This window comes from Paralichthys olivaceus, chromosome 12 (assembly GCF_024713975.1).
Source record: "Paralichthys olivaceus isolate ysfri-2021 chromosome 12, ASM2471397v2, whole genome shotgun sequence".
NCBI lineage: Eukaryota > Metazoa > Chordata > Actinopteri > Pleuronectiformes > Paralichthyidae > Paralichthys > Paralichthys olivaceus.
In genome coordinates, this window is record NC_091104.1 from 9664121 (window position 1) to 9802752 (window position 138632).

General features: G+C 41.8%; 8 protein-coding genes and 3 long non-coding RNA genes across 26 annotated transcripts; 7 read left to right on the forward strand and 4 right to left on the reverse strand.

Moving 5' to 3' along the window:
* Window positions 1-1273: 1273 nt before the first annotated feature.
* LOC109636418 (SLIT and NTRK-like protein 3) lies at window positions 1274-23328 on the reverse strand. Of its 3 annotated transcripts, none has more exons than XM_020098107.2 (7): window positions 23212-23328; window positions 12759-13039; window positions 12333-12584; window positions 12092-12207; window positions 10898-11824; window positions 9498-9717; window positions 1274-2548 (listed from the first exon to the last, which is right to left on the reverse strand). In XM_020098107.2, exons 2-7 carry the CDS (start codon window positions 12972-12974, stop codon window positions 1409-1411), a joined length of 2871 nt encoding a protein of 956 aa, XP_019953666.1. In that variant the 5' UTR covers window positions 12975-13039; window positions 23212-23328; the 3' UTR covers window positions 1274-1408. The 3 variants fall into 3 exon arrangements, with proteins under 3 accessions (XP_019953666.1, XP_019953667.1, XP_069391473.1); XM_020098108.2 differs by lacking the exon at window positions 23212-23328 and adding an exon at window positions 16025-16156; XM_069535372.1 differs by lacking the exon at window positions 23212-23328 and adding an exon at window positions 15885-16003.
* A 261-nt stretch (window positions 23329-23589) lies between these two features.
* Window positions 23590-44060, forward strand: nrd1a (nardilysin a (N-arginine dibasic convertase)). Its single transcript, XM_020098106.2, has 32 exons — window positions 23590-23725; window positions 24231-24618; window positions 25659-25902; window positions 26173-26254; window positions 27269-27422; window positions 27875-27948; window positions 28120-28215; window positions 28413-28535; window positions 29688-29745; window positions 30607-30680; window positions 30945-31014; window positions 31784-31861; window positions 33373-33493; window positions 35664-35722; window positions 35854-35908; window positions 35994-36098; window positions 36477-36600; window positions 36849-36935; window positions 37712-37831; window positions 37965-38016; window positions 38352-38502; window positions 38859-38986; window positions 39139-39301; window positions 39451-39482; window positions 39710-39848; window positions 39954-40001; window positions 40092-40144; window positions 40748-40831; window positions 41071-41161; window positions 41399-41515; window positions 42572-42661; window positions 42755-44060. The coding sequence occupies exons 2-32, from the start codon at window positions 24410-24412 to the stop codon at window positions 42968-42970; spliced, it is 3297 nt and encodes a 1098-aa protein (XP_019953665.2). The 5' UTR covers window positions 23590-23725; window positions 24231-24409; the 3' UTR covers window positions 42971-44060.
* A 5344-nt stretch (window positions 44061-49404) lies between these two features.
* LOC138412190 (protein FAM163A-like) lies at window positions 49405-62461 on the forward strand. 2 transcript variants are annotated; one of them, XM_069535385.1, is made up of 5 exons: window positions 49670-50042; window positions 50619-50741; window positions 57206-57306; window positions 59206-59320; window positions 59816-62461. In XM_069535385.1, the coding sequence occupies exons 4-5, from the start codon at window positions 59228-59230 to the stop codon at window positions 60191-60193; spliced, it is 471 nt and encodes a 156-aa protein (XP_069391486.1). In that variant the 5' UTR covers window positions 49670-50042; window positions 50619-50741; window positions 57206-57306; window positions 59206-59227; the 3' UTR covers window positions 60194-62461. The 2 variants fall into 2 exon arrangements, with proteins under 2 accessions (XP_069391485.1, XP_069391486.1); XM_069535384.1 differs by lacking the exon at window positions 50619-50741 and having other exon boundaries at window positions 49405-50042.
* On the reverse strand, window positions 61036-66521 carry LOC138412194 (uncharacterized). The gene is made up of 5 exons (XR_011244677.1): window positions 65515-66521; window positions 64952-65103; window positions 63945-64086; window positions 63709-63855; window positions 61036-61933 (listed from the first exon to the last, which is right to left on the reverse strand). It is a non-coding gene; the product is annotated as an uncharacterized lncRNA (long non-coding RNA).
* LOC109636334 (rab GTPase-activating protein 1-like) lies at window positions 63191-67970 on the forward strand. Of its 3 annotated transcripts, none has more exons than XM_020097974.2 (9): window positions 63191-63467; window positions 63980-64116; window positions 64705-64785; window positions 64975-65085; window positions 65489-65593; window positions 65679-65762; window positions 65883-65954; window positions 66172-66420; window positions 67452-67970. In XM_020097974.2, the coding sequence occupies exons 2-9, from the start codon at window positions 64006-64008 to the stop codon at window positions 67638-67640; spliced, it is 1002 nt and encodes a 333-aa protein (XP_019953533.1). In that variant the 5' UTR covers window positions 63191-63467; window positions 63980-64005; the 3' UTR covers window positions 67641-67970. The 3 variants fall into 3 exon arrangements, with proteins under 3 accessions (XP_019953533.1, XP_019953532.1, XP_069391475.1); XM_020097973.2 differs by having other exon boundaries at window positions 63398-63857; XM_069535374.1 differs by lacking the exon at window positions 63191-63467 and having other exon boundaries at window positions 63787-64116.
* Window positions 67971-67978: 8 nt separating this feature from the next.
* ebi3 (Epstein-Barr virus induced 3) lies at window positions 67979-76139 on the forward strand. Of its 10 annotated transcripts, none has more exons than XM_069535378.1 (7): window positions 68006-68366; window positions 68969-69083; window positions 69197-69281; window positions 69843-69960; window positions 70119-70282; window positions 70944-71066; window positions 75542-76139. In XM_069535378.1, the coding sequence occupies exons 1-7, from the start codon at window positions 68276-68278 to the stop codon at window positions 75590-75592; spliced, it is 747 nt and encodes a 248-aa protein (XP_069391479.1). In that variant the 5' UTR covers window positions 68006-68275; the 3' UTR covers window positions 75593-76139. The 10 variants fall into 10 exon arrangements, with proteins under 10 accessions (XP_019953556.1, XP_069391479.1, XP_069391484.1 ...); XM_069535383.1 differs by having other exon boundaries at window positions 70944-71040; XM_069535375.1 differs by lacking the exon at window positions 75542-76139 and adding an exon at window positions 74599-74801.
* Window positions 70991-73047, reverse strand: odf3l2a (outer dense fiber of sperm tails 3-like 2a). The gene is made up of 5 exons (XM_020097999.2): window positions 72853-73047; window positions 72366-72470; window positions 72132-72254; window positions 71907-72048; window positions 70991-71695 (listed from the first exon to the last, which is right to left on the reverse strand). The coding sequence occupies exons 1-5, from the start codon at window positions 72899-72901 to the stop codon at window positions 71350-71352; spliced, it is 765 nt and encodes a 254-aa protein (XP_019953558.2). The 5' UTR covers window positions 72902-73047; the 3' UTR covers window positions 70991-71349.
* On the reverse strand, window positions 75226-93178 carry crlf1a (cytokine receptor-like factor 1a). 2 transcript variants are annotated; one of them, XM_020097968.2, is made up of 9 exons: window positions 92320-93178; window positions 88240-88518; window positions 86005-86134; window positions 83867-84036; window positions 79191-79348; window positions 77987-78061; window positions 77813-77906; window positions 76212-76396; window positions 75226-76106 (listed from the first exon to the last, which is right to left on the reverse strand). In XM_020097968.2, the coding sequence occupies exons 1-9, from the start codon at window positions 92393-92395 to the stop codon at window positions 76083-76085; spliced, it is 1191 nt and encodes a 396-aa protein (XP_019953527.1). In that variant the 5' UTR covers window positions 92396-93178; the 3' UTR covers window positions 75226-76082. The 2 variants fall into 2 exon arrangements, with proteins under 2 accessions (XP_019953527.1, XP_019953528.1); XM_020097969.2 differs by having other exon boundaries at window positions 76208-76396.
* Window positions 88415-91874, forward strand: LOC138412192 (uncharacterized). Its single transcript, XR_011244675.1, has 2 exons — window positions 88415-88553; window positions 89990-91874. It is a non-coding gene; the product is annotated as an uncharacterized lncRNA (long non-coding RNA).
* A 2958-nt stretch (window positions 93179-96136) lies between the features above and the next one.
* LOC138412193 (uncharacterized) lies at window positions 96137-96477 on the forward strand. The gene is made up of 2 exons (XR_011244676.1): window positions 96137-96277; window positions 96381-96477. It is a non-coding gene; the product is annotated as an uncharacterized lncRNA (long non-coding RNA).
* Window positions 96478-99350: 2873 nt separating this feature from the next.
* On the forward strand, window positions 99351-117187 carry keap1a (kelch-like ECH-associated protein 1a). The gene is made up of 14 exons (XM_069535373.1): window positions 99351-99404; window positions 99670-99742; window positions 101116-101246; window positions 107073-107856; window positions 108813-109012; window positions 109231-109387; window positions 110244-110336; window positions 110575-110721; window positions 111070-111176; window positions 111881-112010; window positions 112252-112448; window positions 114359-114564; window positions 115118-115294; window positions 116422-117187. The coding sequence occupies exons 4-14, from the start codon at window positions 107641-107643 to the stop codon at window positions 116598-116600; spliced, it is 1809 nt and encodes a 602-aa protein (XP_069391474.1). The 5' UTR covers window positions 99351-99404; window positions 99670-99742; window positions 101116-101246; window positions 107073-107640; the 3' UTR covers window positions 116601-117187.
* Window positions 117188-138632: the final 21445 nt, after the last annotated feature.

A 138632-nucleotide genomic window follows, 5' to 3' on the forward strand; every position in this document is an offset into this window, starting at 1 on the left:
AGAATCATCCTATACATTAATATAACATGATCCCTTACAGGAGAGCTTCAACACGCAAAAACTTAGAATAAATATATTCACAACTGCCTCTACTATTGGTAGGAGATGAAAGCATAAAAAGGTACCTCCGTAAAAGATAATCGATAAGTGGATAGAAGTGTCTGTCTTTTTTCTTTTTTTGACAAAAAAAATGCCTTTGTGTCCTGTTTTTTTGTCCTTTTTTTGCCATTCAATTTTCCTCTGAGAAATATTTAAAAATCAATGCAATAACCTCAATGCTTTTCTCCGATGAAAGAAAACATGGTGTAGAGGTCCTCGTGGCCCCATTAAGTCGAGCTGATCAAGAAATCAAAAATGCATCCATCGCCACAGTGTCTTTCTGTGTGACAGCCTTCCTTTGTTTTGTCTTGCATTCAAAAAATAATTATCATTTCTCTATCCTCTCTTCCATAAAACCAGACGCCTCTTTTTTTTTTTCCCCTCGTGATATCGCACAGCAACCAACCGTTCACTGATAAGTCCCTCTGGAATCTAGCTCTGCAGAAATTCAACTGGATAAGCAACTTAAGTTAACTGGATGAGATGAAAATGAACTGCATACAAACAACTCCAATATTGACTGGGTATATTATTATTTTTGGCTCATCCAGGGAATGCAATTATTTTGGCGCCTTTGATCGGTTTTAGTCTCAGTCGTCCATCAGCGTCCCATCCGTTGGTAGTCAAACCTCTTTGTTTAGATAAATAGATCTGTATTCATAGAAAAATAAGCATTGACCACACTGCTGGCTGTTCATTGCTAAGGCACTTGGCTGTTTTCAGTCATTTCTCTCCCTCTCGCTTCGTGTCTCCATCTCAAGTGTCCGCCCGGCTCGCTCCGCACCTTTCCGACTGTCACAGTTTGTGACTCTGTGTTCGATGTTGCACAGACCTGGTGTGTTTTCACCTCCACGCAGGTCTTCTGAAAGTGATAATATGAACATAAACGCCCACCACCGCTGCCACCACTGCGCTGTCTCCTGCTCAGCATGGCACTGAGTGGAAAAACAGCCTCGGTTCTTTGCGATCGTGAGGTGTAATGGAGGAAAAAAAAATACTGTAGTAGCTGCAGCGGAGGTTTTGCCTCCAGGCTGAGATCTGGGATCAGCAAATCCTTGCCAAACCTATATGCAGGTAGTGGGGGGGGGGGGGGGGGGGGAATAGAAAAACTGACCTCAGCTCGTTATCCAGGAATAAACATGGTGTGTAGTGTAGTCCTGCTCCCCCACAGGCTCCTCTCAAAGTCATGCCAGCCTCTGTACAGAAGTCATTGTTACTGGATGATTCATCACCCGAGAGGGGGATGATGAGGAGACGAGAGGAGAGGGGTAGCAAGAAGAGGAGGAGGAGGGGGGAGGGGGGAGGAGTGTTAGAACTGGTACGAGCGGTCCAGCACCTCCATGTAGTCCGGTGTGGTCCTCAGTCTGGCTCTCTGCTCTCCCGCACCCTGCTCGCTCTGGCTGCTGTTACCGCCGCCTGACGTGGAGCTGAGGGTGGTGACTACGAGCATTTGGTCGGGTCTGGTGTCCTGTTTAGAGTCTTGGGGGTGCGGGTAGCGGGGCGGCGGCCTCGCGTACCTATCTGGCAGCTCTCTGAACTCTGGGGTGGGGAGTCTGAAGAGGCAGTCCACCAGTTCGACTTTAGGGGTGGGGCCCTGGCTGTCTATCACCGTGGGGCAGAGGATGCCGTTGCCATGAAGGCCGGCGAGCGGTCCCATCGCTCCAGTAACGGTGTTGATGGGTGATGAGGACACCTCCAGAGTCCAGTTCCTCTCCTTCTCTGCTGCAGAGCAGTATCCTCCCTCGCTCTCTTTGGAGGCTGCAAATGTCTGTTGCTGCCGTGGTCGTTGTTTCACCGCGGCGTCCTGTTCCTCTTTGTAGATGGGGTTGCTACACATGTGCGAAGCTGTGGCGGGGTCGGGACCTTTTGAGGCAGCCTCAGGGGGTGAGATGGTGTCGTAGACGTGATTGTGTTCCGGTGGAGGTAGGGGCGGCGTCTCTGGGAGGCCGTGGTGGTGGTGGTGGTGATGGTGGTGCGTCTGCTCGGTGAAGATGCCACACTCCATCTGGATGCCCGCCAAATCCACCTCTCCCTGGCGACGGAACGGCAGCTTGTCCCTCCTCCTCAGGGCGTAGGCGATTAGTGCCGCTGCCGCAAAGAACGCAGAGACAAACAACACCAGCAGGCTGAGCACCAACACCGACAGAGGGATTGAATCCCTCCCCGGAGGGATCAGGGGCCCCAGCCCTGAACCGGGGTAGCCAACTGATACACCCCTGTCTGCTGCTGTGGAGGTGGCTGTGTGCTCCTCCTGCTCCTGGTCCTCCTGGGGCTGCAGCTCAGGGCAGAGCAGCTCCATGGAGAGGGAGCGCAGGTCTACGCCTTTGGTCTTTTCCGGGGAATGGCAGACCACCTCTCCCACCACCACCACCGCGCTGAGCCCCTCCAGCCACCGCTTCAGCGGAGCTGCCTCACAGTTACACTCCCATGGGTTCTGCTGCAGGTCCACCTGGAGAAATACACAACACCACAGCACATTGTCATCGGGTAATAGAACACTAATTACTGGTCTGCCATGCAATGCAAATCCATGAATCACTTTGTGCTATGTAAACAAAAATAGATAATTTTTCTGAAATGCTTGTGATGTATATAAGTAACTTTAAATGTCTGTAGTGTTGAAGAATAGGCCAGTGCTCGCACTCTAATAAGATGACAACAAGAAAAATGAGCATCCCTCTTCTACCTTTTCTCTCACCAGCAACAATATGTGGAAAATGAGTTTCTCTGCATTAGCATAACAGAGTGCAGCTCTCAACGGTGCCTAGTGTTTTTAAATGATTTCTTTTAAATATGCAAGGGTTGAATAGCACTGATTAATGTAAATAATGTCATTATAGGGTCATCGCCCATCAAAGTGCTAACATTTACTGAATGGTTGCATACAAGCGTGATATATTTTCTATGATATGCAACAATCTGAGCCGTCACCAATTCAACTCATCCCACCCACAAGTGCGCTCTTTAAAAACTGTTCACACACGCACTACAGCAGGTTACAGGATTATTTCAGTTTACAATAAAGACCACTCAGAGTTTACATAAGTGGTTATTCACAAAACTCACCGGCAAGGTTTTGTGTGATGAGCATGTGAGAACATTCTTTGTTTTTAACAATAAACGGGATGTGATGCAACTCTCCCCTGTGCTGTAATCCAATAGGTGTGCACATAAATCCATTTCATTCGCTGCCATATTGATCGCGTGTCCTAAAACAAACTCAAATATTCACTTTGCCGCACTTGAGGGGGGAAAAAAAGGGCTAAAGCAGATTATGCACAAAGGGAATCACTTACATCACGACGTATTGTCTGCAGAACTGATCCATTTCGTATCTTTAGCAATGACACTGGCAACGAAAGCCGATATTCTCTTTGTCACACTTCCAACGAGCCTGCACGAATGCTGTCATGCTAATTTGGTTAGACTGTCTCCCTGGCTTGCAGGAATAGATGGATGCTCTATGAGATGATTCAGCATTGCTGTTGCGGAAGCCATGGTGCGAACACTTCCCCATGCCTCACACTGAACAACAGGATGCTCCTTCACTTTATTGAAGTTGGCCCACAGTGGGTTTTTTTCCGTGTGGCTCCCATAATGAAATAACAGGAGTGGAAACAACAACTCAGCTGCAGTTTTGACTCCATTGTATTAAAGGTCCTCTGAAAAGTGCAGCGTTGCTAGTTTCTGTATTATTGTGACATCTGGGCCATAATGTAGCATGAATGAACATTAATAAACCAGGTGACATTTTAAATAAACACTCCATGACCAAAATGTCAGCTTGTTTTTCACTCTTATAACATAACCACAGTCTTACGTCTGCTTGGAATTCGTGAAGCATTTCGTTCCCATGAATTGTTTTGTTTTCACACAGATCCAGGGGCTTTACCCTCTTCTCTTTTGAAAGCATCTGTCGTACATGTCCAACTCAGTATACAATTTATACGCCTGGTCACCCAGTGTGTGATTTGCTGTCAACTTGTCAATCAGCGCGGCGTTGTGGAGGGAAATTATAGACGCCAGTCCGACAGGTGCTAGTCACAGCAGAAATGCAAGAGCATGACCCCATTATATAGATTTTTATCATGAGGCTTTTAGTAAATTCATTCCACATTCCACCACGATTCAAATGTTACAGATCAGACTTATTTGAAGGAATTCATTCAAAGCACACTTCTGAATTTCCTTCGCCAGAAATTATTTTTAGTCTGACTTTAATACTGGCTTTGGTTTTGATTGGAAACTGCCACACTTACACAAAGAAGAGTTAATTTGCTCTTGTGGGTTTTTATCCTTATGACTAATGATCAAAGATCAAGCAATAATAGTCCAACAGTTACTGGGGAGCCATAAAGAAAATCACATTAAGGGAGAGATTCAGGATGTTCTCCATGAGGCATGTGACTTAAAACTGCTGCCAAAACAGCAACATCCTGTCAGTCATTCCAATTGTTCCAGTTAACTCACAGGAACAGAGTCAATGTAAGCAGGTTTTTTGGAAGTTGTGGCGCAGGGATTCTGCTGTAGCCTCTAGTGACGCGACGCCCCTGAGCATCAGCTTGCCAAGCCTTCCCCATACTGATGCATGCGTTTCATTGTCTTTTGAATAGTACATAGAGCGGAAATGAAAAGAGCGCATTTGAAGAAACATCTGCAGTCAAGCTAAACTGTGTATATATTGGAAAACTGACTTCGTGGCTACAGTAAATGTGTCATCTTATACATACGAGGCCAGAGAGGTGCAACAATGAATATTCATTCATGTACTTCAGTCTGTGGCGTGGAGGGAATTCCGTTTTTTTCTTTTGAAGTGTCATCATTTACTTTCAAAGTGAACTTACCCTCCCTTTGCATGCATCGTCAACTTCTACCTCAGATAGTGATTTATCATATTTCCCAGAGTGACTTCGGCATCCCCTCGAGGAAGGGCATGAACTTGTTCAATCCAGTGGTTTGTGTTTCATGTAGGTGGAGGGAGAGCGGTGGTAATAGCAAAGAGCAGAGAGCGGGAGTTTCTGGTCCAGTGAGGTCATTGTTAGTGGAGTAATTGGCATCTCTGCCTCTGTGTGATCGCTGAACATCAGTGCAACATTACGAGGGTAGAGACAAATCCCTTGATCTTTTATTCTGAAGGGAAAAACAAACATCGACTTTTAATGCTGCTGCATTAGATATATGGATTTTCTGTTTGAAATGTTTGTGGTAAACATGGCATGTGTGCATGTGTAGTATGTAGACATGTATCATCTCACACACTTTACACACACTGGCATTTGAGTTCACACGTGCACCTCCTCCGGAGAAGGTGCGGAGGATCTCTGGAGTTGAAGTGCAGGTCTGACAGCAGCTTATGTCTTTGACAAATGTTGAGATGTTGTGAAAACTGCTTAGTTGTTTATCTCAGGCAAATGTTAGGCTTTTATTTAACATATTTATCATATTTAATGTTTTTACTCAATGTCTGGTTTGATGCTAATTTCTCCCACGGGAAACAATAAAAGAACCTAAATCTTTAAAAAACATTCCCATACCCACATTTTGTGTCTCTCACGTTTCATGTTTGAATAAAAGCTACTAATTAATATTTTTGTAAAATAAAATGTAAAACTGTGCAATAAACTTTTGACCTAGTTGGGTGAAAATGCAATTAACTTTAAACTGTGCGAATAGGAGTACTTAAGTAAACATTAGCATACTGAAATAACACTGCAATAATAAATCTAATACTAATTGTGTCACGCCATATCATCCACCCCAACAGTTAACTGAATGGAAGTGGTTATTAACACACAATTACTCCTCCCTCTCAGTGGTGAGAAAATCCTGCCTTTCTGTTTGCAGGGTAAAAAATAATCTTACTGTTCAGCCAGTTAAAATGGCTTTATTGGCATTTAATGGTGACTCAGAAATAGTGAGATAGACAGTGGATAGCACAAGGGTCTATTTCCTGTCCTAAAAAAGGAAATGTGTGTGTGTCCCAGAGGACGGGCAGAACAGTTAGAAGCTTAGTACTTTTACAGGCTTTTATTGAGATACTATATTTATGTTTAAAACACCTGTGGGGGTCTTGTGTTTGCTGTGCAGTGAAATATCAAGTGAAATATTAGTTTATATTGCAAAAGGATCTCAAGAGTTTCCACTGCATAAACACATCCACTAGTTTATACTGGATTGTGTTAAAAAAACATGTTTTCTATGTAGCTTGTGAAACAGCCAACAGAAAAGAATGGCCTGAGCAAAGTGTTATATTGAATTAGATTAGATCTGGTAAGATGTTAGAGGTTATAATCAAGTCTATTACCCGACTCTCAGCTGAGTTTTCAGACTGAATCAATGTTAATACGATTCACGTGGCCAGTGTTAATGGTCAACGCAATATAATTTGATTGTCCTGGTAACTGGGTAGTCAACCAATCTGCACCTGTACCACAACTCTTGAGAGAAATCTTTAAAATTCAGTTTCATTAGGAAGTAAACAATGACAGAGTTTTGGTCACTGAGTACTTATCTTATAATTATTTTATTATTAAGCTCACTTGGCCCAGCGGGTTTTTTTTTGGATGAATTAGTATTATTACGTTCTTGGATTGAAAAAACACCCAAAACAAGTAAAACATATATTCATTGAAGAGCATTAGAGCTCCCACTAACTTCAAATGAGTGAGATATTAGTTTTCGTATTTGTTGGTGTAGTATGTAGTATTTATCCTAAGCTAACAGACAAAGAAAAATACGAAGACCAATACACTTCTAATATCAGTACACTATACTATAGGACAGTTATATACTATATGAAGTTATATTCTATATGTAGTATTTAGTATGCAGTATTTATTTAGTATTGTATTTGTTGGTCTTGGTGCTTAGTAGTTAATCCCTACATTATTAATGCTAAACTAAGCTATTTACTGCTGATTCTAGCTTACTATATTACAGTGAACAAATATTATTGGTCTTCTTATCTAACTCTCTAACATACTAAATACATATTTTCAAAGATTGCACTGTCCTTATTTGTACACGTAGCCTACTGAAGACCCCGGATATCATTGTCTAAATCAAACTGCAGTGCACACTGGTTAATGTAGTAGTAGAGTCAAGTAAAAACTGCTAATCAATCATAGATATTTGAAATTCAATGTAATGGTTTCTGTCTAACTGACCCTGGTGAAAAATGTATTGTTTCCATATATCTTGACCAAGTGTGCATTGTTTTCTCTCCGACATCCCTCAAGGTGAAATGTTCCTGTGGGCAAATTTATTCACTGCAATAACGAGCGAGTGCTGCCAAACTGTACGTTTTTATTTACCGAGAAAGACATGCATCCCTGCGCTGTACATATCCACTCAGATGCCCATTCACCTTAACTTAATTCTAAAACATATTTCTGATTGTAATTAGGAATTATAGCGAAGCAATTAAATTTTTTTCTTGAATAGTTATTCTTTTTTTTAAATAACAGAGACGTCAAGGAGGGATTTTTCCACAAAAAATCTCCGTGCATGTAAGTGGGTGTAACTGTATAATCCCATCCTTGATTGTGACAGTGACTCTAAGCTATACATGCTGCTGCTTTGTGATTATCAAAATGGACGTTTTTTTACAGCAGCTGCGAGCTTCACCCTGCCTCCATCTGTGTTACCCTTTGATTTCTACTGTGCAAACACTGGCTCCAAAAACATACGCCAGCGCCCAGAAATCCCACTTACCGAGCTTCACACAGGCCAGCAGTAAGTCAACAGGTGATATCAGTGTCACATTATTTTCTGCCGTCCATGGGCAGCGCTAATGTGGCTTTGTCAAGGTACTAACAACCCAGGTAAATGAATGAATTCAATTACTGTGCCACACGACAATGGTGATACTGCTGGGCTTTATGAATATGGCCCACGGTGTTCTTCCATTTGGTGAATGCTTTAATTCTCATAGACATCAGAGGCGTAGAACAGCACAAAACCATTATCCACCTCCACGTGGTTCCTCCAGCCCCATAAACTGCCGCCGTACTTCCCTCGAGCAAATATTTAGAAACCCACACTACCTAGGATCAGGAATTTTTCATGGAGCCAAGTAAAACGGAAATTTACAATGACGTTCCGGCTAATCCACACACCCACCTTTCCTCATTCTGCTCGGGCTGTCTAAGAAAAGCCTGCTACACTAAATGTGCTGAAGTGAGAGGAGGCAGGATGAAAATAAATGTAATATCTCGGGTTCGGGCGTTATCAGTCGCATTGTGTACAGCAACCAGCCTCATAATGCTGCAGTTAAATGTGTGAGGTGAGGCCAAACACAAACAGGGAATTGAATACATACTGTGCAGTCTAAGCATGCTCGGAAAACTTGAGGGGTTCAGCTTTCTCCGCTTTAGCCGGTGATTTATTAAGACCACTTATGCAAATCGAGACAATTGCAATTTTCCAATTAGAATACCTGAGGCACAAGAAGAGTCCCACATGCCACAGAGGAGCTCTCAAAACAACAGACGACGCAGATGATGGAGGAAACTGCAGCTGTGCCAGAGACCAGGAGATCAGGGGCTGCCAGAAGTTTTAAATGCAACTTTGTGTTTTGCCAAGATTTCAGCTCGTTTTGTTTATTTCATCAAGCTGTGATAATATATAGTCTCAGCAATGACAATCGAAATAATTATGTTGTTTTCTATTCATTTAGGAAGTCAATGGGGGTGATCCAATTCAATAACCAAAATTTTTCACTGTGCCATTGTTGCTCAACAAAATGTTATTTGGCCCAAAAAAACCACCTTTTTTGTCTGGGGCCAATTTTCTAGCTACATGCATATTATGTGTGTGTGTGTGTGTGTGTGTGTGTAATTCCATTTGTGCGTGATCAGATTTGTAAATATGTAAAAAAATCTGCAAATGTATTGAGATTTGAGAATGCGTACCGGAAACAGTAAATGTGTATTCAGAATCTCTTTGTGTTATCAGAGTCGTTAACATGTTGAAAATACGGATTACACAGACTGAGATACAGTTAAACAACTCTCCACAGACACACACACAGACGCACACTCACAAACACACACTTTACTGCAATAAACACCTGGCATATGGTGTTCTTTTTATTTACGCCAAATAACTGCATGCAAAGGTTTAAACACACAAGGATTCTGTATATATTCTGAATACTGAATTACTATACACATTTGTAGAATCAGTCTTTTTTACACATTTAGAAATTGGATTACGCAAATGCAGATTGAAATACAGTTACACAACTCTCTCACACACACACACACGCACACACACACACACGCAAATAATATTGCTACACAATTGGTCCCATACAGGTGTTCTCACTCATTTACAACATATACCATACATACGTGTTCTCAGTCATTGAGTAAATACAGTTTTAGGTTTGCACCAACCTGCACCAGTCCGGTGAGGTGCTCCAGCACGCCCTCCATAGGAAGCTGCAGAAGGTGATTGTTTCTCAGATTGAGACGAGCAAGATTAACTCCTGAAAACACGCCGAGAGGGAGGCTCCGCAGCAGGTTGGCATTGAGGAACAACAGCTGGAGGGACGGCATGGAGTCGAATGTCCCGGGAGCTACATCACGGATCTCATTGTACTCAAAATAAAGGTACCTAAAATAAAGGAGAGGACAGTGAAAAGAGGATGAATAACTAATCCACTGCATTAGATCACAACAAGCCAAGACGATCGTCTGTTTGTCTGTCTTTGTCTCAGCTTGGTGCAAAAACATAATTTTTTTGATTAGAGCACAGGTTGAATTCTTTTTGAATCATTTTATTTTGAAATATTATGCAGGTTATTTACCTCTCCTGCACCACAGCATGGTAATTACATCAAGTCATAACAGAGATTTGATTTAATCTGTAACCTTCCCTGTTCACAGCTGATTAGACGATCAGTATCAAATGATATTGTGTAATTTAACACTGATGACTACTTAAACTTGCCTTGACATGCAAGTCCTTTGCATTTTTAAAGTGTTTTTCAATAATAGAAATCCACAGAGGCTCACTTGCCCTAGAGTCACTGACAAAGGCTAACGAGAGGTTAAGAGGAAAACTTTTTGGACGTCCTGAGAGGATTTTTATTATTGATTAAAAGTCAAATTAACAGGGCGCCAAATTTTCTGATCTTTAAATAAAGAGCTGAAAGCTAAAGAGTAAAAGATGTGCCCAAGATGAAGGTATTATGGCCCAAACCTTCTTATTCTATATATAAAAGACATGAAGCATGAAAGTTTACTTTAATTACCAGAATAAATACAATAGCTCGCTGTAGATATTAGATGTGTACATTATTTGCAGAGGAATTATCTTCGGCAGCTTAATCTGACAATGAAACATATGCATCTTCCTTACGTGTTTTTTTTATTTTTATAATAAGCCTTTCTCTAAAATGTTAATTCCTGGCATCACCCAGACGTCTCACTGCCTTATCAACACCTCTGTATGCAAATACAAAAAAACATTAATTTTCACGTTGTCACTCATACCAGGCTCACACTTCACTTCAGCAGAATCAGGTGGTGTGACTAACAAATGACAATCCTGGCAGGGAATGGGCACCTTTCATTTCAATCAAACTCCAGCATAATGGTAATCAAAATGTTCTGCTCTCGCTGTGTCACTAATACTGAGAAATTAATTTCCACATACTTATAAACAAATGTCTAAATACCTTTGCTGACATGTGGTTTCAGTTAATGAATGTGTTTGAAATGCAGCGAAGGCAAAGTGCTTGAAATGCTGTGAATGATCCAAGAGCGGAAAAAAAACAAAAAACAAATCCTACCTAAGATTCTGCAGCCCCAGGAATACGTGCGGGCTGAGCCTCTCCAGGTTGTTGCCATTCAGGTAGAGGCTCCTCAGGGTTGTCAGACTGGAGAAGGCCCCCTCCTGCAGGTAAGAGATGCGGTTGTTCCCCAGGTGAAGCAGGTCGAGACTGGAGAAATTCCAGAAGTCTGTGCGGTAGATCCTCTGAATTAAATTCCCACTCAGATAGAGCTTGCGGCCGTTGAGGGGCCGAGGTGTGAGCTGGGACACGTTGAGGAAGCCGTTCTCCTTGCAGTTGACAGTCAGGCCGAGGTCTGTGATGTGCAGGTTGCAAGTGCAGCCCAGGGGACAGATGATTGGGATGGGGGGTCGTGTTTGGTAGCCGGCGACGGGAGGATTCTGATTGGGCATCAGACTGCGAGGAGTGGGAGACGTCCTAGAGGGTCGAGGCCTTTTCGTCGGCCTCAGGTGCCGCTCTCTGTCTTTACGCTCTGCCGAGGAGGAGGACGAAGATGTGGAGGAGGTGTGAGTGTTTTGGCGGCCATGCACCATAGAGGAGGGTTTAGTGGGCCTGACTCGCCCAGGATGGGCGTTAGGTTTAGAGATAGGGGGCAGATGACGGGGCTGCGACCCTGCCGTGGAAACACCCCCCTCTGATTGAAGCTCTTTGTCCGGCAGGTCGGCACACAGCTCCTTGCGGGGAATTTCCCTCAGGTCTTTACCGTGAAGGTGGAAGGGATACTCGCATGTAACGTCCCCAACAACAGCCGTGTAAGGGATCTGACCCAGCCACTGCTGTAGCTGAACGGCCTCACAGCCACAGTTCCAAGGATTCTCCTCCAGCTGTAGCTCCATCAGGGAACGACCAACGTACTCCAGGGTCCCAGCATATGCCAGGCTCTTCAGACGGTTTCCCCGCAGGTCCAGATGAGTCAGAGACACAGATCTGGTGCAGCAGGAGGGGGATAGTAATGTGGGTTAGATGAAAGCACAATGTGATAGTAAGAGAAAACATTGGCTCACACATTCCTTTGCTGAGAAATCTGCTTATCTGATGATTAATCCATCTTTTGTAATAAGAAATAATAATGTGCAACAGAAACATTAATTCAGCATCAGCACAGACCATCTAATTATATCTGACAATGATATTTTACACAGATCAGTCGCAGAGTAATTCAAAAGCTCTGCAGTAAAATAATCGGGATGTCACCTGAACAGATGAGCAGGCAAGACGGGGATCAGGTTGTCATTGAGGATGAGAACCCGGAGCTTGTAGAGGAACCTCAGAGCGCCGCTGTCGATTCGTTTGATCACGTTGTAGTCGGCCTGGAGGTAGGAAAGACAAAAATGTGAAGTATAAATCCTGCACCTGAAAACCACTGTCTGCTTCTGTCAGAGCCATCTATTATAATCTGGTGCAACGTTTTAAGGGATTATCATCTCAAACCCACCTGGAGGTATTCCAGAGCCTCTAAACCAGCGAAGGTGTCGTTTCTGAAGACCTCCAGCTTGTTCTCATGGAGGTACAGGCGTCTCAGTTTGGCCAGCCCATTGAAAGCTCCCACTCGGATGTCCTGGAGTGCATTGTTGCCAAGGTTTATCGACACTGCGTTGCCAAGGTGCTGAAACCCGTTGCTATAGAGACGCCTCAGAGAGTTCCTCTGGAGGTTGAGTTTGAAAGGGCGGACCCACGACTGTGACACCTGAGTGATTAATTAGGGGTCTGATTAGTTATCTCATTCAGTCAACAGTTAAAAACACCCATAAGCCGCATTAAAGACTGGGTATTAGACTTGGAGAGTATGTTAAGCAGGTAATTGTAATAAAGTGCAGCGCAGTTCCACGTGAGAGTAAAAGGGAAGGAGAGTGATTGATACCTGGGTGACATTAGTGAAGCTCCGCCCATCACAGTGCACGTGCAGCACGCCTTCTTTGACCTCGCACGTGCACGGCTCGAAGCACGGCTCGTCCACTTCCTCCTCGGAGTTGTCCACCAGAGGGGTGTGTGTGGAGGTGGGGGTAGGGGTGGGGGTGTGTGACGCCCAGGACAGACACACACACCCCAGGGCCACTGCCAGAGTGACCCACTGCATCCTCCTGCTTCTCCTTCTCAGCTCAGCAGCCTGGGGCTACAGCCCGACATCGGCCCTTCACCGCACTGCATGGCAAACCCCGTGAGCACGCACACACACACACACACACACGCACAAATGCACACAGATGGTTAAAAGAGGACAAGCAGCCAGGATGGCAACAGCAAAAAGTCAGGTCAGGATGAATCAGATTGATGATACATCACAAGTATACTGAAGCAGTCAGGAAATAAAAGTTAAATCGCACGGACTGGAGTGCCACAGGGAAAGAATTATGTTCCATTGGAATAATGTCTAAGGCCAACTGGAGGCCACTGTATATGCAGCGATATGAGCTGAACCATGGTAAACATACATCACATGTATTTTTAACACAGGAAAACCAGGGTTCTGGTTTAAAGAAATCACAAAAGCAAGAAATGCTGATGCGAAAAACAACAAACGCTCACCCGCTAAAATGTTGCTCTAGAATTAGATATTTAAATACTGACATTGAAAATGCAAAACAAAGGCAAACATGTGGGCTAGTTCACCTGTGAATCACATTTTATCATTTTCAAAGTGGCTTTTTGGACGAGTGGAGGGAGGCGGTGTTGGTAGGGGACGGGGGGGCTCTGATGAATATATTCATCTGTATTCTCAAATGCTCGGCGAAGCTGAAATGTCACGCACGTGTTGTTTTAATGTATGCAATATGAATATGGGTAAATTCAAATCAGATTCATAATGCTCCTGTCTAATGAACTGCTCCATTTAATAAGATGAATGGCAATCAGACAACAGACGAATGAGGCACAAAATAACCCGGTATTAAAAATCAGCAGAATATGTTGGGTTATCAGCAGCCATCGAGTCCTGTCATGATCATTACTGTGATAATGACAGTGGAGTGAAAGCGTCGCTGCAAATCAAAACTCTTCAATGTTTTCAAAAAGGGCTGATGTGAAGGCAGCTCATGATGAGCAGGAGCGAGAACTGACGCTGCTAGTGATGCACGGTGGCTGATGAAGATGATGATGATGTCTGTGAGAGATGTGCAATAATAACAATAATAACAGAACAGGAACAGAGTTGCTGTCGTCCAGGAAACAAAAAAAAAGGAAAAAGGAAAACAGCTTAGATTCTTGATAGAGTCTTGCATGGGGGATATTTCCTCTCAAGTCTTAATGAGATCTAAATTGGATAAAGCATCTCGACCTGCTCATACACTGTTGAACGCTGCCACGCGAAATGCAATAATGATCATGATGGTATGGTAGCTGTAATCATACAGCAATAATCTGGCATCAGCGAGTTAGACAAGGAGGCAGCAGTGAAAACATCACCGCCCGGGAGAGGAAGAGCAATCACAGAGATGATTATGACGGGGAGAGATGAAGGCAGAGGTGGAAACGAGAGGAGGAGGAGGAGGAGGAGGAGGAGAAGTGGGCATGGGGAGCGAAAAAGGAAAGGAGCAAAGGAGAGACAGACAGATAAAGGAAGAGTAATGGGCAGAGAGTATGGTACAAAGGGAGAGGAAACGGGTGAGGTGCGGAGAGAGGAGTGGGATTGCATAAGCATTAAGAAGTCAGTCAGGGCTGCCACTCAGGACGAGAGCTCGCAGTGAAACCGCTGAAATCTGATATCGATTACATCAAAAGCCCTCCTCTCGCCCTGCACACAATGTACGCCTGCCTCACAGAGAAGCAGTGCTGGAGCCAAGTTGCCTGCGAGTGTGTGAGTGTGTGTGAGCAGAAAGGTCAAACCATATCCAAAAAGTATGCTTCATAGCCTGCCAAGTGCAGGAACAGGTAGCTCGACACATGTAGATGAGTGTGATTTCGTAACCATGCCAGCGTAAATGCTGCGATACTTGTTGGACAACCCTGGAAAAGCGTGAGAGGAAGGAGAACATGTTATTTCCACGTATGACGAGGGAAATTCACCCGTTTATCAAAGTGTTTTGCAGCACGTATGCTTCATACAATGCAGGACGATCCAAGCCAACGTGCTCGATGCTGTTTGACTAATTGGAATACAATGTGAAACACAAGCCATTCAGATGTCCCAGTAGATCCTCATTTTCATCCAAGAAATGCATTGTTTATTGTCGGGCCGAACCCTCCACCCCCCCATACACGATGAGATCAATACAGACTCTGGAAAGACCACTGGGATCCCTCCTGTTAGAATCTGCTTTGTAGGTCGGCCATGTCTCCTTAACGAGAAGAAACACAGTCAACAGTCGAGCCTCTTTTTCCAATCAGCCAAGTGGACTAGTCAGCAGTTAGCAAAGCTGTGCATCATTATGTTAACTCCAGTGTTGACTAGTGACAGCACAGCAGAATTCTAATCTATCTATCTATCTATCTGTCTGTCTGTCTGTCTGTCTGTCAATCAATCCATTTATCCGTCTGGCTTCATGTCCATCTGAGAACAGGCCTGACACAGGTGTGGCTTCTCCTCCTCCCTGTCTTTTCTTGACTCTCTCTGACTCTTTTGAGTTTTTCTTCTTCTCTTCTTCCCTCTCTCCTCCAGACCTCCACACACTGACGCAAGCGAGCCACAGATGACGGTCACTGCTTCATTCTTCGCCGTATTATTCATGTCACATAATTCCAGTGTCTACCTCTCTCCGTCCTCTCTCTCTCTCCGTCCGTCCGAACCCACAGTCTCACCAAAGCTTTTACATCATGGGCCCCTGCCTGCTCCCACAGCACAGACCTGCACTCAGGCAACCAGCAGCAGCAGCAGCATCACTGATCAAACGTATTGGGGGGGCTATATCAGCCTGGATAGCCCACAGCCCTCCAAGAAAATCAATTAGCCCCCTCTCCAACATTACAGCAGACAAATTGTGATAGTTAGCAGAATTAAAGCATGACCAATTAGGGTAGTCTAGTCATTAACAGAAGCTATTAAGACATTTACCAGGCTATGTATGAAAATCCTTGGCAGAGTATAACGCAATCCAATTGCATTCCCCATTGTCTGTGTCTCCCCCACCAGCAGCCTCCTTCATCCACACATGCAGCGACGCTCAGCAGAGCAGGGATGCGGGTAATACTCACTCAGTCCGCCGCCAAAGAATTAAGGAACGACCGAGAAAACACTTTAGAGGCTGACTGTCGACATGTCGTTCACATTCAGCCGCACTCCTCTCTCCCTCTCTCTCCTCCTGTAGCGGCTGAGGCGGATGGATGGACGGGGGAGGGAGGGGGGGTGCCAGAGCAGGAGGGGGGACGTGATGAGACTGCAATGAGGTGGAGGATAAAAACCAGAGGAGGGAGAGAGAGAGAGAGAGAGAGAGAGAGAGAGAGGGAGAGAGGGAAGGAGAGAGAGAGGTTGGCTTTAGGATGCAGGTCCGCTTATCCACAGCGCAGCCCGTGGGAGCTGCGGCACCGCGCACACCGCTGGACAGGCGTGCGATGTTGCGCGGAGTTTTCGGCGTGCGTAATGATGGAGAATCCTCTCTTCATCTCCTACACAACCGGCTAATTCATGGAGGGAGAGAGGGACGGAGGGGAGGGAGAGAGAGAGAAAAAAGAGAGAGACGGAGGCGCCGGAATTAATCGCGCAATAAAGACGGCGCGCAACTGCTCCTGGTTTGTGCACATGGGGCGCAAATTACGCGCGCTCGGGATGAATCCTCCTCCTCCTCTCCTCTCGCCAAAAGGAGACAGTTTAAGTTCCTCATCATAAACACAGTGCACAGAAAGACACAGCAAGAGGTGCAGACAATAAACTTTCTCGTCACGTTTCCCGCGTGTGCAGTCTGGTATAAAAAATGCCCCGACTTGTTCAGCTATACCGACAATAATTTATAATCTCATTAGTTTATCCATCTCTCTCCTTATTGCCCTTAAGCGCAGACGGGTTTCGTGAAACCGGTGCGCGTTACCATGGCGACTCGTGCCAGCTGGCTTCGTCGCGCACAATCCCCCCCCCCCCCACACACACACACACACAAACACACACACACACACACACCACCACCAACACCACCACGCACGCGAGCACGCATCAAAACTGTGTTGTTGGGGGGGGGGGGGGCTAGTTTAACTTCCTACACCAGCTAATCACAGCCTGGCTTAATATGGTGTCCAAGAAGTCTCAGACAAGTGCATTAACAGAAAACACAAATGCCAAAGTGGCAACACAACATCAAAAGCCACACAACAGAAACACAACCTCAACAAAAGGGAGCTATGATGGATGTTGACAAACTTTCAGGGTCTGCATCCTCAGGAGGAGGAGGTGGAGGAGGAGGAGGAGGAGGCGGCGGCCTGGCCACCACCCGACCTGCATAGACAGCGAAGGCCGAACTGAGATGAGACGGTCTGGGAGATTTCGGTGATCAGAGCCACCAGTTCTAACCGTATTGCTTTTGCCAAGCAACAAAGCTGAAGTTGGACAGGACGAGAAAGTTTAAATGCCCTTGTTTTTTGTTGTTACCTCAAGCAATGGTGCCATTACCTCTTTGAAAAACTATTTGTCACTGAAGAATGAATGCTGGGATAGGTTGGGCTGAGAAGGATCAACCTGTTGGAGCCTCTGTTTCTCGGGGATGGAAGGACACATTGAGGAAGCTGCTTTTATATTTGAGGTTTTATACTGCAGGTGCTTGGAGCAGTATAAAGTAATAAAAAGCACTTGCACCGTAACATCTATGCATCCCATAAACCATTGCGAAGTATTCCTTTCCAGTGATTTCCAGCACCCTTCTTGAATTTAACCTTGTTGTAGTGATTTTCACCCCCAACGTGATGAAACGCTGAATCATCCAATCGTAGCTGACATGAATTTTGAGATAGATGGTTACAGCGAGCTCCACCAATCAAAGACATTGCTACACCTGATGACTGTTTTTGTTTAAACCCAGTTGATATTGTTCCGACTTGTGGCTTTTACAGGAGCATATAAAATCATTTCACAATCTTGCTTGTGGTAAGTCTACCTTGGATGGTTAAAATGTTATGGCTGATAATCTTTATTCATAAAAGGAATGGGATTTTTTATTCCGGAGCCAAGTTGTTGAGCTCTATCTGCCCCTTGTGAGGTCCGGTTGTCCCCAGTGGACCAATGGCAGGGCCTCCTCCATCAATGACACCATGGTGTTGAAAACAAGCGCACACAGGCGTTCCAAATAACAGTCAACCGGTTTCACGGCTATAGGAAAAGATTTAATAACAACATGTCTTCTGCATTACTGAGCTGAAAGTTCAATTTTCAGTTCAATTTCACATTGATTTCAGCGTGCATTAAGGTGAATCACCTTGAGGAAATGGGAGAGGTGCTTCTCTCCCATGCACACATGCTCTCCTCTTCCTCTCCCCACAGCAGTGAAGGGGAAAGCTCTCCCTGGAGATTCCTATCAGAAACAGTAACAGAGACGGTTCCAGTAATATCAGGAAGATGTAGATGATGGTTATAGATTTCAGGGCTCTCAGGTGCATTAGGCTGTATTACAGCCTCCCCACAAGGCTCCTTAATGCTTGCTTGCAGTGGAAACAGGCCGGCAGATGCAGGGCATGCCTGCACGGTCATATGATTACATGCATTCGCGGAGATTGCTTACAGATGCATCCGCACTTTTAAGTATGCAAGCGAGGCTGCAGCTGACGTATATAAATGAGGTTCAGTGATGCATGGGTTTTGGTGCTGAGGTATCATTTCCAGTTTTGAGATTGGTGATGCCGGATCTAAGGCAAGGGTAATGTGATCCCAGACCTGAGGCCATATCGTCTACCTCAGAGTGCAAGAATGGCCGTGACGGAGAATCTGGGAGAAAAACACCTTCTTTCCTCACTGTGGTGCTGTCATTGAACCGTGGAGGCTCCCTAAATTAAGAAAACAAACGGAGAGGAACTGAGAGAAGATGGTTATCAGGCACCATCAGATACCTGCGTGCCTGTTCTCTAGGGGCAGGAGCCGCTCTGAGCACATAAAGCACTTTTTTGGAGCGTTGACGGGGCCTCTAAAGTAGGGAATCTATTTATACTGGCCTAGTGCTGTCTGTGGAGCTGTCCGGTGCTGAAATGGATGGGGATTCATGCTGTTTCATTTGAGCCACTTCTCCTTTCTTCCTCCTCCGCGTTTCCCTTTCCCAAACCCTTTTCCTTTCTCCCATCTGAATTTCTTCTGTCAGATAATACTTAGATTCCTGCCATTTCGCTCCCCTCTCTTTCTTCCCTTTTTCCCCTCTCACGCTTTCTCCCTTCTTTATTTTCTTTCTTTGATTCTCCTGCGGGCTCTTGTCAATTCAGCCTGGTTTACATGTCATCTTTCCTTGATTCCCTTCGCTTTTGTTTTCCTCTCCTCTCACATAGCAAGAAGTGATCATCCCATTTTTGTGGCTCTCTCCAATTATCCTTTTGTTCGCAAGATATCTACAGGGACTGGCTTGCATGCACGAATGAACACACACTCAAGACTCGAGGACAAGCAGACACATTGACAAGAGTAAGATCCTAGTTTCCTCCCCTCCCTTGCCAATCCACGGGTCAGGAAATCTCCTTAAAGCCAGGCGCTGTTCCCATACTGTTGCTCTCATCCCTTAATTTGTGTTTTGGTTTCTTTGGGGGCCTGCACTGCCCCCAGTGTAGTTACTCAGTGGGATGAGGCAATCAGAGAAGCAGGCAAGGGCACTCTGTGCACTGTGGGAAGGAGGAGGAATAGAGGGAGAGAAGGGAAACACAGGTTGCGGGAGAGAGAGAGTGAGGGAGACAAGAAGCAGTGGGAATTTGGAGGGCTGGCTGATATGTGTGGTGATGGGTAAGAAGCAAACAGATAAAGGGGTTAGATATAGGGAGAGAGTAGGGGGAGGATGGCCGGGAGGGCAGGTAGTTCTGTCATTAACTCCAGATTAAAGCAGAGGGCAACTCCAGACGACTCACCTCTGATTCACACAGTGGTACTGCAGGCAAGGACAAGCCTCCCGGGAGACATGAAACACACACACGCATACATGCTGAAAACACAGTAGTGATTCACACGATTACCCGAAGGCTCATAAACACACACACATATATATAGGCATAAAACACCCCCTCCTCATTTAGCATAACTACACACAAGATACACCGTGACTCACAAGAACATGACTCCCACACACAAGCCACATACAGAGAGCCATGCAACACACACACACACACACACACACACACACACACACACACACACACACACCATTGAACTAATTAATCAAATCTCCTGTTTTAATTAGGATTCAGATCAGTTGCTATGGGAACCTTGCCCCCTTGCACTTTTAAGGTAAAGACTTTCATTGCTGCTGCTGCTGTCTCCAGTGACTCTACAGGAAGCTGACTGAGGAGCACAAATTCACAATACCTACAATGATTCAGCTGGCTGCGCTCTGCATTGTGTTTTCATGCAGACACGTTTCTCTGGAGAGGCCTGAGATGCCTCGATCTGAGCTTCAATTTGGGCTCAGTCATTGAGAGGAAAAGATGGGGAATAATGACGTCTCAAGTTGCTGCTGAACATAATGACACGTCTTGAGAAAGCCACGTGTGTGTGTGTGTGTTGAAGGTTTGCACTAACACAAGGCGGCCAAGTTTCCATGTGGATAATTCCCTGCTTATCATTGCTATTATCACAGCCCAAGCAGTAATTTCACCCAAACAATGTCTCTGTGGTTGCTCTACTGTTCGCCTGGTGCTGGAAGTTTTACTCTCAAAATATCACTCACTGTGTTTTCACAAGGGCTCCATTAGTGATCAATAGTTATGTTTGGGACTACCAGCTCAGTGCTTTCACTCTCTGTCTGACTGCTTTAAAGCAAGTTGGAAAATCAATATGCAAACATTTCTGTTAATTTTAAGCAAGCTGAGGAAATATTTACACACCGACTAATATCTTGGCTCTATTTTAAGCATTGTGGAGGTTTTAATGTTAATACAGTTTCATCTCACGGGCTGATAGACGCGCTTATCTCAAAAGACGAGGATGAAAAGGCTCAAAACGGCGGTGGAGCCACCCCCGCCTCCGTCTTTCCACAGTGTATTAATATCAGCTCAGGTGAAGGCTGGACTTGATGAATTAAAGGAGGAGAGGATGCCAAGTTAAGCCATTAGGATACAGGATCTCGTGAGTGTGTGTGTGTGTGTGTCTGGCTCGCTGGTTGTCATGGTTGCAGTGTTTATCACCTCTTTCTGCCGACAGAAGCCCAGGGGCAAATCAGATTGGCTTCGGACAGAGAGACACATAGAGAGGGAAGAGAGTTGGTGAGTGAGAGGGAGGACATATTGGCACAGCGGCGGGGTGAAATGCCAACACGCTGCAAAGCGGAGGCTGAGGAGGGGCATTAGACAAATGTCAATGTGGCTTATTCATGATAAGATTCTTGTTGTGGACCATTTGACTGTGATCAAAGGTCTGATACAATTGATATCAGTCAGTATAAATCAGTAATTCAAATATTTATGATATAATCGCCTAGAAATGTCTTTATTCATTCATTATTTGTAGTGATTACTCCTGTCTTAAATACTTATACTTACCCTTTAATGCCTTTCTGCCATGTGGACTATTTATATATTTTTAAAATTATTATTATGATATATATATATATTTTTTTTAAAGAAATTGCACAGCTAAATTCAACTAAACAGTTCCTTTAATGTATTACTTTTGTGTGTGAATGTTTGTCAGTGCATGTCTCATGGAGAAAGTACTCAAACATTTTACTTATGTAAAAGTACAAATAAACAGACAAAAATGTGCTTAAGTAAAAGTAAAATTAGCACATTAAATTTTCTGCTTCAGTAATAGTACTTGCTTTGAAATATTTTTTCAAAATAAACTTACTTGCCGAGCGTAGTTCATTGATCCTTTGACGAGCACTTGCCCCGAACCAAATTGCCTTCAAGATGAATTAATTTGTTTTGTGTTGTATTGTCTTAGTTAAATATCACCTACAGAGTTCATTGCTTGAGAAACATTTTTGAAAGCCCTTTAAATTCAATGAATAAACCAATTGGTTGCACTTCATGAGACTGAGAAGCATCTAAATCCTGGACCATCGTCAAAAATCTGGTTTAAATAATTTAACACCATCCCTCGTGAAGTGGGCCTGCCTCCTAGAGGGCCCTAACTCGATCATCCCGGTTTACTGCCATGTGGAAACATGTGGGGGGGTGCAATTTCCACGGGGCCAGGGCAGCTGTCGTGTGGCTCAACTCAAGGCGCTTCACATTCACTTCCAATCTGACAGAGAATTTAAAACCAAAGAACCTGACATTTACCGGCTGTGACAAAGTGGCGTGTTGAACGCTCTCCGGTTAGCAGCCATTATCATACACAACATATCCTCAGTCTGACAAGACTCCACTGTGCAATATTTTCACATGTATCATGTGCAATACTCATTGATCACATTCCATCATGTCACATAAAAACACTGTTCTACAACTATCATAGTAAAATATGAGTGTTAAGATGATATATGATATGCTATAGATATATATTTTTCATGTTATAGTAAGCTCACATGGAAGAAAATGGACAGAGAAGAAGTTTTAGATTTTGGATCACCACTTGCATCCTTTACATCACGTGAGGATGAGAATGTACTGTATGGATTGTCTTAGCTCAATTTATCTGCTAATCTGATACAGCGATCATTGGCCAACATACATCTATGAATATTACCCATTGGTGACGCTTTAAAGGGATAGTTCACCCAAAAATTCAAACCGACTCATTATCTACTCACCACTATGCAGATGGAAGGGTGCGTTGCAACCAAATCCAATCCAATTTAAATAAATGCCATTTACACCATGTTTTTATCCTAAATGTCCAGTGTTGTCCTCCTAGGTACTGCTGCAGTTCTTGCTGATCTTGTCTCGCGATGCTCATGAGGAGCAATAACTAGGAGGACAACAGCGAACATTTGGGCTAACAACATGGTGTACATGACGCCGTTTTAGGTCGAATTTGAATGTCTGGGCTTATGGACACTTGGTTGACACCACAGGAGCAGTATGGAGACATGTCATGGTTTTTTCTATTTGAAGAAGTGGTCTCCGTTTACTTAAGTTGGATTGGATTTGACTGCAACACTGTTTACCCCTGAAACTAAAACACGTCACCCACCCCTCCATCGGTCAAGTGGTAGATAGATAATTAGTGAATTTTCATTTTTTTTGGTGAACTATCCCTTTAATATGAGAAGCAACTAAATCTTGGACCATCGTCAAAAATCAGGTGTAAAAAAAAAAATTGCCCGGCATACCTCGCGGCCTGTGTCTGCCACCTAGCGGGCTCTAACCCATCGTCATCCGGGTTTGTCTTCGTGTACAGGTGCATTGAGACGTGTGGGGGGGGGGTATCCACGGTGGACAAGTGGCTCTCAGCTCACAGGACGCTTCACCTCCACTTCCAGTCTGATGCAGAGTTTAAAACAAGAGAACAACCGCTCCTGACATTTACCGGCGGGTCGAACTCTCTCCGGCCAGCGGCCATTGTCCTGCACAGACGACAGACAGCTGCTGCTCATACAGATGTTTGGACTTGTCCTCTCTCTCTCTCTCTCTCCCTGCAGATGTTCTCTCTCCAGCCCCCCCCCCCCCCCCACCTCCTCTGACTTGCACTGAGCACATGTGCTAGCCAGGGCCGCAAACCCCGCCCCTGCCCTCCCCTGCAGCCAATCAGAGATCTGAATAAGGAAGGCCCGGATCTCCTCTCAGCCAATCGCAGCGCGTGTTGTTGCGGAGTCACTCGCTGAGGCTCCTGTCACCGGGAGGAAGGTTTGTCACCGGCTTCTCCTCAAACTTTCTCCTTTATCTCCTCTTTGACTTTAAATGACTCGCTAGCCGAGGGAGCTAAAGCTAAATTCAAATAATATCGACACATGACTTTTCTGCTACCGGCCCGTGGCAGCCATCTATGTTTACTAAGTGTGTGTGTGTATTTCTTCTGTGGTGTGTGTGTGTGTATTGTTGTTGTGTGTGTTTACTGTGTGTGTGTGGGTACGAGGTATTCAGGGTTTGTGGTTGGGGAGGTCTCGTATTTTAGCTGACATTCAGCTGAATAGGGCGAAACCACCAGACAGCCAGCGTGAATAGCTGTATTGTGTGTGTGTGTGTGTGTGTGTGTGTGTGTGTGTGTGTGTGTGTGTGTGTGTGTGTGTGTGACCTCCAGGCCTCTGCCACACAGACACTCTTGGTTCCTCTGTTTTTTTTATTCTTTGGTCCCACTGGTTTTCAGGGCTTTTCACATTTCCTCCCTCCTCCTGTGTGTGTCTGTCATCAGGGATCAGAGTCTCCATCATAGCTGTACTCAGGCTGACCCGTTGTGCTGTGCCGCTGCTGCTCAGGAGCAAATTACCGGTGATAGAGAGCTGTCCTGTTGTTTACGGTCGCACCTTGCTGTCAGCCCGCAGTGCCACAGACTCGTCATCATCATCATCATCATCATCATTTCTGCTGAGGATGCCGCAGACAAACAAGTCCAGAAAATCCCCGATGCCTGACTCCTCTTCTTCCTCGGGAGTGGTTGGAGAGGATTCGGAGCCAGCGTCCCGGGAGGTGGAGCAGGCTGCTGGGGATGCAGGAGGAGGAGGTGGAGCAGCAGGAGGAGGGGAGGACAATGTTGGAGACAGCGAGATCATCAAGTCCCCCAGTGACCCCAAACAGTACAGGTAAATGAACCTCGTGCCGCACAACTCAACAGAACTCTTCCACAAAGCCGTGGAACAATTAAACAACTTCTCCTCAGTATGACAACACTTCATCCATCATGTCACCTGTAAACACTGCAGCAGTTATGATAGTTATTTCACCACTTCATCAGAGAATTTTGGTGCAAATCCAGAATTTTTTTGTTCCACTTTATCTGATCTTGATGAGGAAAAAGGTGGCATGTTTAGGGGAATGATATTTATGACTCTGTGCAATTTGGTGTAGGTCTGAATTTTTTACTGGAATTTTTACTGGATGAAGTAAATTAAAATGTGGTTTCACAAGGAGACCATTTGGCCTTGTCAGAGGTATGTGCCATTCTGGTTTTAACAGTGATTTTTGTTCCCTGGGTGAAAGTTTTGTTTTTAAACTTTTCTTTATGAGCAGAAAATGACAAACACTTGAAAAACAGCAAAAATATTCATACAAATCTGAGGTAGATCCTCCTCATTGTGCTTCATTGATGTTGTTTTATGGCCCAGCCTATTCCATGCTAGATGCTGCCATTCTTCTGATTATTTAATTCATGCTCTGTACTATATACTTGTAATTGATTGATCTTCTCTATTCAGTTTATTCTCTGTCATTGTTATTAATATCTTTTCATGTGTGATAGAATCCATCAGGGGATTTTTTTTTGGTGTTTGTGAATGTAAAAGTGCTGAGAAAAAATGACCCAGATCCACTAACCCAGATCCAAAAATGATATTGAGCTTCTTTTCCAGCCGAATCTGTACAGCATTATTGAAGTTTGATGGGATGATTTCATGCTATAAGCACACACCAGTGCCTCGGGCCTCCGTGGGGCATACACTGAAAATTTGCTGTGAGAAAACAAAGTGAGGAAGTCTCACAGGGCGTAAGATGCAGGCTTAAAATAAGACATTTTGATTTAACAGCCCGTTGAAAGCAAGAACCATGAAAGCTGTAAAACACGATGGTACAATACTGTTTCTCAAAGCTCCCTGTGCTGTTTCACCTTTGACTTGACTCTATTCAGGTACATTGTGCTGGAGAACGGGCTGCGAGCGCTTCTCATTTCAGACTACAATGGACCACCAATGTCGGACGATGAGGACTCAGATGAAGGTGAAGAAGAAGAAGAAGAAGAGGAGGATGAGGAGGAATCTGGAGATGAAACAGAAGACGAGTCTGAGGAAGATGATGATGTTGACAAGGGCAGTGATGATGATGAAGATGACGACAAGGAGGGGAAGAAGAAGAAAGGAAATGCAGAGAAACAGGTACTAGAGGTTACTGATATGGATTCTTAGGGGATGGTTCTGAAACCAATATTGGGAAATACAATTAATTAAAATTATATTGGTTGATAAACATAAAATAAATCTCTGAGAAGTTTTTATCAAAGTTTTTGATAACAATACCCATCAGGCCACAAATGCAACACATGCAATTAAATCAATCGTTTGTTGGTTTTGGGTTTGTTTCTTAAATGTCTCCAGTCTTAAACTGCATCATTAGATTCAGGCATGACTTGATTTCCTGTGTTTCAGTCTGCAGCAGCTCTGTGTGTCGGAGCGGGCAGCTTCAGTGACCCCAATGACCTCCCTGGCCTCGCCCACTTTCTGGAACACAGTGAGTAATTAACCCGACAGCTTCGGGGTCATTTCTTTGAGATGGTGTTTCTCATCCTTTATTTGGATTCAGTTGTTTATTCATTCTCAGATCCATTCTCTGATATCACTAATCACAAGTTTGATTGCATAGATGATTGTTTTTATTCACTGTGCCCTCTTAGCCTCTGTTCCCAAATTTAACAAGTTAACAATGTCTGACATTTCCCAGCATACCCCTCAACCAGGGCCAGGTCTACCCACCTCACAGGGAAAACATGAGCTTTTAGGCTTCTTGTGACCCACTCTTCCTTTATGTGGATAATCACAAAGTTACTGGAAAATCTGCTTCTAACACATTGATTTTAGTTCCTGGTGCCTCTGTAAGAGATTTAATAATGAATTGACTGCCAACCAAGAGACACAAACTGGGCGTTAGAGCCCCTCAGAGGACCGACTCGTACTGATTGGTAATCCAGCCATGCTCTAACAGAGAGGAGGCAAGAACCTGTTGTATTCAACGTGGGCAAAAAAAGAAGATTTGTACACATCTCTCTGAATTTCATTCCTCGCTATTGATGCTGCTGTCATCTGAGATATTGTTGTAACTGTCTCCTCTGCCGATGTGACTGTTGAACATTGTTCTTAAATGTTCAGTCTGTGAGGAAACCTTTGTTCATTCTCACCTCCTGTCATGAAAACTGTTGTTGAATGTTCACAGTAATTTTTAGAGCAGTGGGTACAGATCCACATAACTGTGTTTGTCTAGCTGCCTGAATCAGAAAATCACAGTTTTAAGGGACGTCACTAAGAAGCTGTGGTGAATTGTTTTTCTTCTCTTCTCTCCATCTACTCTTTCCCCCATCTCTTCCTTTATCTCTCCTCTTCTTTTCTTTTGTTCTGCTATCTCTTCCTCTCAACTATTTGCACCTCCTCTACCTTTCTCCCTGGCGGCCTCTCCCTCTCGAATTCTTTTCCTCCTCTCCTCTCCTCTCCTCTCCTCTCCTCTCCTCTCCTCTTCTCCTCTGTGTCTCAGTGGTGTTCATGGGCAGTGAGAAGTACCCCTCTGAGAACGGCTTTGATGCTTTCCTCAAGAAGCACGGAGGGATTGACAATGCTTCCACTGACTGTGAGAGGACCATCTTCCAGTTTGACGTCCAGAGGAAAAGCTTCAAAGAGGCTCTTGACAGGTGAAGAAGCATCAGAAGCATTCTCTTTTTATCTTTTTGCTCCTAAGAAGTGGACTTCGAGAGAACTATGCAGTGATTTACAGATCAGACACACCTTTCTTTTGTTCCTAAGGACAAAATAAACTGTGTAATGAACATTCAGTTCATTATATTTATCTACCAACCATAGGATCATCTATCTTTCAACACCAGATATTGTTATTATGTGGGTTAAGTTTTTGCCATCAAAATAAAGATGTTGACAGTGGAACAACGGCTGCAGTTCAGTTTTCATGTTCAGGTCACAGAAACCACTGGTTTATGATGTGAACCCAGTGATTGGGACAAACACCACAGGTTCAATCAGTCGTTGTCTGTCTATATCTGATTGGGTCTGTCTGACCTGCATCATGTCCCATCTGACTGCTATGTAGCCCCCTGATTATGACCCTTCTGTCCTGTCACCCTCTCAGGTGGGCTCAGTTCTTCATCTGCCCCCTGATGATCCGGGACGCCATCGACAGGGAGGTGGAGGCCGTCGACAGCGGTGAGTCTCTGTGTCTTTTTTCAGGTTAAAGTTCAGCATTTGTGCTCTGGTGTAACCTTTTCATTATCCGCATTGGTGTGTTCCCCTTACGCAGCTCCTTTGCACGCCATCAGTCACCTTGTTTCTCCGTCGCCTTGAGTTTTTTTTTCCGTCTCTCCTTCTGTCTGTCAGAGTACCAGCTGGCTAAGCCTTCCGACTCCCACAGGAAGGAGATGCTGTTTGGCAGTCTGGCCAAACCTGGACACCCTATGGGCAAGTTCTGCTGGGGTGAGTTGGCAAACACAACCACTGGGACACATAGTACACACGAGGGCCTCCTTGGGGTATGTTCAGCAATAACAAACAGGAGAACCAAGATAGGCGCCAAGTTTCCGGTCTTGCTGACAGCCCTACATTTGTAGACATGTTTCTTCACTGTGTTTTCTCTTTGTTCTGAATTGATTGCTCACTTGTGACAACACTAGGAAATGCCCAGACTCTGAAGCAGGAGCCTAAGAAGAAGAAGATCAATGTCTATAAACGGCTTCGTGCCTTCTGGAAGAAACACTACTCTGCCCACTACATGACTCTTGCTGTGCAGTCAAAAGGTTTGGAAAATCTGCCCCATTCAATATGTATCACAAACTAGTCAATTTGTAGATTGGTAGAAATGTAAATGTTTTTATTCATTTTACACAACAAATGAATGATTAAATGGAAAAAGCAATCTGTAGATAAATCAACAATCAAAACCACCATTAGTCGTAACTTTAATAAGGATTCAGTTCAGCCAACTGTAGATAATCGTTCCCAAATTAACTCAAATTGCTTTATTTCTCAAAACAAATCACACAGTACGAAGTATCTGACACATTTTTTTTCAGGGCTTCACAGAAAATATCACACAGCTAATTAACTACTGCAATCTAGTAAAATGATGTGCTGAGAAAAATCGTCCTCATGAAACAACAGAGAATTTCTGCGAACATCAGATTGTCTCATGTTCTCTAAACCTGTCTCACCTGGCGTCACATTGATCCCTCACTGCTGTAAAACAACAAAAATTGTTGCAAAAGCATTGAAACACAAATAATTAAAAAAACGTGAATGGTAGTCAGTAGAGCACATAATAATCGCCATGACCCAGGAGTCCCTTTATGAAACCACATTTAAATCCAACAGATCCAGATTCAAAATTTCACTGCTGACCGAGTCACTGCTCGGTGTGGTTACAGGTACAGTACACCATGCGGCCAGATGTAAAACAACTCTACCGTTAGAGTATAAGTATGCTTAATTAAGATCATGTAACACGTCCCATGGTTATTGCAAATAATTATAAGTACTATTGGAAATTGAAATCAATGGAACCTCCATTCACTCCTGCATTAAATGCATTTTTTTGTTTTATACACAGGCTAACTGATTTATAGCCTATGTATAAAAAAAACTATAAATGATTCCTAAGATGTCGTTAACTAACCCTTATGTCAAAGATATGTAATTGAGCCTTGATATTTTACTGTTTAACCTTAAAATTGATCTTAAATAACAATAAATACGTCTGTGAGCGGCTCATATTGGTTGATTTTGATCGGCCAACCCATGAATCACTCGGGCTCAACCAGTAAACCAGTGAGGGAAGTAATTGGACCTTTTAAGGGCAAAATGCAGTCAAAGCTTGTTTCAAAACAAACATTCTTAGCCGGAATTATTAAGGCAACTTTAAATCATCCTCCCTCACTTGCTCTCACCTTTAGAGAAGCTGGACACTCTGGAGGAGTGGGTGAGAGAGATCTTCAGCAAGGTGCCTAACAAGTGAGTATTGAAGAAGAGTCTCACTGTCACCGTGATGAGCTGCTGGTGTGATAATAGATTGAGTCTGAATGTCCTTATGAGACTTTGCTCAAATGTAAATGTCAAGCCTCCCTCCGTCTCCTCCTCGGCTCCTTTCTACCTCTCTTCTTCTCAGATGTTGATTTTTTTTTTCAGCAGCGTACACCTTGAAATGATCATTTCTCCATAAAGTTGAGCTGAATTCATGTTTTCTTACAGAGCTCCATTTCTGTTTTCTTTATGAGTCACTGCAGTAGGATTTTTAGAGAATAAACTTGCGTACCACTACTTTCATTTCACTTAAAGGATTACATGCTCCTGTATGGGTTAAATGAATTCTCTCTCATCCATGAGCTTATGAAATCTTCTCAGGCTACTTAAGCTGCTTTTAGATTTAACTAAATTAATTTTCATCAAGCTAAAAACATATGAATAGTTGACATCAGGAAATTTCATCCAGCAGAAACAAGATACTCTTTTTATGATTGATTAATTAATTAATTAATTAATTAGTAATTAAAAACTGTCATCCTTTAACTTACTTGGGAAATGTTTTCAGCGATCTCTAAAAATAACTGTGATTCTTCTTAGCCTGTTTCTTATCCCTCCACCAAGTATCGTGGAAATCCATCATTTGGATTTTTTGTAATCCTGCTGACAAACAATGAAACAAGTGGTCTGGGGTGAAAACCTCCCTGATGGAGGTTATCAGATGTTAAAAAAACATTGTGGTGGTTGTTATACCCTTATGTTGACGTGTGGTGACACACTAACATTGTTTAATCAATATTAGTCGAGTATTTGTCATTGTTTCTCTTTCTAATCCTGGTTTTATGTCTACAGTGGTCTGCCGAAGCCTGATTTCTCTCATTTGCCGGATCCCTTTGAGACACCGGCCTTCAACAAGCTCTACCGAGGTACTGATCCAGCTTGCTGTCTGTTTCTGAACACATCTGCTGTACTCTTGTTCTTAGGAGCATTGGTTCTCAACCTCTAAATAAAAGATACAAGAAAGTAAAGCAGTGTTGTGCTGCACAAAAAAATTATTTTTCTTCTCTTTTCGTTAATTACTAAATGATTTTTGCCTTTTCATTCCTCTAAGAGTTTCATACTATAAACATTTTAGAAGGAAAGTTTGGTTACACTGCCGACAAACCTTCCCTGTGTTTGTGTGTTCACAGTTGTTCCCGTGAGGAAAGTCCATGCTTTGAATATCACCTGGGCTCTTCCTCCTCAGGAAAAACACTACAGGTGAGCTACATACAGCAGATACGATAAAATAATCCAACCTATTGCATCATCGCATGCTGCTAAAACTATAATCCATCTTCTATCTTCCAGACTTAAATTTTATAAAACACCTGTCTCTGCTCTTCCTCACTGTGCTACTAGAGGTCTTGAGCTTTTTCAGAAACCAGCAGCTACAATCGTCTCTCTCTTCACTGGTTACCAGTGCAAACTAGGGCTTCTCTTTATTTAAGACCACCTTATTAATCAGAGCTGATACTAGCACCTACATCTGCACATGCTCCTTCACTCAGCTTCAGCCTTGACCTTTATCTCTCAAATGGCCTTCGATTGCAAGTTAAAGAAACAAGTTGAAATCTTTCAATCAAGAATGAAAATCTTTGATCACAACCTGCTCTGGAACTTAGTCAAGCATCCATTAATATTGTTGTTTTTATTGAAATCTTTAGTATTTATGATTTGTCTCATCATGCTACATCTTAGTTCTGCTCTCTGAATAAAGATGACTGATGTTCGATAGATATACCATACATGGTGCATGAATACAGTCAAATAGTATCAGACCTGCCTGGAGAGACATTGCATCAAATATGTTTTGTCCTTTTTTTTTTTTTTTTCCACGTCCCTGTCTCCTCTCTGGAGAGAAATGGCTTTTCATATCGACATAGAATTACAAGAGGCAACAGACACCAGGCTTTGCCCTGATTGTAGAGGGACTGCATCAAGGTTTTTGTGTGTTTCTCCTTTTCATGCTCTTCCCTCTTCTTTTCAGGGTGAAGCCTCTCCACTACATCTCTTGGCTGATTGGCCATGAGGGCACAGGAAGCATCCTCTCCCTGCTCAGGAGGAAGTGAGTGTTATTGCCTCTGCCTGTCTGTTTGTTTTTGTGTCTGAACTGAGGGCACTCCACAGCCCAGTTAAAAGGTCTTCAATTTGCTCGGCATACATGAGTCTTTTCACCCTCTGAGTGTTTTGAGCCCTATCTTCAAACTATACACTTGGACGGCCCACTCGACAATGAGATTTGTATGTTCTCGTCCCTGGCTGGATGTGGTCGTACAAGAGCGCTTCAGCCTCTTGTCGCTAAGTGGCAAAGTGATTCGCCAAAACTCTTCTGTAGTCCCACAATACAGCGGGCGACCCCATCCAATAGTCCCTTTACCAGCAGCACCACTCGCAGCGCTTGATAGAATAAGCCTATTTACTGCTAGTGCTGTTTTCTATTGTTGATAAGTAACAACAGGGAGATTTGAGTGTGCTCCGTCTCTATTCCCAGTCGGAACAAAGTGCTGAGGCAGTGGAGTAGTTGCTTTTTTGAGTTGAGACAATCACTACATCAAGGGCTGAGAGGCTGGTTTGAAACCAGGCCACTGTTGTGCTCAGTGAAAGGGAGGACTTCTAGGTGCACACGTCATCACACACACACACACACACACACACACACACACTGTTTGAGTTGCTGATGCGCTGCCTTAACCCTCTAAAGAGCCATACTGGTGATTTAATACAGGTTTTAGTGACTGTACTGTACAGCAGATCGATAAAAATGTGTTCTCTACATCACTGCTGGTCTTTTTTTAAAAAGTCCATCATACTTTTTTTCATTTATTTCTCCCACCACTGGTTTGAGTTCATTTCAGTGCATTATGAAAACCTTCAGAGATCTAAAACTTTCTCTGTGTGATCAATCACAGTTAACGTCTTTTCTACTTGTGTGGTAATGCAGTGCAGATATTATTTTTTTTTCAACTAGAAGAGATAAAAGAAGATGTGATGTTCACTTGAAGAATCCTCTAACGCAAAGTCTCAAGTTTCCTTTTAAGTTGTTTTTCATGTTTAAAAGAGTCAAATGCTGCAGACAAATGCAAATAGAATGACACATGAAATTCCTTCATTAGGGGTTATTTATTTTTAAAACATGACCACAAAAGTTCTTTCAACAAACATGAACCGCTGCCACTACAGAGCACTGGCTGCCTGTTTATTAATAGTGAATGTATCGCATGTCTAAATCGCACCAAAATCCACAATCCACTTTCCTGGGTCCTTAACAATACTCATGCTCAATGTGAAGCTGATAAAATAAACGGTCATAGAGTACTTGTATGTGCAGTGCTTTTCCTTCACTTACCATTCATACACTGCTTGCACAGCCGTCAGGGACAAATTGGTGTTCACTATCTTGCCCAGTTCGGAATGAAGACTCGGGGATCGAACCACTGATCTTCTGGTTTGTGGATTAGCTTCTCTACCTCCACCCACTTGCCCTCAATGTGCATTCTCTTTCAAGGTTATGGCAGAGAGTGAATCTTCACCAGCCGTCCTGTTTTTAAAATCTTTGTGCGTGCTGTTTGTGTGCAGGTGCTGGGCCCTGGCTTTATTTGGAGGAAACAGTGAAACCGGCTTCGACCAGAACACCACCTACTCCATCTTCTCCATCTCCATCACCCTCACTGACGAAGGTTTCCGAAACTTCTACCAGGTAATTAAAACCTCTTATATTTGTCTCTTCTTCCTTCTACCTAATTAGTTTTTTTTTCTAATTATTCTGGGTGAATGAAATCAGGGAAAACAAGCAGCGGTTACACACTGATGTCCAGTTCAGGAACATTCATATTGTTTCTTTCCCGTGATACAGAATCACTGTGTTTTTTGCTTCTGTAAATTAGATTTACTATTCATGAGCACAGCCTGCGTATTTGTCTTATTTTCATTGTTACATCAGATCATTTCAGGAAAACAATCTATGTTATCAGTTGCTATGACAACTCTTGTGTTAAGCAGAGAGGCACATGGCGATTATTCAACAGGCCAAGTTTTATCTAATCTTAAGTAGTTAATGGAGAAAATGTTTCAGTCAACAAACTTGCACTGATAACTGCTGTATAAATAATGCGTCGGCCCTGAGGAGGTTGTTTACTGCAATGAAGAACACTCTATCCTCCACTCCTCCATTTAAAGAGAATGAACCTGAAGTCTCTCGGATCAGAGACTGTCAGTGTTTCTGAATCACGGTTCAAATGCAGTCAAGTGTGGCTCTCGAAGTGCGATGAGTAAGTGACGCACTTTGTTATCTGGAGATGTGAGGCACATGTCAGGCTCACGTGGTATCTGTGCTCGAGACTGATCAATATGGATTATGGGGGCCTGACATTGATTTTCGCAATTAAAGAATTTCAGACACCCTGAAATTGCCAGAAATATATACACAAAAAAAAGTGTTATTTAACCCTTATGACAAGGAAATGTGAGGCTATAAAAAAGCCTTATAAATGAAGAAAACACAAATACAACCAAATATATAGAACTTCAATTGAGATATTAAACAATGTTTTTTACGTAAAATGTAAACAGTTGCACACAATTTGTGTGTTATTTATTCTGTAAAATAAATGTTTCAGTATCTGCAAACATACATGAGAGCCTCATATCGGCCATTTTTAATCAACCAACCGATTTATCGCTCCAGCTCTAATCAGTGCACTAATGGTTGTTTTATGACCAATCATCTCATCTTAACTCAGCCAGTGGCCGGAGGCGTTCTGTGGGTCTGACCTTGTTCTTGTGAAAACAATATCTCATGAGGGTTTTGAGAGATTTTCTAAATTTTTTATAAAAAATCTTCACCTGGACTCACAGATGAGCAGATGGTATTTGGTGGTCAAAGGTCACGGAAACCTTATGCTCTTGTGAATGTGATACATCAGGAACATCGGCACAAACATCCACATCATCTGTTTCATCTGTCGCCATAAGCTGTTAGAAGACATGCAGAACATTGGAAGAAACTAATGCAGAGTACGGACAAAAGGCTCCGTCCGTTTCTGTGTACACACATGACTCTGAGCAGAAAGGAGCCTTTATTGTGCAGGAGAGACGGGACAACATCCAACATCATACAGATAAATACTTTATACAAGTAGAACATACGTAAATAATTTATACAATAAATAATAAAATTGAGACCTGGAGGTGGAGGGGAACTTTTTCTTGACCAGACACTATTTGCATGTGGAACAGACTTGGACACATGATGGAGACCACTAACCCTTCTGCACTCTCCTCTGGTTGCTTGGAAACTGCTGATGGCAAAGAAAAAACCTAGTTCTCAGAATGTCAAACTTTTCCTTTGTTAAGTTTCTGCCGTTCAAGAGTCGACCTGAACACGTTAAAATACTCAAAGAAAATCTCGAGCTAAAAACAAAGTGCTGAACTGTTGTTGAATGTTCCTCTTTTAATCTGCTCAGATTTAAAACACAGGTTTGTGTACTGTACAAACAGTTGGGTCAGGACGGAGAAAGATTTTGTTCAGAGCTAATAATTCTAATCTGTTAGGTGGAGATGACATTTTCATTTCCACGTTTGCGACAAATAAATACACGCATTACTTCCTGTTGAGTTTTTAAAGGTCATCACCTTTTTCTAATGACTGTCAGAGCTCGGTCTAATGGTTTTATTATCACCACACTCACCATGATTGGCAGCCGCTGTCTCATCAGTGGGATTTTTATGGTTTTGATTTCTCATAAGCCCAATCGTTAATGCTGACAAAGGGTTGATATTTTAGCAACACATGAGTTAGGGAACTAATTGTTTATCGATTAAAGAAATAATAAATTAAAGTAATGAAATCTTCTCTGTGGTCTTGACAGGTGACTCACCTGGTGTTCCAGTACCTGAAGATGCTGCAGACGCTTGGACCACAGCAAAGGTCCTCACTCTATCACTCCCTCACTCACTCACACACCTATGTCATACTCTCTTTGGCTTTTGGGTTCATTATGTGTATTCTGCATTGAATATAGATGATAATTTTGTGTATTTATCTTTGCGTTCATGCAGAGTATACGAAGAGATCCAGAAGATTGAAACAAATGAGTTTCACTACCAGGAGCAGGTGAGAAACATCCAAACATGCTGCTGTGTTAGATGTAAGTTAATGTTAATGGGACGACCACTGACACTGATTTCTGTTTCGTCAGATTGATCCTATCGAGTATGTTGAGGACATTTGTGAGAACATGCAGCTGTTTCCTAAAGAAGATTTCCTAACTGGAGATCAGCTGATGTTTGAGTACAACCCAGAAGTAAGTACTTCACTGTAGAGCCTGACTGATGTTATCAAACCCTGATGACAAAGAAATGTAGTTGAGGCTTGATATTTTACAGTTTAACCATAAACATCATCATAAATAACTAAAAATAAATGAAAAGAAAACATAAATACAATCAAATATATAGAACTCATGTAAAATGCTTTTTGCATTTTTTTATTCTGTAAAGTAAAATTTTACATATTGGCATAAACATTTTTCGGCTCTTCTACTTCTTATTGTGGTCGACAGCTTGAAATTGTTCTTTAACAAAAATAAAAACAGTGCAGAAGAAAAACAAAATATACTCTCCTCTCTTTGCTGAAAAGTAGTTTTGTTTTTTTTACCCGTGTTGTCTCTTTGTGTTTGTAGGTGATCAGTGCGGCTCTGTCCCTGCTCACCCCTGAGAAAGCCAACCTGATGCTGTTGTCACCAGAACATGAGGGCCAGTGTCCCCTGCGGGAGAAGTGGTTTGGCACACAATACAGCGTGGAGGGTGTGTTTTTGTCTTTCTCTGTGTTCGTTTGCTTGTTTACTGTCAGCTCCTTCCCACAGTGCAGAGCTTCAGTGAATACTCTTTTTTTTCCCCCTTGTGTGATGATATTCAGTCGGTTGTAAGAAGGAAACAAATGCCAGCATTATCTCTGTCTCTTTCATGCCTTATGGTCCCTTAACTTAAAACACAGATCTAAATTCTAAATGCTTTGTGTCACGAGTGCTAACGGACGTTTTATCTTCTCACAGACATCCAGCAGGAGTGGATGGAGCAGTGGATGGGCCACATGGAGCTGAACAGCGACCTCCACCTCCCTAAGGAGAACAAGTTCATCGGTGGGTGAATTTGCATATTGATGCTGCAGGGCAGCCTCAGCTATCCAGTCAGCACATGGTGAAATCCCCCGAGCTAATTAAACCAGTGGCTAATATGCCAAATAGATTGATAAATGTTGTGTTGTCATATTAATCTTGTCTGAATGAGAATTTAGTTGAAGCCAGGATAAAAAAAATTTTTCTTTTCCTTCCTAGTGTTTACAACGTATTGCATAATCCTGTTTTTGTGCGTACAACATTTTGATTTTTAAATTCTTATATTTATGCTTGCACAAAACACACCACAGCAGATTCCTTGTATGTGTAAACCTACTTGGCAATAAACCCTGATTTCTTTTTTATAAAACTTTCTGGCAACACTTGACTAAAGTTTACGATTTTCAACTTTCTTTCACCAACAATCTGACTGATGCATAAAAAGTTATTCAGCTGCAGCTACCTTAACAGACAGCAATGATTTATTTACTGGAGAATATTAAAGTTCAAGATTTTTAATTCTGTCTTGGCAAACAAGCAGCTCTGGTACAACTCTGACCAAACTTTAAGGCATGATATATTTTTCGGTATTTGGTATTCTGACAAAATGTGCGTCTTCAGTGCTCGCCCTAAGGGTTCTTGAATCATTTATTGGGGGGGAGATGACATCTTTCTCTGCATTGAGTTGCTGCATGTTCATCCCCTAACTGGACATATTGAATTGTTGAAACTCACACATTATTTATGAGATTTTACCAGGTGGAATGATGGTGATTTATTGTTGATGTGCATTTGTCCAGCCACTGACTTCACCCTGAAGCCCTCTGACTGCCCAGACACAGAGTTCCCCGTCCGGATAGCCGACAGCGACAGGGGCTGCCTGTGGTACAGGAAGGACAACAAATTCAAAATCCCAAAAGGTGAAATATGTTGGAGTCACCGTGTGTGTATGTGTGTGTGTGCAGGGTGTGTGTGTGTGCATCGTTTAGCATGCAAGATGTTTTCATAAATTAGAGAGGTGTTGATTCTTGTTTGTCCTCTCTCCTGCTGCAGCCTACATCAGATTCCACTTAATCTCTCCTATAATACAGCAATCTGCTAAGAAGTAAGTGAAGGCTCAGATATAATCTTGTGAAAATAATATTTGTTTCTCTTGTGCTGTAACACTCATTAATATCCTCCACCCCTCACTCTTGTTTTAACTGCACCTCCTTGTCTTTTTCATAATTTTTTTGTCTTTCTCTTTCATTTCTTCTACTATTCATTCTCACTCTAATTACTCATTTCCCGTCAATCTCATCTATCTCTCCCCATCATTAATTTCGTCTTCCTTTCTTTTTTTCCTTGTCGCTTTTCTCCCTCCTGCTCCTCTTTTCCTTTCTGACTACCTCCCCGTGTCTTCCCTCTCTCTGTCCTCTCTCCGTTTCCTTCCTCCTTCAGCGTGGTCTTGTTCGACCTGCTGGTCAACATCCTCGGACACAACCTAGCAGAGCCGGCCTACGAGGCTGAAGTGGCTCAGCTGGAGTATAAACTGGTGGCTGGCGAACATGGCCTGGTCATCAAGGTCAAAGGATTCAACCACAAACTGTCTGTGAGTGAATGTATCAGGAATAAATGTAATATTTCAATTGTAAATGATTTTCCCAGTATCACTTATAATAGCTGCTTTTAGACATGCGCTGAACTCTGCACATGGTATTCTCCATATGTGAAAACACAAATGTCTGAGTTAGTCGTTCTAGACATTTTCTGGATCTTTTCCCTCCGGCCCTCAAGTGAAATGTCCAGAAAATGTTAGAGAATAAAGAAGCGAGTTGGCACGTTGATAAGGTTTCTATCACTCAGGAGCCATACACGTAGAAGACACCAACAAATATTTCAGCTTGTGTTGTATGTATTGTTCACATTAATGCATTCTAATGATTGTGTGTCTGGTTTTCTGTGCAGCTGCTGTTCCACCTGATCATCGACCACCTCGCTGATTTCTCCGCCTCTCCTGGCGTCTTCAGCATGTTCTCAGAGCAGCTCAAAAAAACTTACTTCAACATCCTCATCAAACCTGACAAACTTGGCAAGTGAGTAGACTCGTCCTGTGTCTTTGTCTCTGACTCACTTTCTGATTCATCACCAAGTCTACGATGCCTTCTAGTGGTGAAATGTGACAACCTCAAAGAGAACTCCTCTTTTTCCCTCACTCCTCCTCCTCTCCCTCCCTCCTCTGTTTCAGGGACGTACGTTTGTTGGTCTTGGAGCACTCTCGCTGGTCCATGGTGGAGAAGTGCCAGGCTCTGACGGCCGGTCTGACCAGCGACGAGCTGATGGAGTTCAGCCGCAGCTTCAGGACGGAGCTTTACGCTGAGGGACTGGTGCAGGGCAACTTCTGCAGCACTGTAAGTCGACCGCAGCTGGAACCCAGACAAATAGACTGATTTACAATAAAATTGGTACTTTCATTCATTCTGAGTGAACTTGACTTCTATACTCTCATTCTCTATTATCTCTACCTGCTCATTATCATTTAATTGTGTTTCCTCCACAGGAGTCAGCGCAGTTCCTGCAGTATGTCACAGAGTAAGTCAGCTCTTATCCTGAATGCTCTCTAACGAGAACACTAATAATATACAATCACAGATCTGTAATTTGCATTAGCTACAGTTGTTCAATGATCCCCTTTTTCACTTTCTTCACTTCTGCTTTTTTCTCCTTTGTTTCTCCTCCTGCTCCTCGGATCCTTACTGGCTTTATTTCTTCCATCCTCCCTTACTCTCTTTTTCTCCTCCTCTCTCCTCCTCTGACAGGAAGCTGCAGTTCTCAAAGTTGCCAGCAGATGTGCCAGTGATGTTCAGAGTAGTGGAGCTTCCTGTGAAGCACCACATCTGTAAAGTCAAGTCGCTCAATAAGGGAGACGCCAACTCTGAGGTCACAGTTTACTACCAGGTAAACACATCTGCACACATCTGTACGGCGTGCACATTTTAGCATACTCTGTTTTTATGCTCATTATTTATGTCCCATTTTATTTTTATTTTACTTTTTATCTAGTCTGGCCCCAAGGCCTTAAAGGAGCACACACTGATGGAGCTGTTGGTGGTGAGTGCTTCTTTCTCTTTTCTCCAACCATTCCTTCATTCACTCTCAGTCCATCAGGTCATCCCTCCATCTTTCTTGTTTGTTTTTCAGATGCACATGGAGGAACCCTGCTTTGACTTCCTCAGGACCAAAGAGACTCTGGGGTGAGTTTTTTTTTTAACTTTATTTCAAAGCATTTCTGACATAGTGTTTATTTATGTGCACATGTCAACAATTGTAATGTCTCATATGAAGGCATATTTAATATTATTAGTAGTAGTAGTAGTAGTTTTAAGTCATTATCTAATTGAAAATAATTATACTCCAGCTTCCACTTATGAATGACTGACTACAGAAGGAATTGTTGACAAATCTAGTTAACAAGTCTGGTTACAACTGTTTACTTTACTACTTTACTACTGCATCCTCGATGAGAATTTTTACATACATGAATATAGTCTAGTAGTCTAGTCTAGTACCAGTAAGTGTCTCTACATGTTTGTCTTCTTTGTTCATTTTTATTTTATTTTAAAAGAGCAGGAGGATTGTCTTACTCTGTATTTTGTGCAACAAACTGCTCCAGTAACTTTGAAAAAAAGCTTGTCACATTTACCCAGACTTTAGTGTTTACTGTTTAACTCCTATTTAATTAAATCCCAACCCTTGGCCCTCCAGACTGGTTTTATTATATTGTGCAAAGTGGAGAAAGTCAGGACAGGAAATATAATGCACTTTATTTTCATCTTTTTTCATTTCTCCCGCTGCAGGTACCATGTCTACCCAACCTGCAGAAACACCTCGGGTGTACTGGGGTTCTCTGTCACCGTGGAAACACAGGCTACCAAGTTCAAGTAAGTCCAAACACAATCGTAACCTTTTATTTGCCCAAAAGCAAGACACGATTTATCTCAACCGCCTTCCCAAAACCAAGGTGTAATCTGTCTTACTGCTCACCCAAATCCAAGCTGCAATTTATCTGTGTGGCTGTGGAAAGAGGAGAGAGAGGAAGTGATGAATGAATAAAGAATCAAATAAACCCAGAAGCCTATAATATATCTCTTTCCTCTCATGAACTGTTTTTCCCTCTCAGTACCGAGCTGGTGGAGTTAAAGATTGAAGAGTTCCTGGTTTCATTCGGGGACAAGCTAAATGCCCTGACTGAGGAAGCCTTTAATACTCAGGTCTGTGATGTGTGTGTCTGTGTTGTCTGTGTGTGTGTGTGCGCATTATTTTGCAGGTTTGTAATTGTATTCAAAAGGTGAAAATGATACATATGCAAAAAAGTTTTAGAAATGTCCAAGGTTGTTCTTTTCCTTTGTTGGATTAAGAGGACATTTTGTAACGATGAGCGCAAGAGTGACTGCATAAGTTGATGAAGTGTGTAGAATTAAGGATTTGTGTGTGTGTGTTATGTTCAGGTGACTGCTTTAGTGAAACTGAAGGAGTGTGAGGACACACACCTCGGGGAGGAGGTGGACAGGAACTGGGCCGAAGTGGTTACACAGCAGTTTGTGTTTGACAGGCTTAACAGAGAGGTGAGGAATGCATGCACGCATGCACGCACGCACACACACACACACAAACAACTTTAGCCAAGTAGACAAACAAATTCATGCATCCTATTCTCCTCTGCTTACATATATTGATACTTAATCTTTATCAAACTATTATATGGCAGTAAAGTATGTGGGAATATACTATGACTAGTAAATATTACTGCATTCTCTTACTCTAACTTTATCCTCTATTTGTCGACCACATGTGCCTTATTCTTTTCAATGTGACCCAATCCTTGTCATAAATATTCAACGTATTACTCCACCAAGAAGGTTATGTTTTCATCTGCATTTCTTTGTTAACAAGATAACACAAAAGCTACTGGTTGGATTACCATGAAACTAGAAGCGTTGTGGTGCAGATCTGGATCAGGGGGTGGATCTCTTTCTTTTGGGAACTGATATATCCAAATATATGCAATGTGATGCAGCTTGATTGAATGTGAGGGGACTGTTGTATCTCTACTAGGTGCCATTCTACTTTGGATTATGAAACACTCAAAACAGACTGGTTCCAAGTGCCGTTCATTTGTGGACGCCACCTCCTGACGACAGCTGATGCCAAATTTCACACCTAATATTAGACCTCTAAGATCCAGAAGAACATGAAAATAAACCGAGAGACGTGCCGCTCTGACATATCATCTCTTTAATCTGGCAGATGAATAGCAGATTGTTTTGCCCATTGGCATCAAGAATCAGACCACCTGTCCAGTGTAAGTCCAATTTAGCTTTGGCTTGGTCTCCATCAACACCAGAGGGAAATATCTGGCTTCTTATCAGCAGGTTGTGTGCAGTTAGTAAATGAACTGGTGGAATTAAACAAAACTCTAAATGAGCATTAAAAAAAACATGGTGAAGTAACGAAGCTTAAGAGATGGCTGACGATTGTGTGACGACTAAACACCTCTTTCACATATGTCATTCGATTCAGCGTTGATATAAAGATATAAATTAAAGAGGTTTAAACTTCCTTTTAATGTTTTGTGTCCTTCAGCCCAACCAGTCTTCTTACATCAGTGTTTGTGTGTTTAGATCGAGGCTCTGAAGCAGATGAGCAGGACTGAGCTTGTGTCTTGGTTCCAAGAACACCGAGGACAGAACAGCCGCAAACTCAGTGTGCACGTAAGAAATGCCTTTTTTTTTTGGAGAAAAATATATTTTGAATTATTCTTTATGCATGTTGCATCACACTAAATGTATTCCTGTCTCCTTAAGGTGGTGGGATTTGGTGCTGAGGAGAATGATGAGGACGGTAGAGGTAAAAAACAAGAAAGCGAAGACGAGGATTTAATTGGCACTACCTACTGTGAGGTGTCCAAACTCACTTTCCTTCCTGCTTCACCCAAGCTGGCGGGCGCCATTGCCATCATGGATATTCCTGCTTTCACTAAAGACCTGCCCCTCTTCCCCTACCACAAGATACTGGAATGAACTTGTTCTCAGACAGACAGAAGGCTGAGCTCTGAGCCACGTTTGGGGGATGCTGCCTCATTAGAGATGCAGGCACTTAATATGTGGAGGTGAAGGGCGGTTAAAACAGCAGGCTCCTCTCTTGACCTGGATTCTGTCTCTGGGGCCCGGCTGTTGATTTTACTTAACACTGTGTGCACAAGCAAAAAAGCCTGGAAGTGATAATAGACTTTTCTTTTAGCCAAGTGATAATCTATTCTGTTTTCTCACACTCAATTATTTTATATCCTCAGACACTGGGAGTGTGGGAGCACTCTCATTCTCTTCCTCTATTCCACATTCACGAATCAAATCTCATTTATTTAGTTCTCTGAGCTCTGCTGATGAATCGGTCTTTTGACTGCTTGTGTCGCACTGCAGGTTTGCCTTAATACCATTTTTTTTTTAAAAAGAAAAAAGAACTCAAATCAACTGTGAAAAGTGCAGAAACGCTGAGTTTTTTGAATCCCACATCCCCACATGTACGTTGTTTGAGTGATCCTGTGCTGGATTTCATGCTCTGCCGTTCACTACTGTTACAAGCTGACCTGGATCATGTCATGGAATGAAACTGTGCTAAGAAATAAATCAGTGACTGTATGAAGGGAGCCTACAGAAAACATATCTATGGAGTTGCCTTTACAGTAGAAGTAGAAAACAATTGAGACATTAAGACTAAAATTAGTTTTTTGATTTTTGATTTAGTGCATATTTAAACTAAATGATTTTACACTGACACAATATGGTGATATTTTGCTTATTTTTCTTTTCTGCAAAGGCCAATTTAAACTCACGCCTGCTATTTAAATCACCTTTAACCAAACAGATGGTCGAGTGTTTCCAGGACCTGCTGTCTGATAAACGTTGAGGTCTTTTTAAAGTGTGTGCATACTGATGATTGAGTACAGCATCAGCTGTTTAATTCATGCAGCTTTAATGTGTTTTAAATTTGTACAGACTCTCTACCGTCTATCGGAGGAAAAGGTTGTTGCAGGCGATATTGTGTGGGTCTGTGGCTGGTGACATTCTGTACTATTGAATTTAATTAAAAACTAATCCGGAGCTGAGCGGAGCATGTTGACAGAACTGACTAATGTGCCCACAGGAAGGTCTCATACTGTCCTCGCACACTCAACTGTATTGCAATATTATAAAATGGATGGCAACATTAAAAGCACAAGTGATGTGTGTGCTGCAGCTCTACTGTACGTGGTTGTTCAACAAAAGCATGGCAGTGAATGTACTGCTGTAACATCCTCCGTTCAATTAGTAATGCCACCCTCAAGATTTTCGAACCAGGCTGCAGGGATTTGCTTCTATTCAATGATAAGAGCATTAGTGATGTTGGCCTGATGTGTGATAAGGCCTGGCTCGCTGTCAAGATACTGAATAAGGTTGAGTATTTTTGGTTATTTCAGTCAAAAAAAGGCTTTTTAACTGTTGCCACTATTGCATAAAATATAAGAAGCAGCTCTTTATATCACATAATTCTGTGCTAACTAATTTTGGCCACTTGAGGGCAGTAGATACAAATAGCAGGTTAAAAACTGACGATATCATCCATTGTGTAGTTTTTTCTAGTGATTCAGCACAAAGCAAAAACAGTGCTTTGTATTTTATTAGTTTCTTTCAACCTAGTGAACGCAGTTGCAGTACTCACTCTTTTAGTTCTGTTTTGGTCTCCACCAGCTCATGAGATGATAATCTGGCTTCTTAGCTAAACCATACACAATGTTCTGCTGTAGTTTCTAGAGCTCTCACCTACTTGGGGGTGAAGCAACAGGAAAGTAGTAATAAAGGTATGGGTAGGAGCTAAAATATCAGAATAAGTAAATTATGTTTTTTACGTGATGATTCTAGAGTTCCAAGGAATGTCTTTGCTGTGATTTACAAGCAGCTTATGCTACAGACATCAGAGATTACGATATCCTCAGTGTAAGTCAGGAAATAACCTAAACATACTGTATGTTATGTGGGGAGCTGCAGAGTCGGATGATTACTCTATGGGTTAATTGCTACAAGCATTTTTGTGGCCACTTAAATAGATCTTGTTCGCTGCAGATGTTTTGACAAAGCAAGCAGTTAAAGCTCAAGTGTAACTGATGACGTTAAAGCTTTATTCCATTTACATTGGCTCGTCCCAGGGTCCTGATACTGAACATGTGGGTTAACTGGAGAGGCTTCCCGGGACACGTAATTAAACTGTGGCATTGTTTCACCTGCTTGTCCTGCTATAAGTCAAAGTGTCGGCTGTGACTAATGCTTGTTCACAGTAAAGAGCTTTGCCCAAACAGCCCAAAGGCAAAGATTTAGTAATTTAGAGTCGTTGACGTACTTAAAGCCATTGTCACAGCTGTGTCAGTTAGTCTATATCTGACCTCTCCTCTCAAGTAAAGCCACTCTGTCTTAAATGTCCTCCTGGTGGCTGGCTGCAGTCTATGGTCATTAACCCTGCCTCCTTCATGTTAGTGGAAGGGACATGGACCAAAATAAAGTCAAAGAATGAGTCAGGAAAATTAGAGAGGTTTCCTGTCGTACTAGATTGTCCTTGTGACACTGATGCCCGCGATATTCACCTGCAATTTCGTATGTATGACCGTGCTCTTAGACTGATTTTGACCTTGATACCGTGGCCCCGTCCTCTGATTGTTACCTCTCAGAGTCTGGCTCTAATCAACGTAATTTTCACATGAACTTGGAGTTGTCACACTTTTAATCACTTTTAAACAGGTTCACTCGACAGGCTCTGGGTGTATGGTAGCAACATGCAGCCCTGCACAGTCCCGCAGAGCGCTCATTGTGATAAACAGATCTAATTATCTTTCAGTTTATTGTGATCTGAGCTGTCTCCCTGGTTGATCAGCTGCCTTAATCTCTTCCACAGGGAATACAGGATATTAAGCATGGCCCGGTCGTCCTACATTACACCAGATCCGAGATACTGTAGCATTGATAGACAAAAGTGATAATGTGATTATGAACTACGAGCAATGAAGAGAGGCACGTTTTAGCTTCAGAAAATCCTTGGCCCTGCTGGTTCTGCTACCAGACACCACGTGCACTACAATCCACCTTTAAAGAAGAAAAAGCCTTCAGTTCTTTGAAGGCTAAAGAACTTGAAAATCAATTTTCACACTTAAAGCCCCAGGATCTCTCAAAGGTTTAGTGATGTCTTTATGTGCTGAGCTCCGAGGCCGCAGACAGCACTTGACTTTATTTAGGTGTTTATGAAAACACTTCTAAGACTATTTGGCCTCTGGAGGAGCAGTGACAGTTAGGGCTCTTTTAAACCTGGTGCATTACTACATGACACTCACCCAGGCTAATATCACCAGTTCTCCTCAGATTCTTCCATCACTTTATTTCTCCTCGTGTTGAAGCAGGTGCAGTATATAAGGTGTTTTGAGAAATAAATCACTTTTTTACTAGTATAACAAGATTTACTGTAGCTATATGCTCCTTGTCATCATACCTCACTACAGTACAGCCGGCCATTTTCACCTGTCAGTGGCAGTAAAAGATTTTATAGTTCATGTCGAGTTTGCAGTGAAACATTTTGACTTTTATACCTTCTCTCTGCATAAAAGGTCCAATTTCAGATTCCTTGTAAAAAACAATAAAAAGTCTCCTTTAGAGTCATTTGTTGTTATGGGAGACATTTTATTAACCTTCCTGCAGGTCAAGAAAACAGGCCTGGTATTAAAAGTCAATGCTATGACTGCTCCGCGGTGCTATTTTGAGCTAAAAGCTACATATAGCATTCTGACATTCTTAAAGCATAGATTGTAAACAAAGATAGAAGACATGACTGCCCCCAAAAGTGAAGCTTGAGTGTCTAAATCTCCTGCTCCGTGTTAGTGAATGGAAAAATTACTAAGTCCACATCAAATACATTTTCTTAAAAATGGTTTCTGTTATTTAAGGTGGTTCTTGTCACTGTGGTGTCCGTTAAAATGTTCATTATTCTAGTAAGTGTGGTTCTAATTAGATATTGGATGTTATTAAAAACAAGGTGAAATGTCACAACAGCTGAGACGGACTTGTGATTGGTTGAGGACTTGTATCAACAGGCTCAATCCCCCAATGGACACTGTCCAGAGTCTGACTCCAAATGCACAAAATGGCTGCATTTGCATCCCGGATATTTTGGCTTCATTTTTTTTATGAGTTGGAGAAAGTGTTGATGCGTGGTCCGTCTTTATACAGACGCAGTCAGTTCTAAACATGGCATCTTAGCATGCTAACATCTACTAACAAAAGGTTTAGCTGATGGGAATGTTATTAGTTGAGTATTGGGTAATAAACCAAAGTGCTGCACTAGTTATAAATTTGACCTTAAGTTAGTGCTCGAAGGAAAGTCAAGGACAAACCTATCACAAGATTAACTCCACAAACATGATCCTCATGGTGACACTAGAGGAACAAATTCAGAAGGATACATCATCTGGGACCAGATTCCATGGCGGTCCATCCAGCAGTTGCTTTAGATGTAATAGTCTAAGACATTACCACCCACAGAGCCACCCACCCTAGCACTGCTAAAAATAAACCTATCATCTGGTTATCTACAAATGCTACATGAAAAGCAGGAAATCAGTTTAAAAACAAACCATGAAACCTCAGAAAACAATATGCATTTAAAAGAAGGATAAACCTGCTCGTCCCTACGTCATCTGTTATCTGTGCTTTTGAGGAAAATGAGAACCAGCGTCCCCCTGTTGTCTCGGTGTGCAACAGAGAGCAGCGGTGTCTCAGCACATCTTTGGATCAGGAAGTCATAATTCAGCCTTTGGGATGTGTAACTGTGTCACACGTAGTATTGGCAGTAAATGAACTCAGCCTGCGCTGTCAGCAGTAACTGGTGGTCCCGCTAAGAAAGGCTTTGTGACTTAGTCCCGGAGAGTTGTGCTCACGCTGTGTTCAACTGTCAGAAAACATTCTGTCTCACGCTCTCGCTCTCCATCTCGTAGACTGAGCGCTTACACGGAGAGGAAGCGTATCACAAATGCATGCAGACAAGCTTGCCCATGAATCAGAGAAGATTAGATTTGTTCAGTGCACACACACACACACACACACACACACACACACACACACGCATTCGTCTTCACCCTATGAAAACTTTCCACTGCTACACTCTGTGTCATTCCTGTTGTCATTCTAATTTCATCTGAGGATCCCTGCCAAGGCAATAATGACCTGGAGTCATGAGGCAGGGGCCATGCTGGGTGATTGTGGGTCTTCGTGTGTGCACACGTGTCTGTTTGTGAGTCTCTCAGAGAAGGGAGAGGGAAGGTAAATGGAGGAAAAGACTGAAGAAAGAGGCTGGACAGATTTCCACATGTTGTTTGTGTGTGTGTGTGTGTGTGTGTGTGTGTGTGTGTGTGTGTGTCTGTGGGCCGTGTATAACATTGTGCTGGTTTTAAATTAATCAGTGCAATGGGGTGTATCTTCTAAGCCGCTATAATGTGTCGGCTCCTTTATTTGATTCGAGCAGTAATCTTAGAACTCCCCACTGGCCTTCCTTCATCGCCCCGTACTACAAAGCTAACGTTGCCACAGAGACACACAGACAGAAGCAGGGCAGTGCCAAAGAGATGAGCCATTTCTCTGGATTAACATTATTCTTAAACAAGTGAATCCAGCTGGAAATCTCCTCATTATATGAGCATTATGGTCAGGATGGACCTGGCTGGAGCATTAGCTTGAGATGGTTGGCTTCAGCTGCTTTAGGGAATTAGAAAGATGAAGATAGTGTAGAAAATATTTATGAGTAATTATTTAGTTACGGTAAAGCCCTTTGTGGGCATGAACTCTAAATTCTAAGCAGGATTTTCCGGGTCAGACGGATTCACAACCGGAAAATGTCCGGAACATACGGAGCATTCAGTCTGGACAGCAGGTGTCCCCCAAGTCCCCCAATCTTTGAGACTTTAACTGTGCTTGTCCAGTTCGACTGGAGGTTCAACCCCTTTTTTTGTGAGGTCAGACACCCCTATGTTATCTTAAAGGAATAGTTCACCAAAAATGAAAATCAACTTGTTATGCACCACAATGCCGATGGAGGGTGGAGGGTTTGAGTTTAAATTGTCTGTGAACTACCCCTTTAAGCTAAACTTCGGAACTTTTTTTTTATACATGTGCTTGCTGTTTTTACCTGATTATGTTTTTACCATTAGGAAGTTATTTGTCAAATCTTCAAAATGTGTGATTATACAGGCGAAGTTTCACCCTTGAAACTTTTTTCCTTCAACGAGAGTGAACCTCTCCCACAATGTTTCTAATAACAGGGCTGTTTCATCCTGACATATATGTATTATTATTTTATTGTATTGTCCCATGTTAGAAACATCATCATCACACTTGCTTCAGGTGGATCCTGTGGCCAATCTCCTGCAGAGCTCATTCAGACATTCTCAGGAGTTTCAACTAGGAGACCTGAGGAGAAACTCCAGTGAAAGTCCTGAGCCTCTCACTCGGACATTTGCATTCTTACATTCTGCCCCTCCGGAGAATGTCCGGAGTTTACTGCAACAGTGTCGAATATATCAGTTTTACACTTTCATCTCAGCATGGTGACGACCTCCACCACCTCCATCCTGGTGAGGAGACCTCACACCTCCCCTTCCTCCCCTCTCCCCTTGCCACCCCGCCCCACCGGGACCGACGGCAGCTGGTGCCAAACCGCCCCCAGGGAGCCGCCGACGAGGAGGAGAAGGAGGAGGAGGAGGAGGAGGACTCAGCCATGCCGAGCGACGACACTCACCAGCCGGACCGCCGCCGCGTCTCATCCGTCTCCAGCGCCTCACACAGGCGGAAGATGCCGTGAGATCCCCCGCAGGCCCTGGACGGCACCTGGCTTCGAGTGAGGTGGAGGAGCGGCGGACATCAGGACGGCGGAGAATGACGTGATGGTTCCGGTTGTGGAGCGAGCGAACCGCGGCTCCTGGCGCCTTTAATGACCGGAGCTGGAGAGGAGAGCACCGGACTCTAACTGTGTGTGGACCCGCGTGTGGAGGACGACAGAGACGGTCTCCAACAGGTTCCGTGAGAGGTAAGACATCATGGAACGATCCGTGCGCCCCTGGGCGGCTCTGCGCATCAATCTATCCGCTTAATTGGGTAAAAGATGAGGCCAATCAGTGATGAACAGCCGCTAAATTGGCCTCCAGACACCAGTGGAGTTTACCATGCTGTGTTTGTTTCAGGGAAAGTATTAATATACATTGTTATCCCTGAAATATGTAAATACATTGAATATATTGTAGTTTGACATTACTCCAAATGATGAGCATCCTGGTTTAATAACACTCCAGTGGACAGAGGTGAGTGGATCTGATTCTACCTGCTCATAATAATGAAATGCATGTTTTTAATTTAAAAAGAGGAGGAAAATCCCATGCAACATGTAGTTTGTGGGTAAAATCAACATAAATGTGTATTTATTTTGCATGATTGCACATTTTCATTTAGATTTAATGCTTTAAATGTACAAAACTACAATCTACACATTTCTAATGGGCCAATAAGAGTAAATGAATGGAGCTTGTGGATAAACCCAGGAATAATGAATGGTTGGTTTTATGATTTTAATGAAAACTCATGTGTCTGACTGACCCTTGCATACAAGCTCATTTGCCGGAGCTGCAGGGCCGACCACTTCACCTGCTGAGGCCCTGAGGCTTTTTCCCAGGGGGCTTTGCAGCACTGTTTAGGATGCCACACACCCCGGATGCTGACTTCTACAGTTAAGGTGTGTGTTTGAGAATCACAGTTCAAAAGCGAGTAATAATACCTTTTTATGACCTTATTTATTAATATCTTACTTGCACAGAATTGAACCCCTGCTCATTTCATCAATCCAGATCTTACAGTCTATTCCAGTGTAAATGATCAGGGATAATTAACGCTGAGGTGGTCACGACACCTCTTAGCCAATTCAAACACAGAGAGATCATTGTCAGTCATATGGGAAAAAACGGTTGACTGCATACTGTTTAGACTATTTGAAAATGAAATCATCCACTTTTCCCCCTCTTGTATTTTTTTTTTCTGTTCCTTTGCCGCCTTCGAGCCCTGCCGCTCTGACGGTGGCTGGCTCTGTCCTAGATGTGGATGTGTTCCTCTCCTCACACGCTGAGATGAGTGCTTTCAGAGGCGGACGAGGCAGAAAAGTCCCGATTTTTACTACCTGGCTAAATTGCCCCCATGATGGAAAAATATTGTTAAAGGGAATGATACTTGAATAATTGAAGCTCCACGGTTTTAAAATTGCAGGGACTAGCTGTGATTTCCAGCGCAAAGTCGAAGGCCACCGCAACGAAATATTCATATGATTATTTAAGAATGGATACATCGGAGAGCCACTCAGGTGCTGCCACCCTCTCGCTACATCTCCCCCCCCCTCACACTCTGTGTTAGGTTTCTATCTTCTGTTGTAAAATCATCCCTCAGCTTCTCTTAGGTTCGGACGTTCCAACCATTTTATTTTTGTGGACGTTCTCAATTTGGTAAATGATCCACTTTTTGAATCGTACAAATCGCATCAAGTTACAGTAACTTTTTTTACCTTAAAATAGCAGCTTCAAAATTATTTTGATGGTGCACTGACTTGGAATGGGGAGAATGATGTCTCTTTCATTCTTCTTCTTCAGTGAGCAGGTATGATCTGTGAGACGTGCGTAACAGACTGACTATTGTGTTTTAAAAAGCCAGAATCAGGCCCAGCAAGTTCGAGACTAACGTAGAAATGTAGATAAGTTGAATAGATTTAGAAATCATTAAAAACCAGAGTCACATTCCAATATTCAGTGAGGAAATATGACAACGTTTGAACAGAGTTTGGTTTATTTATTACAGTGACAGCTTTTCTGGTTCAGGAAGCAGGAGGACTATGTCAACACATTGATAGACTTTTTTTTTTATGTGAAAATCTTGAACAAGATAATCATCACTTCTGGTTGCAGAGGGCGCTGTTGCTCAGTAAAGGTTACATAGTGCTGCTTTAAGATCCATTTTAAAAGATCCATCCCATCAAAAAAGATTGTGATATGATTTTTTGGACAGATCACCTTCTATCGCTGTCTAATATTTATTCTCTATCTGTCGGTCTTGAAAGGGAGCTTAAACATGTTCCAAACTTTCAGAATGATATTTTAAGCACCAATATCATTCTAACTCTTTCACATAGTTTTATTTATTTATCTGCAACAGATTTCCAGGTCCCTTGTGCACAAGCTTTTAACATTTCCTTCTTTTCTCTGTTTACATCTTTCTAAACAGAAAATCTTTGTGTTTTAGAATGTTGGACTTCATTTTGGGCTCAAAGAACGTGTGTTGGGCTTTTTTAATTATTAGCATATAGTTTGGTTAGCATGTAAATAGGAAAATTAAACATATGCCTGGATCCTCAGCCTGAGTTCCGGCCATATACTTCCACATCTGGGCTGATTCCAGCTGTTGGCTGACAGCAAGATTTTCTGTGTGTGCACCAGAATGGGTCCAGATGTGGAATCTGACAGTCATGCTGTGCGTAGACCGGACCTGGGCCGAGGAACAGGGCAGGTATTGAGCCAGAAGAAAGACAAAAATGTGGCACAAGTATTTGCCAGAATAATATTTTCCATCTGGGAAACAGTGTGAAACAACTAGTTGGCTTGAAGGGAAGAAACTTTCTGGAATCTCCGTCAGGTAACAGAGTCCAGGAATCACTGCTCCTGGTCCAGAAATATTCCGGCACAGAAACCCTGCGACTTTTTGTATGGATTAAGGAAATGAGATGTAAGGTGGTAATTAGTGAGATCTCGAGGTGCTTGAAAGATGATGAATCCTGTTTCACCCTGTTTTCATTCTCAGACTGAAGCTAAGCTAATTGGCTGCTGGCTCCAGCTTGATTTTAAACGGACAGACATGAAAGTGATGTCAGTCGTCTCATCTCCGTATCAGCACGAAAGGAAATGATACATTTCCCCAAAATGTCAAATTATTCTTTTAACTTGTAGATAAATTGGATTTTGTAATTAAACCTCCCTTGAAAATCTTCTCTAATTTTTGTGACTTACTGAGACGTCACATGGGAGAAAGTTTAAAAGCACAAATCATCATCACATCATCCCACCTGAAACTTCTGAGGGAGTTTTTACCTCTCCAAGTTTTTTTTTTTGCGATCAGGGTGTTTAATGTTGTGTGTGCATGTGTGTGTGTGTGTGTGAGAGTGAGCTGGTTGTTATCACCTGTCTCTGTGCGTTTAGCCGACTGCTTGGATCATTTCATTTCCCACAGAGAAAACTAATTAAAATATGACGCCTCTCTGAGCTGGGTCGAGAGACGCCAGAACTAAATATACCTCTGCAAGTGGAGTGTGAAACCTCTCCACCTCTCTCAACATTTCTAACATCATGAAGATCGTTACTGGATGATGCTGTGGTGGTTCAATCATGTGAGCAGTTGTGGTTATTAGAATGTTTCATGTGTTTTAGAGCGAGAGAGCAATAATAAGAAATACTGATGTGTTTCTTTTAGCACAAGGATATGGATATTTTTATCCATTTTTTTGTAAGATTGCCGACAAATATTTAAAAAACTGGCACTCTTATCAGTATTAGCATATTCTTAGTGATTTGTCACTTCAATTGAGAACAAGACAAAGTTGCTGAATTTATCTAATGTTAATTTATAACTTATTATATAGAAATTATTCCAGCTTCTTTAACTAGATGTTTAAAGTTCTGATTTGATATTTGCTAAAGAAATGTTGCATGGAAGTTAAAGTCACAATTTCCCTGTTCTTTGTTGTATTATTTTTGAAGAACCAGATTCAAGTATTTTCTGGTAGAGAGGACATCTTCACACTGACAATTCAAACCTTCACACACACACACACACACACACACACACACACACACACACACACACACACACACACACACACACACAAAGGCTGCCTTCAAAATCCCCTGTAAGTCTCAGGGATGCTCTTCTGCTGCACAGTGAAGAAGTGGAGCCTTTACTTTCTGTCACTGCAGCTCCTCTGACGGATACACACAGTATAACAACTGTAATCTGCCGGTCACCTGGGACTCGTACACTTGATGTCTTCAATGAGGTTTTGTGTAGTGGACATCAGATGCCTGTTGGCTCATCTGAGTCTTCCTCATCCCCCTCTTCATCCCTGTCACTTCTCCATGTCAGCACTTGGGAGGATTTCTGTCAGATCCTCTTGCTCCTTTTGAGCCACAATGAAATCCAAGGATGGTTATGTGTGTGCATCTCCTTGGATTTGTGTTTCCCGGTTCAACCAGACAGCTTTGGACCCTCTGAGAGCCACACATGAGCCGCATCGGTTAAGATGCTCTGACAGCGTTAGACTCGAATCTCCCAACCTCCTTCGCTTGGCGTCTTTGTCTCTCCAGTCTGTTGGAAACTCCCTAATCTGAGACCTTACTCCTGCACTCCCTTTCTAACATAATTTGGTTGCGTGTTTGTCCAAATTACTAGATTCCATTGCTTTGTCTGTTTTGATATACATCAGAGGAGGCCACAGTTTCTGCAGAAACCTGCGACAGCAGCTTCAGCAGAGTTAACGCAGGTCTTAAACTGAAGTGATGCTGCAGACCAGGAGGGGAATGGTGTAACGGTGCGGTGAAAGAGGAGGATGGGGTTGGAGAGTGAATGGGAGATGGAGTGTAGAGACAAGACAAGAAGCATGAGGACGACTGAGGAGGTGGAGAAGGAAAGTGAGCTAGAGAGGGAGGAGATGGAGAAACGGGAAGAGACTTCACATCGCTTTTAACGACATTATCGTGGTCCGCAGTGTATATAATTTAGTACGATGATGCAATGGAAGAAGCTGCAGCAAGTGAGCTGTTTGGGAGGGAGGCTCACATGCTCATTTCAACACACACACACACTTGCTCTGTATTAGAGCCTATTCACATTCAATGTTAAGTTGAAATGTATGATTCTCACCTTATCTTAAAACAATGTTTAAGGGGCACACCAGTAGGCGATGAGGGCGGATTCCACCCCCCTTAAACTAAAATTCTCCTCCTCAATAACCTGCCAGTCCAACCATCCCCTCTCTGCAGTCCCCCCATCTCGAATGAGAGAGAGAGGGCTGTGTGTGCAGACAGAGAATTTGTGTGTGCAGGTGAACATCCTATAGTTAATGCTGCTAACTAAATCTTGGGATCTGCAGTATATTTTTAAATGTACTGCTCCCTCCCACACAATCCAACTGACCATCAGCAGCACCGGGAGAAATTCTACCCATGTCAGGGGGAGTTAAATCTTCCATAAAGATTTTACTGTGTTTGGCAGAGTCAGTTTAAACTCAGCTCACAGTTCTCTACTACAGGAGTGTCGTCCCACGCACCCACACCTTGAAGGATCAGCTCCAAAAGTCAATCATTCGGAGATACACTCCCAAATAACATTCACACCAACTTTGGTGAAATCCGTCCATGTGTTACTGATGGTCAGGACCCTCCTCCTGGTATAAACAAGCAGATCACCCACTGGGGTTCACCTCAGCATTTCTGCCTCCGATTCAGACATTTACACAAGGAAGAAATCTCTGGCTGGATTGGACTTTTTTGGCAACTCAGGGAACATGTGGCTCAGCCAGGCAGCAGACCAAACCAGCCAACCCTGAACCAACATGTTTCAATGTTTCCACAACACAACAAGCGCCAGAACATTTAAACCTTTTCATTTGGAGCGATGACGAAATTTCACTGCAAATTGCCGCCTTGGGAGGCTCGTAGCTTTTCACCAAATTACATTAATTCACCAGTAATGAGAAAGAAACTTGAGTTTTTCAATCAATTTAATTAGGATAATTAAATGTTGTTCTTCCACTGAGAAATATCTGGATGTTTCAGTTAATCACCTTGAACACTAGATAAACAAAGTCGTCTGGTGTTGTAATTACTATAATGGCAGCGCTTAAAATGAATCATTTCGCCTCAGGCTTAATCATAAAAATGTCTGAATTAAGGTCAAATGAATGTATTTTATGAACTAATATATGAGGATGTTTTCACTGAGTGAATTAATGTTTGGAATGTGCGTTTATTTAGCATTTAAGTACTGTAACTTGACTGATAGTAGATTGCGTGTTTGTGTGTATGTGCGTATGATTATGATTATTATTTTACAGTTTAAGCATAAACCTTTCACTATATATAACAAAATGCATGCACATACATACAACTTGAAAATAATATAGACAATAACACATTTTCGAAATGATTTATTTGCACATATCAGACAACAAACCCAACGATACTACATCAGCAGTTTGCGTATATCAGCCGCTAACTTCAGCAGATCAGTCGGGCTCTATATTTCACACAAATAATTGATTGCTTTCCCTCAGACAGAGCTGTTTATAAGAAGGTCTGTTCAAGGCTAGACGGTACATTTACTGTGTGCAGCGGAGATAATTATGCGTGCAGACCTATTGAGTTGTTTTTCCATGAGAATATTTCTGCTGCTATTTTGGTAAATATTATTTACCTGCATTGTGGAGCAAACACTGCAGGGATGAAACCTATGTAATTTCTTGATTAAAATGTGTCTTATATAGTCAGAATATGAAATCGCATAATTTCTTTCTTTGAATAGTGTAATAAATATGTCTTTGCTCATGTGGCTTAATGAGCACCTCAGTATTCAGTGAATTCTGTCCACATGACGACAATTATCCATGCAACTGTAAGAGCTGCTTCTGAATTGGTCACGGAAAAATAAAATGACAGAAGATGCATTTAGGCATCTCTGCTGCACATATGCAGATAACACACTGGCCATATGGTTCGTGTGCAGAGTGGGTGATGCTGCTTTCGGCAGGAGAAGTCCTGAGTGAAGAGGTTCACATCTAAAATTGTCTTGTTTCTGAGTCTGTGCAATTTGTGCCCATATTTTCTGGGACTTCATTGCAAGACAGGATTCCAAGTCATATGAATAATAGTTAATTTACCGTGTCAGAATCCTACATGTCAAATGGTTTCAGCCTCTCCAACATGAGGATTTGCTGCCTGTCTCTTTTCAAATCAAAAATAGACTGACCCTATAGGAATAGCAGTTTGAAGAACATCACTTAAGGCTCTAATCTAAAGCTAATTGATGATTAAATGAATCCAAAGAGCAGATGAATCACCGCTGAGAATAATGATTAGCTGCAGCCCCATGTTTCTCTTCTCTCTCTCCCTGCAGGAGTTCCAGTGAGAGGAGGTTTTAAGAGTGACACTCCGCAGGCCTGTCATGGTTTCTTACCTTCTCACACTCCATCTCTGCATCTCCCGCTGTCTTCTAATGTAGGTGTCCATCTCTTCTGCTATGACTTTACTGTGTTTGTTTGGCTCATTCGTTCTCTTTCACGGAATGAGATGAGAAGATTAGTACCAAGCTCATGTCACTATTGAGCTCAGAGCAGAAACGTTAGCCTGGCTCTGCAAACTGCAAACACGTCTGAAACTACCATATGTCTAATGTAGAAGTAAATATCTGCTTTTACCTTTTTTATATAGGCGTTCTCATTGGATTTTAAGATTAAGAGTCCTATTTTTGGTCCCACACACAGCATGCAATGCAACATGCAAACATGGGGAAATTTGACCTCTGTATTTAACCCATCTGTGTGAACTGAGCACACACGGAACACACGGGGAGCAATTGGGGGGTTCAGTGCCTTGCTCAAGGGCACCTCGGCAGTGCCCAGGAGGTGAACTAGCACCTTACCTAGCTCCAACTTCCATCCCATGATGGACTTGAACCGGCCACCCTCTGGTTCCCAAGCTATGGACTGCACTACAGCCTCCCCCAATATATATATATAGTGTATATATACAGTTATAGTAGACATTTTGTTGACACTGAGATTTCGCAACTGTCCAAAATTTCCAATGTCACTGTCTCTGATCTCGGCAGGTTTTTACTTGGTCTTAACAACATGGTGTTAGTAAAAGCACACAGACAAAACGGCGATGTCAGTCATCTCGGCTCCCTCTCAGAAAGAAAGAGAGCATGTGGAGAAACAGAACGAGTGCACGAGGGCTCAAGGGTTGAGTGAAAATGATGTGAATCCAATGGGAACACCTCCCTCCATCATTTCTTATCATTAGCGTGAAAATTACTCATCAACACATGTATGAATATTACTTTTGAGGATATCTCCAGATGATTCACTTTTGCAGCTGAGGTCAAGGTCAAAATCAATAGAAATATATATTTATTTATTTTATATCTCCACAGATAATAAGGCTGGAGAGGCAACGTAAAGCTTATATTGATCAAAACATCCTTCATTTTCTGATCTGTGATGTCATGAAAAAGTAATTTAGAAATTGACATCATGCTTCGCTCCAAAATATATTTTTCCAGGTTTCTCTGCATCCATTGGACTATAGCCACAAGCTGAAGCTTATATAGATTGAACAATTATTCATGAATGGAATGACATCATCCTGATGTCATCATGATTAATGCATTATCTTAAGCAACTAATGAGAAGAGACATTAGATTTTGCATTTATTCACAATCATAAGAAGAAACAATTATGAAATTATTACATAAGTTAATATAAAAGTTTACTGTTCAGGGAATGTACAGTGTCATCGTCTGTCTGATGCATTTTATTGGATTGCAGGATCTTTTGTTGTCTTATAATTTGTCTTTCAATCGCTTGGAATGTTGGAATACATGATATATTGTAATAGTTTCACTTGAACATGTTAAATAAATAAATCATATCTTGTCATATCATATCACGAAGACACCAAATTAGGAATGACTGGTATTCATCCCTCCTGCAGAATCATACTAACGACCAGCGAAGCTGCTCCGTAGGTTCGTTGGAGCCGAGCTTCACACAACACACTTAACTTTGATTTACCACATGAATCTGTATCTGTGAGGCCTGACACAACCCCAGCTGTTTGACAACAGCTGCACCACAACCATCCAGTTACAACATGTTTCATCAGTTGCAGTTACATCACGTTGGCACATGAACATAATTTAGCCTTCACTGATTATCATTGCAGACGTTACAGAAACCTTTGGACGTGAGTATGCAGGATGGTCTTTCAGCTGCACTGAAATCCACATGTCTAATGAGCTCAATCAGAGTTTCTCTCCCTCTTCTTCTCTGTCGCCCTCCATCTCTCTCTCTCTCGCTCGACTGCTTTCATCATCGCTCTGCCTCGCTCTGAAGGGTTTGATGGAGAGCTGGTCGAATGTCAGCGGGAACTATCGTTATAACCGGAGGAATTCTCGCCGGAGTGATACTGCTGTGCATCGTAGCAGTGCTCTGTTACTGTAGACTCCAGGTATCACTGCGTGTATCTGAAATGTATGGATGGATTGATGGATAGCATGAATACAAGAAGAAACATGGGCAAAAACAAGAATAGAGCACAATGATATAAATATATGAAATATATATCGAATTCAATATATATATATATATATATATAGAATTCAAAATGTGATCATAAAATACATTTAAAAATGATATAAACACAAATACAGTAAACAAATGCAAATCATACAGTTGTGCAAAACCATTTAAAGCCTTTTGCACTATAAAGCTGTGTAGTTCTCACTGCACTGTATATTTAAAATATATTAAAGGAGACATGTGATGCTCATACTCAGGTTTGTGATTTTAACGTGTTATTACTTGAAAAGGTTGAATTGCTGAGCAAATAACGCTGCAGCTCCTCTTTTCAGCCTCTGCCTGAAACATGTGGTTTTCGCTCCTGTCTCTTTGAAGGGATTGTTCAAACTCCCTCTCCCTCTGTGTCTTCCCTCGCCCTCTGCAGTATTACTGCTGTAAGAAAAATGAATCTGAGGTGGACGTGGGCTCCGTGGTGGGAGAGGACCCCCTCTCTCACTTCCCCTGCAACGCCTGCAACGCCCTCGCCATGGACGGCGCCGCTATCACCCCCGTCTCCCTGGATCAACTGGACACGGGTTCCCACCACAGCCCCTGCCCCACCTGTTCGCCGCGCCCCATCCACTCTGGACTCGCAGACGGAATGCGTAACGGAGGGGAGCGGCTGGGCTTCCACACTTACTACGAGAACCCATCTGTCTCTCTCCCTCTGTCCGCCAACCCACAGGGCTCCTCTCCTCTGAGTTACTACGGCCCCACGGACATGTTCCCTCCACCGCCTCGCCCCTACAGCACCCAGGTCTGACCTCTGCTGCACCACCACGCAAACATTTACCTACATACACCTCACATCCAGCACATGCCCTTTTGTTCAGGACTAAATTCAGGTGATGGACAGCACAATTACTCACACACCCACATTACCGCACACGCTCACTTCAGCCTCAGATTCATCCTAGGAGGTGACCCATAGACTGAACAGAGCCTCTGCGTGGGCAACAGATCCACGCAGCAGCAGAGAGCAGCGTGAAGTGCTGTTACATCAGCAGGGATGTGGTTGATGAGCCTCACTTTGTTTCACGTGGGACTAAAACACGTTGTTGCCGACATTCATGCTGACATTCAGGTGTGGACGCCCCTGCACTGGTGCCGTCATTCGGGCCACATGTGAAGGTGGTCAGGGACACGTGTGACCATGCATGTTCTTTACAGTGTGAACACGAAAGGGCCCCACACACAAGTCTTTGTTCCTGTTTTTTGACAATTGTGTATTTTTGTTGCGATCTAAGTTTATTTTAAACACAGCACTGTTTTTACTAGTTATATGAATTCATGAATTACAAATTAAATCAAACAAAAAAACTTAAATGTTCAGTGGGTTGAATTTAGTGACATCTAGTGGTGAAGTGTCATGTTGCAGCTGAATTCCCCTCACCTCACCCTCCTCTTCCAAACATGACAGAGCATCTGTGGAAACCCTCAGCTGTCACCAAAACTCAAAAGGTGTTTAGTTTGTTTGGACGACTGTAAAAAAAACATGGTGGCCTCCGTAGAGAGAGCCCGCTCCTGATGTTAATATAAAGTATTTAAATATAAAGGGTGAAGAAAACAACATTTTGTACAGTTTAGATGAAACACACAAGTGAAAACAATACTAGGATTATTTTATTTTCAGTTTCTGCCAATAAATCCCTTTCACCTAAATTTTACACACTGAACCTTTAAATTTCACCATAATCTTTTTGGTTACACTTTATGTTATTGGTTTTTTTCAAAAATAATTTCTTAGGAAATCTTCTGGGTGTCACAAAAAAAAGTAGGAATTTCCTCACAAAGAAAAAATGAAAGTGAAAAAAAGTGTTTTAACACTCCCTGGGAAATCTGTGAAAATGATGAAACATCGATTTATCTTTCCATGGTAAAGAAAAAAGTTCCACACAAAAAGTGAATCAGTTCTTACTTGAGGCTCATCCCGTCCTTCCAACAAGTTTTGCGGAAATCCGTTTGCCTGTTTTGTGAAATCTTGCTTCCAAACAAAGGATCAACAAACAAGCAGACAGGTGAGAAACAACCGAATCCCCTTGTCGGAGTTGGATTTCTATCTGAAAAAAAGATATGCTTTCTTTCTGCTCAGCATCAATCATTGTTTTCTACTAATGAACAAGTCAGGTCAGACTTCTGTCAGATAACCCAGTATCACAATTCACAAGTTAGCTAAAAGGGGTTCTTGCTCACAAGGAGACATATGGGTATTAGCAACAAAATGCAGAGTCTAAAACATGGACCACCACCGATCCTTTAGTTTCCCCTCCCGTCGCCCCCTCCCCTGTGCCAGCGTTAACTGAAAGCCCCCCACCCCCTCCCCCCTACTCCTCTGCTGCTTCGTATACATGAGGGCTAACAGTTTTTCTACGAGGCGCGCTCGTTTGGACAGAGACAATTGGGCTCCATCGGTAGTTTCTGTTGTTGGCAGACTTCAGGAGAAACTTCCAAGGTGAAGCGTTTCTGTGCATCATGCAATTATCTGGAAGAGTCTTGTTTCAGTCTGCAAGAAAAAAAAAAGTCCTTTACTACAGTGAGAATTTATTTTGCTTCTGCTTTCACTTCAGGTTGAATGAAGCTAGACTTGTGTCTTCCATAGGATTAATATGTTCATGTTTACAGATTGAGGTGGATGAAAAGAAGATTTCAGTCAATATAATAGCTTCATCTACCATATTTAGTTGATCCTGACCGAAGTTTGTTTTTTATCTATAAGCCATTATATCTGCTATACAGTAACAAAATGCAGTGTTATTCCACAGTATATACCTGAATCTGTATATTTTCAAGGAGTATTGTAGTTTTTGTGAAGGGTGTCAGGTTTTTAGATGTGTTTAAGTAAGTTTGTACCAAATGTGAGTTTCTCCAGCTTCCTCACTTGTTGAATTTACAGAAGAGTGAGAGAATGGAACGTTTACATATGGAAAGGAAAGTTTACTTTGTCCAATTATCCAACGTTGTTCTTTAACTAAGGGATATATATATATATATATATATATATATATATATATATATGTATGTATATGAAAGAATTAAAAAAAACACAATAGTATGAAAGATTATTGATGAAAAGACATAAATCTGTTTATTCACTGTATTCTCACAATGTTCCCACTGAGCTGTGAGAGTCACAATCTTTTTCCTCACCTCCCATTGTGGTGCATAAGTACGTGCTAAATTACAGTATGTATGTAAAATGACTTTATGTTGATTTAGCATTCGTGTTTACCACTTAGATATATTCACGCAACACATATGGTTCCCATAGTTAGGTGAAAGGTTTAGTCATAGCAGCCAGCGGCTCTGTGTTGTTGTTGCACCACAATGACCACAACAATATCAGAACCTTTATATTTTCAGGTTTCTTGTTCTCTTCCAATTGTTAAAACAATAGTATTTTTCAGATTTTTACATGTGAAAACAGAATAAGTTTTGTTATACCCTGATACACACAAAAAATCCACCACGTTTCACAAATTGTTCCTTTTTTTGAGGAGGAATAAATGTTTCTACATCTGTCTGGACTTTTTTTTTGTAGTCACCCACAATGACAAAAAAAAATATAACAGAAGTGTTGCAAAACTACAGGGACTTGAAAAGTTGAGTAAAATCAAAGGCGGAAGTGAGAGGGAGACATACACTGCTGAGAGAAAGGAAAGTGAAGCCTACAGGGGGAAATTTATGTGCAATGTATTTGTCATCTAACATAAAAGAAAATCACGAAAATCACAATAAATTAAGTGAGAGACGTCAGGACAAAGGGAGAAGTCGGGAGAAACTGCAAGTGAAAATGTGAATAAAGGGGGCGGAGGTGCTGACTCATCTTTTGTTATTCTGCAAATTCATTCTTCACCTGCCCGACCCGTTTGCTCTCCTGCCCGGCTGCTCAGACCATAACAATAATGCGCCACACCAGCACCTCAGGGTGAAATATTACAAATACCACATGTTTTACGTCACTTCCGTCATTTTCAGTGGGTTCATACTGCATCTGTGCCAGAGTGAAGAAGAAGAGGGACATGGATGAAAGTTGAGATGTATGTCCAAAAAATGCAATGCATTGCTAATTGTGTGTGTGTGTGTGTGTGTGTGTGTGTGTGTGTGTGTGTTTTGAAAGGTGAGCCCTGCAGTGGGTGTATCTGAGGCTGTCGCTCTTTCACACACTCAGGTCTCATATAAACCTTGCTGAACCTGTTACTGCCTGTGCACCTGTAACACACACACTCCTCAGATGACACTGTGTCTAAGTGGCTCTGCTTTTGCACTGCTTCTCTTTACCTGTTGGGAAGTATCTCTCTCTCTGTCCTCCACCTTTGGACTGTAAAGCTGAGTTTCCTCTTGTTGAGACGACGTGGACTTTAACCTGACCGTGCGCCTTTAGTCCTGTTTGCACTCTTGTGCTGAATTGGCTGCCTGCCTGCGTCACTGTGAGTCAAAACAATACGACTTCACCTTCCTGAACTCGCCTCACATCTGGTGGATCAGCTGTGATTTCTGGAGTTGGAAGCTTTTACCTGCAGAGGCCGTGATTGTTTGTTTCCGTGAGCAGCTCGCGGGGCTGCGTATTTGGGCAGGATGATGGAGGAGGTGTCCACGATGATGGCGTACGATGCCCAAGTTATGGAACAGATGAGCGAGGAGGAGATCCTGGCGTATCTGGTGGAGGAAACAGGACCTAAATTCACAGTAAGACTCACTGTTGTATGGATTTATTCAGTTAAATAAGATTCCACTTTGCTTTCAGAGCGCCTCAACTGATCTCGGAGACTGAACCAATAGAACAACACTGACCAAAGCCATGGCATGATTCTAATACATGGAAATGTATTAAAAAGTTACTGGTCATTCTAAAAAAACTCTTGGATTAAGTTGAACTTTCACTTTAAAATCAGTGCCATGCATCTAAAAACATGAAGATACACTACTTGGATTTGCAGCATTTTTGTACAGCAAGAGGTGAATTATCTGAAAAATCATGAGTTAAACTGATTCCAATGTGTATGTGTTTTATGTAATGATTTGTAATTGAGATATTAGATATTTAAAATATGGAAATTGTAATTTCAGGCTTTAAAATCACCCTCCCCTCCACATTTATCATTCCCCCATGTGCTCATTCCCCCCATCTTATCTCAGTCTTATCCTTATCCGGATCTCTTTTCTGCATCCAGCACCAGATCTGTGTGGAGGAGATATCTCTCTTCATTCCAGTCAAACATGACAGTGTTTTCTCTATTAGTGTATTCAGTGTGATGTGATTCCTTCTCCCCTCAGGTTCCGACAAAGAAAGCTAAGCTGAGGGAAAGCCGGCTTCAGATGATGGAGACTGCAGAAGATCCTTTGGACGAATACCTGGTCAGATATCTTTGACTTTTGACTTGAATTAAAAATCCAATGTCTTTGAGGCTCAGCCCTCACATGCAATCACTTCCTGTATCAGCAGAAATTCAATGTATATTCCCCTCTTCCACCCTCCATCTTTCTGAATGCAATACTTTGAATCCAGCTGTGAGCCACAAACCCTGATAGTTCAGTGTTTTTCAGAAGGAAAACCGTCGTCTCCAGCAGAACAGCCTCCGTCTGGAGCAGGAAAACGACAACCTGGCCCAGCGACTCATCAGCAGCAAGGTCGCCCTGAGGAAAGCCCTGGACAAGGTGCGATTAGCTCCAGCCCTTCATAGAAAAATAGAAAAACACCAAAACTCTTGTTTGCTTTAAAACAAACTCACAGTTTCTAGAGAATCATACAGCATGCATTTCTGATTAAAGACATGTCTTTTTGAAAGGAAATGGTTCAACAAATCCCTAAAATGATGCTGTTATTAATTGTGTTTTAATCCTGTTCAGCACATTTAGCATTGCCAAATATTAAATCTAATATTTAACATATACATTTATATTAAATGCTGAAAGGATTAAAGAATGCTCCACTTTTTAGAAACATCACCTCATGTGTGTGGAGTTTTTTTTGTGATAAGGAATATTTAGCCTTTTTTTTTTTTTTATCACATTTTTAAAATTTGAATAATGCATGTAGGTGTTTGTGGGCTGTTGACAGGCAGAGGACAGAGAGGACGAACTCACCAAAGACCTCCTGCGGACCAGACATCGACTGCAGTCCACAGAGGAGGAGAAGATTGGGAAGGAAGAGGAAGCTGCGATGGTAAAAACTAAGACTGGTTCCACTGCTCCCCACGGTCATTATAATAGTATAACTTTGGGATAAAAATTATTTCTTCCTCTTACAGCTGAAGGACTTGTTTCGAAGAGAGCTTGAGAAGGCTGAGCAGGAGGTCAAGAGGTCATCGGGCATCATCGCAGACTACAAACAGGTGCAGATACTCGTCAGGGTTAAGAATCAGGATGCATGCTTTAAATAATACAATTTAATAAGAAAGAATTCAGTGGTGTTTTTGCCTAATGATGTTAAAATCAAACGCTCTTCCTCTCAGATCTGCTCCCAGCTGACAAACCGTCTGGAGAGGCAGGAGACCGCCCACAGAGAAGAGCTGGATTCACTCAAGGTGAGGATACGAAACTTTCATCTCTTCTTTTTTTATCTCTTTCAAGCCACATTTAGAACAAAATGTTGAAGGAAGCAATTTTCAACGCTTTCAAGAAATTGTTAACATGACTCGGCCGCCTAACTTTCTCATTAAAGATGGTTTATTACAGCAGGTGTCAGTGGTTTTCATCTCCATTGTATCTGATATTATCCTCTCTCATCCTCCGTGTTTGCAGAGTGCAGTGAAGGCTTGTTCTCGCTGTCAGCACATTGTAGACACTGATGAACCATCGTCTCCAGCAGCAGCTCAGACAGAAGGCCTCGTGATGACCAGAGCTTGGGATGAGGACAGTGCAGCTCCTAACAAGGCAGAGCAGAGGAGGCAGGAGCAGGAGAGGGAGTCCCTCAGGGCTCAGATCAGGGAGCTGGAGCAGGAGTTGGCACAGACCAAACTCCAGATGGTGGAGGCTAAGTGCGAAATCCAGGTAAATGTCGGAACATGTAATACACCGACACATTTGGATGCATTCCTGTCGAATCACAGCAGCTAAACGTGTTTTTTTTAATTTATTCACAATAAAAATACAACTTGTACTCACAGGAACTTAACAGGAAATATGACCTCTAACTCAGGAAACTTCCCTCAGTTGACACAAGATTAAGTAGACTGGATTTCCCAAAGTCTACACGTTGGTGCTGAAAAGCAGAAGTGACAGAGAAGCTGACAGCAGAATGAAATAGCAGAAAATAATTGATAAAGGAACAAAAACAAAATCAGAAAAAAGAAATTCCCCATTCAAATTTTGCCGAAGCTTTTTCCCTTAACAGACCTAAATAATTATAAATAGATAGAATCCAACAATTATCCTAAAGAAGCCTCTTGAAAAAGTGACAAACTGGAGAAATGTCTTCAGTGTATTTAAAACAAGAATATTAATACTTACTTTTGATGGTACATTATTGTATTTCTTCTTACATACACAATAAAACAAAACTAACAGTGTCCATTTAGTATATTAATTAAGTAGACTCTGATCTGTATAAACACGTATTCAGGTACTAGGAATGATGCCTGATGAAGTAACTCAGTAAATCTATATTTACATTTCAAAATGTAGCTATTTAATACAATTTATAGGATATTAAAGTACAATTTAAATAAGCAGACTGATTATTATATTATATTATATCATACCTGACATTCTTTAGTGTGGTTACAGTCAAAACAAAAAACAAATTACCACTTATATTTGTTCATTATTTATAAAATGATGTTATGATTGGTTTCATTTAAGCACAATAAAGTTCTTTTTATTTGAAAGTATGCCTGGTTGTCTACCGTATAGAATTAATGTTATATCTTTCACTTCAATATTAAAGGTTTTCCAGACAAATACAAGAACATAAACATTACATTGGCACAAATATGAGCTGAAATTAACATGTTAAAGTTTAAAGCTTACATTTTTCTGTAACATTTCTAGTGTAGGCTTTACAACTGTGTTTATTCTTCCAGGAGCTGGAGCACGAGAAGGGACTGCTGTCCAACCAGCTGCAGACAGCAAAGAACAACTGGATTAGCAAGGCCTTCACGTCCCTGCGGACATCCAGTGGAGGGACACTATGGTATAAGCATAACCCAGGGACGGGGCCTCAGCATTTGGCTGGAACCTCCACGGTGGCTCCCTGTCCAGAAAATATGTGACAGCTAAGACTGTGGACACTGATCAGCTGAAAATAGACAATATAGTCTGATCGAGACTTTTTAAGTGTCAACTGCACACTCTGTTTTCAATGCTATCGCTGCTATTTGTCATTTTCTACACTAGAGGACAGTGGAGCACAAATGAGCAGAGGGGAAGTAGCTGAACTGACAGACAACCTCTCTTATGTCTTTTCACCACTTTCAAAGAACTGCGTTCGCTGATAAAGTTTTTTTATATATGTAAAACTGTGTGCCATGTCAGTCTTCTTGTACATAATTATTTCTTCTGTAAACAAGCAAACACAAATATTAAAAACAAGTATGAAACTAGTTGGTTTATCTTGTGACATAATGAAAGCTGATGAATCAACGTCGTGGGGGAGGTTTTCTTTTGGTTAACCACAATCGCTGTTTCGCTTTCAAATTCTGCTTTTAAAGAGCTGCTCAGCAGTGGCTGAGACACACTCACACGCTCTCGGAGAAAGGGTTTGTTATCTCTGAACTTTGACTGGTGTAGTTCATAACTGGAGGGAACGGAGCAGAAAACAAAGGAATAGTATTGTCTGTGTTCACCAGAGGGTTTATATTTGTTAACGAACAACAATCAAGGGTCAAATTATCGTTCTGAAAGACTGATGGCTGCGATGTTGGTTACTGTGACTCTCCTCCTGTGTGTCCTGGGAGGACAAGCAGTGGACCTACTGAGAGCAACTGTAACATCAGGAGGTGAGTACCAGTCTGTGTGTGTGTGTGTGTGTGTGTGTGTGTGTGTGTGTGTGTGTGTGTGTGTGTGTGTGTGTGTGTGTGTGTGTGTGTGTGTGTGTGTGTGTGTGTGTGTGTGTGTGTTTGAAAGGTGAGCCCTGCAGTGGGTGTATCTGAGGCTGTCGCTCTTTCACACACTCAGGTCTCATATAAACCTTGCTGAACCTGTGTGTGTGTGCGCATCAGTTTTAACCAATAAGCTAAAATAGAAGAGGACTTCATTACTTGTTATTTAATAATCATGTTTTATTTGTATCATAGGGTTGGGTTTTAAACAGTCCCTTTTCCTCTGTCATTTACAAACGCTTTATTTTATTTATTTTCCTATGTGACTTTTTGAAGTGTGTAGCTGGAAATGTGTATTTTAATTATCTTTGTTTTCATTGCCTTTATCTTATACAAGTGATGAAGAAACAGGGAAAATAAAATAATAGATAAATAGCTATAAAAACCAAGATAATAGGAATAATCAAGACAGGTTGGTGATATTAAAACATAATTTTTTATGGATAGGAAAATTATTATTATTATTTTATTGATTATTTAACTGTGATTTGTTCCAGCAGTTCCTCCCCCCGTTCCCAGAGTGCATTGCTGGTGCTCGAGCTTTCCAAATGTGACTCTTTGCTCCTGGCCTGAACCGTCCCACCTCCCACAGACACACTACATTGCCACCTACAGGTAAATCTCCTCCTCTTCCTGCTGCCGTGTGCTGACCCACACCACTGACCCCTTTTAGTAACACAGACTGTAGTTGTTGAGTGTCATTGAGTGTAAATGTGTGTGTTTGACAGTGAGAGACACGAGCCGCCAATCACCAACAATTGTCATCTCATCCCACCCTCTCATGATTCATCATCATCCTCATCCTCTGAACAGGTACAAGGTTATTCATCTTTGCATTCGAGAGCTTTTCCCAATCAGAATCAGATTTGAACCTAAATCAAACCAAGCACACATTCATTATTTATGGGTTTGAATTTGTGAAGGTTTTAAACTGTAATGTTGAACCAAATAGTGAGACAAGACAAATGGTTTTGTGGAGTTGTGTGTTCAGTACAATAATATAATAAACTTTATTTATCGTAGCTTTCATTTATCAATGTATTTTATAAGTGCTTTAGAAAAAGTTGAATAAGATAAAATGAATAATTAAAATAAAGTCAGTGCATAAAATACATAAAGGTATATACGGGTGCACGAAACAATAAAAGAGTTTTAATCAGCCGTTGTTTTATCAGCAAGCAACATAAAAGATATAAAGTAATAAACAGATATTTCTTTTTACAAAGGGATACTTCAAATGAATAAAATCAGTCAGTATATAAAAATTAGCCAAATATTTATTTACAGATTCTGTCAAATTGAAATATACTATAAATTACACTTATCATTAAGATGTACTAACTGGCATCCCATCAAATCTGGTTTGTGCTGTAGCTGTGGCACTGTGAGCTGCCCAACCTGAAGCTTCTCACCGACTACATCATCAACGTCACGGCTGTTAATTCTGGTGGAAGCAGCTCCTACCTCTCAAGTTTTATGTTGGAGGACATTGGTGAGAACTGGAACGATGAATAATCAAATGTAAAAAGTGATAAATGTGTGTAACGTGTGAGTTACTACCATTGATGGAGCTGCAGTTTTTCTATCGTGGCTTGACGATGATAGTATGAGACAAAAAAATATTAATTGTCTCTGTCTCTGTTTGTGCAGTGAAACCAGATCCTCCCGTAGACGTCCAGGTTTCCTCTGACAGCACCAGTAACCTGCTGGTGAAGTGGTCTCCTCCGTCCAACTGGACCAACCTGCACATCTTCCCCCTAAAATACCAAATAATGTACCAGCAGGAGAACAGGGGCACCGTCTCGTCTGTCAAGGTAAGAATGACCTCCATCAAAATCTACAGGATAAAAGTGACGAAATGTGACGTGTGAAAATCCCGTCTTCTGTAATCAAATCCTTGATGATTGAAACAATTTAATATTTTATTTAAATCATGAAACTGATAAGTTGTGTGTCATTATCTCTTAAAATAAATAATGGCTTCTTCTATTGGTATTATCTAAGTATTGAGAAGGGTTTAAATTACCAGACCATTTTCTGATCAGTTACCCATAAAAAAGGATTTATATGTCTTAAGTAAAGACTTTGTCTTTAAATCGTTTACTAATGCTTGATTGATCAGCTATAAATCAATAATAAGAATGTTTATCCTTTCTACCCAACGTTTTAACTAAAGTCTGTTCACTAAAAAGTTATTAACTTGTATTATTGGAAACTACAAGTCTTATTAGTAGAGTGTAAATTAATGATAACTGTCATATATAATAGAAACAAATTAACATAATATTCAATAAAGTTAGAATCCATAATAAACCAGACCACGCATATTACCAGATGATATATAACATAAAATATTTTTATGGAGACAATTTGTGTTAAATCCACGTATGCAAACATCAGCCATTGTGTTTACTTTCAAACTGAAGGTGTTAAAATAAAAAATAAAAATAATATATTGTACATTTCTTCCTCCAGTTGGGTCCGTTTGAACGCACCGAGGTGGAACTGAAGGGGCTGACACCGGGGAGGGTGTACGGGTTCCAGGTGTGCGCCAAGGAGCTGCTGGATCTGGGCAAGTGCAGCAACTGGAGTTCACCTGTAAATATCACTTTACAGAGGACAAAGCCTTAGACGCTCCCTGTCTCTCACACCCTGCTTTATTTATTTCTGACCTCCTAAGTTACCAGTGATCATCGTTTGACTGCACGTACAATTCAAGCAAAGGTCACTGATATTTGATTTATTTATAAAGCAATAGATTTTTTTTATTGCCGTCGTGTTTGTTGTAATACTGTTGGTTTGATTGTTGTCAAGGAAACAGCAACATTTTTGTGAAAAATGATAAATAAATTAAGGCTTTTGAATAAAATCCACTGAGGAGTCAGTCGACTACATCCACCACGAGCGGGGTGACAAACTCTGAGTGTCTGACGCCCAGAGAGAAGGACGGGGGTTTGGGAAGGTGCACGTGAAACTTCTCAGGGCTGTACGTGCCCGGGCCGGGAATGGTTGCAGAATAACTGGGCCGCTTGGTTCGGCTCTGCATGGTGAAGGAGGGCTGGCGCTGGCGGTAAATGTCTGGGTTGGTGCTGTTGTATTTTCCTGGGCCCGGGCTCATGGAGAGATCCTCAGAGGGAGCGCCGACCTTCCTGCGGCCTGAGAAGCTGAAGCTGTTACTGGAGGATTTGTTAGGAACGTGGCAACCAAGCAGATTTGGAAGACTGTAGCTGGTGGTGGAAAGAAAGTTTAGTTAAATCAATGAATTAATTTAGTTTATTTAGTTAGTCTCAACTTCAGAGACTTCAGATTTTGAAATTACAAATACATTTACAGCTGAAAGTCTAATCCCCACAGCTGCACTACTGCAAGAAATGTCTAATCTGTCTAATGATCTGTAATAGACCAGTAAAGAGTTGATAAATGATAGTGGTAATAAACCTGTTGGGGGCTGGTACAGCGTCCACAGAGCGGTATCTGGTGCGGCTGCCGATGGTGTAGGATGGAGGTCTGCTGTGACCATTGAGAGGTGGAGCCTTCTCTGGGCTGTAGGCCCCAGGTCCTGGAGTCTGGAACAGCTCACCTGTGAACACACATACAGAAGATGAAATACTCTCCTATATGCTTGATGCAAACAGCCCAAAACATCATAAATAAATATATCACCTTTACTTCCTGCGCGTCTCCCTCGGCCCAAAATAGAGTAGGACGGCGTCTCCATTCGGCCAAACCGGGTGACCTTTGCGTCAACGTGGTACCTTGGTCCCGGGCCGGAGTCCACAGAGACCACTAGAGAAAAAAAATACTAGCAATCATCCAGATATAAAAAACAGTTCTAGACAGTATATCTAGTGGTAGTAAACAAGTAGTGTCCCAAGAGATTTCCGTATGAAAACTCACTGCTGTTGCGGATGTGGAAGGAGTACGCAGGGCTGCTGGGTTTAGTGAAGTCATGGTTGATGTATCCAACTGTAGGGGGCAGAGCGTAGCGTCCAGGGCCCGGTCCTGACAGTGAGAGAGAGAGAGAGAGAGAAGAGGAGGAGGAGGAGGAGGAGGACAGTGATGAAAATGATGCAACAGGCTTAGTTCCAAGCAGCAGAGGTATACAGCACACCCACCGACTCTCTGGCTCGGCCTGTGTTGTCGCTGATGATTTCCATATGTAGCTCTTTGACTGATTTTCTATGGTTATGCATTTTAACGTCCTTCCTCGGCTTGTTTGGGAACAGATTCTAAACAAAGTAGGAGTCTCAAACGACCATGGAGCAACGGCTGTAGAAAGGCTGTGTGAGAAATGTTATACCAAAGCCAGTTCAGCTCTAATACAGTCCATGTGGATGTTAGACACACACACACACACACAGGGATACACATTTCTTAAACTGACCTCTTTCTCTGGCAGAGATTATTGGCCGTCTCTTCACCAGCTCCTCCATACTCTGCAAACCTCTTCGTCCTCTCCTCTTCCTCTGTCACTTCAGACACATCCTCTTCTCTTGTGTGCCTCCCTCCAGGTGATCAGCTCCCTCCCAGGCTGAATTATACATGACCATGAGGTGAAGAAATCCTATATTGACCAGGGAGCTGGGTACGCCCCAACCTGCTCTCCATTTCCTTTTCCCCCTAAGGTCCCCTTAAGAAAAAATATTTCTACGTCTGTGGCCAAAAGTTGAAGACAACCATTGATTGTTTGGAACTAAAATGTCAAAGACGATAGAACAAACACTGAACAATGCACTGAATGAACAAAACATACTCGTAAAGTGCTGGAGTGCAGGATTACATATGTCAGCAGGAGGTACTACAGTTTTTCATCTTATTCCAAATCACTACAGGTGCAATATGCTTCAAATAAGCGTATTTATGTGCGGTGAAACTCATTATGCAACAGTACGTGCTATTAAAAAATAAAAGCACTCACATTGATCTCCTGTTGCGTGTGAATATTTGACAGACTGAATGACGTTGTAATGAAAACCATCGAGTGGCAGTCCTTTAAAAAATAAATAAAAAAATCATATTTTAAATCAGTTCAAGTGATTCATTACCTGCCAGAGCAGCTGCTACATTTAATTCAATTCTGGGCAAACAAAATGAAAAAGGCTTTTAAATGTTGAATAATCTCCAGGGATCTTTTTCTTTTTTCTATTGGTTAGAAAAGAAACCATTAGAGTTAAAGGCTCACAATTCACAGCACTCAGCCGTGGAAAGTACGCTAATGAAATACACTCAAGTACTGAGCTTGAGCAAAATTTCCAGGTACTTTTTTGTATTTCCATTTTAGTGCTGCCTTATGTTACTCATGTGAGAAAAGCAAAGCGAGATCCCCCTGCTAAACTTTTCAGATGGTTTTGTTTTGTAGGTAATACTCATTAATAATATGCTAATATTGTATATTGTACTTTTACATTTTAGGAGACTGATATCTCTTAGTGTCTGCAATTTGCTGCAGGTACAAATAACATTTACTTATAAAGAAGTATTTTTTACAGTGTTGTACATTAAGTAAGTCCTGAAAAGGTCAGTCAGTGCTATTTCTGCGACTGTGACAATTTCTGGTAGGGAGTAACTTCTGACTTATTCTCAGTCGGTCACTTTGTCAGGTGACAGACATCATCGGAAAAATGTCAACTGTATCAGAAAAGCTCTTTTACTTTCCACTGAGAGAAACTCAGGTAGATTCTCATTCTTCTGATCTTCTGTCCTGAGCACAGAGGTAACTAAAGCCTTTAGTGCGGAGCCGTGGCCAAGAAAAATGCCACACTGGTTAAATATTAAGCACCTGTGACTCTGAGTGGTCACAGGATCAGTAACAAGACTCTGCAGTGTCACCGGTAGGACATTAACTCACTGTGACAACAGGAAACAGTGTCTTCAGTTTCCCTAATAAACTGTGGGACAATGCAACTTCCAGACTTTGACTTCAACTAACGCTGAACGACAGATCAGTTAAAAAGAAGTTGAGATCAATAAAAAGTGTTCATTTCTGATACTCACTGAAAAAAACACCCAAAAAATCTAAAATCTGCAGAATTCTAAACAGAGTTTAGACACTAACAGAAAGAATCACCACGTGTGGCTGCAGAGGGCGCTGTCGCTTAGTAAAAGTTATATAAGCTGTGTCTCAATTCAGGGGCCGCGTCCTTCGTCCGCTGCATTCAACCGATTACATCACAGGGGCGCGACTAGACTGTTCCAATTTGAAGGCCCCTCCAAATGTGTCCTTCCACCCTCGAGCAACGGAGGCTGCAGCGAGCGGCCCAACATATCCCATGATTCAAAGTGGTAATGAAAAACGTAAGCAGAATTTATTTTGAAATGTAATTACTCAACCGAACAGCTAATGGAAGAAAAACAACACCTTTTCATCACTTTTAATGAACCGAAGAAGGTCTTCGCTTGTAGCTTTGTTGCTAGGCGACGGCTGCAATGACAAACACGCTTATGACGCGATTGGAAGACAATACAATACAGCTATAGTGTTGCTTTAAGTTTCCATATGTGAATCTGGTGGCCCAGTGGTGCAGCTGGCTCCAGCCCCTCTGTGATGGATGAATATATGTTTCCATGTGTCTATGGTTGTTGTAGGTTTGGGATTTGATATTTGCATCTCACTATGATGACGTGTGCATCATCATGTGCAAGTTTTGTTCAGAAAAAAGGGTGATTCATTTATCCGCTCCTTATTTTGGGGGAGGAAATGATCACTTTTTTGTCTTTAAGCCACAGAATCTTCCATAAAAATTATTTGCAAACTCAGTTTTTCTGACAATATTTTTATAGAGCAACATTACAGATTGATAAGAACTTCAGTCATTGATATTTCTTTACTAACTAAACATAACTTAAGAAATAAAACATAACTTTATACAGTTTTAAATATGCTGGTTCAACTCAGTACAAAAATAAAGGCAGTGAAAAAGTTTCCATACCCAAACACCATCATCACGTCATCAGTCACTGGGAAACAGAGGAATCCTGGATGAACCAGTTTGGCACATTATCCACTTATATAACAAAGCATGAATTACAAATACTGAATGATAATTTGGTACTTTTCTTTTTCCCTCTTTCAGGACCGCAGTGAAAGCTTTGGTGGGAGGGTCCATGGATTGAACAGCCACTAGATGGTGCTTTGAACCCACAGAAGGAACCTCCAGTAAAAGGTCACAGAAAACTTTCAGACGCTCTGACTTTGCTTGGATCTGTTTCCGACCACCTCTGTGCACATTTAGAGCCGGCACATGTCAAACGTCTTTAACTGGTGTCCAAGTTATTCATGCTACAGTTTCCTGTGTGAAAGCAGAGTAGTCCACATGATACCAGGATATCCGTGACGCGTCCACCCTCCTCAGTCCTTCCCAGCGGAACATGTTTGCAGGCGAAAACAGCGCTCGCCAATCGCCCAGAAAATAAAAATCCCATAGTTTCTCTTTTGGATGTCCTCTCACGTTTCATTGCCGGTATCCGCACGATCCAGAACAAATTGTCTTTATAATTCCCATATACGAATACAATCTCTTTCTCATTCCTCATACACAGAAAGACAAAAGCAACAAATCACACGCATTCAGTTCTTTTCTTGACTTGTTTTCTGCCTGTAAAAGGCAGCGTGTGCTAGGATTTATCCCCTTGGAGAACCTGAATTAAAAAGACAAGATCTGTTACAAATCAGCTCTAGTAAGGGCCAACAGTTTTCACTTTGTGTGTGTCTGCGTTATCGCTGCGTTACTGATGCTTACCTACCTGGTTGCGAGCTTTGTGGGATTTCTGCATCAGCACTCTCCACTGGTCGTACAGCTTCATGGACATGCTGCTGCAGCCGTAGGCGTTTTTCCGCACCCAGCCGAAGAACTGCTTCAGCTCCCTGCGCAGGGTGGAGTTGGAGTCCCCGCTGGACTTGGAGTCGCAGGAGCCTGACATCAACCGCTCTGCACGGTAAGAACAGAGGGAGGGAGATTAAAAGAGGGAAGAACCGAGAGATTTGAACATATACGAGAGGTTCCGAAGTAATGAATATCACCATGAACTACCCAGTTTAATAACTACAATGTCATCTACCTCCACCAACACACAACATCAGCCCCCTGATCTGGATCTGCACCAAACTTTTATGGGTTCTGTCCTGACCCATAATGCATCCTGTCATGTTTTGTAGAAACCTGTCCAGTCATTTTTTGTGTAATACTGCTAACAATCGCTCTGTCGGCTTATATCAGGCGAAAATATTCCTTTATTAGAAAAAGTAGTAAATATAAAACTATAATTTTTTATTAAAATCAAAATAACCAACACTGATGAAAACATAATCTACTTGTTTGAGGAAATGAAACCATGTGAAAAGTTTAACATGTCTCCGATCTGAGGATGATCTTTGACATCTGAGATGTGAAAGGGGCCCAAAGAGATAGTGCTTTTATTTGAATGGGGCCACAAGCCAGAACAGCAACCACTGATTTAATCTTTAGAAAATCATCTTATTACATGTGTTTCATGTAAAATGGCTGGAGAGTATTAAGTAATGAAATACTCAATTACCTTGTAGGTATTAGTTACACCCCAGCAGAGTTAGAGGAGAGAAATCCAAAAAGAAGAATTTAATAACTGCTAAGGATGTGTGGTGGCCTGTTTATGCATGTGTGTGTGTGTGTGTGTGTGTGTTTGCATATTAATGTGAACTCGGGGCCGTGGAAAAGTTCAGCCACTGAATGATGCAAACCCTGATCAGTCTGGTGCTTCAGCCAAAATTTCTGGCTTTCGTGGAAAGGTTTGGGAAACCCTTGAAGGAAAAATTCAAAACTTGTGTTTTCATAGTTGTGGTCATAATTCCTATCAGTTACGATAACATTTACTTAACAATTGCGTTGCTAAGGTCTGGGAGAAGCAGGAACCACAGGCAGCCCACAGCTTTATGACATCCAGTAGAGCAAACAGCACCAGTGGTGAGACCAGCAACAGCTTTTTGACAAATCAAATTTGGTTCAGCCTCCTGTATCTGTCTTTCTATCATCGTTTCTTTGCAAGGCAACGAGAACTTTACACATTCAGAGTCTGGTTTGATTTTAGGATGTTTAACAATGATTTGATTTGGTACGATTTTGATTTAGCTGATGCATCTGCTCCAAATTAAACTGCCAATACAATACAAAACAGAGTGAGGACACTGAACACAGACGGTAAAACAGCACCGTTTTCTTCTATGAGGTTTTCCAGTTTCAAGCAGTGGGTTGTGTGGTGCACCGTGATATGAAAAAAATTTCGGTGATTAAATATGCCTCCGCGCAAACGGAGCAGAAGGAGAACTGAGATGCTGTACTGTGTGAGTGAGTGTGTGTGTGCGTGCTCACCGCTGTGGGGTGTGGATGCAGCAGTGGGATGGCTCCACTCGCTCCAGATCCCAGCTTTGCGAGAGCCGTAGATGCCCACAGGGTTACAGCGGACCTGAACACAACATTTCAAATCACACACATGGACATGGACACTCTCACACTCACACTCACACTGATACGACTACACCGCACCTGGACAAAATACACGGTTCCAGGTCTGAGTCCAGCCAGTCTACAAGAGGTCTGGTTCCCGACGTCATCCATCACCTGGAAGAGTAAAAGACACAAACACAGAATAGTTGAGCGCTGGAGGTCTGACCAAAATATTCAATACCAATGGGCATAAACTGAAACACAGGGAAAATCAAGATGTAGAAAACACAACTATAATCCACGTACGGACCTAAACATGCACACCACATTGTTTGATGGCTCCTGATCAACATGTGTATGAAAATATTTTAATGTAATTGTGCCCGCTGGGTAAAATCTGCTCTCTGTTACTTATTACAGAGCTGGATTCATTGGGACACATGCACACAGAAGAGCGTGCAAGGTACAGACAGGAAAATAGATACGGAGAGAGAAACACAGGCACTGGAGTTAATCATCTCGTCTAATAGTCCCCACTTTGTCTCTGGCATTTGGTCTGTAAACACTTGTTAGAGAGCGACTCCAACAGAAAGCAGAACATGGAAATTACAAGCATCGGAGGGCTAATGACGTGACGTGGCGAAGCCAAATCGTCAGAATTTAGCGCAGAGCGTTTTTACAGCCATATTGAAGACATTAACAGCTGAGACGCATCCCTCCATTCCTGAGCATGACCTCATGATTACGGACGGTTTTCTGAGAGGAGACGGCGTTTTTTTGTTTTCACCACCAAACCCCTTTGAGCCACTTGGATTTGAAGTCTCCTCTCTCCTCTGACGAAACGCTCTCATCCCTCCGCTGCCTCTCCACTCCTCTTCTTTTCTTTTTCCACTTTGCGAGCAAAGACTTGCTTACATTACATCTTCGCAATTCCACCTTAATTACTGGAGAATCTTCACTCTCACCCAGAGGACTCTGCAAAGCACCATCTGCGTGGCTAAAGGTTTCACACTGTATTTTTCATTCATTAAAAGCTCAGATAGACGTATACACAGTGGCTCTGGCCTGTGTTTTTTCTGCTGCTCGGACCGAGTCTTCCAGATTTATGACTAATGAAAGTTTTTTGACGAGCCCAACTTTTAATTCATCTGGCAGAGGAGGCTTCAATCAGACCAGATTAGAGGTGATTACAGTGCAAGGATGAGAACCAGCTGGGATGCAGTGTGTGTTTTGAGGGCGAGAGACAGAGAGAGCAGATTCATCCTCCATCCAGCCTATAACCGTGTGTCCACATGTCCTTTACCTTCCAGTCCTGGCTGTCCTCCAGTCTGTAGCGGATCTGGTACTTGGCCTGAAACAGGAAGTCCTTGAGAGCGGGCGGGGCCTCCCAGCGGACGCTCAGCTGGTCCTCCAGCTGCCCGACGCGATTCACAGTGACACCCGACGGAGGGTCCGTGGTCACTGGAGGAAGAGATGGAGGCGGTTATTGAGTAAGAGGCAAAACACATCAAATCACCACCTTCAAATGGTTCTTCACTTCTATGAGTGTAAAGTAAAAATCAGATGTCACTGTGGGCTCCAGACATTTCAACGGTCATTTTTCACTATTATCTGACATGTTATAAACCAGATAAACAATTAATTATACTAATAATGAGCAGATTGATAGTTCATGTGTTAATTCTAAATGCTCCTTTTTACTCACACTGAGCGTGTTACTGTCTCTAATTTGTCACTATTACATTTTATGGACAGCTACATTAAGTTAGATCCTATTGGATTGAATTGTGTGTCTCTCCATTATGTAGTGTCGGTTCTGCCTTGTATTGATCTCTGCCAACTCCTGAAGGAAATATTTTCCTCCCATTTCTCCACTGTGTTCACTGACTAAGGTCGGGAGCAGTGAACATCTATCAACAACAGTTGTAGTAAAGTAGGAAAATCAAGAAGCTGTAAAATAGAAACAATGAGCTAAGAAACACACAAAAAAAGCCCCCGGAGCTTTTGAGGGCAAGTGTAGGATTGTGTGATAACAGGTTGGTTTGAGCAACTGCTGATTTGATGATCCATTGCTAATTTAGAAATAGTGATGAGCACGGCTCTAAGGATTTCAGCAACATTAAGCAATTAAAATAAAATAATAAAAACCTTCGAATGGCACTGAGTAGAGAGCATTCCTCCACAAAGGTCAGACAGTCCTAAAATCACATTTAAATTTACTGGATCCAGATTTTTATTTGGATCTGCACCAATTTCCACATGCTCATAAATATCAGTGATCACTGATTTATTTCATCAAGATCCATGGAAATCTAGGAAAGTATTGACAAATACCTTATTTCACAATGTTAAAGACAATGATAAAAACAATTCCTGGTTCCAGCCCAACATGTAAAAGGTTCTCTCTTGATCCATGTCACATTCTTCCAGCAAGTTGAAATACAAACTAACTAACGAACAGACGGGTGTAAAATAAAAATCGTGGTTCATCTAATATAGTGAAATCATTGATGTGAACTCTTCACTGTACAGGGATTTCACAATGTGTAGAAACTGTTCTTTATTTATCATTACATCCATTAACAAGTTTATTTCTATCCTGAGAGGATAATAAAAAACCTCTGGTGGACAGATGGCCCAGATTTTCATTTCTAACCATGGCTGCAAATCTCCACAGCTCAGGGGTTTCTTCATACTTCAGGTCAAGTTTGCAGGGTCAGAAAATCCATTCAGTTCAAACAGTAAGTGGTAGGAGTGGCGTCTGTGTGTCAGAGCACATTGAAGGATTGTTCAGCGTTGGCTGAGGTTTGCGGTCAGATGCCTTCCACTTTCTGAAGACTGGACTTGTGTAAGCTGGAGGAGGCTTCTTCATCTGACAGTGATTATCTTTTTTCGACAAACAAACATGTGGTGACAGACCATTACTTTAACTCTCCTCGCGTTTTGTTCTGAGCCCTCGAGCTCGCTTCGATGTCACTGTCAGCTCCTCTTCGCGATGTCGCCCCACAGCAGTAAACAAACAAGACGACCCAGGGGAGTTTAAGAGGAACCAAAGACTGTGCACGATAAAATGGGTTTGTTCAGATGGCTCTCATGGGTGAATTAAAAGGAGCCCCAGTGGTGGCCACTCGGCCATCCCTCCTAGAGTAATATTTATTTCAAACACAAAAGTGACATTGAGAATAGCAAAGTTTTAAATGTTGGAAAAAACTAAATCAGTGATGGATTATGAGGAAACGAGGCCCACCCCCCCGACTCTAATAATAATCCATCCACGGTGGAGACAATAATAACCCAGTCCAATGCAGCGAATGGTGTGGGTACTAAGAAAGAAAGGACAGGGGGGAATATAAACTTAATTAATATAATGAGTGCACTTTAATTTTTTGGGAGATTTGATCTTCTTTTCTTGGGATGGTCTCTAATTTTTTGTATTATTTTAAATAAAATGATTAATTCTAATATAAGATTGGTTAAAATAATTCTATTTCATCTCATTATCTTATGACTATAAATTCATACATTCATTGTAACAGATTCATTTGCACATGGTGATGGATTCATTTTAACTCTATTTAATTCTCACTTTTCAGAATCGTGTTTTGGTTCAATATATATTTCCAGTTTCAGGCTGTTTGCAGCTGGATCTGAGATCAGGGCTGCAGGAAAGACTCTGAACTTTAAATAAATTCATCTCGTTCGAGATGCGAGAGTTGAACATGTAAGATGCTGCACTGAAGGACTGAGCTCTCTGAAAGCTGCAGATACATTATTCAGCACCAAGTATAAGGTCTTACAGCTTTTTTAAAGTCTAGATAACAGGTTCCCTAACTGTGTTGTTTATTATCTCAAGATGACATTTTATTCTATCACGTCATTCTGACAGTTTTATGATAATTATCCAGATAACAAGGAAAACTAAAGTAATGAGATAGTTAATTTGAAACGAACTTAATATTATTACGTAGATCAAACATTTCTAAATGGTATTTGTAATAAAGAATATTATTCCTATGCTTTTTATGATTGGAGCAATAAAAGTCAATGAGACGTGACAATTTACAGATGAATCATCAACACACTGTATGTCGTCATCCGGCAACACATCCTCGTCTCCCGAGCGAGACGGCGGTGCATGTTGCCTCTCGTCACTTGGTGGAGAGGGCTCCCCGTGACTGAGGAATGCAGTGAAAACTGTAGGTGTAGGTTTCTGCCTCGCCTTCGTAACTGATTGGACATGACCGGAGACGCGGGTGACTCACGGCAGCCCGAGCACGCAGGTGTGGTTGCTGTGTTTTATGACACGCTGCTGTTGTGGAAACCACTCCACTGAAAAGAGCGGCAAGGGCAACGTGAGCGAAACAAAGCGAACACACACACGCATGCACACAAGTCCAGAAACCGCCTACACTCTAGCCCGCCTCTCTGTTTCTATACTGTTACCAGGCCCTGCCCTGCCCTGGGGATGTGTAAACAGGTGTGTGCGTGCGTGCGTGCATACATTAGGGAAACGGAGAGGGATTACAGTTTGATGGACACTTGTTTCCTTGCCAGTGACGTGTTCGCCGCTGAAACTCTATACGGTGTTCTCATGGCACATTTCCTGACATCGTCAGGAGCATGTTAGGGGTGAACCAGGTGAAGAGTTCCAAGGGAATCAGGTTGTATTATGTCAGGTGTAAGTCTTAAAGCCTCAAAGCCCAAACTCCTCGGCCTCAGGGGTCCGCAGTCGGCTCAGAGACGGGATTAGGTTCGAGGATCAGGCTGGAACATTCCAACACTACATAAAAGAGAGTGTGTGATGTGTGATGTGTGTGTGTGTGTGTGTGTGTGTGTGTGTGTGTGTGTGTGTGTGTGTGTCCAGTGAGCACGAATAAAGAGAAAATTAGCTCATCAAAGGGAGAGGGTGTTTCCCTTTGTCACACACCTACGCCTGTCCAGGTGTGTGTGTTTGTGTGTGTGTGTGTGTGTGTGTGTGTTTTGGTGATACTGACAGAAGAACTGGGTCTAGTTTCATGCTCCGGTTGCTTAAACCGCACTAAGCTAAGCAACGGACCACATAACAAAGCTTTAAAAGGAAACACTGCTCACTTCCTATCAGCGAATCTGGGCGAGAAATTGCAAAACAACTTTCTCCAAAAGCCGGAGGCCACACAACTCCAGCCAGTGTCCTGCCTGAAGGAATAAAGGAGATGAGGCTGTAGAGCGAAGGAATACTCTTCTTCTGAGAGATGCCTACTTGGGGCTGAAGCTTAAGTCATTCATGGTTCCCAACCTGTGGGTCACAAGATGAATCTGAGGGATCACGAGGTGATGAATACATGTTGGAATGAACCGCTTAGCCCCCAGTTATCCCCTTGTGCCCCCTTTAATTAGCTTCACGGTTATTACTAATAACTTAATAATAGCTTGGTTGACTCTATGGGAAGTTTATGCCGTGATGAATAATGCTTTTTTAGGGTTGCACCATTTATAAATATGTAAATACTTTGTTAGGAATAAGGAAGAGTGCGTACCTCCGCCAAGGCTAATGCTGGTCAGGTCTTTGTTGATGGCACACCAGAAGATTTGAAAAACAAGCTATAAAGATTTTAAAGACAAACTGTGTCACAGCAGCTCGTCTGGACTGTCACATTTCAGAGGCACCAAGACGACACGGCGAAGGCCAAGCGAGCAACGATACGTTCAATGCTTGAGCATCGCGCTTCAACTCAACTGACCAGCTAATTTTTATCAAGTTTCGAGTTTCTGTAAGATAAACAAATCAATCCTTCAAATGTGTTCCGAGAGCCCAGTTAGCTGGATGAAAATCAACACGGTTATTTTAACCGGCTAACATGTCAGTTTTGATCCCTACTTTTTAAGGCTAAAAGGCTTAAAAGTTTGGTTTCCACTGCCCCTCAGCCTGAGGGCTCACTAAGCTCTAGAAGACAGCAGTCAAAAGATAGAGGGTCAAAGTTCACTTCTTCTCACACTCACCTACGTCTAGGATGTCAAGGGTGATGGCATCAGATGTGGCCCACCCCAGCTGGTTGGAGGCCTCCACCCAGATCTCATAGGGCGTGAAGAGGTGCAGGTCGCGGGTGATGCTGCAGGAGTACGGCTGCGTGTGAGTGTAATCCTCACACTCCTTCTCTTTACCGTGCCACCTGGAAGGAAACAGAAAAGGCTGAAACACCTCTGGACAGAATTCAAAGGCCTTGAATAAAACACTCAGAGTTTATCTGGCATTCTAGTGGTTTTATGAAGTGCTTATTTACACTAATCTGACTCCAATAAGAGATCTCCATAAAATCGGCACGCCTGTGGGCAGTGCATGTCAAGTCACTTCTCTTTTGGTGTTTTTAAATAGCTGATTTAATAATAAAAAAATGTGAATGATCCCTTACATCACATATGAAACTCATTTTTTGAAAATGAATCATTCCAGAAAACCTGTTTTCCTAATTCTCATGAAATTTGACTTTTTTACGGTTGAAAGGTTTTCACCCTCTGGCTACCTCTGATCTTACTTTCCTTAAAATGAGGTCTGCCAAAGACATAATGTATTTTGTCTTGTTTCCAGCTTCACTGTAGCTTGTTTCTGGGGCGTATTTGAGGCATGTCAGTATCATTTAAAAAAACTCTCTTGAAACATGTTGATTTTGAATGGAAACTTGTGCACTGGGCTCAACAATTGATGTTTAACCCATTTGAACACTGATGTTTTTCTTGGTTTTCACTCCCTATGACGTAGTGACAACATGTCTCTGCATGTTGCAATTTTTAGAATACGTTAGGATGTTTAGAAATACAGTCAATTGACCGTTCGCTAGATGCTTTCTCTCAGCTTGTCCAATCATAGCTTAGTAACTGTTACTGGGCATGGCGGGTTTGTCAACCTTTACATTTCTCCACATGTTGAAGCATTGTTCATGGAGCCGCCGTAACAGTCTATACAAAGACTGTGGAGGGTGGTGTCTTTTTAAGCCTAAACAAAACCCAAACACAAGATTAAAAGGAAGATCAAGAGATAACACGCTGTTGAAAGGGTTAGGCATCTGTAGTTGAAATTGTCACTGGATAACTACCTGCAGAGCACTGAGAGTAGTCTTAATTTCAATTTAGGAGAATTCAATGATTTTGTGACCTTGCAGTTGGCATCTAATAATAAATGCTGATAGTTGATTAGAACGTAGCAGGTGGATTGCTGAGGACCCAGGGGGGTGCAGTGTAGCTTGTAGTTTTTTTGGATGAGCCGTTCTTGAGGAAGCTAAAAACTTTATTTTTCTTGACTTGAAGAAGAAAGACGAAACCCCCCAAAAATGGTCGCTATAAAGATGTCATTTTGCATTTGCAGTTTAAACTCGTAAAGGTGCAATAATCCTAATTCTTGCTGTTGGTGACTGGCTAACTTACTTTTTGTTGTAATTTATTTACAGTAGCTATGTCTCAATTCAGGGGCCACATCCTTCAGATGCTGCATTTGTTAAGAGGAGGAGTCCGTCATTCCAGCAACGTTCAGATCGCTTTCACATGCACAAGAAACTAACTGGAAATGACGCATGCATGTAATTTAGTCTGACTGTGACTTTATGGCATTGATGCCCCGCGGTAAATTGTTCGCCCTCCTAACACTTTATCTGGGATGTATCGAGTCGCAAATGCAAACCGAACATTACATGTTTATTGTGAAGCGGTAAAAGGAAACACATTTATCATGGAGTAATAAAGGATCAGAGTGAACACAGCAAGTTGTTTGATGAGTTTCCGGTGACACTTCCTTCACAGTGCTCTGCTGTGTCAGGACAACCGCTTGTAACCGAATCATCAATGGAATTCTATAGACGGACTGAAGTTTTATTCAGGTTGGACTGAAGTGTACAGATACCATCAGCTGCTCTGTTGTGTTTCTTCTGAAGTAGCTGGAGTATTTGCTGTAGTATTAAAGCTTACTGTTACTGCCAGTAACCCAGAGTAAGTGATCCAACATCCACCAGGACTGAAATCTGAAGCATTAGAACTTTATTATCTTTAAAAATATTACATTTCTAAACTAAATCGTGGATTAGACCATATTTTTCTATGTGTAGCTGCAGTGTGTGTGTGTGTGTGTGTGTGTGTGTGCGTGTGCATACCTGAGTTTGTACTTGAGTGTGTACTGGGTACTTATGTTGGTCTCTCCCTTTCCTCCTGGGGCCCAGCTGCAAGTCAGGTCTTTGGTGTTCCTGGACCAGCAGGTCAGATTGACCGGCTTCTCTGGAGGCACTGGGACGGAAAGGGGGGAGAGGGGGAAGAAATGGGTGAGGGGGGAAGAGAGAAGGATGGAGAGAAAGAGAAATTAGAGAGAAAAGATGGAGGGACACTGGCTCAGTGAGAGAACAAAGTTACCTCTGACCATTACTTTAGCCTCTTCCTCTGGAGTGTAATTCACCCACTGAGGTGTTCCTCAGAAATTGGTGTTTTTTTCTTAATTGGTGTGTGTGTGTGTGTGTGTGTGTGTGTGTGTGTGTGTGTGTGTGTGTGTGTGCACCTTCTGATTTGGTCAGACTCAGGATCCCTGCCAACATTCCTCCTCTCTAAGAACACAGGGTGCTCAAAGCCAGTGTTGCACAGAGATTAAGATCCCAGTGTGTGTGTGTGTGTCTGCAGCTCGTATCCTTTTATCTCTGCGATGACTATTTTTAATTTAAGATCTTGAGAGTGAAGCCATTTTTAAAACATGAGGACATTTTGGGTGGTCCTCAATTCTCCAATGGTCTGTTAAGGTTAAAGAATAATGCCGGTTCATTTTACTTGTGTCTTGTTTGTGTATTATTTCTTATTTCCGCTATTTGGTAATAACAAAACGGTGCTCATATGGTTAACTGCTGAGATTTGGTAACATGGAGACGTCGCTAAAAAAGTTGGATTGTGAAAGAAGTGGTTAAGAAGTTAACAAGGTTTTAACAAACTTATTTTGAGGAAGAAGACGAGGACAAATGTTAAAACGAACATCATTATTTACAGACCTTAACAACTTTCTGGCTCAACTTTGACCTGATGCACTTGTTGTGATTGTTTTCCTGTGCAATGACGGATTGTTACCAAGACAGTCAGTGCACTCAGTCTGACTACTTGTGTTTATTGCTCTTTGCTGCTGAAATCCCAGACCGTGGAGAGTATATCATCAATTATATATATGCTGTTGAAAACCGGATATATACATTGTAAAAATCACAATATTATCATTTAAGGCTTGGTGTTAGTTCGCTATTAATTTGTAATTTTGAAAAATATGCACATTTGTTTACTTGTATTATTAAGAATACAAAGAGGGGGGAACAGCTTGCCTAGCTCTGTCCACTACCAATAACATGTAGTAGGTTAACATGTGGTTGTGTGCTGGACTGTGGGAAACTCACATTGACAATGAGACTCTTGGGAGTCTTTGAGTCTTTATGCTAAGCTAAGCTAACCAACTGCTGTAACTTTATATTCATTAAATTCACCATCATGGAATTAATCTTCTCATCAGTCTGCAAGCAAATTAGCCTATTACTGAAAATAAAAACTTGTTTCCTCAAGGATTCCCCCGAAGGTAATGGAATTGAATTGAATTGAATTTACTTTAAAATTAAAGTTATTATAATGTTATCAAATTAATTATTATATTATTATTATGTTATCACCCAATAAAGTTCACTGTAAAAATAATAAACAGTATTTAGGAGTAGGTAATGGCCCCATAATACTGAAGTACGTGTGTTTGTGTGTGTGCGTGTCTCTGTGTGTGTGTAAAATGTCCGACCCACGCCCTATGAGTAATAGTGCGAGTAATGGACCACACAGGTGGTCGAAGCATCACACAGTGACACCCACTCACGGGGGCCTCTCACTGGGCCTGAAGGCAAGAATACTAAACATAAAATACAGCCAACAGGGACTCAAATCTGCCCCCGACCTCGTTGTTGTTTCCCTTTATTGCTGTTTCCCTTTTCACTTCTCTCGCCTCTGTGGTGTGTCGCCCTCGTCCTGCACTTTGTTCTTCATGTTAACAAGCTACTGCAAGAACTCAAACTGAATTAGAAACAGAGCCCTCGCAAAATAAACATCTTAAAAAGTATTTTGACACCTGAATGAAATACTTAGAGGACTGGAAGGCGTATCTCCGCCAAGGCTTTCTCCCAAATAAATTGATTTATACCCATTTTTTTTATCCTATCCCAAAAAGGGTTCTTCCTAGGGTCATGACCCACCCCTGAACAAAATTTCACGGAAATCAGTTCAGTAGTTTTCGTGTAATCTGCTGACATTTAGACAAAGAAATTTCTACATGAATGAAACCAAACGTTCATGTACAGCTCTGCAGCGATTGACGAGCTTCAACTTACTCCCGACGTAGAGGCAGGAGCCGGCTAAGATGTGTCCCTTGTGGTTGTGACACACCAGGTTGTCTCCGGACGTTTGCCTGGAGGCGTTGAGTCCGGCCAGCGTCACACTGAGGTTTGTCGGACTCAGCACTCTGTAGATGGAGCTGGGCAGCTGTTGACCGTTCAGCGTCCAGAACAGAGAGTTTGCGTGGACGCCGAGGTCGGGGTGGACCCAGCAGCTGGCCGTCAGGTTGGACCCCATGCGAAGGACGGGGTCCTGGGGGTAGATGATTGCTACATCTGGAGGAGGGCAGGAGGAAACGACACTCAGTGACGTAAGAACATCCTCACTTCACTTTTCTTGTGCTATAGCAGTTGAGAAGAGCTCAACATTTCAAGCAGCTGCACAGCAGCCAGTCAAATTAAGTCCTGCCTGACAAACATCAAAATGAGCCTCGACAGAGGAAGCAGAGTCGATAAATCTGGTTTATGCTCATCTGTTCGGAGTTTATTTCCCTTTAGCATTGCACGGACAGCTATCGTGACACATTATCACAAAAGCCAGCTATGTTGAGGGTCCCAAGCAGGAAACTGATTGGTTAGGGTTGTTGCTATGGCGATTGTTCATTTGCATTCTGGGTAATTTGTGTGTTTTACCCTATGAAAGATAAAAGTGAGGATACCTCGGTCTGTGCTGCCCCCACTTAAACCACTGCAGTGCCCTTTGCAGACACACCAGACCAGTTGGAAAACCAACTTGTGGATACTGGATTCTCAGTCACATTCATCATAGCATCTAAATTCCTGCATGAACAGGTGGTTTCAGATAATCTCAGACGGTGGAATAATCTTGGAGTTTCAAAATCCGTCCTGCTTGAAATGTTCAGTGTGGATTAAGTTTCAGTGTTTTGATTTTCATGCTGCACTGAGATGAAATGTGGGGAAGTTAGAAAACATTTTGTCAATAATGTGAAACATGCATACAGGACAATACATGCGAGAACTAACCTTTAAAAGTGATTTATTTTTGTGACTTCATTTAAAAGTAATCATAACGTTTTATAATGTTTTATAGTTTACATTCGTAGTTTTAATTGATAGATTATGTTTTACAATCTTCCTTATTGTTTAATCAGATTTAGTCTCAGTTGGTTTATTCTCCCGTGTTACAGTAACTTTGTACAGCTGTTTTCTCCTCTGTAATTTATTTCCAGTAAAACATTTAAAAATCTAAATAGAGTGGTTAAATAAATCAATTATATGACTTCTACCATTTGAGTGCAAATAGTTTAAAGCAGAATATAGTTGGTCTTCATTTTATTTCCTTTCTAATCGACACGTGTTGCCCAACTAGGTTGTAGGCACTTCAAAACACAAACTGTGTGTGTGTGTGTGTGTGTGATGATTTTCTATAAGTACATGACTGAGCAGTGAGTGAGAACATCAACACTTTGTCAGAAAACTACAAATCTGCGCCCGCGGGCCACAACTGTTCAGCTGCCAGCCACCTCACGCCGACAGACACTGTGTGGTCCCTTTTACCAACGAGGGAGTTAACTCAGCTGCAACTCCAAACCAACAGTAATATCATAACCTCCATCTCCAGCTTCCACCAGCTTATGCACAGGCATTAACACAAACAAACACATGTGCAGAGCTCGTTGTCTTTGTCACTGGATACAGTGGACTAAAGGCAAGGGGGGGGGGGGGCGGTGATTAGCCAATAATATACTGATCCAGCTGAATAACAATCAGTGTTTATGTATTCCAGGCGCTGAGGACGGGACATTGGTGTGAAGCCCTCCAACAACCACTTCTTTTCACAGTTCAAACACCAACCAAGAGAGACACAATTATTGCTGTTTATTGTCTCGGCTCGACACGCTCAGAGGACGGAATTGCTTGTAAAATTGTATTTGTTTGAAGAGGCTGAGGCTGATTGAGGCACGGGGGGGGGGGGCTGAACCCGATCAGTGTGGAACATGGAGTAACTGCACAAGTTCAACTGGGAGAAGAGAAAAGGTTTCATCTTTGTCTCGTGAGAACAGGAGGACTGTGACCCTCGCTGTCCTTCAAATGTCCTCGACGTCCATTCCTGTTTCTCAACTATTTATTCTCCGCTAATCCGAGCAACCGCTCAAGTCAAGCGTACACTTCTCCTCCATCTGCCGTACGATATGAGGACATGTGGAACATTTTGAGAGGCTGGCCAAGTGGAGGAAGTCACGCAACATTTAGTGACAATGAGCCGTGCGAAGCCATCTGAGAGGAGATCGGCGAGACAACGGCGGATGTTTTTAATATTTACATATAGATTTACAATTCAGGTGTTTAACTCGTGCTCTTATCTGGAGTGAGGATAAATCTTCTCAAACATCAAGTCAATTCAGGCAGAGCACAGGCAGGAGTAATGGAAAATGTGGGTATGAGGAGTGAGTTTCGGATTAAAAGACGTTTTTATGTATTTTAACGTCAAATATTTGGTATTAAATGATCATATCCAACATAATTACACCTTACAGGACATAAAAACTTAAACTTTATGCGACCATGAGCTGCATTAAATAGCTAATTATATGTTGGAAGGAACGTTGTGTTTCGGTGGCATCTGTAAACCACAGCACGCTGAGTGAAGGGGAAGCACCGTCCATTATCACAGCGAATAAAACCGTAATGACCAATTAGGCTCTATAAAACACAGCAGAGAAGGTTAGGATCAAAGCCCATTGTCTCGTCTGAGCCCCTACGACTAGACTTCCTTTTATTAGCACCTTTCAAACAGGATGGATAACAGGAGCTCCTCTGTGCCAGTGAGCTCACCATAAAAAAACTAATCCAGCCACTTAACAGGGGAAGCGGACATAACTTTGATTTATTTACGTTACTGTGCATTAAGCTGCCGGTTAACATGCTCCAAAAAAAAAAAAAAACCAGAGCAGATGATGTCACTGGTTCAGTTGTGGTCCGTGAAGCCCTCAAGCTCATGCTCCCCATGTGTTAAACGAATTACGGCCTGACTTGTTGAAATTCACCCTCCTGGGAGATGAGTCCTCTCTGCAGGGATACAGGCAGTGTACTTCACATAAATAACAGGAGCTGTCAAGTGGAGGAAAAAGTGGCATTTGTGCTTTTATTTTAATGTGTCAAGAAATAAACCTGGGTGGATCCAGTGTTTCCCAAGTGCAAAACCACATCAGGAGAGAATTGTGCCATTAATTTACATTGAAAACAGGTTATAGATAGTAGAGTACCTCCCAGGGAAAGATGTCTGTGATTTATATATGTTCATATATGGGATTTACATTATCTTCAATCAGTTTATCCTCCTACGGAAAACGTTTGTCTGTGCTCCTTTAGTTAAACTGACATTGTGTTATTATTCATGAGATCTCTTATCAATAGGGTTGGGTGAACAATATCAATGATTGAATTGATTATCGCAATATAATTTTGAAATGTAATTTTCATCAAAGTCAATATTGCAAAAGCTTAATACACAAAAATGTAATGAATCAATTATCGCAATGCACACAATGCAATTTATCAATCTCAATATAAAAAAGGTTCAATATCTATTATGCATTTTGCAAGTGAGCAGGTATAACACACAAGTTCTACAAATATAAATAATAAAATAAATAATATAATAATATAAATATCTATAATGTGACTTTTATGTTGTGCTAACTGTTGATATTGAGTGATATGAAAATGTTTATCTTTATATATTGTTCTGACCTCATCCCCCTGCCCTTATTATTAATATAATATATATATATATATCTTTTTGTTCATTTTTAAAAACACAGATCACTGATACCTCGTCTTATGATGACTTTATGAAGGCTTGTATTTATTTGTATTATTCAAATTGACAAACAACTATTATCTAAATCCACTTTGGCACCAGTTGTATCCTTGAAATCAGGAGCAGGACAGTGTCACGCTGTTTAAAGCTGAGATCTCTGGTTGACACATGGATCAAACTGATCTCAGTGGACCCAACAAGAAAAGAAAAAGAAAAAGCAGCAGCCTGCCCAGAACTAAAACCCTTCCCCTGCCAGAACTGTGTGCATCCACGGACATCTGTGTGCAACTTACGTGTGGACAGGGACAACACAGTGCCCGGGGTGTGCAGCGTGAGGAAAACCAAGCACAAATCCAACAGGACTTTCATTTTCCTCCCACGGCTCCTTCTGAAAATGTGCCCTCGACTCCTCGTGTTGTTGTGATGTCGCCTTTTTTCCTCGATCCTGGACAGATTTTACGCACAGGACCAAAAAAAAACACAAAAAAAAGGAGAGAAAGAAAACCACCCAGCACGCTTTTACGCAGAAAGCTCCAGGTTCCAGGGAGTGAAGGGGCGCACTAGGAAAAGTGAGACCCGGTGGAAAAAGAGTGTGAGCGCGCAGCCATGAGACGACACCGTCCACTCTGGAGCCTGAAAACACTCAGCACCACGTCCTGTTTTGCTGTCTTTTCGTCTCTTAATGCTTCCTGCAGCCAAACCATGCACAAGTTCATACTTTCTAAGCCCCTCCTCTCTCTCTCTGTCTCTCTCTCTCTCTCTCTGTCTCTTCCCACACAGTCATTTACCCTCTTCCGTCCTTCCCCTGCTCTCTCTCTCTCTCTCTTTCTTTGCTCAACCTCTCCGCCTTCAGTGATGGGTAGGACAGAGAGTCAGAGCCATTCACTTTCACTGAATCACTGAGCCTCTGTTAGTTTCCATGCCGCAGGTCTCCTCTGCAGTTGTTCACCATAGGAGGCTGTTGAGTCACAGTGTTACAGGAAAAGCTCTTTTTCTTTTGCTCTCTTTGTCTATGAGGAGTGAAACATGCTCTGTGTTTGTCGCATAAAGACAAACCCTCTGTCTACACTTCAATTATCACGTTTTGTATATATATAGACTCTGAACTGCAACATATTGGAATATGATTCTGTAATATTTTCTCCGTCTCTAGCAATTACCGTCACCACAGAGGTTATGTTTTCACCCCTTGTTTGTTGGTTTGCCAGCAGGATCATACACACAATCTAATATTTGTTATATTAAAGGTACAGTGTGTAGAATTTTGGGATATCTAGTGTTGAAGTTGTATGTTGCAGCTGAACACCTCTCACCTCACCCTCTCCTTCCAAAAGTGAAAAAGAACCTGTGGTAGACTTTAATTGTCACAAAAACTCAAAAGTTGTTTAGTTTGTCCAGTCTGGACTAATGTCTAAAAACATGGCGTCCCCTCCATGTAAATGTAAAGTATTTCAATATAAAGGGCCTTTTCTGGGGTAAAGAAAACTACAATTCAGACAATTTAGATGAAATGAACAAGTGAAAACATCATGAGGATTATTCTACATTAAATATCTGCCAATAGTTCCCTTTCACCTAAATCTTACACACTGGACCTTTAAGTTATATTTTATAACAAATGGATCCTGAAGCTTATCACACAATTTTCTTTCAATCACGCGTCGGTTTGTTCGGACTTCACACTAGTTTCATTTTTTAAACAAATGAAATTATCCCTGGTCAGTGCTCTTTCATATGTTTTCTCTATTCTAGGTTTTATGTATATATATATATATATATATATATATATATATATATATATATATATATATATATGTATATATTCTTACTATCCTTAAACGATGAAAAATGAAATGAAATAAATAAAACACTGCAATACTAAAAACTATTCTATAGAGACATATTATAAAAACTAATTCTAAAAGTCATGAAAAGAAAAGCAATGCCTGGCTGATTGATCTATTGCAAAAAGCTGCTTAGTTGATGATCATTAGGAATCAAGATATGATAGTGGTTTATTAAAGGAGCAGCCATATTGTAGAAGTAATAGAACCTGGTTGGTCTGTAAACAAACATTTCACCCTGTTCTGCTCACAGTTCTGCAGTTCACTATTGCAGACACTGACTGAGGATGAGTCAAAACATGAGGTCGCTAAATATCCAGCACCCACCTCCCTTACTGCAGATGTATTTCAGATTTATTTAGTACGACCTCTCAGTCTAGATTACATTCACCAAATATGTAAACAAACACACATACGCTGCTTTTCAACCACATGAATTTTTCCCCAGGAACAAGGGAACCACATCCAGATCAGACCAGGATCCAAAATATACAAACTCACAAATTCTCTTTTCGGTGGGGGGTGTGTTCCAAAAGTAAATGAACCTGTGGGGTGGGGCTTACAGCACCGAACCGTTCTGACTTTTAAATATCTGTAGATGAACAGTTTTCATCATGAGGTTCCTGGAACTGAAAGTTAAGGATACTGTTGATCCAAACACCAGTGTAGATGTTACACTGACCGTCCAAATGGAGGAGCAGACAAAAAGACATTTTAAAAATAAAATGTTGTGATATTACATTTGCTGTTTTCCTGATGTGAAAAGCTCCTATCAGAGAATTAAACATATTGTGGAGTGTCCCAAAAAGTTGTCAAGGTAATTTGGGCTGAAGAGACACATTATCTTTAATTAGTTTTTTTAAATATTGTGTATTTTTTAGAATTTAAAAGAAAAGAGAACAATCACAAAGTCACAAATTACACCCGAAATACAAGAGTCCAGTTTTTTTCCCCAAGCAATGATCAAAGTCTGTGCTGTCTTTGTTCTCCAATTGAAAGGGGTGAGTAGGATTTTCATCACAATCAGTAAACAATTTATACTTATAGCCAACTGATCAAAAATCAAGAGGAGACAAGACTTATTGTCTGAGGAATTATATGAATATACATGTGAAACAATTACTTCTTTCTCATGCATCCGCCTATAAAGGTTAAGGTTGACATTGTTTAAACTTAATTTGACCTCAAACAGACGGAAGACAAGGAGCGGAAATGCAACCACATCCAATCACATTGGGGTTTGGAATAGAAATCCTCATTCAGGCCTCAGTCTGTGTGTGTGTGGGGAGAACACACACTCTCTTCATGTTCAATGGGCGCTGTGATGAATGTTTGACTAATGGTGGGCCGGTACATGAACCAGTTAGTGTGTGGTTGGAGCAGAAGTGAGTCAGCATGAGTCCCGGCAGGACAGCCAGGATGACCTTCAGGTCCCGGCCCACAGCGTCCCCCTGTCCCCTCACTCAGAGAAGACTCTTGTTCAGTTCCCGCTTGTGTCGGGAGGCCGCTGCCCAGGAAACGTGAAAAAGGATTTTGTGAGACTGTCGTTGTGTCACTTTTCCAGTCAGCGTGCCGTGATGCTCATTCACAGTGTCGTAGTTAGAATAGTGGATTTATTACAGGCAGTCGTCACCGTCTGTCCCTGTCAGTGAACATTTTGTGTCACCGTTTACACACACACACAAACACACACAAACACACACAGCCTCACTTTAACACACGAGCTAGAGCAGATCTCCAACTTGCATCACTAACCTTAACCAGGACCTCACAAATTATGTTTTGCCTTAATATGACCAGGCTTTGGTCCCCATGAGGTCTACTTGTCAGTGTTGATGCAAGAAGAGGTCCCAAAGAGGTAAAAATGAGCACACACACACACACACACACACACACACACACACACACATCCGTTACATGGACTTGCATTCATTTCCTGTAGACTTACCATAACCCCAACCACTGACCCGACGCTTTCCCCCTCACCAGGGTCTCTGCTTTTTGACCCTAATTGGACAGGCTCTCCTCAATTAATGGTCTGTAGTCTGAAATGTGTCCCCAAATGTGTTTATATATTTGTATAGATACACTTCCATATATGTTAATATATAGGATAGAGATCTGACAAAATTCAAATAAACACATTGTGTATGACAGTGTTTTGTCTTTTGTCTCTTGAAGAATTTGTTGAGTTTGATCAAGTTCTGCTGTCAAACCTGATGAACAGCTCGTCATCATCAAGAGACAAGAGAAGTGAGCATCAAACCGAGGAATGATCAGAGGGATGGCGACGAAATGAAAAAATGGAATGACAATGAGATGAGGGACACAGAGAGGACAGAGAAGTTTATGATTTGGGTTTGAGACGACCGGAGAGGGAGCAGCTACTGAGACGTTTGGAGCGAGAGTGAGTGGGGGCAGAGAGAGGGGGAATAAAGAGAGAGACAGAGAAAGAGCGAGAGGGGGAGTAATCAAGGAGAATCAGGACGTTTCCTCTGTTATACCCACAGGCCCAGACTGAGCCCCAGATCCACAATCCTCCCTGATTGGAGGGAAGGGTTTGTTTGAAGAGGAGGTCAAGACCATCAGTACCTTGTTAAGGAAAAAGTTGTGTCCAGAGGAATGAAGACTGCTGACTCCTTCCTGAGGAATTCATTGGGGGACAGTGTGTGTGTGTGTGTGTGTGTGTGTGTGTGTTAATATAGACACTAAAAAAGAGGCAGCGGAGAGGAGGAGGAATCAGAGCGTGATTTAAAGAAGACCCATCAACCCCCTCCTCACATAGTTTCTAAAGCCAGGATAACACTGGCATTCGCAGCAATAATGCATGACAGATGTACATCAACTCTCTCTCTCTCTCTTCCTCTCTCTCTTTTTCTCCCTCTCTCTCTCCGTCTCTCATATGGGCCCAATGTGTTGTTGGTGATGGGCATCATACATGGAGATGTAAACTGAGGGGAGTCGTCCACTGTTAGTGATTGAATTCTGACTCTGAGGGCAGTGAATGTTTATTAGAGACGACACAGTGTTGACGTCAGCACCGACCACGCTCTCAGTTTTTATTTTAACCCTCTGGTTTGTCTGTGATGATAGATATAGTGTGTGTGTGTGTGTGTGTGTCAAAATGAATTAAATACATTGTAAGCCGTAACAACTTAATGCACTGATGGAGCTTCCTTAATTATAAGGTTCTACATTTCTGAGTGCTTTGATTGATTGACTGATTGATTGTTCCAACACATCCAGATGATCATTATCAGTGTTCTCATGCCGTCACTTCTCCCTAATAATACATCATTTGCTGTTTCATTTCAGAAAATGTCTAATTTTGCATTGTTCCTCTTCCATCCCAACAAATGTGTAGAACCTCTTGCAACACTTGTTTTTCAATATTACCCATTTAAGATTTCTGTTTTTAGAAAATATCTTTAACTCAACCGTCCACACAAGGCTCAAAAAGTAACATATATGTATTTCCTATGGAAATATTAAGTTATTTCTGTCAAGTATTTAAAGTACATAAACTTGTTGTAAATGCACTGACATATAATTTAGTAACCAAGTAGCAGATGATGTTGATGTGATAATAGTTTTAGCTTGAACACTCAAACTGTCACTACATTATCACTGTTTCTTCAGCTCACAAAGAACAATCAAGTGTCTGCTCTGAATTCACTGTGTTCAGCTTAAACTCACATGTTTCCAATTTTCCCCCATAAATGTCTCCTGAAGTGTCATAAACGATAGAAAATAGTTTCTTGCGTATTGTGTGATATAACTAGGGCAGTTTTACAGTCATGGGAAAGTGTGTGTGTGGCACTGAGATCTGTGAATTTGTCTTTTTTACTTTGGAAAAAATGATTCTCAGGCCTCATGATGCCATTGCAAGTAAAAAATAAAAAAAAATTCTAAATCCTTTTTTGTTTTTTTTACTTGCTATAAGTTATTATTTCATGACTGCGTCTTTAAATTCTTTGGAAAATTCCTGGGCTTCAGATCTCGAAGCAGATTTGTATGAAATATTCGAGAGCTGTAAATCTCTGGATCTTATGTACAGTGGATAAGCATTTCTTTCAAACCAAACCATCTTCAGACTGAAACACAAGCTTCCTGTTCAACAAGCGTAGACAAGCCTGATGATTCAGTTCATTTTTCAAAGTTTATAAACTATTTTATAAACTTTTATAAACTTATCTCAACGTGTAAAATTGATGGAGTGGCCCCATCATTTCAGAACGAACTTTATCTTTCACCGTTTTCACATTGGCTTGCGTTTCTGTATTTGAGCAGCAGAGGGCAACACGTTCACAGTGCATCTCTCTCATTATCACTCTTGAGCTCAATAAAAGCCTGCGGCCCTTCCATCAAATACAAGCAGGGACCAACCCCACCCCTTTAATTCAAAAAGTGTGTTCACAAACAAACAGAGTCTTCACGGTGGAGTGAGACATGCACGGGCTGTTTTATGTGGAGATGTTAAGGCTGATGCCAAGAATAATCCAAGCCATGGCTCCCTCTCTCATTACTGACTCCTGTACTGGCAGGAAACTGGTGCAAGAGGAAGAGGGAGAGGAAGGAGAGGAGCGGAGAGAAAGATGTAATCTGCAGAGATTTGGAAATATGTGAGGACAAATAACGACGTAAAGAAAATGAGGAGAGATTAGATGCAGTAGAGGATGGAGCTGAGGGAAGGAGAGAACACAGAGGTTGATAGAAACGAGGGTGAGGAGACGTACACAATGACAGAGCAGGCCGGCACTGTGCTGAGTCATGGTGCAGTCTTACTTTTCTTTCTTACTTCCTTGTTGTTTGAGTTAAGTTTTTTTCAAACTACAATTTGTTTATTTCGAAGCTGAAAATTCTCAGCGTTGACTGTTTATATTCTATCTGTGCCTGTAGGCCTCCGTCAACCAGTCACATATACTCACACTCTCTCCATCGGAGTTAAAGTGTCGAATAGTTGTAAGAAATGTGTTTTTTTGCAGAACGTTATGAAGTCACAGTGTAGTTGACCTTTGACATTTTGAAGATAAATCGTTTTATCCTATTAAATGTTTGTGTGAGAATCAAAATTATAGTGTGAATTTTCTGAGTCATGGTCACAAGTGTGTTTTGTGATGTCACAACGATCTCGACCTTTGACCTAGAAAAACAGTTTGTGACAAAGTTGAAGAAATTCCCTCAGGGGTTCCCGAGATTTCTCATTCACGAGTTCATATACAAATACATATGAAAAGATTCATATGCACAATTAATTAACCAGCTAAATGTCATCCCTGACATCACAATGGGTTTGTTGTTGTGTTTTTAATGAGAAACAGAAACAATCTGCAGAATAATCTGGTGAAGCAACCGTCTGTCGGTCGAACTGTGACGCAACCCATCCTGGCACCAGTTATTTTTATTTTCATGTTCTTTGTAGGTGGGTGTGGTGTGAGAGTGCAGACAATAAAAATGATACAATCACACACAGGCTTCCTGTTGATGTCAAACTCAAACTGAAGCAAATGTTCAGGAGAGAATTCAAATTCAATGTCAGTGGAATAAAGTAACTGTTGTTATTTAGAAGATGACTCTGAGATATTCAGCTTTATCATCAGGATTCCTGTAAAATACAAGAACTCAACTCCAACCAAACTCTAATATCTGTCTTTAGAAAGTTAACAGATCGAGGGGAAGCTGTTAAACGAATCTTCACCAATTTCGAATGTGATTGTGTTTCATGAATTATCCTGGAGGAGAACGCTGACCATGCGTCAATGATGTTCAGATTAAACTCTTGTTTATTTTCAATTTCAGAGTCAAACTAGGTCACCACTGAGCACTGGGTGTGGTAGTCACCTCGCCTATTGTTTGACACATCGACGTCGAGGTATGTGATGTGTGGTTGTGTGTGATTTTAAGTATTGGGGAGCTGTCACTTAAACCTCTGCCAGAATCTCTCCTGCTGCTTTTATTCAGAAATATTTCCGTCCATCCCTCTGAAAGGTTTTCTCAACATTTCCTCTTGTCATTGGAAGAATCTGAAAGAAGCAGATTTGACTGAAAAGTTCAATAAATGATCCAAAGAACTAGAATTTAATTGACGAAGAAATAAATAAGGACACATAATTCTGTTTGAGGGCATTATGTAATCGTGCTGTTGCTGTGGACACATTCTTGTGAACATGATAATTCAAAAAACCATACTGATTAGATTGTGGTGTGCCTGCTGCACAGATTAAATATATTAATGATTTACAACTTGAAACTTTAGTGCTGTGGGCAAGTGTACATCCAGATGTCACTTGTTCTGTGCATTTGTTGTTTTTATTATCTTTGTCAAGGACGTGGTTTTTGCCCGGGCTCGGGTTTGTTTGTTTGTTTGTTGGCAGGATTGTGAAAGAACCACTGAACAAATTTCCATGAAACGCAGAGGAAGGATGGGACACGTAGAAGTCATTAAATGTTGGCTCGAATCTGGACAAAGAGGCAAATCCAGGGATTTTTTTCTTCATGGACTTGTGAGATGGGGTGGGGTTCTTTTGGTTGTTGTTGTTTGATATTTTCACTGATTTCCAAGGGAATAAATGGTGGAGCTTGATGAGAAACTCTGGACTGATATGAGTGTGTGTAATTTGGTGCAGAGCTGAAAACAAACCAGATCTATTGGATTTAAATGATTTTTTTTAGCTGCTCTACTGAAGAAGAAGAAGGATGTTATTATTATTATCATCATCTATTCTTTTATATTTTATTCATTCTAATCAACTCCATTGCAGACGCAAACGTTATCTCTATAAAAAAAAACATATGATCATAATTAATGTGTTATTCAAAAGTTTTTTTTAAAATGGCACTTAAACCACGTGACTTCATATCAAACCCAGTGTGTTGCCTTTTGTGTCATCGTCATTTTCCTCCATGATCAATAATCTCATACATGGGAAACAGCTGATATGTCACTCAGTCTAATCTTCTACAGGATGCGTGTTATTCTAAGATGTACTCGCAGTAAACACTGTGTGCAGGTTGTTGACGGCAGGAGATGGAGATGATTTATAGACAGATTAGTCTCGGGCTGGATTTCCTCTCCTGCTCCTTCGTCTTTCAGCTGAGTAACAGTTACATAATCGACCCTGGCTCAGTTTCAGTTTGAGGAATGCCGCCCCGGACTTGGAGCAGGTCTCTGAACATGCGTAACAGGGACGCACGGTCACGTTCCTCCTCCTCCTCCTCCGAACATTGTGCCGCTTCCTCCCGCAGATCTGCAGCTGGTGACAGGACAGAAGTTGGAGGAAAAGAGCGGCTCTTCCGCAAACTCTGTCAAAGTTTGTCCAGAGGAAACGACAACAGTCGGTGGATCCGAGCGGCTGCGGAGGAGCTGAAGCTTCCAGGTGAGTTCACCCGCTGCTGCTGCTGCGTAAAAGCTTTTAACTGTTTTGAAGTTGGCCACAGGACGCGCCCTAGTTTTAGAATCACTGACATTCAAACGCGTTCCCGTGAGTGTGTGTGTGTCTGTGCGTGCTCGTGCGTGTGTGTGCGTGTGTGTGTATGATTGCAGCAGCACTCGTGACACTTATTACAGTAAAGCTACAGCAACAACACACACTTTCATTATATCGCCCATTCAGTTTATTTCCTCACTGCTGCACACACACACACATGCACACACACACACACACACATGCACACATGCACACACACACTCAAAGTGGAATTGAAACTTTCTATCTGAGAGCCAACTTGAGCTGTGTGTGTGTGTGTGTGTGTGTGTGTGTGTGTGTGTGTGTGTGTGTGTGTGTGTGTGTGTGTTGTTACCTCCTCAGGACATTTTCCAGCATAAACATTGACCTCATGAGGCCCTGACTCTGTTTCTAATGAGACAAAATCAAAATGAAGTCTGAGGTCCTGGTTAGTGTCGGGCTGAAGATGTGAGTTGTGGTTAGGTTAAGCTTAACCATGAATTAGTCCCGGTTATGGTTAGGGATAAGGTGTTCAAATCAAATGTACTTTATTGTCCCGTGGGGAAATTTGTCTAGGGCCAAAACTCAACAGCAGCTGCGGAACAGTAGATTGTAAAGCAAACAACAAACAAAACTATAAAGCTATTTGTGGGACTGTACAGAAAGCACCATTAAATAGTGGTAGAGCTGGTTTTATTGTTGTATTGCTACTTATTCTTTCAGATTGAGGTGTATATAAAGTATGCAAGTGTTAGAATACAAGAAAAGATGAGGGGAGGAGGAAAGTCTGGGTCAGGAAAGAATAAACATCAGGGTTATAGGTTCAATTTCTTCAAAACGAAAAAAATGGTTTGGGTCTGTCCCTACAAGGACAGCTGTGCAACCGGGTGTTTGTGATGATTGTCAAACACTGTCATTAAAAATGAATCACATAAAGGAAGAAGTGTTCAAACATTCTGTCAGCTAATCGATTAGTAAACCGCCAGAAAATGTATCTGCACCAATTTTACTGATTAATTGTTATAATAATCATAATATATATATATATATATTAGCTGTATAGTAGATATATAGTGATTTTGTTTTATGTTGGTTTCTACAAAATTACAAATTTAAAGACGTCTCTTTCGGCTCCAGGATGTTCTGCAAAAATAATAATAATAAGCATCACAATCACATTTCACCAGAGATAAAGTGGTGTAGCATCTGAAAGTTTCTTATTTGTCCAACAGTCAAAAGGCCAGAGATATTCAGAGATTAGATAATTTAAAAAAAGAGAAGTTAAACAAATCCTGGAATCAAGCAGATTATTTTTATCTTCTGATTATTGTGTGGTTTTATTATTTTAGTCTGTGAAACCATCACAGTTAATCCTGAGATGACGTCAAACTATCTTTGTTTGTCTGACCAACACATAAACAGGATTAGTTAAATACAATTAAAAGAAACTGAGAAATATTTTAATGTTTTAAGTTTGAGGTAGAGAGAAATCTGTGACCTAATGATCGATTGATTGATAGAAATAAGCAACAACCAATATAACATCATTGTTTTTGCTGAAATGCATCCATCCATACTTCCTTGTGTGTGTGTCCTTGTGAACAAACATACATACAAACTTTTTGTAACCACAGATAAGGAGCTGGTTTCTCGCTTAGTGATAAATGGCCGTTGCAATTCTTCATTCTCAAGTGTTGGTGCAGTTGTGCATACGATTTATTGTGCAGCACTTTGCTGGAGTTTTTACAATCAGATGTCAAATGTCAATTTAAATTCGTAAATACAAGGATCCTCCAGTTTGACTCTTTTCTGCTGCTGTAATTCCACGATGCTCTATATTTCTTCCAGGGAAAGTTATTTCAGAGCAAACAGAAAAGGCCCCTTTGACCCCAGTCAGCTGTCAGTGAAGCTAAAAGATGATAAGGCCGAGGAGGTTGTGTCACCGCTGGTAAAAACATTTTTTTTAAAACCACGTTGTCATTCCAGCTGAGCAATTTTGGACGGGATCATGTCGAAGGTTAAGCGGGGTCGTCTTCATTCCTCACCACATGTCCTGTAAATTTGTTATATGTGCAGGTGGGAGCTCTTGCACAGGTCAGAGTCAGTGGACTGTCTCACATCTGCTCCCAGAACGAGTCTGTAAATGGTTAACTTTCCCTCCCTCTCTCTGCCTCCTCTGGTTCTTGAATCAATTCTTCACTGAGCTCCACCTTATGTAAAACAAACAGTGACTATGCATTTACACAGCCCGCAATATTCCAACTGTTCACCATATTCAGACATTATTTCCATCATGATGTTTGCATGAGTTGTTCACACTGTAGTTACTGTAAATTACATATTGCATCATGCACTACACCCTGAGTGGAGGCATGAGATTGCTTTTTCCGAGAACGACCTTATTCAGGATGTCGTTATCAGCAAATGCTATTTACATGTCTTGAGTAATACTGGTTTCTAGGTAAACGTGTCTGTTGTCAAAATTATTGACTGACATTGATTAAGTCTTTGTGTTTAAAAGCCAGAATTTCCTCGGAGGAATTCCTCAGATCTCGTCTTTGAATCAAAAGCTGGGTCAGTCGTTCCCTGTTGAGAAGAAACGCTCCTCATTTGCAAACAGACATTTGAGAAATGAATCTGACCAAAGTAAACAGTAACCAGCACCTGCAGTGTTGACGGTCAGGACCTTCGTCAAACAGAGGTTATGAAATCCCTTCTGGAAATCGATAAACTGGGCAGATCTGGGGTCAGGGTGCTCTCACCGTGTTCCTGCAGACTTGAGCAATGCTTGATATAGTAGCTGAGCTCTGGACAGTGTGTTTACACAGTAATTCACAGTTAACCCCCTTAAAGCCTGAACCAGGGAGCAGGACAGACTGATAGATCCATGCACAATGGCCCTTTATGGAAAACTGAGTAGCTCACTGTACTAATGTCTCTCACTTTCTGGTTTTACTCCCTTCTCAAACTTTTTTCTCCCTCCTACGTCTTCCTTCAGCAAAAAAAAAAGAACTAGGGTCCTTTTCTCCCGCTGTCTCTCTTATCCAACTTTGTTATTCTCTATCTTGCTCACTCGCTCTAAGTTGCACTCGTAATCTCTCCCTTTCCGTCTCACACTTTTGGTCATATGACCAGCACACAGGCTGGCTGACTGCAGGGTGAGAGGTGAGGGAACTCGAGGATGAACAACTTTCATTGTGCAACACTGCAAAGCTGCAGTCCTGCTGAGCAAAGCAGCAACTTCACTCAGGACATTGCAGAAAAAAAAAGGGTGAAAACTGTGTCTGAGAAATTCTGGTGTGACAGAAACATGAATCATGCAGCTTAACTACAGGTGCTGGGAATATTTCCGCACTTTGGCAGGATCTTTGTCGCACTCATGCTAAAAAAGGCATCGGCTGCTATTGACATTGAGGTTTTCATATAAGGTAGCTGTGGCTAAGTGGCAGCATAGCAGACGTTTCCTCTCGCTCTAAGACTCAAGAGCTGTTTTGTTCTATATCAAGCTGCAGCGGAAAGTGACGCTCTGTGGAATGCAGAGATTTCACGTTGCTCTGACTTCTCTGCTTTGGGCAAAGAGACATTTCACCACCATGTATTTAAGAATTGAATTGCAAATGTTAGACAAATATAAAGCAGTGCAATCATAGAGTCAATGGAAATGAGAGTTTAAGGTAAAAGTCTATCAGTGAGAGGAACGTGGTCACAAATAGTTAACGGAAACATTCTCTATTTTCTTTTACAACGTGCACGAGTGCAGAGTTTCTGTTTGTATCTGTACTGCTGACTTTATTAATAATTAATAAATAAAGAACTAAATTGTGTGAAGCACAGTTCAGTTATAGATATAGTTTGGTTTCCCTTTTGTTTTTCAGTGAAGCCTGACGTATACATGACAGGATAGTACATTTAAATTACATTTGACAAAGTGTCTCCATTGCAAAGTTTGTCCACAGAAGAGCACTGAAGGTCACAATTCTGAAGTAGGTGACAAGAAATGTCCGCACACCAGTTGATGCTCCAACAAACGATTACTATAATAATACAAAATAAATATCTCTGAGGTTATGGTTCAGCCCTGCGCCTAAAATGTTGGAGGTATTTACAAAGTTGGTGGAAGCATCAACTGATGTGTGGATATTTCTTGCCGTCATCAAGTTCGGATGTGTGTGTACTTTCACAATTCTTTAATAAAAGCATTTAAGGAATCCTTCTTGTTAATCTTTTTTTTACTTTGGGAAAGACTTAGCTTAGCTTTGCACGAGGACAATTTAGAATCAGATGGCCTGGTTCTGTGCACAGTATTCACCACAGCCTCCAGCCAAGATATGTCTCCGTAAAAACCATAAATAGTTCGTACAGCATGAGGAACTATGTTTTTTCAGGCGACACATGGGTAAAGATGCACAGGAGTCATTCATAGCTTCACACCACACATTGAGATTTGGAAGGTGTCTGCATGAGCTCCTCTGAAACCCGAAGTTGCCAGTAACGCTCTTCCCTACGTAGATTTGTGGAGGAGTTTACCTTTGGTGAAAGCACAATTCCAGCTGCAGCATTGGTCTTGATCTAAAAACTCTTGGCATGAAAGCACAGACGGATTTTTCCCAAAACATAGAGCAAATATCTGATACTGTTCCTTGTTGTACATTTTTTTTAAACCCTCAAATTTATTGTACCGGCCTTAGAAGTCCAGACAGAGTCAGACTCATCATCATTGACATTTACCTCCAATCTGATTTAACTGCAGGGCTCATTTTTATTAGAGACATTACACCCACACTTACAGTCTAGTTCATTGCTCTCCTATTATGTCAGAGGAAGATAGAAATAATAATGATAATTATGAGTCTCCTGTGATGCGTCTGTGCTGACGACAGCCACAGTGTTCTCAGGTTGTCCGTCCGTCCCACTCTTATTAATACGGTGTTTTGGGAACGCCTTCAGGGAATTTCCATTTTAACCATAACTTATTAGACACAAACAAATAACCAAATCTTTTTTTGGTTCTTAAATATTTGTATTTTGTAAATATATATACTGGTGACAAGTTAAAGGTCAAGCTCACTGTGACCTCACAAAACATGATTTTGGCCACAACACAAGAATTCACTCATATGACAAAATGTCTAAAAGTGATGACATTTTATATCCAAGAGGTCAAATGTGTTCTGCTATTTGCAGAATCTCTGTCGCTCCTCTGTGACTCACACACCGAGTGTTAATGTTCACAGTCAAACTGTTGAGGGGACGAATCAGCACTTTCAGGCCCCGGTGATCTCACATTGATAAAATTATTCTGGTTGAGCTGCAACAATTTGTCAATTAATGGACGACTAAATCAACCGTCAGCAGATTCTTTATAATACTTTTTAAAATAAAAGTGCCAGATGATTTCTTGTTTACTTTTTTATTGTCTTTTATAATATAAAAATATAAAAAGTAGACAATGTGTATGGATGTTCGGCCTTGATAGAGGTATGTTTTCTACTAAATGTCATTGTAGTTATTAATTATTAAAATAAGAAAATGAGTAACCCGATAAAAGCAGAGACTTTCCCTTCAGGGTGAAATCTGTGGCATGAAGCAGTTAAACAGAAAAACGTTTCTGTTTAAAGATAAAAGGAAGTGAAACTCTCGAGTGTGTGATTTACACCTCGGCACAAACACAAGGGAAATTTTCATTCCATTAGCTTCTTCTCACACCAGCAACAATCTCATCTTTATTTTCTCTGTTTATTTTCTTTGTCTTTGCAGGATAAGCATTGAACAGACGGAGTCCCTGCCAGGATACATGTGACTGTGCCGACCTCTTCTCCTTCTCCTGTGGAAACACACTGCAGAGGACTCTCCAGAAGTCACGATGGACTTTCCAAAACCCTGAAAATGTGGACAAGCAGAAATCTAATGATCATGGTTTGACTTTTGAGAACTGTGCGATCCCGACACCAACGCTGTCCGTCATGTTGGAGCCAGGCTCTGTGGATGAGGGAGCATCGTGTGGTTCACCGTCAGCCTTCAAGTTGGTTCATCCACCATATTGGTGCAGAGAAACATATGAACTCAACGTATTTAATGCAGCGACTGGATTTTCCCGTGGACTGCTCGTTGCCTGCCGGCTGATGCTGGGATCGCCAATGCATAAAACCATTACTCTGTTTGGACACCACATTTCTTGGGAAATGTCTAAGCACTGAATAGAAAACCTAAAGGATTTACTGTGTTAGAACTCTGACCCAAATGGGATAAAAACTAGAAACTGTGAAAGACTTTAAGAAAAGGTAATAACTCAGATAAATTTGGAGTACCCTTAGTCATCTTTCCCATGATGCATTGCCCCATAAGGAAGAAACGGCCCACGCGTGACTCTGACTTCTCAGCCATCGTCGTGCCCTCGATGTACGGGTCTGGTTACCTTGACTACACGGTCGAGACCCACGCTTCCAGGTCCATGAAGGTCATGGATGAGTTCAGGCAGCAGGAGATGTTGTGTGACCTGGTGCTTCACGTCACGTACAAGGACAAAACTGTGGACTTCAAGGTAGACCCACAAAACATACACATCTTTTTCAATGTAGGAGCACGGTACGCAGGCCTGAACTCAAATTAATAATAATAATAAAGAATATTGTGGTGTTACAGTTTATACAGACATTTATATGTAGATGCAATATGGAATAAGATGAGATTGGAAAATTTGATAAATGGGGATGTGCACAATTAGCTCAATTATTAAATATTGCTTCTCTCGCTGCTCGGCACCAGAACTATTGGTCAGTTAAACAACTTATTATTGTTATTTAAAAAATGCAATGTACACACATTTCCTTCACACATCCAACAAACCTCAGTATCTTCACATCTGATCAACCTTAATAGAGGAGGTTTAAATACATAATAAACTATATTATAAACTATATTACATAATTTACAGTTTCTCTCTATGATCCTCCCTCAACAGAAACTTCAACAACAGCAGCGTCCGTTACACTCTGTCCTACCTGATGTTATTGTTTCCCCCAGGCTGAGAAACAAAGCCAACTAATTACTAACACGTTATCGATGTATTATGTAATGCAGCTGCTCACCACTGGGGCTGCAGCTCCCCTCTCGCTGCTGTACAAAAGACATCTCAAAACAACCAGCAGGGTTTGGCAGTATTTTCATATAGAAACTGACAATCCTGTTGCATGTCGGCTGTAAAAGATTAAACTGACTCATAACCACGCCACTGGAATGATGCATTACCACATTCAGCACAGGTTTGAGGGCGTTAACCTGCAATTAAAGATGGCTGCTGCTGGTGCGAGCACTACTAAGTTCAATTCCTCATTTAACTTATTTTCATCACAATATTTCTCTTGATATATTCAGTTCTATTTTTGACTTGATAACATTGGGACTGTTTCGGGACTCCGGGCGTTTTTTCATTCACTTGTCGACCCAAATAAAGCAAATGCATAGTATATACAGTGAAAAAAATATTATCTGTTTCAGGTGCACAGGTTGGTGCTGGCCTCATGTAGCCCCTACTTCAGAGCCATGTTCACCAGCTGCTTCAAAGAGCGTCACGCCTCGGAGATTACCTTGCGTGATGTCTGCCCCCAGGTGGTGGGAAGGCTCATTGACTTTGCCTACACCGCCCACATCACAGTGGGAGAGAAATGTGTGTTGCATGTTCTGTTGGCTGCGATGAGGTAAACATGCATAAACAGTAGCACATTGTGTTGGGAAGATAATGTTGAATCATTGAAAACAGCTGAAACCAGAAAACACTCACAGACAAACTCTGATTTCTGTATTCTGCTTCTTTGTGAATGTTTCAGAATTGACCGGTGAAATGATTATTTTAATAAAATAAGTAAATTATACAGGCAATAATGATTTTTCTGTCCCTGCTTGTCTTTTTTTCTAGGTACCAAATTGAGGACGTGGCCAAGGCGTGCTGCGATTTCCTCATCAAGCATCTGGAGCCGGCTAATGTCATCGGCATCGCTCGCTTTGCGGAGGAGATCGGCTGCACGGAGCTGCACCAAAGAAGTCGAGAGTACATCAACACACACTTCAACGAGGTGAAATGCAAATATAAAAAAAGCAGAAGTACGCGCACTCATTGTGACTCAACAATATCGCTGTCGTGTTGTTCCCGACTGACACTGCACACCCACCTTCACCTGCGGCCTGCACCCAGCTGTCAATCACATGGTATCCATGACCCAAGGCATCCGGTGCTTTATCGTCTATGTAACTCTGAATGGGAACATCATTTGCAAAATGAACATCATGAAGTATTGAAGAAGACTTGAAACTACAGACTGAGATCGTAAATACTTCAGGAAAGTGTTTATTATGTTAGAAATCAAGTGAGAAGTACCTTCTGTCTCATAGCCAGTGGAGTCGCCCTCTGCTGGTCATATGAGAGAGTACAGGTTGCAGGCACAAAGAGCACATGCGACAATTCAGCTTTACGTCTTCAAGAATAAAACATTTCTCAAAAGTAAAGCTGTTCATTCTCCCTGTGATCCACCTTGTCCTGCACGAGATGATACATATTTTTGTCAGTGTGTATTGTCACGTTATTTCCCATTCTCACATGCCAGCTATTCTCCAGTATCTTTGAGCTGGTGTGACTCAGTCTTGGTTACTTCCAGCTTCTCTTTTAGTTAAGTGACTTTTCCAGAGCTTTAAATGAACATTTGCTGTCACCAGTCTTCTCTCCACTGACCTCAGCTTGGAGCAGCTTTGTAGCAAGAATCTGTACAGTAGGTATCACTGTGTGGAGCTCGGCCAATCGAGAGTCAGTCTCAGCTGCCAGTCATGATGTTTCACCTACTGCACCGTCATTCACATGAATCACTACAAACACAAAAACAGAAAAAGGACTGAAACATGTATCTGACTTCTCTCTGTTGTGTCTCTGTGTTCCAGGTGACTAAAGTCGACGAGTTCTTCAGCCTGTCTCACTGTCAGCTGCTGGAGCTCATCAGTCAGGACAGTCTCAAGGTTCTCTGTGAGTCTGAGGTGAGTGGCATTAAAACAACAGGCTTGTATCTTATGTTTAGTCATAATTTTTGCATTGTTTGCAGGATTCAAACACACCATGAACAGTGTTTTGTAAGAGAACTCAACTGTCTCTTGGTGTGACCAACAGCTAAACCTTTTATTGAGGTCTATTTAAATTATCGCAGTCCCTGAAAAATACCAGAACTTTCAGAAATGCATGTTTATGTTATTTTGTTTGTGAACTCGTCCACGTCAGGTGTATAAGGCCTGTACAGACTGGGTCGGCTGGGATATGGAGGGCAGAGCTCAGTACCTACACGCCCTCCTGAATGCTGTTCACATCTACGCCCTGCCGCCAAAGTTCCTGAAGAACCAGCTCCTGTCCTGCCCCATCCTCAGTAAGGTAAACCACAGCCTTGCTGTATAGTTACTATCAGCGGAAATGCAAGGGCAGAAAAGATTTGTAAAATAATATTTAATATTTAAATAATATAGTATAAGATTATTTCTATTATTTCTCACAAACCATGCATCTTCTGGTTAAACACTAGTAAAGATTGCTATGTTTTAAGTACTTCTGTATTAACATTTGTTTTATTGAACTATTCTCAGTAAACTCATTTTCTATATGAATATCAAGAAGGACACAGAACAAACCAGCTTTTCCCAATTGTTAAAACAATATTGTATTATAAACAATAATCAATAACTAATAGAGGTTTTTATCTTCTCTCTTATATTTTAACTCCAGGCCAACTCCTGTAAGGACCTGCTCTCTAAAATCTTCCAGGATATGACACTGAGGAAGCTGCCGCCGGCTCCGAACCGTGGAACTCAACTCATCTATGTGGCTGGCGGGTAGTTAATTTGTTTCTTCATCAATATCTCTAGTTCACAAAACCTCTGTAGGTTATATTAAATATGATGGGACCCTTATCTCATACTTACAGATACAAGCCACCTCATGGTGTCTCAGTCTGCCACCTAGTGGCTATCAGCATGTTAGCCCTATATGTACAGAGCTATTGTGCTTGTTGACCTGTTGTCACTCTTCTAATTTGTTTCCAGTTTTGTTTATATCCTACATGAATATAATGACACTTTAAACAGAAACCATCCTCCTCAAACTCATTGTTGTCTGTTAGAAAAGTTTTTGAACCAATGTGGAAAGTTTAAAACCAAATGATTATACAGATATACTGTATTAAGAGGATTTTCTACAGATCACTGGAGATGTGTCTCTTCCGCTAATTTAAGCTGTTTGATTGTGATTTAGTCTTTGTTCTTGGACCAACCAAAATTATTCATCATTACCTTCTATACTTTGGTATAATTCTGTTTCAAGTGCCCAAATAATATTTTGAAGTGTAATAAGACAGATAAATGGATTCATGACATTAACCACTATGTAATATAAAATGTAAAACATGTATTGAAGTCATTGTTCTTTTCTTCCAAACTATGATAAAAGCATAAAATACTTTTAGGAGATGATCCTGTTTGAGTTCACTGGACATTCATCTGATGAACTACCCGCTCTGTTTTTCTTCTTCTCTGGTCAGATACCAGCAGCATTCATTGGCGTCCATGGAGGCTTATGATCCCAGGGCAAACGTGTGGCTCAGACTGGCTGACATGGGAACTCCGTGCAGCGGCCTGGGAGCCTGCGCGCTGTTCGGACTCCTCTACACTGTAGGTTTTTCTCAAAGCAAAGTTACAAGGCAACAGTCAATACTACAACACATTTGTATGGAAGTATCAGAAGAATTGTGCCAAGACTGTTTCGCTTGGGTCGGTACGAACTCACTGATCTGTTAATCAGGAGAATTGTAAATCTACTCATTATCATCAACAGCATCAGCATCTGATGTTTGTTTACAGAAGTCTGAGTGAACCACATCATAAATGTCAATCCCTCGTTTCATGTGTCCAGGTTGGTGGCAGAAACCTGTCGCTTCAGAACAACACCGAGTCCAGCGCCCTGTGCTGCTACAACCCAATGACCAACCAGTGGAGCCAGCGCGCCTCCCTCAACATCCCCAGGAACAGGGTCGGCGTGGGGGTGGTGGACGGCTGCATCTACGCCGTTGGAGGTTCCCAGGGCTCGACGCATCACAACACAGTGGAGAGGTTAGATGCTCTACAGAGTTCACTCTGCGTGTGTGTGATGATTTATTTAATTTAACAAGGCACTCGAGAAGTAATTTGGTTTTAATGACATCTTATTTACCAGGGTGAACGTAATGAACACGGATATCCTCCCCTGTGCGCACACACACGTTGTCAGATTAAGCGCAGTCACCTCGGTGTAAGTATGGATAATGGCATGAGAGCGATGGGCTGAATAGCTGCCATTCAAGCTGAAGAGCAGCGGAGAAGTTCTCAGGTATCTCTCTCAGTCTAATTAGACGACAACGCAGCCTCTTTGAAAAACATGTCGAGACACACTTTCCCAGGAATGTCGATCTGCTCGAGAATGCTTTACATTTCATCGTTTCCACCACCAAAGCAGGGAGGAGTCCTGATGCTGTTATAAATCAGTTTTAATCACTTATTAAGAACAAACTGTCAGGTCTGAGAATGACTCAGTGTTTTTCTCTTTGATACTATTATCTTTATTTTCCATTTCTAAAGAGCTGCACTACAAATGTAACCGTTTTGTTTTGAGGGGTATAGATTTTAAAAAGATCAGAGTCACAAAAAGAATTATTAGAAGTCATCAGACGCCACTTAAAAGGTGCCGCCAAACGCAATGAAAGCCGATAAAGCTGCCGAAATGAAAATTCAATGTGAAGCACGTCAAAGAGAGATTAGAGTATTTATAGCAACAGTTTTCGGGACAAAAGGCTCGGCTCTCGACGTGAACGTGAGCAACATGCAGGAGATTCAACAGGGAGTTACACCGTCGGTTCCATAAAGCACCTTGTTGCAGATGCATGTGCAATAACTTCAGGGTTCAGAGCGCAGGGTCATTGTCGGCACAGTGACCCGAGAAATGACTTGAATTTAGTGTTTCTTTCTCAAGGGCACTCCACCGGTGATGAAATATCAGAGCACCCTGGTGTCTGCAGTTTACAGCCGGTCTATAACCCAACGACTGAGCCAATAACCTTTTAATCATCAACCAGCAGGAGAATATGCATCATGACTGAGCTGTTTGCCATTGTTGTTATACCCAGTGTTATTTTTCTCTACTGAGATTCTGCTGTTAAAGGAAGAGTGCGACATTTTGGGGAATTTAGTTATTTGCTTTTATGCCGTGAGTTAGATGAGACTCTCGTGTCTGTTCACGGAAGGAGACATATTTAGCTTTTTCAGTTTTTTTTTTTTTTCATCTAGTGTGTTTGTGCATGTCAAGTTTCTGCAAATTTAAAAAGTCTGTGGTGAAGGCAGCTCCTCTTCCCGACAGAAACACTGCTCCTGAAATGCAGTAGTCCGACCAATACTTCTGCACCATTGTGATGTTATTTGCATAATGCACGCCTAGCGGCTAGTCTGGCACGCCCCCTAACAAAGCCAGACGAGAGCCTGTTAGTACATATATAACTGTAGCAGTGGTGAAGCTAGCCTCCTGTCTACTTCCAATCTGAGCCAGGAGGTCAGGTAGACTAGCTCTGCCCCTTTGAACCCCATGAATACTACATATTATAACTTGCACATATATTACATTTTGATTTGTTCTTTTTTGTTTGTTTTGACAAGACATTCAGCAAAGCATTAACACAGAGTGAGAGTTGATGTCTGCTGATGTCCTGTGGACGTTCTCATCTCCGTCTGCTCATGTTGGTGTTAATTCCTCTTTAGCCTCTAATAAAGCTCGTCAACAGTGGCCAAACATGGCTGCCAGCTTAACCTAATCCACTTAAAGTTGGCTGGCTCACGTAGACTGAGACTGTTGCTGCTCACGGCCGCTCCACCTCTGGATCATTACAAGTTCTGCAGCACAGATTTCAATTCATTAATAGAATTGACTCATTTGAAGTGGACCTGTCAACAGATTACAGCCATGTTGACCCTTACGTCTGCTGTGTGCTTTACAGGTGGGATCCAGAGTCCAACCGCTGGTCGTTCGTGTGCCCGATGTCTGTGGCTCGTCTTGGGGCCGGCGTGGAGGCATGCGGGGGGGCTCTGTACGTGGTGGGGGGGTATGATGGACAGAACCGTTGGGACACTGCTGAAAAGTACCAACCTGAAACTAACACCTGGCAGCAGCTGGCTCCCATGAGCACCATCCGCAGTGGACTGGGTGAGTGTGTTAGTACGTCTGAGATTCGGACAAACACAACAACGACAGAGAATCAGATGATGCCACATGCGTATCTGTATGCTCGATGTAAAGCAACAGCCAGCAGCTAATTAGCTTAGTTTAGTGGAAGTAGTGGAAACAGAGGTAAACCGCTCATAAGTTGAAAGAAGATCTGACGTACCAGCACCTTTAAAAGTCACACATTATATATATAAATACTCCACTTTAGAAAGAGTCCCCCTGCATAACCGCAATTTGTCAATTTTGATTTAAGCACAGATTAAAATACACAAATTCACAAATTAGATTTTACTTGTTAAATATTGAGCTTGGTGCTGGCGTGTAGATCCTGTTACCCTCAGGTGGAGCCAAGTAAGCTCTCTACCCATTTTATGCTACCATGCTCCAGGTTCCAGCTCCATATTTACTGTACAAATACAAGTGTGATACCAATCTTCCCATCCAACATTCTGCATAAAAGCAAATAACACCTCCCAAAGTGTTGAAACCATCTCCTGTGTGTGTGTGTGTGTGTGTGTGTGGGTCTCTGCAGGGTTGGTGTGTGTGAACTCTTACCTGTACGCTATAGGAGGGTACGATGGGAGGAGCCAGCTCTCCTCTGTGGAACGCTACAATATAGCCTGGAATGTCTGGGAGCCCAGGGCGTCCATGCAGTACGGCCGCAGTGCACACGGAGTGGCGGTCTACCACAGACGCATCTTTGTCCTCGGTCAGTTACGTCACTCAGTAGAATGGTAGTAGAGCACATACCTCCGCCAAGGTCCAACAGTCGCCTTAAGTTCAATCAAGTGACACAAAATTGCACAAACTCATAAATGTAAGTTCCCTTAATGTGCCTGATGTTTTTCATAAAGATCCTTGAATTATTCCAAACTTAATCAGTAAAGGTGAAAAAGAGTTTCTTGTCCCATCCCTCCCCCAAATGTTCATGGAAATCTATTTAGCAGTCTTTGCTTAATCCTGCTGAAAAACAACGGGGGGGGGGGGCATACTGTGACCTTGGCAGAGTTAAACAAAAATTGAAGCACTGAATGTTTAATTATGTCGTAATTTTTTTCTTTCATTAAATATCAGTAAGAGGAACCTGATTTACTGTCCATCCATTTTGAACACATTATTTTACTTTACTTTATTATGCTCATGATTGTATATGGGATGATTTCATCTTCCTCCCTCATTTTTGTCCAGTGTGTGTTTTAGATGATGCTTGTATTGATTCTGTTTATACGTGTCATCACCAACTAGCACATGGACAGTTTCATGTATAAAGGTCAATTCAACCTTCTCATGAGTCACTCAGGAGCTCTGGGCGAAACATTTTGCTCTTATCTGAGCTAAGAAGAAGTTGGTTATCACTGATATATTTTTATTTTTTGCATTTGTATTTGCGCAGCCACTACCAGTGACACTTATGTTTCAGTCCACACCAGAAATTATGTTATGTCAACAGACTTAATAAAACTTAATAAAAGAAAATACAGATTTGTTAAGAAATGTAATAATTGAGATTCATTAAGACAGTTCAGGAGATCATTGGTTTTATAAATTGTATTCCTTATGTGGCTCAGTGACTGTGTTGTATAATCAAAAAAGGTCTGTTGTTAAAAGTGAACAGACTTATAGAAGAAAGACCAGGAAGTGATAACAAACCACACTAAATTATATCAATAGAAAATGATCTCTCAAAAAAATATCTTTCTATGAAATTAAAAATAATTGCATTTAATAATTCATCAATGCTACTGTTGAACAGTTCCTTAATGGCTTTATCAACAGCTTCATTAAACAGTGTGTGTGTGTGTGTGTGTGTGTGTGTGTGTGTGTGTTTCCATTCAGGAGGTTTTAACCAGCAGGGCTTCCTGTCCAGTGTTGAGTGTTACTGTCCAGAAAGAAATGAATGGACGTGCGTCACCAACATGCCCATTGGACGCAGCGGCATGGGCATCGCCGTTACCATGGAGCCGTGCCCTGGCAGCCTGCCAGAACAAGAGGAGGACGAGGACGGAGCCACATAGGACATAAAAACCTACATTGACTACAGTTTTACAGTTTCCAAGTGGTGCTGCTTTTCAAGAGACGATTAAGTGCACTAAAGAAAAAACTTCCAACATGAAAACATCTTTACCTCCTGTATCTCCGCCCTCATGGGTCCCACTCGTGTTGTACCGTGATGCACAGATGTGGTCTAAATGGAAGCGTTGAGGAAGAGCAATTATAAACAGAAAATATCTCAACATCTGATCAAAACTGACATGACAGTGATCCTGCAGTGATAAGGTGCTACAGATGTAATCCCAAATAATAATGTTATTTATTTAAACATTGTCCCTTCACTGTTTTAAATTTCTTGCGTATTTGATTACATTGTAAATTTGCAAAGTGAACTCCAGTGTCCTAATTTCTAATTCCTCCGTCTGTTTCCAAATGAGGACAGAACTCACACATTTTCTTCTATGTTGTGCCAAAAGTGGGGTTTCCTGTCTAAAACTGCAATTTTTAAACATTTTGTCAAATTTCTTTTTTTTTTAATTTGCCAGATTTAATTTTGTGTTTCCTGGAGTAAAGTTAATCAAAGGTGAATGATAAATATCTTATGTCTGCACCATTTGTTCGGTCTTGTAATTCCACCAAGGATGTAAACACCTGCTTGTTGCTAGTTGTATAAGCGTGGGGAGGATGCTGTATGGGTCTGGGAAGAAGTCACAAAACTCTGGTGCAGGGGTCGGATACAGTGATTGTTTTTTTGACTTTTTCACTGATTTCACAGGAAATATTTTAGGATCTTGATAAAAATAATCACATGTAGGGGACTGATATCAATAAGTGCATGCAATTTTGTGCAGCTTGATTGGAGGAGGTATGTGCTGTGTTGAGTGCCATTTAGTCAAGACAAACGAGTTTTACTGACCTCTTGTGATCCCTGTTATTAGGACACATCCACACAGTGTGTAACAGCACGTGCACGACCACTAGATGGTGGAATAACTCCAAAAGACAGCTGCACGCTGCAACAAATATTTTCTGGGTTTTTTTTGGTTTCCATGTCAAAGATCTCCTATGACAGTGACAGTGTAAAAATAACAAAGCAGGAGAACAAGGGCTCCTACATCTGTTTACATGATGACAAACCAGGACACATTCCCAGAGTTAACCACATATACAACTGTGCACACTGTGATCAGTGATATCCCGTTTGGATAATGAATATTTGTCTGTGGTTTGTGGCTCAGTGAGGATGAATTTGAAGCAGCACGAGCTCACACAGCAACCTTTCTTTTTCTGCAGTCCCTAAGAACGAGCTGCCCGAGTCACTACAGCGTTAGTCATCAACTGCAGACGTCACTTGTGTGTTTACTTATCTTTCTCTCCACTGCTGTTCTCCATCTCCTCCATGGCTCACCTGCAATTATCACAGCAGGCCACCAAAGAAGACGCTTCTGGACAGAGCCATTATTGAAATGCGGCCTTCGGTCTCATCACGTCGACATTTCTGACAGAGAAGAGACGCTGATGAAAGGAGAAGGGATAAAAACAGTTCATGTTTGTTTTATAGAGAAGCAGGTGATCACAGCCACATGTTTGTCTCCCTTTGAATCTATCTCCCTTTTCAAGCTCGTGCAGTGAGCGTGCTTTGTGAACAAGCATTATTGACAAAGCAACCTGTTGGCCGACGAGCAGAGATGGAGACGAGGCAGAGGAGGCGGCTCCTGTTCTGTTCTCGGGGCCCCAGAGAGCGAGAGCGGAGACAGACGAAGGAGAAGAGGGCTCTTACTCACTACTTACAGCCCGACACAAGAGCAAGTGACTCACATGGCAAACGCATGACGCAGGCATCTCACTCACATTTGCACATGGATACACAAATGTGTGTGTGTGTGTGTGTACACAGACACAGTGGTTCTTTATCTGTCACACAAAAAGCATGCATATATATATGTGTGTGTGTGTGTGTGTAGACACTCGTGCAAAACAAAGCTGGCCGTCTCTTATTCACAGGCTGTGGAAACAGATTTGCCTCAATGTGTTCATTGTCTCATGAGAGGAGAGGAATAGAGAAAGAGATGTACCACTGTACAACAGGGAGCTCTACCTTTCACAGAGAATAGGTTTTGGAAAATTAGTACACACACGTGTGGTTATTGTCCATCTTTTGCATAGTTGCTGCACTAATACTGAGCAGTCGCACAACCCCAAGAGGAGCTGTCGGAGGAGAGCAGCCTCTGACAGAGAAGATACAGGGTCTGAGAACATGTATGAGAGATGGAATAGGGACTTCTTTGTGTCCAAAAACTAAATGTAACGGACAAACATTGGCTTGAGACCTGCTGTAGAAGCTCTTCTTCTTTATATACGTTCTGTCTTGAAGTTCTGCACACTATCTCTATCTAGCTAGTCATGTTCAAATGTATGAACATAGGGAGGAGATAGAATCTAAGAAAAGAAATGATCTGATCATCGATCATTGCAGAACAGAGGTTGCAACTGTGCAACATGTTAAGATTTGATGTTAAGTTTCCCTTTCGCATATGAAGGAGGAGATTGTCCGGTTCAGACGTCCTCACAACAACAAGAAAATGTCCGTAACATTCAGGTGACGGTTGCCGTTGAGGTAGAACATGTTGGAGGCAGGAAATGATGAATACATTCTGCTGCTTTTTTTGTTTGCAGAACATCGAAGATGGTGGATGGAGATGGAGAAGAATCTACTGACTCAGACGTAATGTTTGTTTTTGCGTTGACAACAGAACTACGAGCATTTGGACGCGTTCGCAAAATCAACAGAAGAGTCCAAAGTGATCCAGGCAAGTATTTGTTTGTATTCTTCCAGTTTTGCGTCTAGTTTTCCAGGAATGTTCCTGCTGTATTCTCACATGGGCTCGTTGGATATTCCTGCACATGTTACAGGGAGCTGGCAGGAAAAGTCTTTCCAAGATGACATCTTCGTTGGCATCTTTCTAAATGTATAGCATCTCTTTTTCGTCCCGTTCTTTTTGTTTTATGTAGTTTTGCTTCCGTGGCTCACTGTACATGTCCCTGCTGCATCAGACACTTTCCAGACATTTTGCTGGGGAGATGCCAGGAAAATGGTTCAGAAGGTTCAGATGGTTCAGAAGTTTGCATTCTCATGTACAACCTCTCCAGAACATTTTCAGAAAATGTCTGGACTTCAGTGCATGTCTGTGTATGTTGTGATGTGGAGCCATTAAGTCTTTCTCAAGTCCGTTCACAGGTTGAAGGAACCTTGAAGGGGTCGGAGCAGTAGCCTGAGTATTACGATGAGGCTTATCCTGTTGGATGTGGCTTATTCAGCCTTATTTAGATCTACACGCAGGCGGGAGGCAGAACTGAGCCTCTATAGTATCTGAAGAGGTGGGGGGGCTTTAATTCTAGTGGGCCTACAGCTAGATGTGTGTAGGTGTGACCTTGGGAAGTGATGACCTCATCAACATCCCTGCCTGCAAAGCTAATCTGTTACGTTCTGAAGGATGCTCCTACGACGGAGCCACCCATGAAGGTGACATTGGCGAGTGGGCCAGTGGCGTGGAAATACACCCCTCATCCAGGAGGCGAGTGCAAACACATTGAAATGAGGAGGGCGTGCGCACGGCGACGTATGTGACTACTGTACACGCATGCAAATACTGTACCCACATCAGTCACCAGACATGGACATGAGGATGCATGAACACTGTCACGTCACCTCGAGAAGGTGTTGCAGCAGGATGGTGGTTAAAAGGTCAAACTGTTCTTTCTTATCTGACCCCAGATGGAGCAGGATTTCAACTCTGTGGCCCAAAACCTTGATTGTTCCAGGAAATGTTAGACGCATGAACTTCCTCATTCATATACAGTAGTTTGTCACATCTGGGAATAGTTCAAGAGCTTTAGAACTATTTGATCTTGACTGATACTAACATGTATGACAGTGTCGGCCGATAGCTCTGTGTCCGTGCCTCTTTTGTGTCAACACTTGTCCTTGAGCAAGGCACGTCCATCTCATGCAGGAGTTGGGGCTGCTCGTGGGGGGGAGAATAGAAGACAGACTGGTTGGTGAGGCTGTTCTAAACGCTTGTGGGGGAACTGAGTGGGAAGCTGAGCATATGTGCACATGCACCGAGCCAACGTACGTAACTGTTTGAGACTCCAGGACACAGTTCTGTGAGTGGCTCTGGCTTTTTTTTTCTCTTCTTCATCTAAATCTCTCTCACTGCTCATGCTTCTTTATTTATTTGTTTGTGTTGTTATGCAGAATTTTATGACGAATGAACCTCAGACATAAGTTTCAGGAGAATATGGGGAAGGGGAACGTGCACATCCCAAACTGCTGTCGCTCATCCGATCCTGATCATCACATGAGAGAGTCTGAAGGTTGAAGTGACACATGCATTCACAACATCTGCAGCAGGAGGAGGAACAGTCTCAACAACACCATTTAACTAGATATATTTGATTTGGGAATTTCACATTTGGGGATATTTATTGAAATGCAATGAAATTTAGAATACAATTTTCAAAATGACTCAAACTCAAGGGGTTTTCAGTGTGTGTGTCTCTGTAATGACCTTATACCTTTGATATTTTTGCAGATTTTGCAGGTTTCATTTGGATTTTTTTTTCTCTGCTCCTTCATCAGAGGGCACACATCTTTGAGCTGTGTGCATTGTTGTAATTATAGTGAGGCTGCTGTTGTGTTGCGTTGTGTGATGGGAGCCTGCCTGTTGTGAGCATGTAGTGCAGCCCGACTGGTCTGTGTGTTCACTTCGACTGTGTTTCTCTCAGACTCGGAGGAAAGCATGAGTGGACGGTTTCAAGCTCCCCTCTCGCTGAATTGATTCTACTATGGGTCCTGCAGAAACACGACGCTCAAACACAGGGGAGGACGACTTAAAAACACCCATCACTCCTTCCTTTCCCGCACCTTTCCACCGCGCACGTGCAACAAATCCACTCTTACATCTTCATTGCGCGTTTTGTAATTCCACCCAAATGCACCACTTCGCCCGAAACCCCTTGCTTCCCCGAGAATGCACGTTCCCAGCTCCCCCTCTGTACCCAAAGGTGGTATATTCCACAATTTATTCCAGGGAAAGACTGACAGTTTTTTGGGTCATGAAGCAGCTGTTCAAGTCAGTGGCTCACCCTCCCTCCGCAAGAATAAGGAATTAGTACATTTCAAATTAGATAACGACAAACGTTGGTGCAAGAAGAAGGAAAAAAGTGTGACAATGCGTCCGCTGCGCAAAATAAACCGTTTCAACATGTGCAAAAAAATATATTTTTTTATTTACTGGTAAATAAAAATATTTTATTTTCCAACACATTAACAGGAACAATGTTTGTGTGTTGTTTATATATTTTGTTCTGCTGTTGTGTAAGTGCAGTGGAGTGAATAAGTGGAGCAAGTTCCATTTTTTTTAAATTTATTTTTTTGTGATGAAGGATGAGGACAGATATCTCACGCAAACACACAGACACACTTGTCCCTCTATAGTTGTGAGGACGCTCTTTGACATAATGAATTCCTTAGCCATTTTCCCTAACCTTCACCATCACAACTAAAGGCCTAAATACCCTAAACCTAATTCTAACCCTTAAATCCAAGTCTTAACCGTTTGTGAGGACTGGTCCAGATGTCCTCACAAAGTCCAAATGTCCTCACAATGTCAAAATGTCCTCACAATGATGGTATTGAACCACAATTGGCCCTCATAAGTGTAGAAAGACATGCACACACACACTACTGTAACAAACCTGCAGCTGAAAGTGGAGTTGAACAACGCTGGAGTGACTGTTGACCCCTCCTCAATAAATCCAGCGTTAGGTTGTGCCTCGGCAATCCATCAGCCCTCTATAGAGGTTTAAATTAGAGTTTTCATTGTGGGCCCCGGTGTAGAGTCGACCCAACAGACTCAGCCACTCAACATATTTATCATACATTTCATGATCAATACGCCTCAGAACGCCTGGAACGCCTTTTGTGGAAAACATGCACACACGCATCATTCATTCTTTTTGTCCAAATACTGCATGTGTTGATAATAAAAAAAAACCCTGTTGAAGAGAGGTGACTGAATTTCCGCACGGTGCTGCTCACGTGTGCTGCTGCTGATTATTATTTTTGTGCATGTGTGTCTGCGTGTGTGCACATGCAACATGGGTCAAGCCCCTTGGAAACAGCAGCAGAGGTCCTCTGCTTTTAAGTGGATTAAAACTCCAGCACAATCCCCAGGGCCAGCAGGCATTGGACAGACCGGGTGTAGTTTAGATGAGGACTTAAGACTGATTATCTCTCATGCTGCCTTTGTTTTTTCTGCTACTGTTGCGTATATTGGCACAGAATATGGAAATCTGTACATGCTATAGCAGTGAGACAGGTATTGGCTGTTCGCTCTTCCTATCGGTGTTGTTGTTTTTTACATCTGTGTCAAATCTTCTGCCGAGCATCAGCCCATGCTCCACTTTGAACATCAGCTGATCCCAACTTTGCCGAGCTGCCGCAGTGGAAAGATTCCTCGGCTCTGAATGTATACCTGTAGTGTTTATGTTTAGTCTGCTGTCGTGCAGCCTGTCTTATCTACGCTGTAATATGCGAGCTGCTGTTATGGTTTCCCCGGGACCTGGTGTGACACTCCCAGACTCCTCGCAATGTGTCAGCACCAATTAACCAGGTCAATATTTCTTTGCTCCAGTTGTTGCAACTCAGATCCAGATCCTCCCTAGTTCAAATTTTGAATGTCTCATGCAGCAAAAATCTTTTAGTGGCCGAACTCTAAGTTGACTAGTGCCTTGATATCTTCCATAACAAAAAAGTTATACCAATTATTTTTCTCATATAAAGCTTAATATATGAACACAGACTAGTTAAAAATGGTAAAATCAGAAAGAACCCAATTTTATTTTCACACTTAGGTTCTTTGTCATTTTTTAAAACATAGTAAACATAGTATGAGACAAATTTTCTTTAACCTTTGTATTAATCCTGTTGTTGTTTTTCTTTTTATGACCTTACATGATCTTTATAACCTCTTTAATCTTCTTAGGATTTATGATGCTTGGAATTGATGAAACAAATTTAATTATCCAGCCCTTTTTTTTTTTCACTTCCACACGTCAGAACAGATTTTTTTTTAACAGTAATGACAATAACAATGTGTAAATGAAGTTACATACTCTGTAGTTGTTATGCTCTGGGTGTGGATGTGGCTTCTGGAATCACATTATCTGTCCTTGTCACTGTTGACTGTACATGACCTTTTGATGCTGTAAAATGAATGTTTGAGGAAGTAATGAGACAAACAGCACAGCTCCTACTCAACAACATAACAATGTCTCAATAGATACAGTAATCAAATGTGTTCTATACTTTATTTTACAAACTAGAGAGTCTTGGTTTTAGACACTGCTATATTCTTTACCATTGAAAATTCATGTAACAGTTGAACATGAGGTTTCAGCCCCGAAGGTTTTACACTACAACTTTGTTCAAATATTGTTGTGCATATTATGATTTTTGGCGGCACGGTGGTGCAGTGTTTAGCACAGCAAATAGGTTCTGGATTCAAACTTGACAGTTGGCTGGGGCCTTTCTTTGTGGAGTTTGCATGTTCTCCCCATATTTTCTCTAGGGTCTCTGGTTTTCTCCTTCAGACCAAAGCGTAGACTGTTTAAAGATGGACGATGTGTCTCCACTTCCTCCCACTATTGAGAAATGAAGCCAAAATATCCCAGATATGAAGTTTTCCATATCTTGTGCATTTGGAGCCAGAGTCAGTGTGGTAGTGATTGGGAGATGGAGCCACAGTTTTGAAGTCCCAGCGATACACACGCTTGAGCAATAGTGAGTCAGTCTCAGCTGTCATTCATTTCATCTCATTTTATTGCATCAAATAACTAATTAAAACCAAATTTACACTCAAGCAACATTAAACAAAAAATATCTGCTCCCTTCTCAGGAGTACAACAGAATAGCAACTGCACACCTCAGTCCCTCCTATTACTACTTCACAATAAAAGTCTCTGAGTGTTTCAGCAGCTGAATGCTTTTATTGTGAAGCAGCATGAGAAGGTAATGTTGAGCTTTAGAGAGCAAACTGTTAACATATCAATCCTGAAATCAATGATCTAAAAATTCGAACAGTAATTCTGGATTACATACTGCACTGGATCATGTGAATCCTGTGTGAAAATAATCTGAATTCTTGGAAAGAGTAGTGGACAGTTTAGTTTAGTTCCATGTGCTTCTAAGGATCCCCCTGAGAAGCGCATGGGTAATTGGTAACACAAATGAAATAAGTTTGTTCAACTTGAAGTCGGAAAAGTGTTAAAACAATTGTTAAATTTAGTTTAAAAAAATTTAAATTTTTTTAGGTTGGTATGTAATATTCTTTTTTCCAGCACTTTCTAGAGTGGCTATCGAAGGTCTGAACCTAGCTCTCCTTTGCTCTTGATTTTTTTTAAATTGCCAGTGAGAAGCATTGCCACTTGCTGGAGCCCCTTGTACAGAAAGAACGCATTGACTGGGACAAATCAAGAACGCTGGGCCGGTTACATTGGGTCTGCGTTCCCTTCAGGTTGCCTTAAGAAAGCAGGTGGTTGGGTTCAGACTGTTCGGCATGACTTGGTTGTCACTGATAGACCGAGAAAGATACATCTCTCTGGGTATAGTATAGAATTACAATAATTGCACAGTGTAGCCTAAAAATAGAAAAATTGCAGCGACCATTGAAGGCCATTTCCCTACACTTAAATTACCATCAGACATATTGTTTTTTTCCACAGCAGAGTTGTCACATTCTTACACCCCAGAAGAACCTGATTGGAAAGATCCTAAATCTGACCCTGGTGAAGATCCATTACTCTTTCAGCTATTGTCACACGTCAACCAAGTGCAGTGAAGACCTGTTGGACCCATACGATTTCTACAGTCAGAAGAAAAAGACCCACATGTTCATTACATTGTGACGTAAAGAACAGGTTCCATCAATCTGTATAAATCATTTCTGGAATGTTAATGACAACATTGTATCAAATATGTCAGTTCCTCAGTCAAGTTTTTAATTATATCTGATGTCAGGTCGGAACAAATAAAAAATCACCCCACTGCTGTTTCTGTGGCCTCCTGTTGACTCTTTTGTGGTCCCAGTGAGTGATCTGTTCCATTATTCAGGAGAGCATGGATTTGTCCATGTCTGTCCACATTTTGGCTTTGCACTTTCACCTTGTGCTCACAAACTTTTTAATGTTAGTGATTTATCATGAATTGCGTTGCCAGTAAAACCTCGGCCTCTTCAGTTGACTGATGGATGACGCTTTTACTCTTAATTCTATCATTTTTTTTAAGCCTCTCCTCCTTGCTCACTACGCATCTGGTTTGTCAGGACGCTTGTGGTTGTCTAAAGAATGATGTTAGGTTTTACATGGTGATGACATCACCCCACCCCCGATTCTCAGTGTTGCCGTGGCTTTAGAAAAGGAGTTTTAAGTGGCCAGAACACGATTGGTTTTAGTGTCAGAGAACCTGCTTTTTTTCAGACGAAAACGTTCAAAATTTTGTACAGAAACCGATTCCAACATCTGCCCCATGTCAGAGGAAAAGCCTCAGGGTCGAACTGGGATCAGGCCCCACAGAACCCCACTGTGCATGTGTGTGTGCTGGGTGCATGTATACCTGCATGTACATGTGTGCATGAGAGTGTGTATGTATATGTGTGAGTATGAGTTTTTGTGTGGGTGTGGATGAAAGTGTGTGTTTGTGTGTGTGTAAGTGTCTACTCCCGCCAGCCTCTAATGGGGATCATGTGTGGAGTCAGCAGCACAGACACACAAAAACATGCTAACCCCCACCCCCATGCACGGTCCGCATTAACACGCATGTGTACGCACACACACACACACACACACACACACGCACACACACACAGATGCACACACTAGACACACACACACAAACTGGTGCTTTACCTCCCCAAGGAGTTGTTCTTAACTCGCTGACTGAGGCACGCTCTGTTCGTGTATGTGTGTGTGTGAGTGTGTGTGTGTGTGTGTGCACGTGTGTGCGTGGCAGAGCACACAGTTTCAGAAGGATTGGGGGTTGGTGGTGGGGTGGAAGGCGAAGGGGGAGGGGAGGGAACGCGAGGAAGGGGGGTGAAGAGAGAGAAAGGAGAAAGATATGGGCAGTGAGCACGGGCAAAAGGATAGAAGAGAGGTGTGTGTGTGTATGTGTGTATGTGTGTGCAGGGAAAGAAAAAGAGAGCAAGTGGAGAGGGAGAGACAGCAGAAGATCGACAGGGAGGATAGAGTGAATGGCTGAGAATAAGAGAAAGAGAGAGAGAGAGGTTGAGGGGCCCTGTACAGGGGGGAGAAGAGGCCCTGTAGTTTTGGCCGAGGGGCGAGACAGTACACACAACACATGTATCCAACCTTCAGACAAAACTCTTCATTGAGGACAATAGCAGAGCAGTTCATAGACCTGGTACACACACACACACACATACACACACACACACACACACAGTTTTATCCATCGACATTTTGGTCCATTTCTAAAGTTGTTTCCTGTTGACCTCCAGAAGAATCAGTGTTGCCCTCGTACTAACTGACAGGGATCTGAATACACTGTGAATGATCAGGGGTTCGTTCAATGACCTGCACACGTCCCGAAGTAAGAAAACAACAGTCTTCCAAATAAATCAATGTTTTTATAACAGACAGCAGAAGGATTTCAAGACCAAGCAATCTGCAAAAACAGCTTTTTTCCAATGTATTTATGTTTCTTGTTAAAAACCTGGTGCCTCACAATGTGCCGAGGTTTAATGGAACACGGCATAAATAGTAGCTAAGGGCTACATTAGCTGCTACTAGCATATCACATGTGTATTAAGTTAGTAGGAGCTAGCCCCTAACTGCTACATACGTGTGGCCTAGAGATCTCTAGTAGGTCAAGTATCTTTTTTATATAGGCCTTTATCTTAAAGCCCTTGATTTGGGAAAGGAAAAACTCCCAAAAAACTTAAACAGGAAGAAAATGGGGAAACCTAAGGAGGAGCGACATCGCAAGGAAATAAAATTGCAGTACAGACAATAAAGGTATTTGTTCATATGTGCAGTAGTGAGCTATTCAACAAGATCCCAAAACAGATTTTGATGTAAAAAACAAAAACAAATAAAAGGTTTCTAAATGTAAACCAGTGGTACGGGTTTATGACACAGCTCGGCTACCTGTTAGCGACACATCTCCACTTTCTCCAGTTGTACAGACGTCTGCACAGTAGAGGTGGTGTTGGTGTGAATCTGTGGTATTAAGGTCCAACAGTTTCACACGCTCAACTAATCACAAGTCAGTGTAAGCTGTCAATCATGATGATATCCAACCACTATCATGGAGGAGGCTAGGTTTATGACCTATACTGCAGCCAGCCACCAGGGGGTGAACAAGATCATTTGGCTTCACTTTTGAAGCTGTCAATTCATCCATCCTTACATTCAGTCTATTATTTTAAATAATTTAGCAGTGTTTAGCAGACATGGAGCAATATGATTTGCATTAGCACAAAGTGTTAATCTTACTAATTTAATTCTGTGTCTGTTTCCACTAAAAGAATTTGAGCAGGTTCTTAAGTCGCTAACTGCTTTACTTCTCCCACCAGCTAGTCGCTAACTCTGTCTCTCTGCTTTCTGTTTCTAGGTGGCTCGTGTTCAGCGGGCTTAAATAAAAACAGGTGCTTGCTGCGGCGGGAGATGAGAGCAGCGAGACTGAACCAAAACAGTAAAGTCGGAGCCTCTGAAACCAAAACAAGGGGCTGAAAGACATTTCAGTGGAATGCAGAGGTGAAGGAACTGCAGAGTCAGAAAATCATTTGCTGTGGGTTTGTCTCAAGAAGCGACCATGACAATACACAGCTTGTCTATAAAATATTGATGAGTGCAGCTTTGATATTAAAGAATTGTAAAGTTTATTATTTTTTGGCATTCTGCTCAGTTTCATTGTCTTGGTGCATTCACACTTGGATGGGCATGAAACTCTTCAGGCTGAATCATCAGTAGAACAGATGAGCAACTGTCTTAAAAATAACTGGTTGACTGATGAAACATGCAGGCCAGTGAAAATCAGAATAAAAAGAGAGATATAAAATTTGGTTGTATGTGCCTCCAAAAATGAACCATCGCTACATATTACACTTTGAAGAAAGCTAATGAAATATTAAGCAGTTTTCTTCATTTTCAGATTCTGGATTTATGTGTGGTGTTTGTTCTCAGTTCTCTACAATGAAGCATTTTTTTTATTTTGCTATTGCTCTGAATTCTGCCTTTGACTTTCTCCATAGCAACAGCAGCTGAGGCTTATGGGTATTGTAGTGTTAAGTACTATCCACTGACCAAACTGGTGGAATAAACATTTAAACAAAGCTGGGATCAGTAGAGCTAACGGTCATAATATAATATACATTATCCAGAAGACTCGTGTTTCAAACTTTGAGGTTATCACCACAAAAAACTTTTAAACTGTAGCGAATTTATTATTCTTGTTTATTTTTTGGTGAATACGCATTCTAAAGCCATGACAACACGTTATATTCACAAAGGACTGAAAATTCATCAATGCACTCCCACATTGGCAGTTTTTTTTATCATATTAAGAGCTGTTAGAGGACAGTGAATGAAAAGTCGTCATGGTCACTTGAGAAAAGAGTGCAGACCACACCGTTCTGAAGGTGACAGAAAAACAGCATCTAAAATTACTCTGCTAGTTGAAAGAAAATAACATCTGTAGACTGTCTGCGCAGCCAATTATACCACCGCACACCCGTGCTTGTGTCTCTGATGAAAAAATAAGAAAAAAGGTCGTGTAACTGTTCAAACGTTTTCTAGAGGACATGCAATCTGGATCCAATTTGACATCCAGTTCAACATATGTTTCTATTGCAGGCACTCGGGTCAAATGTAAATAAAAGACTGTGAGCACTTTATGTTATGAATTCTTCACACAAAAGAAGTATAAAAAAAGAAGATTGCCACACAGCCGAATCCATACAAAATGTATGACTTATGCTTTTGTAATGTGTTAAATGAAGTGTTGGCCCCATGTGGAGGTGAAGAATTTTTCTATGTTATATTTTTACTGAATACACCTAATACGGTCCCTGCTTTACTGGCCGGGTTCTTAATTCAAGTAATGTCACAGAAAAACGCCAGCTTCCGCTTTGAGCTGAACATTTTTCATGTGATTGTTCAGGAGTGACGCAGAGATGGAGGATAGGGAGTTTTTTTTTCAAGCACAGATACATTTGAAATTCCTAGAGCTAAGTAGAATCTGCAAAATCATTATGCATTATCTGATTATGGAAAACTCTGTATTTTGCTGTGTAAACATTCCATTCCTTTCAGTTTTGGTCTTTGTTACTGCATCACTTGGACATTGAAATTAAGCCGACAGCACAGGAAAGAGCAGTTTTCAAACTCTGACAGCTACAAGATGATTTGAACAGAGGGTGAATGGTTGAAGTGAACAGAAGGACGACGCACAGGAAATAAAACGAGGCAGGAAAAAGAAAAGACGTAAAATAAGAGAAGCTAAACACGTGAAAAAACAATTTTACTCGTTGAACTTTCACCAAGCTCCATATCTGTTATTTACTCAGAGCAGCAGGGTGTATGTATGGCAACGTACATGTTAGCAACTTAACTCCACATTTATGAGGTATGAGCTTACGATTGGTTACATTTTCCTGGTCACTAAACAGGTGGAAATGTTTTTCTTGTACAAAATGAGCCATTATATCATTTCATGAAAGTTTACAGATTTCAATTTTTATCTTAATTTCATTTTGCTTTAAGGGTGTCAGCTGTGTGTCAGTGCATGAATTGCTGGTCTCTACATTTAAACATGATATTGAAACATGAGAACATATATAACATACAAAGCCATATCACCAATCCCTGACATTATTTACAATTATTTCCTATTCTGATATTAATATTTAATCTGACAGCAGTAGACAGATATGTATATTAGCCCCCACAGATGGGTCTCTGCATCTGAGTTTGAAAAGGTTAAAAACAATGATATGATTAATTACACATGTGACAAAAGGTAAAGGCAACCATTTGTGGATTCAGGGGGAGGTGTTGGTGGCGCAGTGGTGTAACTATTAATACAGCACTGGTGGTTGTCACTTTCCTGTCACAAGGAGTATGAGAAACATGCTACATGTTTATTGACAAGCTTTCAAGGTGCTGATAATGACCCAAAACTAAATTAACTAAATTACCTGGTTCAATCATTTTCTCCATTCATAATGCATTTTAAAATACAAGAATAAAACCCAATTGACAATCGACTGATGTTAGATGCCCTCCCGTCTACAAACCAACCAAGTATAGGTAGACACAGCCCAGTCTTTAGTCTGCTCCCTTACTTGCAATGTGAAACCAAAACTAATCAGATTAAATATTAACAATACAACAAAGACAAGAACCTTGGTTCCGATTTTCAGGTGTGAAAACGGCCTGAGATAAAAAATGTATATCTGTATTTTCAAAAATGTTTGTGTGTATATTCCTGGTTTTCGGTGTTTCCAAGATGAGTTTCCAGTGTTTTTAGTGTCTGGCTCTTAAACGCACATGTTTATACAGTATCTCAGATGCTTTCTGCGCTGTACGTGTGTGAATCGTGTCCTGTGAGTTTATGTGTGTCAGCCCTTAAAGGCATGTCGCTGTCAACCCTGGGAACTTGTGTCTGACTGTAAGTCCACAGTCCTGCCCTGTCAGAAATAGGCCGGCTAGGTTAGAAAATGTTTCATAAGCTTAGACTGACCTCTTTCCTGTCTGTTTCTCCCTCTACGCCGTACTCACTTCCTCCCCCTTTCTATTTCTCTCAGTGTCGCCGTCTCCCTCCCTCTCAAACACAACCATAAAACAGTCAAAACACACAAATAGTATCGTATACTTTCACGTCATTGTGCGTACCAACACCTGGAAAGTTGACTTTTTCGTACAGTTTTTGCTTCACTGCACCATATTCCAACTTCTTCGACAACTCCCCCTTTCTTCATTTTTAATCTCTCAGAAAAGTCTCCGCTCTCATTAATATTTCCTGCATTCTGTTTTCTGATAGCTTTGTGCTTCAAGAGTAATATCCTCCCCCCTAAACTGACTGAGAGAGGTGACTGAAATACTTGAACGCATATGACACAAGAGTGTGTCTTTGTACATGTTAAGGTACACACATGTGCGTGCAGGTGTGTATGGGTGCTTTTGCACAAATGTGTGTGTGTGTCTCCCCGTCTGTGCATGCAGTTGCTGGTCTGCATATGCATTGTGTGTGTGTGTGTGAGAGCATGTAATTGCATGCATGTGTCTCCGTGTTTGTCCCTGTCTAACATTTAACTGCCATCTGAATCTGTGGCACGTACAGCAGAGCTAAGAAGCAGCAGATAGACAGGAGGGAGGCAGGAGGGAGAAAAAAAGGAAAAGTGTATGCGTGTGTGTGTGTGTGTGGATGGGTGGATGGGTGTGGGGGGGGGTACAAGAGGGGAGTGAAGGAGTGAAAAGTAGAGAGGAGAACAAGTGAGGAGGAGAAGGAGGGAGGAGAGATGAGGACAGAGAGTAGAGGAGGAGAGATGTGCAGAGAGACAGGGAAAGCATAAGAGAGAGAGAGTTAGACAAATAGAGATACAGAAAGAGAGAGAGACAGGCTTGGAGAAGGAGGGGGTGGGGGTGGTGGTGGTGGTGGTGGTGGTAGAGGTGGTGGAGGGGGGCATCAGCATACAGAGGCAGTCTGTGGTCTTCCAAGCAGCAGCAGCAGCAGCAGTAAAAATAGGGGAGAGGAAAAACAACGATGGCTTGAAAGATTAAATTCCTGTTGGAATAGGAAGTGCAGAGAGAGAGAGGGAAAGGCAGAGGCTGAGGAAGAGGATGGGAGGACTGGGCGCTGCCGCGGTAACCAAGCTGGTTTTTGGTTTTGGTTCAGAATCCACCATAAAATTCCCAAACACAATCAAACAGGAACAATTGGTGATGGAGAACGGTTTTCTGGGCTTCGGTTGACAACTGGGCGAATAGAATGGAAAGACATGATGAGAACAGCTCACAAGTACAAATTAAACCCATAGATATTATCTGGAGTTAGTGTTGTCCAGGTCGGAGGCGTTTATAGCAACAGGAAAATCTCCAGAACATTAAGGCTAGGGCTGGTGCCTGGGTAGATCATGCAGGAGGCAGGATATGGCATAAAAATGCTCCTGTGGAAAACGCAGTGTTTTTGTTTACAGCACATTGAAGAAGATAGAGAAGAAGGTAACATCAATTTTTGTGTTGACAACAAAACTACAAGCTTTTAGACGTAACCGCTTTAAATTTCACTGTGGAAATCCCGTTTTGGTTTATAGCACATCAACACTGGCGTTGGCCTTTAGCACCAGAAGCTCTCAAACATCACAGCCTTTCAAAGGGAGATATTTGTATTGTTGTTTTTTCCTCTTTTGCATCCATCACGTGTTAGTGTCATCGACATGCCATCTCACTGGCAGGGGATTTTCCAGACAGTCTACCAGGAGGCTGAAAGGAAAATTCCTGAAATTGTCCCGAGCAACTGTCTGGGACATACATTATTTTAGGAAGATGTCCGGACTTCAGAACATGTCTGAAAGCAACTCATGTTTCTCCCCCACAGATATTTGCATCTAAATGTTGAACCACCAGCATATCAATGGGATTGAATGAAATTGAATCTCTGTTGACATGGATCTGTTGCTTGATGCATTTAAATAACGTTTGTTATACAACCAGTTCTACTGGATCATCTTTTGACTTCAGTGTTGAAAGAGACACAGCTCCAAATAAGTTTTATCAGTGAGGTTTGACATTATTTAAGGTAGTTTCTCGATTACTTGGGTATTACAATTTTTAGAAGCTCCGTCTTGACTCCGTCTCAACTCGCCACTGACCTAGTTTAGTTCTCGGCTGCTAACATCCTAGTTTATAAACCCAAACTTTGAAATGAGGCGTCAGATCTCACCCATGGGATACCAGAATCTTTGGTTGCTGACGGTTTACACTGGCGACCTGCTCCTGCTGGCACTGCTTACATCTTCCTTTGCCTCGTGGCTAAACTGCCCAAACAACCGTTACTATTTTTTCTCAATTGTATTTGTTTGGTGGCACATGTTGTTGGGTGTAATCTTGTATCGAAAGTGTAGCAAAACCTTTTGTCTGCAAAGGTTCTCAGTCATCCATGTACCGGTTTGTCCAAGAAAAGTTAATTGTGGGCCAGTTGAGCTTTTCTTCAAGGATCTTTGCTTTGCTATATTCGTACGTTTTCAAGCACTGGATTGTCTATGAGGTCCACATCAGTGGAGAAAAGTTGAAACAGGATTTATATGATTGTGTTTTTGTTAGTTAGGTGATCCTACTCTGCTTCCCAGTCAACTTAGCATCTCATTCGATTTGTCTTGCGAGTCATTTGTTCTACCTTCAATGTAGAACAGATGCAAACATTGCCATCTTGCACATTTTGAGTCATTTGATAAAAACTATCAAAATGACAAAAAGATGTATTTCACATGTACCATCCATATACCTATTGTCCATCTTTACATACAATCTATGGTTGGGATCATCATTGACACCTTGTAAGAAAATAACACACTGATAATAGAACAATGTTAAATATTTGTGGTGATTGCTTGATAAATCTGGGTTCTAATTAACGCTCAGCTGGCTGGATGGATAACGATTCCTCCAAATGTCAGTTCACTTCTCGCACCCTCTCATTTTTCTGTAACAATGATTTGGAATCTGGAATTTAATTGATATGACACAAAGCAGATCTTATTTTTTGCCGTATTAACCACAACTCATAGAGGAAAATGCCTGTTTTTACAAAAGAATACTTTGGGGTGGGGGGAGGAAGGAAGTGATAGCTAAGTGCTGGAATGGGTTCCATGTCTCTCTCTTAGAAGCCAATGAGCCCTGATACAGAAATTGCAACAAACCCACTGATTGGCACGGCAAAGGATGCCATTCAATTAGAAATGAACATGTGAATGGATGGGCTTCTGAGAGGGATCTGGAGTGATGAAAAATACAGGTTTGGCACGATTGAGCTCAAACCTGTTTGGGGATTGGACATGTGTGTTTGTGTGTGTATGTGTTCTTGCATGTGCGTGTGTGTGTGCACTCTCACGGATAGGGGCTTCGTTAGGGTAATTACAGCTTTGCTATGTAAATAAGCCTGTCATAGAGGAGAGAGACACACCCACCTCTTTTTCAGACCCAATTAACCTAACTCCCCTGAAATTTACATTCATAACAATCTCCAGTGCACACACATATGCACACACACACACACACACACACATTATCAAAGTGCATATATAGTTATCAATAAATTCTTGCATGCAACAAAGTTTTTTTATTCCACACAAAGCCAGTCTTAGACATCAGGCAAGCACTGTGTGTGTGTGTGTGTGTGTTTGAGCAAACTTGGGAGCATTTGTGTATATTCGATCCTGGTTGCACCGGTAGACTACAGCTAGCCAGGTGATATCTGTATGCATAAGGCATCACCCCAGGCTAACTGGCTGCTGAAGCTGAGGTGAGCAGCATCTATCATCTCAGGCCGCTGATGAATGTCTGTCCTGAGTGGCTCCGTGGTGTAGTGCGGAGAGCACGAAATGACTCAAGGTGGAAGGAGAGAGGAGGAGGAGGAAGGAGGAGGAGAAAGGAGGAGGAGGAGGTGGGGGGAACAAGGTGGGAAGACAAGGGAGAAGGGCACGAACAAGAAGGAAAAGGGAGAAGGTAGAGGATATGAGAGAAGAGCAAGAGTGATGAATGGAAGATTGAGAGAAAGGCTCGGAGAAGAAGTGAGAATATTTAGTAAGGCTGCGTAAGAATGGAGGGATGGAGATGCACTGGGGAGAGAAGAAGAGGATGAGTGAAGGTGCTGAAGGAGGGAGGCAAGAGAAGGAACAGAAGGAGGAGTGTGACGGGTGGAGAAGCATGAGCAGAAGCAGGAGACAAGAGGAGGAAAGACTGAAATGGTGGAAGAAGGGAATTGGGGGAGGAGAGATAGAGAGAGATGAAGGCTGTGGGTGCACGAACAAGAACAGAGGAAGATAGTGGCAAGAAGGCAGGAAAGTGGGTCAGAGGAGAGGACGACGATGTGGAAGAGAAGGAAGAAGCGAGTGATGAGGCAAGATGGAGAGAAAGATACCAGTGGGAAAAGCGAGAGGGGGACGGGAATAGGAGAGAATGGAGAGAGGGATGGCAATGATAATGAAGTTTGTGGCCATTGGCACACGCAAATCTGAGTTTACAGCTTGGTACAGTGCAAGTACTGTAAAAGGCCATTTTCCCTGTTGTGGGACTATTCAAGGGTTAATATCAGATGGGGGCCAAATGTTTTCTATCATTTTAGGTAATTCTTAACACACTGATGTAGTCATGAAGTGACTGATAAGTTTAGTTGTAATGACCTTTGCGAAGGAGGTTTTGTTTTCATTTGTTTGTCTGTTTGTTAGTTTGCAGAATTACACAAAAACTACTACAATCCAATGTCCAATAAAGGCCAACGCCAGTGAATAGAGCAAATCCAGATAAACAAGAGGAACCAGGAATTTTCTTAACTTTCTTTAACACGTTTGGATAGAACTTTATACCCGAGGCGTAGGTATGCACTCTCCATGTGCCCTTATAGTTCATTATTTCATGCTATGAAAAGCGAATGAAACATCAGCTGACACTTTCTATCATTGGTCCAGTGCAAGTTTTGGCTTGGCTATTTTGGCTTCATTCTTATACATCTTTGCATACAGTCTTAATTATTGCATCATTGTACATTCAGAGCTGTTCGAGTTATTGTCCATGGTACGAGTTGATAAATTATCTTTGACAATTACATAGGCTATATAAACATCTACAAAAACGCCATTGGATGGTTGGTGCGGTAAGGAAAGATGGATGGACAGGAATGAAGAATGGCTCCAAAACACCTTATCTGCTCATCTGCATTTGGTAAAACAGAAGAAACGCAGACAGGAAGTACACAATGACACCGTTTGTGTTGATTCTGTGCAAAGAAGGAAGAGCCAGTGTTCCCGGGGATCATTGGGTTCTTGGATCAATACTGGTGCTATGATGAGACAGTGATAGAGTTTGTGGTTAGAGCTTAAAGGATACGTACACCATCACTTTCTCTTCTTCCTGTTCTCATTCTCTCACTAACTAAACCTGCTTTGTTTAAAAATGCAACTGATTTTCTCTGTGCTGCAGTTTTATCCCTTTCAGTGGGATCCATTGTTAAAAAATACCAGCCTCAAATCTTATGATTGGGGGGAAACAAAACTTGAAAAATGACATGTGTCTTTGTAATCATGACATTGCAATAATAGTCATTTAGTTGACCATCTGATAAATAGGTAGTGTTCATGAGATATGTTCAAATGACACAAATGAATGAATGAATGATGAAAAAGGAGGAAACGTATACATTTTCATTTGTTGCTTTGCCAACCTGAAAATGTTGGTCTGGATGGATGTCATTTCTACTCAACAGCGTATTCAAATTGTGCCTGTTTAGTGTGAATGTAGTCTGAAATACATGTAGATATTAAAAGATTAAGATTAAACAGGATAAAATGATGATTCAGAATCAATCCAATTGTTTCCTCTAAATAATCTAATAAATACACACTTCAACATGTAAATCCACAAAGCTGAAACCAAATAAGTCCAATGTGTTTTTCTTGCTTTGCATTTTTGAATTAAATCAAATATGTTTCAACTTACACGAATCGTGAGGACATTGCTAACGTTTACAGTATGTCACTTCTAAAATCACATTACTCTATATCCATTGCATCTGTCAGTGTGTGTGTTGCTATATGTAACATACACGAGCTCACTGGGGGGAAATTCCTGCCATTTATATTGAAGATGCCTCTCGCTTCTGTTCTTTCTTTCTTCTCTTGCTCTTATTATTCCTCTGTGCTTTAAAAGTACATCTGCTCATCGTGAGGTGTTTGTATTCTCATGTAAAGAAGCTTCACTACCATATACATGCAGTGTGTTTTTTCTCTCTCTCCCTGTCTCTCTCTCTCTGTCTCTCTCTCATTCTCTCTCTCTCTCTCCCTGTCTCTCTCTCACTCTCTCTCTCTTTCTCTCTCTCACTCTCTCTCACACAAATACACACGCACACAGACAGTCAGCTGTGCCCTTCCCACAGCAAGTAGCATGAAAAGAGAGCACACTGCCTGTCCCTGCCTTACACACAGACACACACACACACACACACACACACACACACACACACACACACACACACACACACACACACACACACACACACACACACAAACTCTGCAACTGCCCTCTACACACTCTTAAAGGGACATGACACAGACTTGTACATCGCAACCAAGTGCCAGCATCATACCCGGATATTAAATGAGTACATTTGCAGAAGCTGTATCATCATCACAAGCAAACAATTTAAATTAATAACATATAAAGAATTAATTAATTCTATTAGTGTTCTTTTCTGTGTTTTTTAACAAAACAGGAAGCCACAGTGTGCGTGTCACTGTTCTTGTGTAATCTAGATTTAATTACAAGAAACACGAAACAAATAGCAACAGTTTGAGCATGATTCTGTGTGTCTGTTGTGTACCTGAAAATGTATTTACATTTACAAATTTGTAAAACGCTAAGGCCACATAGAAATCGAGACAATTTATGCTGGTCCATACATATCAAGGTTAAAAATGATATGGTGTAAAACATATGCAGGAGCCTTAACAAACACTGCAAGAAATTAATTCAGTAAACGTGAAAAGACAGAACAAAGTGGACGAACAGGACTAAACTTTTTGTCAATATTGTAGCTTTCTGCTTGTTGTCCTAAAACCTTGTCCACTATCTCCAAACACATCTAAAGCAGACATGTTTTGTCCTCAAAATAGATGCAGACAGTGGAATCTGTCCTTATGAATTAAATAACAGAACAAAATTAAATTATTGAATAAAAGCAAATCTAAACGATCCCCTTGTTA

Excerpts from the sequence above, each read along its gene's own strand:
- LOC109636334 (XM_020097974.2), top strand. The coding sequence starts at position 64,006 with ATGATGGAGGAGGTGTCCACGATGATGGCGTACGATGCCCAAGTTATG. Across the intron at positions 64,117-64,704 it reads AAACAGGACCTAAATTCACA|GTTCCGACAAAGAAAGCTAA; the intron begins GTAAGACTCACT and ends TTCTCCCCTCAG. Across the intron at positions 64,786-64,974 it reads ATCCTTTGGACGAATACCTG|AAGGAAAACCGTCGTCTCCA; the intron begins GTCAGATATCTT and ends AGTGTTTTTCAG.
- keap1a (XM_069535373.1), top strand. The coding sequence starts at position 107,641 with ATGATGCATTGCCCCATAAGGAAGAAACGGCCCACGCGTGACTCTGAC. Across the intron at positions 110,722-111,069 it reads CCTGCCCCATCCTCAGTAAG|GCCAACTCCTGTAAGGACCT; the intron begins GTAAACCACAGC and ends TTTTAACTCCAG. Across the intron at positions 111,177-111,880 it reads CTCATCTATGTGGCTGGCGG|ATACCAGCAGCATTCATTGG; the intron begins GTAGTTAATTTG and ends TTCTCTGGTCAG.
- LOC109636418 (XM_020098107.2), bottom strand. The coding sequence starts at position 12,974 with ATGCAGTGGGTCACTCTGGCAGTGGCCCTGGGGTGTGTGTGTCTGTCC. Across the intron at positions 12,585-12,758 it reads GCTTCACTAATGTCACCCAG|GTGTCACAGTCGTGGGTCCG; the intron begins GTATCAATCACT and ends TTAATCACTCAG. Across the intron at positions 9,718-10,897 it reads CTGGGGCTGCAGAATCTTAG|GTACCTTTATTTTGAGTACA; the intron begins GTAGGATTTGTT and ends CCTTTATTTTAG.
- odf3l2a (XM_020097999.2), bottom strand. The coding sequence starts at position 72,901 with ATGGAGGAGCTGGTGAAGAGACGGCCAATAATCTCTGCCAGAGAAAGA. Across the intron at positions 72,471-72,852 it reads AATCTCTGCCAGAGAAAGAG|GACCGGGCCCTGGACGCTAC; the intron begins GTCAGTTTAAGA and ends TCTCACTGTCAG. Across the intron at positions 72,049-72,131 it reads GAGACGCGCAGGAAGTAAAG|GTGAGCTGTTCCAGACTCCA; the intron begins GTGATATATTTA and ends GTGTGTTCACAG.
- ebi3 (XM_069535376.1), top strand. The coding sequence starts at position 68,276 with ATGGCTGCGATGTTGGTTACTGTGACTCTCCTCCTGTGTGTCCTGGGA. Across the intron at positions 69,282-69,842 it reads CATCCTCATCCTCTGAACAG|CTGTGGCACTGTGAGCTGCC; the intron begins GTACAAGGTTAT and ends TTTGTGCTGTAG. Across the intron at positions 69,961-70,118 it reads TTTTATGTTGGAGGACATTG|TGAAACCAGATCCTCCCGTA; the intron begins GTGAGAACTGGA and ends CTGTTTGTGCAG.
- nrd1a (XM_020098106.2), top strand. The coding sequence starts at position 24,410 with ATGCCGCAGACAAACAAGTCCAGAAAATCCCCGATGCCTGACTCCTCT. Across the intron at positions 28,216-28,412 it reads TATGGGCAAGTTCTGCTGGG|GAAATGCCCAGACTCTGAAG; the intron begins GTGAGTTGGCAA and ends TGACAACACTAG. Across the intron at positions 40,002-40,091 it reads CACTGATGGAGCTGTTGGTG|ATGCACATGGAGGAACCCTG; the intron begins GTGAGTGCTTCT and ends TTTGTTTTTCAG.
- crlf1a (XM_020097968.2), bottom strand. The coding sequence starts at position 92,395 with ATGAAAGTCCTGTTGGATTTGTGCTTGGTTTTCCTCACGCTGCACACC. Across the intron at positions 88,519-92,319 it reads TGTGTTGTCCCTGTCCACAC|ATGTAGCAATCATCTACCCC; the intron begins GTAAGTTGCACA and ends GCCCTCCTCCAG. Across the intron at positions 86,135-88,239 it reads CTCCTGCCTCTACGTCGGGA|TGCCTCCAGAGAAGCCGGTC; the intron begins GTAAGTTGAAGC and ends TTTCCGTCCCAG.
- LOC138412190 (XM_069535384.1), top strand. The coding sequence starts at position 59,228 with ATGTCAGCGGGAACTATCGTTATAACCGGAGGAATTCTCGCCGGAGTG. Across the intron at positions 59,321-59,815 it reads TCTGTTACTGTAGACTCCAG|TATTACTGCTGTAAGAAAAA; the intron begins GTATCACTGCGT and ends CGCCCTCTGCAG.